The following is a 139,397-nucleotide window of genomic DNA, read 5'->3' on the forward strand; positions in this document are numbered from 1 at the left end:
CTAAAAGTTGTTGTAACCAGCACTGGCAGGTCTTCGGACACAGCCTGTGTTGTAGAGAGCGCGGAGCCTTCCTGCCCAACGGGAGCCTTTTTTTTTTTTACTTCTGGACCCAACTCGAGCTCTAAAAGTTGTAACAACTACTAAAAGTTGTTGTAACCAGCGCTGGCAGGCCTTCGGACACAGCCTGTGTTGTAGAGAGCGCGGAGCCTTCCTGCCCAACGGGAGCTTTTTTTTCTTTTTTTTACTTCTGGACCCAACTCGAGCTCTAAAAGTTGTAACAACTACTAAAAGTTGTTGTAACCAGCGCTGGCAGGTCTTCGGCCACAGCCTGTGTTGTAGAGAGCGCGGAGCCTTCCTGCCCAACGGGAGCTTTTTTTTCTTTTTTTTTACTTCTGGACCCAACTCGAGCTCTAAAAGTTGTAACTACTAAAAGTTGTTGTAACCAGCGCTGACAGGTCTTCGGACACAGCCTGTGTTGTAGAGAGCGCGGAGCCTTCCTGCCCAACGGGAGCCTTTTTTTTTTTTACTTCTGGACCCAACTCGAGCTCTAAAAGTTGTAACAACTACTAAAAGTTGTTGTAACCAGCGCTGGCAGGTCTTCGGACACAGCCTGTGTTGTAGAGAGCGCGGAGCCTTCCTGCCCAACGGGAGCCTTTTTTTTTACTTCTGGACCCAACTCGAGCTCTAAAAGTTGTAACAACTACTAAAAGTTGTTGTAACCAGCGCTGGCAGGTCTTCGGACACAGCCTGTGTTGTAGAGAGCGCGGAGCCTTCCTGCCCAACGGGAGCTTTTTTTTCTTTTTTTTTACTTCTGGACCCAACTCGAGCTCTAAAAGTTGTAACAACTACTAAAAGTTGTAACCAGCGCTGGCAGGTCTTCGGACACAGCCTGTGTTGTAGAGAGCGCGGAGCCTTCCTGCCCAACGGGAGCCTTTTTTTTTTTTTACTTCTGGACCCAACTCGAGCTCTAAAAGTTGTAACAACTACTAAATGTTGTTGTAACCAGCGCTGGCAGGTCTTCGGACACAGCCTGTGTTGTAGAGAGCGCGGAGCCTTCCTGCCCAACGGGAGCTTTTTTTTCTTTTTTTTTACTTCTGGACCCAACTCGAGCTCTAAAAGTTCTAACAACTACTAAAAGTTGTTGTAACCAGCGCTGGCAGGTCTTCGGACACAGCCTGTGTTGTAGAGAGCGCGGAGCCTTCCTGCCCAACGGGAGCCTTTTTTTTTTTACTTCTGGACCCAACTCGAGCTCTAAAAGTTGTAACAACTACTAAAAGTTGTTGTAACCAGCGCTGGCAGGTCTTCGGACACAGCCTGTGTTGTAGAGAGCGCGGAGCCTTCCTGCCCAACGGGAGCTTTTTTTTCTTTTTTTTACTTCTGGACCCAACTCGAGCTCTAAAAGTTGTAACAACTACTAAAAGTTGTTGTAACCAGCCCTGGCAGGTCTTCGGCCACAGCCTGTGTTGTAGAGAGCGCGGAGCCTTCCTGCCCAACGGGAGCTTTTTTTTCTTTTTTTTTACTTCTGGACCCAACTCGAGCTCTAAAAGTTGTAACAACTACTAAAAGTTGTTGTAACCAGCGCTGGCAGGTCTTCGGACACAGCCTGTGTTGTAGAGAGCGCGGAGCCTTCCTGCCCAACGGGAGCCTTTTTTTTTTTTTTACTTCTGGACCCAACTCGAGCTCTAAAAGTTGTAACTACTAAAAGTTGTTGTAACCAGCGCTGGCAGGTCTTCGGACACAGCCTGTGTTGTAGAGAGCGCGGAGCCTTCCTGCCCAACAGGAGCCTTTTTTTTTTTACTTCTGGACCCAACTCGAGCTCTAAAAGTTGTAACAACTACTAAAAGTTGTTGTAACCAGCGCTGGCAGGTCTTCGGACACAGCCTGTGTTGTAGAGAGCGCGGAGCCTTCCTGCCCAACGGGAGCCTTTTTTTTTTACTTCTGGACCCAACTCGAGCTCTAAAAGTTGTAACAACTACTAAAAGTTGTTGTAACCAGCGCTGGCAGGTCTTCGGACACAGCCTGTGTTGTAGAGAGCGCGGAGCCTTCCTGCCCAACGGGAGCCTTTTTTTTTTTTTACTTCTGGACCCAACTCGAGCTCTAAAAGTTGTAACAACTACTAAAAGTTGTTGTAACCAGCGCTGGCAGGTCTTCGGACACAGCCTGTGTTGTAGAGAGCGCGGAGCCTTCCTGCCCAACGGGAGCCTTTTTTTTTACTTCTGGACCCAACTCGAGCTCTAAAAGTTGTAACAACTACTAAAAGTTGTTGTAACCAGCGCTGGCAGGTCTTCGGACACAGCCTGTGTTGTAGAGAGCGCGGAGCCTTCCTGCCCAACGGGAGCCTTTTTTTTTTTACTTCTGGACCCAACTCGAGCTCTAAAAGTTGTAACAACTACTAAATGTTGTTGTAAGGAGAGCTGGCAGGTCTTAGGACACAGCCTGTGTTGTAGAGAGCGCGGAGCCTTCCTGCCCAACGGGAGCCTTTTTTTTTACTTCTGGACCCAACTCGAGCTCTAAAAGTTGTAACAACTACTAAAAGTTGTTGTAACCAGCGCTGGCAGGTCTTCGGACACAGCCTGTGTTGTAGAGAGCGCGGAGCCTTCCTGCCCAACGGGAGCTTTTTTTTCTTTTTTTTTACTTCTGGACCCAACTCGAGCTCTAAAAGTTGTAACAACTACTAAATGTTGTAACCAGCGCTGGCAGGTCTTCGGACACAGCCTGTGTTGTAGAGAGCGCAGAGCCTTCCTGCCCAACGGGAGCTTTTTTTTCTTTTTTTTTACTTCTGGACCCAACTCGAGCTCTAAAAGTTCTAACAACTACTAACAGTTGTTGTAACCAGCGCTGGCAGGTCTTCGGACACAGCCTGTGTTGTAGAGAGCGCGGAGCCTTCCTGCCCAACGGGAGCCTTTTTTTTTTACTTCTGGACCCAACTCGAGCTCTAAAAGTTGTAACAACTACTAAAAGTTGTTGTAACCAGCGCTGGCAGGTCTTCGGACACAGCCTGTGTTGTAGAGAGCGCGGAGCCTTCCTGTCCAACGGGAGCTTTTTTTTCTTTTTTTTTACTTCTGGACCCAACTCGAGCTCTAAAAGTTGTAACAACTACTAAAAGTTGTTGTAACCAGCCCTGGCAGGTCTTCGGCCACAGCCTGTGTTGTAGAGAGCGCGGAGCCTTCCTGCCCAACGGGAGCTTTTTTTTCTTTTTTTTTACTTCTGGACCCAACTCGAGCTCTAAAAGTTGTAACAACTACTAAAAGTTGTTGTAACCAGCGCTGGCAGGTCTTCGAACACAGCCTGTGTTGTAGAGAGCGCGGAGCCTTCCTGCCCAACGGGAGCCTTTTTTTTTTACTTCTGGACCCAACTCGAGCTCTAAAAGTTGTAACAACTACTAAAAGTTGTTGTAACGAGCGCTGGCAGGTCTTCGGGCACAGCCTGTGTTGTAGAGAGCGCGGAGCCTTCCTGCCCAACGTTAGCCTTTTTTTTTTACTTCTGGACCCAACTCGAGCTCTAAAAGGGTTAACAACTACTAAAAGTTGTTGTAACCAGCGCTGGCAGGTCTTCGGACACAGCCTGTGTTGTAGAGAGCGCGGAGCCTTCCTGCCCAACGGGAGCTTTTTTTTCTTTTTTTTTACTTCTGGACCCAACTCGAGCTCTAAAAGTTGTAACAACTACTAAAAGTTGTTGTAACCAGCGCTGGCAGGTCTTCGGACACAGCCTGTGTTGTAGAGAGCGCGGAGCCTTCCTGCCCAACGGGAGCCTTTTTTTTTTTACTTCTGGACCCAACTCGAGCTCTAAAAGTTGTAACAACTACTAAAAGTTGTAACCAGCGCTGGCAGGTCTTCGGACACAGCCTGTGTTGTAGAGAGCGCGGAGCCTTCCTGCCCAACGGGAGCTTTTTTTTTTTACTTCTGGACCCAACTCGAGCTCTAAAAGTTGTAACAACTACTAAAAGTTGTTGTAACCAGCGCTGGCAGGTCTTCGGACACAGCCTGTGTTGTAGAGAGCGCGGAGCCTTCCTGCCCAACGGGAGCCTTTTTTTTTACTTCTGGACCCAACTCGAGCTCTAAAAGTTGTAACAACTACTAAAAGTTGTTGTAACCAGCGCTGGCAGGTCTTCGGACACAGCCTGTGTTGTAGAGAGCGCGGAGCCTTCCTGCCCAACGGGAGCCTTTTTTCTTTTTTTTACTTCTGGACCCAACTCGAGCTCTAAAAGTTGTAACAACTACTAAATGTTGTTGTAACCAGCGCTGGCAGGTCTTCGGACACAGCCTGTGTTGTAGAGAGCGCGGAGCCTTCCTGCCCAACGGGAGCTTTTTTTTTTTCTTTTTTTTTACTTCTGGACCCAACTCGAGCTCTAAAAGTTGTAACAACTACTAAATGTTGTTGTAACCAGCGCTGGCAGGTCTTCGGACACAGCCTGTGTTGTAGAGAGCGCGGAGCCTTCCTGCCCAATGGGAGCCTTTTTTTTTTTTACTTCTGGACCCAACTCGAGCTCTAAAAGTTGTAACAACTACTAAAAGTTGTTGTAACCAGCGCTGGCAGGTCTTCGGACCCAGCCTGTGTTGTAGAGAGCGCGGAGCCTTCCTGCCCAACGGGAGCCTTTTTTTTTTACTTCTGGACCCAACTCGAGCTCTAAAAGTTGTAACTACTACTAAAAGTTGTTGTAACCAGCGCTGGCAAATCTTCGGACACAGCCTGTGTTGTAGAGAGCGCGGAGCCTTCCTGCCCAACGGGAGCCTTTTTTTTTTTTACTTCTGGACCCAACTCGAGCTCTAAAAGTTGTAACAACTACTAAAAGTTGTTGTAACCAGCGCTGGCAGGTCTTCGGACACAGCCTGTGTTGTAGAGAGCGCGGAGCCTTCCTGCCCAACGGGAGCTTTTTTTTCTTTTTTTTACTTCTGGACCCAACTCGAGCTCTAAAAGTTGTAACAACTACTAAAAGTTGTTGTAACCAGCGCTGGCAGGTCTTCGGACAAAGCCAGTGTTGTAGAGAGCGCGGAGCCTTCCTGCCCAACGGGAGCCTTTTTTTTTTTTTACTTCTGGACCCAACTCGAGCTCTAAAAGTTGTAACTACTAAAAGTTGTTGTAACCAGCGCTGGCAGGTCTTCGGACACAGCCTGTGTTGTAGAGAGCGCGGAGCCTTCCTGCCCAACGGGAGCCTTTTTTTTTTTTACTTCTGGACCCAACTCGAGCTCTAAAAGTTGTAACAACTACTAAAAGTTGTTGTAACCAGCGCTGGCAGGTCTTCGGACACAGCCTGTGTTGTAGAGAGCGCGGAGCCTTCCTGCCCAACGGGAGCTTTTTTTTCTTTTTTTTTACTTCTGGACCCAACTCGAGCTCTAAAAGTTGTAACAACTACTAAAAGTTGTTGTAACCAGCGCTGGCAGGTCTTCGGACACAGCCTGTGTTGTAGAGAGCGCGGAGCCTTCCTGCCCAACGGGAGCCTTTTTTTTTTTTTACTTCTGGACCCAACTCGAGCTCTAAAAGTTGTAACAACTACTAAAAGTTGTTGTAACCAGCGCTGGCAGGTCTTCGGACACAGCCTGTGTTGTAGAGAGCGCGGAGCCTTCCTGCCCAACGGGAGCCTTTTTTTTTACTTCTGGACCCAACTCGAGCTCTAAAAGTTGTAACAACTACTAAAAGTTGTTGTAACCAGCGCTGGCAGGTATTCGGACACAGCCTGTGTTGTAGAGAGCGCGGAGCCTTCCTGCCCAACGGGAGCTTTTTTTTCTTTTTTTTTACTTCTGGACCCAACTCGAGCTCTAAAAGTTCTAACAACTACTAAAAGTTGTTGTAACCAGCGCTGGCAGGTCTTCGGACACAGCCTGTGTTGTAGAGAGCGCGGAGCCTTCCTGCCCAACGGGAGCCTTTTTTTTTACTTCTGGACCCAACTCGAGCTCTAAAAGTTGTAACAACTACTAAAAGTTGTTGTAACCAGCGCTGGCAGGTCTTCGGATACAGCCTGTGTTGTAGAGAGCGCGGAGCCTTCCTGCCCAACGGGAGCTTTTTTTTTTTTTTTTACTTCTGGACCCAACTCGAGCTCTAAAAGTTGTAACAACTACTAAAAGTTGTTGTAACCAGCACTGGCAGGTCTTCGGACACAGCCTGTGTTGTAGAGAGCGCGGAGCCTTCCTGCCCAACGGGAGCCTTTTTTTTTTTTTACTTCTGGACCCAACTCGAGCTCTAAAAGTTGTAACAACTACTAAAAGTTGTTGTAACCAGCGCTGGCAGGCCTTCGGACACAGCCTGTGTTGTAGAGAGCGCGGAGCCTTCCTGCCCAACGGGAGCTTTTTTTTCTTTTTTTTACTTCTGGACCCAACTCGAGCTCTAAAAGTTGTAACAACTACTAAAAGTTGTTGTAACCAGCGCTGGCAGGTCTTCGGCCACAGCCTGTGTTGTAGAGAGCGCGGAGCCTTCCTGCCCAACGGGAGCTTTTTTTTCTTTTTTTTTACTTCTGGACCCAACTCGAGCTCTAAAAGTTGTAACTACTAAAAGTTGTTGTAACCAGCGCTGACAGGTCTTCGGACACAGCCTGTGTTGTAGAGAGCGCGGAGCCTTCCTGCCCAACGGGAGCCTTTTTTTTTTTTACTTCTGGACCCAACTCGAGCTCTAAAAGTTGTAACAACTACTAAAAGTTGTTGTAACCAGCGCTGGCAGGTCTTCGGACACAGCCTGTGTTGTAGAGAGCGCGGAGCCTTCCTGCCCAACGGGAGCCTTTTTTTTTACTTCTGGACCCAACTCGAGCTCTAAAAGTTGTAACAACTACTAAAAGTTGTTGTAACCAGCGCTGGCAGGTCTTCGGACACAGCCTGTGTTGTAGAGAGCGCGGAGCCTTCCTGCCCAACGGGAGCTTTTTTTTCTTTTTTTTTACTTCTGGACCCAACTCGAGCTCTAAAAGTTGTAACAACTACTAAAAGTTGTAACCAGCGCTGGCAGGTCTTCGGACACAGCCTGTGTTGTAGAGAGCGCGGAGCCTTCCTGCCCAACGGGAGCCTTTTTTTTTTTTACTTCTGGACCCAACTCGAGCTCTAAAAGTTGTAACAACTACTAAATGTTGTTGTGACCAGCGCTGGCAGGTCTTCGGACACAGCCTGTGTTGTAGAGAGCGCGGAGCCTTCCTGCCCAACGGGAGCTTTTTTTTCTTTTTTTTTACTTCTGGACCCAACTCGAGCTCTAAAAGTTCTAACAACTACTAAAAGTTGTTGTAACCAGCGCTGGCAGGTCTTCGGACACAGCCTGTGTTGTAGAGAGCGCGGAGCCTTCCTGCCCAACGGGAGCCTTTTTTTTACTTCTGGACCCAACTCGAGCTCTAAAAGTTGTAACTACTAAAAGTTGTTGTAACCAGCGCTGGCAGGTCTTCGGACACAGCCTGTGTTGTAGAGAGCGCGGAGCCTTCCTGCCCAACGGGAGCTTTTTTTTCTTTTTTTTTACTTCTGGACCCAACTCGAGCTCTAAAAGTTGTAACAACTACTAAAAGTTGTTGTAACCAGCCCTGGCAGGTCTTCGGCCACAGCCTGTGTTGTAGAGAGCGCGGAGCCTTCCTGCCCAACGGGAGCTTTTTTTTCTTTTTTTTTACTTCTGGACCCAACTCGAGCTCTAAAAGTTGTAACAACTACTAAAAGTTGTTGTAACCAGCGCTGGCAGGTCTTCGGACACAGCCTGTGTTGTAGAGAGCGCGGAGCCTTCCTGCCCAACGGGAGCCTTTTTTTTTTTTTACTTCTGGACCCAACTCGAGCTCTAAAAGTTGTAACTACTAAAAGTTGTAACCAGCGCTGGCAGGTCTTCGGACACAGCCTGTGTTGTAGAGAGCGCGGAGCCTTCCTGCCCAACAGGAGCCTTTTTTTTTTTTTACTTCTGGACCCAACTCGAGCTCTAAAAGTTGTAACAACTACTAAAAGTTGTTGTAACCAGCGCTGGCAGGTCTTCGGACACAGCCTGTGTTGTAGAGAGCGCGGAGCCTTCCTGTCCAACGGGAGCCTTTTTTTTTTACTTCTGGACCCAACTCGAGCTCTAAAAGTTGTAACAACTACTAAAAGTTGTTGTAACCAGCGCTGGCAGGTCTTCGGACACAGCCTGTGTTGTAGAGAGCGCGGAGCCTTCCTGCCCAACGGGAGCTTTTTTTTTCTTTTTTTTTACTTCTGGACCCAACTCGAGCTCTAAAAGTTCTAACAACTACTAAAAGTTGTTGTAACCAGCGCAGGCAGGTCTTCGGACACAGCCTGTGTTGTAGAGAGCGCGGAGCCTTCCTGCCCAACGGGAGCCTTTTTTTTTACTTCTGGACCCAACTCGAGCTCTAAAAGTTGTAACAACTACTAAAAGTTGTTGTAACCAGCGCTGGCAGGTCTTCGGACAAAGCCTGTGTTGTAGAGAGCGCGGAGCCTTCCTGCCCAACGGGAGCCTTTTTTTTTTTTTTACTTCTGGACCCAACTCGAGCTCTAAAAGTTGTAACAACTACTAAAAGTTGTTGTAACCAGTGCTGGCAGGTCTTCGGACACAGCCTGTGTTGTAGAGAGCGCGGAGCCTTCCTGCCCAACGGGAGCCTTTTTTTTTTTACTTCTGGACCCAACTCGAGCTCTAAAAGTTGTAACAACTACTAAAAGTTGTTGTAACCAGCGCTGGCAGGTCTTCGGACACAGCCTGTGTTGTAGAGAGTGTGGAGCCTTCCTGCCCAACGGGAGCTTTTTTTTCTTTTTTTTTACTTCTGGACCCAACTCGAGCTCTAAAAGTTGTAACAACTACTAAAAGTTGTTGTAACCAGCGCTGGCAGGTCTTCGGACACAGCCTGTGTTGTAGAGAGCGCGGAGCCTTCCTGCCTAACGGGAGCTTTTTTTTCTTTTTTTTTACTTCTGGACCCAACTCGAGCTCTAAAAGTTGTAACAACTACTAAAAGTTGTAACCAGCGCTGGCAGGTCTTCGGACACAGCCTGTGTTGTAGAGAGCGCGGAGCCTTCCTGCCCAACGGGAGCCATTTTTTTTTTTTTACTTCTGGACCCAACTCGAGCTCTAAAAGTTGTAACAACTACTAAAAGTTGTTGTAACCAGCGCTGGCAGGTCTTCGGACACAGCCTGTGTTGTAGAGAGCGCGGAGCCTTCCTGCCCAACGGGAGCTTTTTTTTCTTTTTTTTTACCTCTGGACCCAACTCGAGCTCTAAAAGTTCTAACAACTACTAAAAGTTGTTGTAACCAGCGCTGGCAGGTCTTCGGACACAGCCTGTGTTGTAGAGAGCGCGGATCCTTCCTGCCCAACGGGAGCCTTTTTTTTTTACTTCTGGACCCAACTCGAGCTCTAAAAGTTGTAACAACTACTAAAAGTTGTTGTAACCAGCGCTGGCAGGTCTTCGGACACAGCCTGTGTTGTAGAGAGCGCGGAGCCTTCCTGCCCAACGGGAGCCTTTTTTTTTTTTTACTTCTGGACCCAACTCGAGCTCTAAAAGTTGTAACTACTAAAAGTTGTTGTAACCAGCGCTGGCAGGTCTTCGGACACAGCCTGTGTTGTAGAGAGCGCGGAGCCTTCCTGCCCAACAGGAGCCTTTTTTTTTTACTTCTGGACCCAACTCGAGCTCTAAAAGTTGTAACAACTACTAAAAGTTGTTGTAACCTGCGCTGGCAGGTCTTCGGACACAGCCTGTGTTGTAGAGAGCGCGGAGCCTTCCTGCCCAACGGGAGCTTTTTTTTTTCTTTTTTTTTACTTCTGGACCCAACTCGAGCTCTAAAAGTTCTAACAACTACTAAAAGTTGTTGTAACCAGCGCTGGCAGGTCTTCGGACACAGCCTGTGTTGTAGAGAGCGCGGAGCCTTCCTGCCCAACGGGAGCCTTTTTTTTTACTTCTGGACCCAACTCGAGCTCTAAAAGTTGTAACAACTACTAAAAGTTGTTGTAACCAGCGCTGGCAGGTCTTCGGACAAAGCCTGTGTTGTAGAGAGCGCGGAGCCTTCCTGCCCAACGGGAGCCTTTTTTTTTTTTTTACTTCTGGACCCAACTCGAGCTCTAAAAGTTGTAACAACTACTAAAAGTTGTTGTAACCAGTGCTGGCAGGTCTTCGGACACAGCCTGTGTTGTAGAGAGCGCGGAGCCTTCCTGCCCAACGGGAGCCTTTTTTTTTTTACTTCTGGACCCAACTCGAGCTCTAAAAGTTGTAACAACTACTAAAAGTTGTTGTAACCAGCGCTGGCAGGTCTTCGGACACAGCCTGTGTTGTAGAGAGCGCGGAGCCTTCCTGCCTAACGGGAGCTTTTTTTTCTTTTTTTTTACTTCTGGACCCAACTCGAGCTCTAAAAGTTGTAACAACTACTAAAAGTTGTAACCAGCGCTGGCAGGTCTTCGGACACAGCCTGTGTTGTAGAGAGCGCGGAGCCTTCCTGCCCAACGGGAGCCTTTTTTTTTTTTACTTCTGGACCCAACTCGAGCTCTAAAAGTTGTAACAACTACTAAAAGTTGTTGTAACCAGCGCTGGCAGGTCTTCGGACACAGCCTGTGTTGTAGAGAGCGCGGAGCCTTCCTGCCCAACGGGAGCTTTTTTTTCTTTTTTTTTACCTCTGGACCCAACTCGAGCTCTAAAAGTTCTAACAACTACTAAAAGTTGTTGTAACCAGCGCTGGCAGGTCTTCGGACACAGCCTGTGTTGTAGAGAGCGCGGATCCTTCCTGCCCAACGGGAGCCTTTTTTTTTTACTTCTGGACCCAACTCGAGCTCTAAAAGTTGTAACAACTACTAAAAGTTGTTGTAACCAGCGCTGGCAGGTCTTCGGACACAGCCTGTGTTGTAGAGAGCGCGGAGCCTTCCTGCCCAACGGGAGCTTTTTTTTCTTTTTTTTTACTTCTGGACCCAACTCGAGCTCTAAAAGTTGTAACTACTACTAAAAGTTGTTGTAACCAGCCCTGGCAGGTCTTCGGCCACAGCCTGTGTTGTAGAGAGCGCGGAGCCTTCCTGCCCAACGGGAGCTTTTTTTTCTTTTTTTTTACTTCTGGACCCAACTCGAGCTCTAAAAGTTGTAACAACTACTAAAAGTTGTTGTAACCAGCGCTGGCAGGTCTTCGGACACAGCCTGTGTTGTAGAGAGCGCGGAGCCTTCCTGCCCAACGGGAGCCTTTTTTTTTTACTTCTGGACCCAACTCGAGCTCTAAAAGTTGTAACTACTAAAAGTTGTTGTAACCAGCGCTGGCAGGTCTTCGGACACAGCCTGTGTTGTAGAGAGCGCGGAGCCTTCCTGCCCAACAGGAGCCTTTTTTTTTTTTACTTCTGGACCCAACTCGAGCTCTAAAAGTTGTAACAACTACTAAAAGTTGTTGTAACCAGCGCTGGCAGGTCTTCGGACACAGCCTGTGTTGTAGAGAGCGCGGAGCCTTCCTGCCCAACGGGAGCCTTTTTTTTTTTTACTTCTGGACCCAACTCGAGCTCTAAAAGTTGTAACAACTACTAAAAGTTGTTGTAACCAGCGCTGGCAGGTCTTCGGACACAGCCTGTGTTGTAGAGAGCGCGGAGCCTTCCTGCCCAACGGGAGCTTTTTTTTTTTTTTTTTACTTCTGGACCCAACTCGAGCTCTAAAAGTTGTAACAACTACTAAAAGTTGTTGTAACCAGCGCTGGCAGGTCTTCGGACACAGCCTGTGTTGTAGAGAGCGCGGAGCCTTCCTGCCCAACGGGAGCCTTTTTTTTTTTTTTACTTCTGGACCCAACTCGAGCTCTAAAAGTTGTAACAACCACTAAAAGTTGTTGTAACCAGCGCTGGCAGGTCTTCGGACACAGCCTGTGTTGTAGAGAGCGCGGAGCCTTCCTGCCCAACGGGAGCTTTTTTTTCTTTTTTTTACTTCTGGACCCAACTCGAGCTCTAAAAGTTGTAACAACTACTCAAAGTTGTTGTAACCAGCGCTGGCAGGTCTTCGGACAAAGCCTGTGTTGTAGAGAGCGCGGAGCCTTCCTGCCCAACGGGAGCCTTTTTTTTTTTACTTCTGGACCCAACTCGAGCTCTAAAAGTTGTAACTACTAAAAGTTGTTGTAACCAGCGCTGACAGGTCTTCGGACACAGCCTGTGTTGTAGAGAGCGCGGAGCCTTCCTGCCCAACGGGAGCCTTTTTTTTTTTACTTCTGGACCCAACTCGAGCTCTAAAAGTTGTAACAACTACTAAAAGTTGTTGTAACCAGCGCTGGCAGGTCTTCGGACACAGCCTGTGTTGTAGAGAGCGCGGAGCCTTCCTGCCCAACGGGAGCTTTTTTTTCTTTTTTTTTACTTCTGGACCCAACTCGAGCTCTAAAAGTTGTAACAACTACTAAAAGTTGTTGTAACCAGCGCTGGCAGGTCTTCGGACACAGCCTGTGTTGTAGAGAGCGCGGAGCCTTCCTGCCCAACGGGAGCCTTTTTTTTTTACTTCTGGACCCAACTCGAGCTCTAAAAGTTGTAACAACTACTAAAAGTTGTTGTAACCAGCGCTGGCAGGTCTTCGGACACAGCCTGTGTTGTAGAGAGCGCGGAGTCTTCCTGCCCAACGGGAGCCTTTTTTTTTTACTTCTGGACCCAACTCGAGCTCTAAAAGTTGTAACAACTACTAAAAGTTGTTGTAACCAGCGCTGGCAGGTCTTCGGACACAGCCTGTGTTGTAGAGAGCGCGGAGCCTTCCTGCCCAACGGGAGCTTTTTTTTCTTTTTTTTTACTTCTGGACCCAACTCGAGCTCTAAAAGTTCTAACAACTACTAAAAGTTGTTGTAACCAGCGCTGGCAGGTCTTCGGACACAGCCTGTGTTGTAGAGAGCGCGGAGCCTTCCTGCCCAACGGGAGCCTTTTTTTTTACTTCTGGACCCAACTCGAGCTCTAAAAGTTGTAACAACTACTAAAAGTTGTTGTAACCAGCGCTGGCAGGTCTTCGGACACAGCCTGTGTTGTAGAGAGCGCGGAGCCTTCCTGCCCAACGGGAGCTTTTTTTTCTTTTTTTTTACTTCTGGACCCAACTCGAGCTCTAAAAGTTGTAACAACTACTAAAAGTTGTTGTAACCAGCGCTGGCAGGTCTTCGGCCACAGCCTGTGTTGTAGAGAGCGCGGAGCCTTCCTGCCCAACGGGAGCTTTTTTTTCTTTTTTTTTACTTCTGGACCCAACTCGAGCTCTAAAAGTTGTAACAACTACTAAAAGTTGTTGTAACCAGCGCTGGCAGGTCTTCGGACACAGCCTGTGTTGTAGAGAGCGCGGAGCCTTCCTGCCCAACGGGAGCCTTTTTTTTTTTTACTTCTGGACCCAACTCGAGCTCTAAAAGTTGTAACTACTAAAAGTTGTTGTAACCAGCGCTGGCAGGTCTTCGGACACAGCCTGTGTTGTAGAGAGCGCGGAGCCTTCCTGCCCAACAGGAGCCTTTTTTTTTTTACTTCTGGACCCAACTCGAGCTCTAAAAGTTGTAACTACTAAAAGTTGTTGTAACCAGCGCTGGCAGGTCTTCGGACACAGCCTGTGTTGTAGAGAGCGCGGAGCCTTCCTGCCCAACGGGAGCCTTTTTTTTACTTCTGGACCCAACTCGAGCTCTAAAAGTTGTAACAACTACTAAAAGTTGTTGTAACCAGCGCTGGCAGGTCTTCGGACACAGCCTGTGTTGTAGAGAGCGCGGAGCCTTCCTGCCCAACGGGAGCCTTTTTTCTTTTTTTTACTTCTGGACCCAACTCGAGCTCTAAAAGTTGTAACAACTACTAAAAGTTGTTGTAACCAGCGCTGGCAGGTCTTCGGACACAGCCTGTGTTGTAGAGAGCGCGGAGCCTTCCTGCCCAACGGGAGCTTTTTTTTCTTTTTTTTTACTTCTGGACCCAACTCGAGCTCTAAAAGTTGTAACAACTACTAAAAGTTGTTGTAACCAGCGCTGGCAGGTCTTCGGACACAGCCTGTGTTGTAGAGAGCGCGGAGCCTTCCTGCCTAACGGGAGCTTTTTTTTCTTTTTTTTTACTTCTGGACCCAACTCGAGCTCTAAAAGTTGTAACAACTACTAAAAGTTGTAACCAGCGCTGGCAGGTCTTCGGACACAGCCTGTGTTGTAGAGAGCGCGGAGCCTTCCTGCCCAACGGGAGCCTTTTTTTTTTTTTTACTTCTGGACCCAACTCGAGCTCTAAAAGTTGTAACAACTACTAAAAGTTGTTGTAACCAGCGCTGGCAGGTCTTCGGACACAGCCTGTGTTGTAGAGAGCGCGGAGCCTTCCTGCCCAACGGGAGCTTTTTTTCTTTTTTTTTACTTCTGGACCCAACTCGAGCTCTAAAAGTTGTAACAACTACTAAAAGTTGTTGTAACCAGCGCTGGCAGGTCTTCGGACACAGCCTGTGTTGTAGAGAGCGCGGAGCCTTCCTGCCTAACGGGAGCTTTTTTTTCTTTTTTTTTACTTCTGGACCCAACTCGAGCTCTAAAAGTTGTAACAACTACTAAAAGTTGTAACCAGCGCTGGCAGGTCTTCGGACACAGCCTGTGTTGTAGAGAGCGCGGAGCCTTCCTGCCCAACGGGAGCCTTTTTTTTTTTTTACTTCTGGACCCAACTCGAGCTCTAAAAGTTGTAACAACTACTAAAAGTTGTTGTAACCAGCGCTGGCAGGTCTTCGGACACAGCCTGTGTTGTAGAGAGCGCGGAGCCTTCCTGCCCAACGGGAGCTTTTTTTTTCTTTTTTTTTACCTCTGGACCCAACTCGAGCTCTAAAAGTTCTAACAACTACTAAAAGTTGTTGTAACCAGCGCTGGCAGGTCTTCGGACACAGCCTGTGTTGTAGAGAGCGCGGATCCTTCCTGCCCAACGGGAGCCTTTTTTTTTTACTTCTGGACCCAACTCGAGCTCTAAAAGTTGTAACAACTACTAAAAGTTGTTGTAACCAGCGCTGGCAGGTCTTCGGACACAGCCTGTGTTGTAGAGAGCGCGGAGCCTTCCTGCCCAACGGGAGCTTTTTTTTCTTTTTTTTTACTTCTGGACCCAACTCGAGCTCTAAAAGTTGTAACTACTACTAAAAGTTGTTGTAACCAGCCCTGGCAGGTCTTCGGCCACAGCCTGTGTTGTAGAGAGCGCGGAGCCTTCCTGCCCAACGGGAGCTTTTTTTTCTTTTTTTTTACTTCTGGACCCAACTCGAGCTCTAAAAGTTGTAACAACTACTAAAAGTTGTTGTAACCAGCGCTGGCAGGTCTTCGGACACAGCCTGTGTTGTAGAGAGCGCGGAGCCTTCCTGCCCAACGGGAGCCTTTTTTTTTTACTTCTGGACCCAACTCGAGCTCTAAAAGTTGTAACTACTAAAAGTTGTTGTAACCAGCGCTGGCAGGTCTTCGGACACAGCCTGTGTTGTAGAGAGCGCGGAGCCTTCCTGCCCAACAGGAGCCTTTTTTTTTTTTACTTCTGGACCCAACTCGAGCTCTAAAAGTTGTAACAACTACTAAAAGTTGTTGTAACCAGCGCTGGCAGGTCTTCGGACACAGCCTGTGTTGTAGAGAGCGCGGAGCCTTCCTGCCCAACGGGAGCCTTTTTTTTTACTTCTGGACCCAACTCGAGCTCTAAAAGTTGTAACAACTACTAAAAGTTGTTGTAACCAGCGCTGGCAGGTCTTCGGACACAGCCTGTGTTGTAGAGAGCGCGGAGCCTTCCTGCCCAACGGGAGCTTTTTTTTTTTTTTTTTACTTCTGGACCCAACTCGAGCTCTAAAAGTTGTAACAACTACTAAAAGTTGTTGTAACCAGCGCTGGCAGGTCTTCGGACACAGCCTGTGTTGTAGAGAGCGCGGAGTCTTCCTGCCCAACGGGAGCCTTTTTTTTTTTTTACTTCTGGACCCAACTCGAGCTCTAAAAGTTGTAACAACCACTAAAAGTTGTTGTAACCAGCGCTGGCAGGTCTTCGGACACAGCCTGTGTTGTAGAGAGCGCGGAGCCTTCCTGCCCAACGGGAGCTTTTTTTTCTTTTTTTTACTTCTGGACCCAACTCGAGCTCTAAAAGTTGTAACAACTACTCAAAGTTGTTGTAACCAGCGCTGGCAGGTCTTCGGACAAAGCCTGTGTTGTAGAGAGCGCGGAGCCTTCCTGCCCAACGGGAGCCTTTTTTTTTTTACTTCTGGACCCAACTCGAGCTCTAAAAGTTGTAACTACTAAAAGTTGTTGTAACCAGCGCTGACAGGTCTTCGGACACAGCCTGTGTTGTAGAGAGCGCGGAGCCTTCCTGCCCAACGGGAGCCTTTTTTTTTTACTTCTGGACCCAACTCGAGCTCTAAAAGTTGTAACAACTACTAAAAGTTGTTGTAACCAGCGCTGGCAGGTCTTCGGACACAGCCTGTGTTGTAGAGAGCGCGGAGCCTTCCTGCCCAACGGGAGCTTTTTTTTCTTTTTTTTTACTTCTGGACCCAACTCGAGCTCTAAAAGTTGTAACAACTACTAAAAGTTGTTGTAACCAGCGCTGGCAGGTCTTCGGACAGAGCCTGTGTTGTAGAGAGCGCGGAGCCTTCCTGCCCAACGGGAGCCTTTTTTTTTTTACTTCTGGACCCAACTCGAGCTCTAAAAGTTGTAACAACTACTAAAAGTTGTTGTAACCAGCGCTGGCAGGTCTTCGGACACAGCCTGTGTTGTAGAGAGCGCGGAGCCTTCCTGCCTAACGGGAGCTTTTTTTTCTTTTTTTTTACTTCTGGACCCAACTCGAGCTCTAAAAGTTGTAACAACTACTAAAAGTTGTAACCAGCGCTGGCAGGTCTTCGGACACAGCCTGTGTTGTAGAGAGCGCGGAGCCTTCCTGCCCAACGGGAGCCTTTTTTTTTTTTTTACTTCTGGACCCAACTCGAGCTCTAAAAGTTGTAACAACTACTAAAAGTTGTTGTAACCAGCGCTGGCAGGTCTTCGGACACAGCCTGTGTTGTAGAGAGCGCGGAGCCTTCCTGCCCAACGGGAGCTTTTTTTTCTTTTTTTTTACTTCTGGACCCAACTCGAGCTCTAAAAGTTGTAACAACTACTAAAAGTTGTTGTAACCAGCGCTGGCAGGTCTTCGGACACAGCCTGTGTTGTAGAGAGCGCGGAGCCTTCCTGCCTAACGGGAGCTTTTTTTTCTTTTTTTTACTTCTGGACCCAACTCGAGCTCTAAAAGTTGTAACAACTACTAAAAGTTGTAACCAGCGCTGGCAGGTCTTCGGACACAGCCTGTGTTGTAGAGAGCGCGGAGCCTTCCTGCCTAACGGGAGCTTTTTTTTCTTTTTTTTTACTTCTGGACCCAACTCGAGCTCTAAAAGTTGTAACAACTACTAAAAGTTGTAACCAGCGCTGACAGGTCTTCGGACACAGCCTGTGTTGTAGAGAGCGCGGAGCCTTCCTGCCCAACGGGAGCCTTTTTTTTTTACTTCTGGACCCAACTCGAGCTCTAAAAGTTGTAACAACTACTAAAAGTTGTTGTAACCAGCGCTGGCAGGTCTTCGGACACAGCCTGTGTTGTAGAGAGCGCGGAGCCTTCCTGCCCAACGGGAGCTTTTTTTTCTTTTTTTTTACTTCTGGACCCAACTCGAGCTCTAAAAGTTGTAACAACTACTAAAAGTTGTTGTAACCAGCGCTGGCAGGTCTTCGGACAGAGCCTGTGTTGTAGAGAGCGCGGAGCCTTCCTGCCCAACGGGAGCCTTTTTTTTTTTACTTCTGGACCCAACTCGAGCTCTAAAAGTTGTAACAACTACTAAAAGTTGTTGTAACCAGCGCTGGCAGGTCTTCGGACACAGCCTGTGTTGTAGAGAGCGCGGAGCCTTCCTGCCTAACGGGAGCTTTTTTTTTCTTTTTTTTTACTTCTGGACCCAACTCGAGCTCTAAAAGTTGTAACAACTACTAAAAGTTGTAACCAGCGCTGGCAGGTCTTCGGACACAGCCTGTGTTGTAGAGAGCGCGGAGCCTTCCTGCCCAACGGGAGCCTTTTTTTTTTTTTTACTTCTGGACCCAACTCGAGCTCTAAAAGTTGTAACAACTACTAAAAGTTGTTGTAACCAGCGCTGGCAGGTCTTCGGACACAGCCTGTGTTGTAGAGAGCGCGGAGCCTTCCTGCCCAACGGGAGCTTTTTTTTCTTTTTTTTTACCTCTGGACCCAACTCGAGCTCTAAAAGTTCTAACAACTACTAAAAGTTGTTGTAACCAGTGCTGGCAGGTCTTCGGACACAGCCTGTGTTGTAGAGAGCGCGGATCCTTCCTGCCCAACGGGAGCCTTTTTTTTTACTTCTGGACCCAACTCGAGCTCTAAAAGTTGTAACAACTACTAAAAGTTGTTGTAACCAGCGCTGGCAGGTCTTCGGACACAGCCTGTGTTGTAGAGAGCGCGGAGCCTTCCTGCCCAACGGGAGCTTTTTTTTCTTTTTTTTTACTTCTGGACCCAACTCGAGCTCTAAAAGTTGTAACTACTACTAAAAGTTGTTGTAACCAGCCCTGGCAGGTCTTCGGCCACAGCCTGTGTTGTAGAGAGCGCGGAGCCTTCCTGCCCAACGGGAGCTTTTTTTTCTTTTTTTTTACTTCTGGACCCAACTCGAGCTCTAAAAGTTGTAACAACTACTAAAAGTTGTTGTAACCAGCGCTGGCAGGTCTTCGGACACAGCCTGTGTTGTAGAGAGCGCGGAGCCTTCCTGCCCAACGGGAGCCTTTTTTTTTTACTTCTGGACCCAACTCGAGCTCTAAAAGTTGTAACTACTAAAAGTTGTTGTAACCAGCGCTGGCAGGTCTTCGGACACAGCCTGTGTTGTAGAGAGCGCGGAGCCTTCCTGCCCAACAGGAGCCTTTTTTTTTTTTTACTTCTGGACCCAACTCGAGCTCTAAAAGTTGTAACAACTACTAAAAGTTGTTGTAACCAGCGCTGGCAGGTCTTCGGACACAGCCTGTGTTGTAGAGAGCGCGGAGCCTTCCTGCCCAACGGGAGCCTTTTTTTTTTTACTTCTGGACCCAACTCGAGCTCTAAAAGTTGTAACAACTACTAAAAGTTGTTGTAACCAGCGCTGGCAGGTCTTCGGACACAGCCTGTGTTGTAGAGAGCGCGGAGCCTTCCTGCCCAACGGGAGCTTTTTTTTTTTTTTTTTTACTTCTGGACCCAACTCGAGCTCTAAAAGTTGTAACAACTACTAAAAGTTGTTGTAACCAGCGCTGGCAGGTCTTCGGACACAGCCTGTGTTGTAGAGAGCGCGGAGTCTTCCTGCCCAACGGGAGCCTTTTTTTTTTTTACTTCTGGACCCAACTCGAGCTCTAAAAGTTGTAACAACCACTAAAAGTTGTTGTAACCAGCGCTGGCAGGTCTTCGGACACAGCCTGTGTTGTAGAGAGCGCGGAGCCTTCCTGCCCAACGGGAGCTTTTTTTTCTTTTTTTTACTTCTGGACCCAACTCGAGCTCTAAAAGTTGTAACAACTACTCAAAGTTGTTGTAACCAGCGCTGGCAGGTCTTCGGACAAAGCCTGTGTTGTAGAGAGCGCGGAGCCTTCCTGCCCAACGGGAGCCTTTTTTTTTTTTACTTCTGGACCCAACTCGAGCTCTAAATGTTGTAACTACTAAAAGTTGTTGTAACCAGCGCTGACAGGTCTTCGGACACAGCCTGTGTTGTAGAGAGCGCGGAGCCTTCCTGCCCAACGGGAGCCTTTTTTTTTTTACTTCTGGACCCAACTCGAGCTCTAAAAGTTGTAACAACTACTAAAAGTTGTTGTAACCAGCGCTGGCAGGTCTTCGGACACAGCCTGTGTTGTAGAGAGCGCGGAGCCTTCCTGCCCAACGGGAGCTTTTTTTTCTTTTTTTTTACTTCTGGACCCAACTCGAGCTCTAAAAGTTGTAACTACTAAAAGTTGTTGTAACCAGCGCTGGCAGGTCTTCGGACACAGCCTGTGTTGTAGAGAGCGCGGAGCCTTCCTGCCCAACAGGAGCCTTTTTTTTTTTTACTTCTGGACCCAACTCGAGCTCTAAAAGTTGTAACAACTACTAAAAGTTGTTGTAACCAGCGCTGGCAGGTCTTCGGACACAGCCTGTGTTGTAGAGAGCGCGGAGCCTTCCTGCCCAACGGGAGCCTTTTTTTTTTACTTCTGGACCCAACTCGAGCTCTAAAAGTTGTAACAACTACTAAAAGTTGTTGTAACCAGCGCTGGCAGGTCTTCGGACACAGCCTGTGTTGTAGAGAGCGCGGAGCCTTCCTGCCCAACGGGAGCTTTTTTTTTTTTTTTTTACTTCTGGACCCAACTCGAGCTCTAAAAGTTGTAACAACTACTAAAAGTTGTTGTAACCAGCGCTGGCAGGTCTTCGGACACAGCCTGTGTTGTAGAGAGCGCGGAGTCTTCCTGCCCAACGGGAGCCTTTTTTTTTTTTACTTCTGGACCCAACTCGAGCTCTAAAAGTTGTAACAACCACTAAAAGTTGTTGTAACCAGCGCTGGCAGGTCTTCGGACACAGCCTGTGTTGTAGAGAGCGCGGAGCCTTCCTGCCCAACGGGAGCTTTTTTTTCTTTTTTTTACTTCTGGACCCAACTCGAGCTCTAAAAGTTGTAACAACTACTCAAAGTTGTTGTAACCAGCGCTGGCAGGTCTTCGGACAAAGCCTGTGTTGTAGAGAGCGCGGAGCCTTCCTGCCCAACGGGAGCCTTTTTTTTTTTTACTTCTGGACCCAACTCGAGCTCTAAAAGTTGTAACTACTAAAAGTTGTTGTAACCAGCGCTGACAGGTCTTCGGACACAGCCTGTGTTGTAGAGAGCGCGGAGCCTTCCTGCCCAACGGGAGCCTTTTTTTTTTTACTTCTGGACCCAACTCGAGCTCTAAAAGTTGTAACAACTACTAAAAGTTGTTGTAACCAGCGCTGGCAGGTCTTCGGACACAGCCTGTGTTGTAGAGAGCGCGGAGCCTTCCTGCCCAACGGGAGCTTTTTTTTCTTTTTTTTTACTTCTGGACCCAACTCGAGCTCTAAAAGTTGTAACAACTACTAAAAGTTGTTGTAACCAGCGCTGGCAGGTCTTCGGACACAGCCTGTGTTGTAGAGAGCGCGGAGCCTTCCTGCCCAACGGGAGCCTTTTTTTTTTACTTCTGGACCCAACTCGAGCTCTAAAAGTTGTAACAACTACTAAAAGTTGTTGTAACCAGCGCTGGCAGGTCTTCGGACACAGCCTGTGTTGTAGAGAGCGCGGAGTCTTCCTGCCCAACGGGAGCCTTTTTTTTTTACTTCTGGACCCAACTCGAGCTCTAAAAGTTGTAACAACTACTAAAAGTTGTTGTAACCAGCGCTGGCAGGTCTTCGGACACAGCCTGTGTTGTAGAGAGCGCGGAGCCTTCCTGCCCAACGGGAGCTTTTTTTTCTTTTTTTTTACTTCTGGACCCAACTCGAGCTCTAAAAGTTCTAACAACTACTAAAAGTTGTTGTAACCAGCGCTGGCAGGTCTTCGGACACAGCCTGTGTTGTAGAGAGCGCGGAGCCTTCCTGCCCAACGGGAGCCTTTTTTTTTACTTCTGGACCCAACTCGAGCTCTAAAAGTTGTAACAACTACTAAAAGTTGTTGTAACCAGCGCTGGCAGGTCTTCGGACACAGCCTGTGTTGTAGAGAGCGCGGAGCCTTCCTGCCCAACGGGAGCTTTTTTTTCTTTTTTTTTACTTCTGGACCCAACTCGAGCTCTAAAAGTTGTAACAACTACTAAAAGTTGTTGTAACCAGCGCTGGCAGGTCTTCGGCCACAGCCTGTGTTGTAGAGAGCGCGGAGCCTTCCTGCCCAACGGGAGCTTTTTTTTCTTTTTTTTTACTTCTGGACCCAACTCGAGCTCTAAAAGTTGTAACAACTACTAAAAGTTGTTGTAACCAGCGCTGGCAGGTCTTCGGACACAGCCTGTGTTGTAGAGAGCGCGGAGCCTTCCTGCCCAACGGGAGCCTTTTTTTTTTTACTTCTGGACCCAACTCGAGCTCTAAAAGTTGTAACTACTAAAAGTTGTTGTAACCAGCGCTGGCAGGTCTTCGGACACAGCCTGTGTTGTAGAGAGCGCGGAGCCTTCCTGCCCAACAGGAGCCTTTTTTTTTTTACTTCTGGACCCAACTCGAGCTCTAAAAGTTGTAACTACTAAAAGTTGTTGTAACCAGCGCTGGCAGGTCTTCGGACACAGCCTGTGTTGTAAAGAGCGCGGAGCCTTCCTGCCCAACGGGAGCCTTTTTTTTACTTCTGGACCCAACTCGAGCTCTAAAAGTTGTAACAACTACTAAAAGTTGTTGTAACCAGCGCTGGCAGGTCTTCGGACACAGCCTGTGTTGTAGAGAGCGCGGAGCCTTCCTGCCCAACGGGAGCCTTTTTTCTTTTTTTTACTTCTGGACCCAACTCGAGCTCTAAAAGTTGTAACAACTACTAAAAGTTGTTGTAACCAGCGCTGGCAGGTCTTCGGACACAGCCTGTGTTGTAGAGAGCGCGGAGCCTTCCTGCCCAACGGGAGCTTTTTTTTCTTTTTTTTTACTTCTGGACCCAACTCGAGCTCTAAAAGTTGTAACAACTACTAAAAGTTGTAACCAGCGCTGGCAGGTCTTCGGACACAGCCTGTGTTGTAGAGAGCGCGGAGCCTTCCTGCCCAACGGGAGCCTTTTTTTTTTTTACTTCTGGACCCAACTCGAGCTCTAAAAGTTGTAACAACTACTAAAAGTTGTTGTAACCAGCACTGGCAGGTCTTCGGACACAGCCTGTGTTGTAGAGAGCGCGGAGCCTTCCTGCCCAACGGGAGCTTTTTTTTCTTTTTTTTTACTTCTGGACCCAACTCGAGCTCTAAAAGTTCTAACAACTACTAAAAGTTGTTGTAACCAGCGCTGGCAGGTCTTCGGACACAGCCTGTGTTGTAGAGAGCGCGGAGCCTTCCTGCCCAACGGGAGCCTTTTTTTTTACTTCTGGACCCAACTCGAGCTCTAAAAGTTGTAACAACTACTAAAAGTTGTTGTAACCAGCGCTGGCAGGTCTTCGGACACAGCCTGTGTTGTAGAGAGCGCGGAGCCTTCCTGCCCAACGGGAGCTTTTTTTTCTTTTTTTTTACTTCTGGACCCAACTCGAGCTCTAAAAGTTGTAACAACTACTAAAAGTTGTTGTAACCAGCCCTGGCAGATCTTCGGCCACAGCCTGTGTTGTAGAGAGCGCGGAGCCTTCCTGCCCAACGGGAGCTTTTTTTTTCTTTTTTTTTACTTCTGGACCCAACTCGAGCTCTAAAAGTTGTAACAACTACTAAAAGTTGTTGTAACCAGCGCTGGCAGGTCTTCGGACACAGCCTGTGTTGTAGAGAGCGCGGAGCCTTCCTGCCCAACGGGAGCCTTTTTTTTTTTACTTCTGGACCCAACTCGAGCTCTAAAAGTTGTAACTACTAAAAGTTGTTGTAACCAGCGCTGGCAGGTCTTCGGACACAGCCTGTGTTGTAGAGAGCGCGGAGCCTTCCTGCCCAACAGGAGCCTTTTTTTTTTTTACTTCTGGACCCAACTCGAGCTCTAAAAGTTGTAACAACTACTAAAAGTTGTTGTAACCAGCGCTGGCAGGTCTTCGGACACAGCCTGTGTTGTAGAGAGCGCGGAGCCTTCCTGCCCAACGGGAGCTTTTTTTTTTTTTACTTCTGGACCCAACTCGAGCTCTAAAAGTTGTAACAACTACTAAAAGTTGTTGTAACCAGCGCTGGCAGGTCTTCGGACACAGCCTGTGTTGTAGAGAGCGCGGAGCCTTCCTGCCCAACGGGAGCCTTTTTTTTTACTTCTGGACCCAACTCGAGCTCTAAAAGTTGTAACAACTACTAAAAGTTGTTGTAACCAGCGCTGGCAGGTCTTCGGACACAGCCTGTGTTGTAGAGAGCGCGGAGCCTTCCTGCCCAACGCGAGCCTTTTTTCTTTTTTTTTACTTCTGGACCCAACTCGAGCTCTAAAAGTTGTAACAACTACTAAAATTTGTTGTAACCAGCGCTGGCAGGTCTTCGGACACAGCCTGTGTTGTAGAGAGCGCGGAGCCTTCCTGCCCAACGGGAGCTTTTTTTCTTTTTTTTTACTTCTGGACCCAACTCGAGCTCTAAAAGTTGTAACAACTACTAAAAGTTGTAACCAGCGCTGGCAGGTCTTCGGACACAGCCTGTGTTGTAGAGAGCGCGGAGCCTTCCTGCCCAACGGGAGCCTTTTTTTTTTTTACTTCTGGACCCAACTCGAGCTCTAAAAGTTGTAACAACTACTAAAAGTTGTTGTAACCAGCGCTGGCAGGTCTTCGGACACAGCCTGTGTTGTAGAGAGCGCGGAGCCTTCCTGCCCAACAGGAGCCTTTTTTTTTTTTTACTTCTGGACCCAACTCGAGCTCTAAAAGTTGTAACAACTACTAAAAGTTGTTGTAACCAGCGCTGGCAGGTCTTCGGACACAGCCTGTGTTGTAGAGAGCACGGAGCCTTCCTGCCCAACGGGAGCTTTTTTTTCTTTTTTTTTACTTCTGGACCCAACTCGAGCTCTAAAAGTTGTAACTACTAAAAGTTGTTGTAACCAGCGCTGGCAGGTCTTCGGACGCAGCCTGTGTTGTAGAGAGCGCGGAGCCTTCCTGCCCAACGGCAGCCTTTTTTTTTTAATTGTGGACCCAACTCGAGCTCTAAAAGTTGTAACAACTACTAAAAGTTGTTGTAACCAGCGCTGGCAGGTCTTCGGACACAGCCTGTGTTGTAGAGAGCGCGGAGCCTTCCTGCCCAACGGGAGCCTTTTTTTTTTACTTCTGGACCCAACTCGAGCTCTAAAAGTTGTAACAACTACTAAAAGTTGTAACCAGCGCTGGCAGGTCTTCGGACACAGCCTGTGTTGTAGAGAGCGCGGAGCCTTCCTGCCCAACGGGAGCCTTTTTTTTTTACTTCTGGACCCAACTCGAGTTCTAAAAGTTGTAACAACTACTAAAAGTTGTTGTAACCAGCGCTGGCAGGTCTTCGGACACAGCCGGTGTTGTAGAGAGCGCGGAGCCTTCCTGCCCAACGGGAGCCTTTTTTTTTACTTCTAGACCCAACTCGAGCTCTTAAAGTTGTAACAACTACTAAAAGTTGTTGTAACCAGCACTGGCAGGTCTTCGGACACAGCCTGTGTTGTAGAGAGCGCGGAGCCTTCCTGCTTAACGGGAGCCTTTTTTTTTTTTACTTCTGGACCCAACTCGAGCTCTAAAAGTTGTAACAACTACTAAAAGTTGTTGTAACCAGTGCTGGCAGGTCTTCGGACACAGCCTGTGTTGTAGAGAGCGCGGAGCCTTCCTGCCCAACGGGAGCCTTTTTTTTTACTTCTGGACCCAACTCGAGCTCTAAAAGTTGTAACAACTACTAAAAGTTGTTGTAACCAGCGCTGGCAGGTCTTCGGACACAGCCTGTGTTGTAGAGAGCGCGGAGCCTTCCTGCCCAACGGGAGCTTTTTTTTCTTTTTTTTTACTTCTGGACCCAACTCGAGCTCTAAAAGTTGTAACAACTACTAAAAGTTGTAACCAGCGCTGGCAGGTCTTCGGACACAGCCTGTGTTGTAGAGAGCGCGGAGCCTTCCTGCCCAACGGGAGCCTTTTTTTTTTTTTTACTTCTGGACCCAACTCGAGCTCTAAAAGTTGTAACAACTACTAAATGTTGTTGTAACCAGCGCTGGCAGGTCTTCGGACACAGCCTGTGTTGTAGAGAGCGCGGAGCCTTCCTGCCCAACGGGAGCTTTTTTTTTCTTTTTTTTTACTTCTGGACCCAACTCGAGCTCTAAAAGTTCTAACAACTACTAAAAGTTGTTGTAACCAGCGCTGGCAGGTCTTCGGACACAGCCTGTGTTGTAGAGAGCGCGGAGCCTTCCTGCCCAACGGGAGCCTTTTTTTTTTACTTCTGGACCCAACTCGAGCTCTAAAAGTTGTAACAACTACTAAAAGTTGTTGTAACCAGCGCTGGCAGGTCTTCGGACACAGCCTGTGTTGTAGAGAGAGCGGAGCCTTCCTGCCCAACGGGAGCTTTTTTTTCTTTTTTTTTACATCTGGACCCAACTCGAGCTCTAAAAGTTGTAACAACTACTAAAAGTTGTTGTAACCAGCCCTGGCAGGTCTTCGGCCACAGCCTGTGTTGTAGAGAGCGCGGAGCCTTCCTGCCCAACGGGAGCTTTTTTTTCTTTTTTTTTACTTCTGGACCCAACTCGAGCTCTAAAAGTTGTAACAACTACTAAAAGTTGTTGTAACCAGCGCTGGCAGGTCTTCGGACACAGCCTGTGTTGTAGAGAGCGCGGAGCCTTCCTGCCCAACGGGAGCTTTTTTTTTCTTTTTTTTTACTTCTGGACCCAACTCGAGCTCTAAAAGTTCTAACAACTACTAAAAGTTGTTGTAACCAGCGCTGGCAGGTCTTCGGACACAGCCTGTGTTGTAGAGAGCGCGGAGCCTTCCTGCCCAACGGGAGCCTTTTTTTTTACTTCTGGACCCAACTCGAGCTCTAAAAGTTGTAACAACTACTAAAAGTTGTTGTAACCAGCGCTGGCAGGTCTTCGGACAAAGCCTGTGTTGTAGAGAGCGCGGAGCCTTCCTACCCAACGGGAGCCTTTTTTTTTTTTTACTTCTGGACCCAACTCGAGCTCTAAAAGTTGTAACAACTACTAAAAGTTGTTGTAACCAGTGCTGGCAGGTCTTCGGACACAGCCTGTGTTGTAGAGAGCGCGGAGCCTTCCTGCCCAACGGGAGCCTTTTTTTTTTACTTCTGGACCCAACTCGAGCTCTAAAAGTTGTAACAACTACTAAAAGTTGTTGTAACCAGCGCTGGCAGGTCTTCGGACACAGCCTGTGTTGTAGAGAGTGTGGAGCCTTCCTGCCCAACGGGAGCTTTTTTTTCTTTTTTTTTACTTCTGGACCCAACTCGAGCTCTAAAAGTTGTAACAACTACTAAAAGTTGTTGTAACCAGCGCTGGCAGGTCTTCGGACACAGCCTGTGTTGTAGAGAGCGCGGAGCCTTCCTGCCTAACGGGAGCTTTTTTTTCTTTTTTTTTACTTCTGGACCCAACTCGAGCTCTAAAAGTTGTAACAACTACTAAAAGTTGTAACCAGCGCTGGCAGGTCTTCGGACACAGCCTGTGTTGTAGAGAGCGCGCAGCCTTCCTGCCCAACGGGAGCCTTTTTTTTTTTTACTTCTGGACCCAACTCGAGCTCTAAAAGTTGTAACAACTACTAAAAGTTGTTGTAACCAGCGCTGGCAGGTCTTCGGACACAGCCTGTGTTGTAGAGAGCGCGGAGCCTTCCTGCCCAACGGGAGCTTTTTTTTCTTTTTTTTTACCTCTGGACCCAACTCGAGCTCTAAAAGTTCTAACAACTACTAAAAGTTGTTGTAACCAGCGCTGGCAGGTCTTCGGACACAGCCTGTGTTGTAGAGAGCGCGGATCCTTCCTGCCCAACGGGAGCCTTTTTTTTTTACTTCTGGACCCAACTCGAGCTCTAAAAGTTGTAACAACTACTAAAAGTTGTTGTAACCAGCGCTGGCAGGTCTTCGGACACAGCCTGTGTTGTAGAGAGCGCGGAGCCTTCCTGCCCAACGGGAGCCTTTTTTTTTTTTTACTTCTGGACCCAACTCGAGCTCTAAAAGTTGTAACTACTAAAAGTTGTTGTAACCAGCGCTGGCAGGTCTTCGGACACAGCCTGTGTTGTAGAGAGCGCGGAGCCTTCCTGCCCAACAGGAGCCTTTTTTTTTTACTTCTGGACCCAACTCGAGCTCTAAAAGTTGTAACAACTACTAAAAGTTGTTGTAACCAGCGCTGGCAGGTCTTCGGACACAGCCTGTGTTGTAGAGAGCGCGGAGCCTTCCTGCCCAACGGGAGCTTTTTTTTTCTTTTTTTTTACTTCTGGACCCAACTCGAGCTCTAAAAGTTCTAACAACTACTAAAAGTTGTTGTAACCAGCGCTGGCAGGTCTTCGGACACAGCCTGTGTTGTAGAGAGCGCGGATCCTTCCTGCCCAACGGGAGCCTTTTTTTTTTACTTCTGGACCCAACTCGAGCTCTAAAAGTTGTAACAACTACTAAAAGTTGTTGTAACCAGCGCTGGCAGGTCTTCGGACACAGCCTGTGTTGTAGAGAGTGTGGAGCCTTCCTGCCCAACGGGAGCTTTTTTTCTTTTTTTTTACTTCTGGACCCAACTCGAGCTCTAAAAGTTGTAACAACTACTAAAAGTTGTTGTAACCAGCGCTGGCAGGTCTTCGGACACAGCCTGTGTTGTAGAGAGCGCGGAGCCTTCCTGCCTAACGGGAGCTTTTTTTTCTTTTTTTTTACTTCTGGACCCAACTCGAGCTCTAAAAGTTGTAACAACTACTAAAAGTTGTAACCAGCGCTGGCAGGTCTTCGGACACAGCCTGTGTTGTAGAGAGCGCGGAGTCTTCCTGCCCAACGGGAGCCTTTTTTTTTTTTTTACTTCTGGACCCAACTCGAGCTCTAAAAGTTGTAACAACTACTAAAAGTTGTTGTAACCAGCGCTGGCAGGTCTTCGGACACAGCCTGTGTTGTAGAGAGCGCGGAGCCTTCCTGCCCAACGGGAGCTTTTTTTTCTTTTTTTTTTACCTCTGGACCCAACTCGAGCTCTAAAAGTTCTAACAACTACTAAAAGTTGTTGTAACCAGCGCTGGCAGGTCTTCGGACACAGCCTGTGTTGTAGAGAGCGCGGATCCTTCCTGCCCAACGGGAGCCTTTTTTTTTTACTTCTGGACCCAACTCGAGCTCTAAAAGTTGTAACAACTACTAAAAGTTGTTGTAACCAGCGCTGGCAGGTCTTCGGACACAGCCTGTGTTGTAGAGAGCGCGGAGCCTTCCTGCCCAACGGGAGCCTTTTTTTTTTACTTCTGGACCCAACTCGAGCTCTAAAAGTTGTAACAACTACTAAAAGTTGTTGTAACCAGCGCTGGCAGGTCTTCGGACACAGCCTGTGTTGTAGAGAGAGCGGAGCCTTCCTGCCCAACGGGAGCTTTTTTTTCTTTTTTTTTACATCTGGACCCAACTCGAGCTCTAAAAGTTGTAACAACTACTAAAAGTTGTTGTAACCAGCCCTGGCAGGTCTTCGGCCACAGCCTGTGTTGTAGAGAGCGCGGAGCCTTCCTGCCCAACGGGAGCTTTTTTTTCTTTTTTTTTACTTCTGGACCCAACTCGAGCTCTAAAAGTTGTAACAACTACTAAAAGTTGTTGTAACCAGCGCTGGCAGGTCTTCGGACACAGCCTGTGTTGTAGAGAGCGCGGAGCCTTCCTGCCCAACGGGAGCCTTTTTTTTTTTTACTTCTGGACCCAACTCGAGCTCTAAAAGTTGTAACTACTAAAAGTTGTTGTAACCAGCGCTGGCAGGTCTTCGGACACAGCCTGTGTTGTAGAGAGCGCGGAGCCTTCCTGCCCAACAGGAGCCTTTTTTTTTTTTTACTTCTGGACCCAACTCGAGCTCTAAAAGTTGTAACAACTACTAAAAGTTGTTGTAACCAGCGCTGGCAGGTCTTCGGACACAGCCTGTGTTGTAGAGAGCGCGGAGCCTTCCTGCCCAACGGGAGCCTTTTTTTTTTACTTCTGGACCCAACTCGAGCTCTAAAAGTTGTAACAACTACTAAAAGTTGTAACCAGCGCTGGCAGGTCTTCGGACACAGCCTGTGTTGTAGAGAGCGCGGAGCCTTCCTGCCCAACGGGAGCTTTTTTTTTCTTTTTTTTTACTTCTGGACCCAACTCGAGCTCTAAAAGTTCTAACAACTACTAAAAGTTGTTGTAACCAGCGCTGGCAGGTCTTCGGACACAGCCTGTGTTGTAGAGAGCGCGGAGCCTTCCTGCCCAACGGGAGCCTTTTTTTTTACTTCTGGACCCAACTCGAGCTCTAAAAGTTGTAACAACTACTAAAAGTTGTTGTAACCAGCGCTGGCAGGTCTTCGGACAAAGCCTGTGTTGTAGAGAGCGCGGAGCCTTCCTGCCCAACGGGAGCCTTTTTTTTTTTTTACTTCTGGACCCAACTCGAGCTCTAAAAGTTGTAACAACTACTAAAAGTTGTTGTAACCAGTGCTGGCAGGTCTTCGGACACAGCCTGTGTTGTAGAGAGCGCGGAGCCTTCCTGCCCAACGGGAGCCTTTTTTTTTTACTTCTGGACCCAACTCGAGCTCTAAAAGTTGTAACAACTACTAAAAGTTGTTGTAACCAGCGCTGGCAGGTCTTCGGACACAGCCTGTGTTGTAGAGAGTGTGGAGCCTTCCTGCCCAACGGGAGCTTTTTTTTCTTTTTTTTTACTTCTGGACCCAACTCGAGCTCTAAAAGTTGTAACAACTACTAAAAGTTGTTGTAACCAGCGCTGGCAGGTCTTCGGACACAGCCTGTGTTGTAGAGAGCGCGGAGCCTTCCTGCCTAACGGGAGCTTTTTTTTCTTTTTTTTTACTTCTGGACCCAACTCGAGCTCTAAATGTTGTAACAACTACTAAAAGTTGTAACCAGCGCTGGCAGGTCTTCGGACACAGCCTGTGTTGTAGAGAGCGCGCAGCCTTCCTGCCCAACGGGAGCCTTTTTTTTTTTTTACTTCTGGACCCAACTCGAGCTCTAAAAGTTGTAACAACTACTAAAAGTTGTTGTAACCAGCGCTGGCAGGTCTTCGGACACAGCCTGTGTTGTAGAGAGCGCGGAGCCTTCCTGCCCAACGGGAGCTTTTTTTTCTTTTTTTTTACCTCTGGACCCAACTCGAGCTCTAAAAGTTCTAACAACTACTAAAAGTTGTTGTAACCAGCGCTGGCAGGTCTTCGGACACAGCCTGTGTTGTAGAGAGCGCGGATCCTTCCTGCCCAACGGGAGCCTTTTTTTTTTACTTCTGGACCCAACTCGAGCTCTAAAAGTTGTAACAACTACTAAAAGTTGTTGTAACCAGCGCTGGCAGGTCTTCGGACACAGCCTGTGTTGTAGAGAGCGCGGAGCCTTCCTGCCCAACGGGAGCCTTTTTTTTTTTTTTACTTCTGGACCCAACTCGAGCTCTAAAAGTTGTAACTACTAAAAGTTGTTGTAACCAGCGCTGGCAGGTCTTCGGACACAGCCTGTGTTGTAGAGAGCGCGGAGCCTTCCTGCCCAACAGGAGCCTTTTTTTTTTACTTCTGGACCCAACTCGAGCTCTAAAAGTTGTAACAACTACTAAAAGTTGTTGTAACCAGCGCTGGCAGGTCTTCGGACACAGCCTGTGTTGTAGAGAGCGCGGAGCCTTCCTGCCCAACGGGAGCTTTTTTTTTCTTTTTTTTTACTTCTGGACCCAACTCGAGCTCTAAAAGTTCTAACAACTACTAAAAGTTGTTGTAACCAGCGCTGGCAGGTCTTCGGACACAGCCTGTGTTGTAGAGAGCGCGGAGCCTTCCTGCCCAACGGGAGCCTTTTTTTTTACTTCTGGACCCAACTCCAGCTCTAAAAGTTGTAACAACTACTAAAAGTTGTTGTAACCAGCGCTGGCAGGTCTTCGGACAAAGCCTGTGTTGTAGAGAGCGCGGAGCCTTCCTGCCCAACGGGAGCCTTTTTTTTTTTTTTACTTCTGGACCCAACTCGAGCTCTAAAAGTTGTAACAACTACTAAAAGTTGTAACCAGTGCTGGCAGGTCTTCGGACACAGCCTGTGTTGTAGAGAGCGCGGAGCCTTCCTGCCCAACGGGAGCCTTTTTTTTTTTACTTCTGGACCCAACTCGAGCTCTAAAAGTTGTAACAACTACTAAAAGTTGTTGTAACCAGCGCTGGCAGGTCTTCGGACACAGCCTGTGTTGTAGAGAGTGTGGAGCCTTCCTGCCCAACGGGAGCTTTTTTTTCTTTTTTTTTACTTCTGGACCCAACTCGAGCTCTAAAAGTTGTAACAACTACTAAAAGTTGTTGTAACCAGCGCTGGCAGGTCTTCGGACACAGCCTGTGTTGTAGAGAGCGCGGAGCCTTCCTGCCTAACGGGAGCTTTTTTTTCTTTTTTTTTACTTCTGGACCCAACTCGAGCTCTAAAAGTTGTAACAACTACTAAAAGTTGTAACCAGCGCTGGCAGGTCTTCGGACACAGCCTGTGTTGTAGAGAGCGCGGAGTCTTCCTGCCCAACGGGAGCCTTTTTTTTTTTTTACTTCTGGACCCAACTCGAGCTCTAAAAGTTGTAACAACTACTAAAAGTTGTTGTAACCAGCGCTGGCAGGTCTTCGGACACAGCCTGTGTTGTAGAGAGCGCGGAGCCTTCCTGCCCAACGGGAGCTTTTTTTTCTTTTTTTTTTACCTCTGGACCCAACTCGAGCTCTAAAAGTTCTAACAACTACTAAAAGTTGTTGTAACCAGCGCTGGCAGGTCTTCGGACACAGCCTGTGTTGTAGAGAGCGCGGATCCTTCCTGCCCAACGGGAGCCTTTTTTTTTACTTCTGGACCCAACTCGAGCTCTAAAAGTTGTAACAACTACTAAAAGTTGTTGTAACCAGCGCTGGCAGGTCTTCGGACACAGCCTGTGTTGTAGAGAGCGCGGAGCCTTCCTGCCCAACGGGAGCCTTTTTTTTTTACTTCTGGACCCAACTCGAGCTCTAAAAGTTGTAACAACTACTAAAAGTTGTTGTAACCAGCGCTGGCAGGTCTTCGGACACAGCCTGTGTTGTAGAGAGAGCGGAGCCTTCCTGCCCAACGGGAGCTTTTTTTTCTTTTTTTTTACATCTGGACCCAACTCGAGCTCTAAAAGTTGTAACAACTACTAAAAGTTGTTGTAACCAGCCCTGGCAGGTCTTCGGCCACAGCCTGTGTTGTAGAGAGCGCGGAGCCTTCCTGCCCAACGGGAGCTTTTTTTTCTTTTTTTTTACTTCTGGACCCAACTCGAGCTCTAAAAGTTGTAACAACTACTAAAAGTTGTTGTAACCAGCGCTGGCAGGTCTTCGGACACAGCCTGTGTTGTAGAGAGCGCGGAGCCTTCCTGCCCAACGGGAGCCTTTTTTTTTTTTTACTTCTGGACCCAACTCGAGCTCTAAAAGTTGTAACTACTAAAAGTTGTTGTAACCAGCGCTGGCAGGTCTTCGGACACAGCCTGTGTTGTAGAGAGCGCGGAGCCTTCCTGCCCAACAAGAGCCTTTTTTTTTTTTACTTCTGGACCCAACTCGAGCTCTAAAAGTTGTAACAACTACTAAAAGTTGTTGTAACCAGCGCTGGCAAGTCTTCGGACACAGCCTGTGTTGTAGAGAGCGCGGAGCCTTCCTGCCCAACGGGAGCCTTTTTTTTTTACTTCTGGACCCAACTCGAGCTCTAAAAGTTGTAACAACTACTAAAAGTTGTTGTAACCAGCGCTGGCAGGTCTTCGGACACAGCCTGTGTTGTAGAGAGCGCGGAGCCTTCCTGCCCAACGGGAGCTTTTTTTTTCTTTTTTTTTACTTCTGGACCCAACTCGAGCTCTAAAAGTTCTAACAACTACTAAAAGTTGTTGTAACCAGCGCTGGCAGGTCTTCGGACACAGCCTGTGTTGTAGAGAGCGCGGAGCCTTCCTGCCTAACGGGAGCTTTTTTTTCTTTTTTTTTACTTCTGGACCCAACTCGAGCTCTAAATGTTGTAACAACTACTAAAAGTTGTAACCAGCGCTGGCAGGTCTTCGGACACAGCCTGTGTTGTAGAGAGCGCGCAGCCTTCCTGCCCAACGGGAGCCTTTTTTTTTTTTTTACTTCTGGACCCAACTCGAGCTCTAAAAGTTGTAACAACTACTAAAAGTTGTTGTAACCAGCGCTGGCAGGTCTTCGGACACAGCCTGTGTTGTAGAGAGCGCGGAGCCTTCCTGCCCAACGGGAGCTTTTTTTTCTTTTTTTTTACCTCTGGACCCAACTCGAGCTCTAAAAGTTCTAACAACTACTAAAAGTTGTTGTAACCAGCGCTGGCAGGTCTTCGGACACAGCCTGTGTTGTAGAGAGCGCGGATCCTTCCTGCCCAACGGGAGCCTTTTTTTTTTACTTCTGGACCCAACTCGAGCTCTAAAAGTTGTAACAACTACTAAAAGTTGTTGTAACCAGCGCTGGCAGGTCTTCGGACACAGCCTGTGTTGTAGAGAGCGCGGAGCCTTCCTGCCCAACGGGAGCCTTTTTTTTTTTTTTACTTCTGGACCCAACTCGAGCTCTAAAAGTTGTAACTACTAAAAGTTGTTGTAACCAGCGCTGGCAGGTCTTCGGACACAGCCTGTGTTGTAGAGAGCGCGGAGCCTTCCTGCCCAACAGGAGCCTTTTTTTTTTACTTCTGGACCCAACTCGAGCTCTAAAAGTTGTAACAACTACTAAAAGTTGTTGTAACCAGCGCTGGCAGGTCTTCGGACACAGCCTGTGTTGTAGAGAGCGCGGAGCCTTCCTGCCCAACGGGAGCTTTTTTTTTCTTTTTTTTTACTTCTGGACCCAACTCGAGCTCTAAAAGTTCTAACAACTACTAAAAGTTGTTGTAACCAGCGCTGGCAGGTCTTCGGACACAGCCTGTGTTGTAGAGAGCGCGGAGCCTTCCTGCCCAACGGGAGCCTTTTTTTTTACTTCTGGACCCAACTCCAGCTCTAAAAGTTGTAACAACTACTAAAAGTTGTTGTAACCAGCGCTGGCAGGTCTTCGGACAAAGCCTGTGTTGTAGAGAGCGCGGAGCCTTCCTGCCCAACGGGAGCCTTTTTTTTTTTTTTACTTCTGGACCCAACTCGAGCTCTAAAAGTTGTAACAACTACTAAAAGTTGTAACCAGTGCTGGCAGGTCTTCGGACACAGCCTGTGTTGTAGAGAGCGCGGAGCCTTCCTGCCCAACGGGAGCCTTTTTTTTTTTACTTCTGGACCCAACTCGAGCTCTAAAAGTTGTAACAACTACTAAAAGTTGTTGTAACCAGCGCTGGCAGGTCTTCGGACACAGCCTGTGTTGTAGAGAGTGTGGAGCCTTCCTGCCCAACGGGAGCTTTTTTTTCTTTTTTTTTACTTCTGGACCCAACTCGAGCTCTAAAAGTTGTAACAACTACTAAAAGTTGTTGTAACCAGCGCTGGCAGGTCTTCGGACACAGCCTGTGTTGTAGAGAGCGCGGAGCCTTCCTGCCTAACGGGAGCTTTTTTTTCTTTTTTTTTACTTCTGGACCCAACTCGAGCTCTAAAAGTTGTAACAACTACTAAAAGTTGTAACCAGCGCTGGCAGGTCTTCGGACACAGCCTGTGTTGTAGAGAGCGCGGAGTCTTCCTGCCCAACGGGAGCCTTTTTTTTTTTTTTACTTCTGGACCCAACTCGAGCTCTAAAAGTTGTAACAACTACTAAAAGTTGTTGTAACCAGCGCTGGCAGGTCTTCGGACACAGCCTGTGTTGTAGAGAGCGCGGAGCCTTCCTGCCCAACGGGAGCTTTTTTTTCTTTTTTTTTTACCTCTGGACCCAACTCGAGCTCTAAAAGTTCTAACAACTACTAAAAGTTGTTGTAACCAGCGCTGGCAGGTCTTCGGACACAGCCTGTGTTGTAGAGAGCGCGGATCCTTCCTGCCCAACGGGAGCCTTTTTTTTTACTTCTGGACCCAACTCGAGCTCTAAAAGTTGTAACAACTACTAAAAGTTGTTGTAACCAGCGCTGGCAGGTCTTCGGACACAGCCTGTGTTGTAGAGAGCGCGGAGCCTTCCTGCCCAACGGGAGCCTTTTTTTTTTACTTCTGGACCCAACTCGAGCTCTAAAAGTTGTAACAACTACTAAAAGTTGTTGTAACCAGCGCTGGCAGGTCTTCGGACACAGCCTGTGTTGTAGAGAGAGCGGAGCCTTCCTGCCCAACGGGAGCTTTTTTTTCTTTTTTTTTACATCTGGACCCAACTCGAGCTCTAAAAGTTGTAACAACTACTAAAAGTTGTTGTAACCAGCCCTGGCAGGTCTTCGGCCACAGCCTGTGTTGTAGAGAGCGCGGAGCCTTCCTGCCCAACGGGAGCTTTTTTTTCTTTTTTTTTACTTCTGGACCCAACTCGAGCTCTAAAAGTTGTAACAACTACTAAAAGTTGTTGTAACCAGCGCTGGCAGGTCTTCGGACACAGCCTGTGTTGTAGAGAGCGCGGAGCCTTCCTGCCCAACGGGAGCCTTTTTTTTTTTTTACTTCTGGACCCAACTCGAGCTCTAAAAGTTGTAACTACTAAAAGTTGTTGTAACCAGCGCTGGCAGGTCTTCGGACACAGCCTGTGTTGTAGAGAGCGCGGAGCCTTCCTGCCCAACAAGAGCCTTTTTTTTTTTTACTTCTGGACCCAACTCGAGCTCTAAAAGTTGTAACAACTACTAAAAGTTGTTGTAACCAGCGCTGGCAAGTCTTCGGACACAGCCTGTGTTGTAGAGAGCGCGGAGCCTTCCTGCCCAACGGGAGCCTTTTTTTTTTACTTCTGGACCCAACTCGAGCTCTAAAAGTTGTAACAACTACTAAAAGTTGTTGTAACCAGCGCTGGCAGGTCTTCGGACACAGCCTGTGTTGTAGAGAGCGCGGAGCCTTCCTGCCCAACGGGAGCTTTTTTTTTCTTTTTTTTTACTTCTGGACCCAACTCGAGCTCTAAAAGTTCTAACAACTACTAAAAGTTGTTGTAACCAGCGCTGGCAGGTCTTCGGACACAGCCTGTGTTGTAGAGAGCGCGGAGCCTTCCTGCCCAACGGGAGCCTTTTTTTTTACTTCTGGACCCAACTCGAGCTCTAAAAGTTGTAACAACTACTAAAAGTTGTTGTAACCAGCGCTGGCAGGTCTTCGGACAAAGCCTGTGTTGTAGAGAGCGCGGAGCCTTCCTGCCCAACGGGAGCCTTTTTTTTTTTTTACTTCTGGACCCAACTCGAGCTCTAAAAGTTGTAACAACTACTAAAAGTTGTTGTAACCAGTGCTGGCAGGTCTTCGGACACAGCCTGTGTTGTAGAGAGCGCGGAGCCTTCCTGCCCAACGGGAGCCTTTTTTTTTTACTTCTGGACCCAACTCGAGCTCTAAAAGTTGTAACAACTACTAAAAGTTGTTGTAACCAGCGCTGGCAGGTCTTCGGACACAGCCTGTGTTGTAGAGAGTGTGGAGCCTTCCTGCCCAACGGGAGCTTTTTTTTCTTTTTTTTTACTTCTGGACCCAACTCGAGCTCTAAAAGTTGTAACAACTACTAAAAGTTGTTGTAACCAGCGCTGGCAGGTCTTCGGACACAGCCTGTGTTGTAGAGAGCGCGGAGCCTTCCTGCCTAACGGGAGCTTTTTTTTCTTTTTTTTTACTTCTGGACCCAACTCGAGCTCTAAAAGTTGTAACAACTACTAAAAGTTGTAACCAGCGCTGGCAGGTCTTCGGACACAGCCTGTGTTGTAGAGAGCGCGCAGCCTTCCTGCCCAACGGGAGCCTTTTTTTTTTTTTTACTTCTGGACCCAACTCGAGCTCTAAAAGTTGTAACAACTACTAAAAGTTGTTGTAACCAGCGCTGGCAGGTCTTCGGACACAGCCTGTGTTGTAGAGAGCGCGGAGCCTTCCTGCCCAACGGGAGCTTTTTTTTCTTTTTTTTTACCTCTGGACCCAACTCGAGCTCTAAAAGTTCTAACAACTACTAAAAGTTGTTGTAACCAGCGCTGGCAGGTCTTCGGACACAGCCTGTGTTGTAGAGAGCGCGGATCCTTCCTGCCCAACGGGAGCCTTTTTTTTTTACTTCTGGACCCAACTCGAGCTCTAAAAGTTGTAACAACTACTAAAAGTTGTTGTAACCAGCGCTGGCAGGTCTTCGGACACAGCCTGTGTTGTAGAGAGCGCGGAGCCTTCCTGCCCAACGGGAGCCTTTTTTTTTTTTTTACTTCTGGACCCAACTCGAGCTCTAAAAGTTGTAACTACTAAAAGTTGTTGTAACCAGCGCTGGCAGGTCTTCGGACACAGCCTGTGTTGTAGAGAGCGCGGAGCCTTCCTGCCCAACAGGAGCCTTTTTTTTTTACTTCTGGACCCAACTCGAGCTCTAAAAGTTGTAACAACTACTAAAAGTTGTTGTAACCAGCGCTGGCAGGTCTTCGGACACAGCCTGTGTTGTAGAGAGCGCGGAGCCTTCCTGCCCAACGGGAGCTTTTTTTTTCTTTTTTTTTACTTCTGGACCCAACTCGAGCTCTAAAAGTTCTAACAACTACTAAAAGTTGTTGTAACCAGCGCTGGCAGGTCTTCGGACACAGCCTGTGTTGTAGAGAGCGCGGAGCCTTCCTGCCCAACGGGAGCCTTTTTTTTTACTTCTGGACCCAACTCCAGCTCTAAAAGTTGTAACAACTACTAAAAGTTGTTGTAACCAGCGCTGGCAGGTCTTCGGACAAAGCCTGTGTTGTAGAGAGCGCGGAGCCTTCCTGCCCAACGGGAGCCTTTTTTTTTTTTTTACTTCTGGACCCAACTCGAGCTCTAAAAGTTGTAACAACTACTAAAAGTTGTAACCAGTGCTGGCAGGTCTTCGGACACAGCCTGTGTTGTAGAGAGCGCGGAGCCTTCCTGCCCAACGGGAGCCTTTTTTTTTTTACTTCTGGACCCAACTCGAGCTCTAAAAGTTGTAACAACTACTAAAAGTTGTTGTAACCAGCGCTGGCAGGTCTTCGGACACAGCCTGTGTTGTAGAGAGTGTGGAGCCTTCCTGCCCAACGGGAGCTTTTTTTTCTTTTTTTTTACTTCTGGACCCAACTCGAGCTCTAAAAGTTGTAACAACTACTAAAAGTTGTTGTAACCAGCGCTGGCAGGTCTTCGGACACAGCCTGTGTTGTAGAGAGCGCGGAGCCTTCCTGCCTAACGGGAGCTTTTTTTTCTTTTTTTTTACTTCTGGACCCAACTCGAGCTCTAAAAGTTGTAACAACTACTAAAAGTTGTAACCAGCGCTGGCAGGTCTTCGGACACAGCCTGTGTTGTAGAGAGCGCGGAGTCTTCCTGCCCAACGGGAGCCTTTTTTTTTTTTTTACTTCTGGACCCAACTCGAGCTCTAAAAGTTGTAACAACTACTAAAAGTTGTTGTAACCAGCGCTGGCAGGTCTTCGGACACAGCCTGTGTTGTAGAGAGCGCGGAGCCTTCCTGCCCAACGGGAGCTTTTTTTTCTTTTTTTTTTACCTCTGGACCCAACTCGAGCTCTAAAAGTTCTAACAACTACTAAAAGTTGTTGTAACCAGCGCTGGCAGGTCTTCGGACACAGCCTGTGTTGTAGAGAGCGCGGATCCTTCCTGCCCAACGGGAGCCTTTTTTTTTTACTTCTGGACCCAACTCGAGCTCTAAAAGTTGTAACAACTACTAAAAGTTGTTGTAACCAGCGCTGGCAGGTCTTCGGACACAGCCTGTGTTGTAGAGAGCGCGGAGCCTTCCTGCCCAACGGGAGCTTTTTTTTCTTTTTTTTTACTTCTGGACCCAACTCGAGCTCTAAAAGTTGTAACTACTACTAAAAGTTGTTGTAACCAGCCCTGGCAGGTCTTCGGCCACAGCCTGTGTTGTAGAGAGCGCGGAGCCTTCCTGCCCAACGGGAGCTTTTTTTTCTTTTTTTTTGCTTCTGGACCCAACTCGAGCTCTAAAAGTTGTAACAACTACTAAAAGTTGTTGTAACCAGCGCTGGCAGGTCTTCGGACACAGCCTGTGTTGTAGAGAGCGCGGAGCCTTCCTGCCCAACGGGAGCCTTTTTTTTTTACTTCTGGACCCAACTCGAGCTCTAAAAGTTGTAACTACTAAAAGTTGTTGTAACCAGCGCTGGCAGGTCTTCGGACACAGCCTGTGTTGTAGAGAGCGCGGAGCCTTCCTGCCCAACAGGAGCCTTTTTTTTTTTACTTCTGGACCCAACTCGAGCTCTAAAAGTTGTAACAACTACTAAAAGTTGTTGTAACCAGCGCTGGCAGGTCTTCGGACACAGCCTGTGTTGTAGAGAGCGCGGAGCCTTCCTGCCCAACGGCAGCCTTTTTTTTTTACTTCTGGACCCAACTCGAGCTCTAAAAGTTGTAACAACTACTAAAAGTTGTTGTAACCAGCGCTGGCAGGTCTTCGGACACAGCCTGTGTTGTAGAGAGCGCGGAGCCTTCCTGCCCAACGGGAGCTTTTTTTTTTTTTTTACTTCTGGACCCAACTCGAGCTCTAAAAGTTGTAACAACTACTAAAAGTTGTTGTAACCAGCGCTGGCAGGTCTTCGGACACAGCCTGTGTTGTAGAGAGCGCGGAGCCTTCCTGCCCAACGGGAGCCTTTTTTTTTTTTTTTACTTCTGGACCCAACTCGAGCTCTAAAAGTTGTAACAACCACTAAAAGTTGTTGTAACCAGCGCTGGCAGGTCTTCGGACACAGCCTGTGTTGTAGAGAGCGCGGAGCCTTCCTGCCCAACGGGAGCTTTTTTTTCTTTTTTTTACTTCTGGACCCAACTCGAGCTCTAAAAGTTGTAACAACTACTCAAAGTTGTTGTAACCAGCGCTGGCAGGTCTTCGGACAAAGCCTGTGTTGTAGAGAGCGCGGAGCCTTCCTGCCCAACGGGAGCCTTTTTTTTTTTACTTCTGGACCCAACTCGAGCTCTAAAAGTTGTAACTACTAAAAGTTGTTGTAACCAGCGCTGACAGGTCTTCGGACACAGCCTGTGTTGTAGAGAGCGCGGAGCCTTCCTGCCCAACGCTAGCCTTTTTTTTTTTACTTCTGGACCCAACTCGAGCTCTAAAAGTTGTAACAACTACTAAAAGTTGTTGTAACCAGCGCTGGCAGGTCTTCGGACACAGCCTGTGTTGTAGAGAGCGCGGAGCCTTCCTGCCCAACGGGAGCTTTTTTTTCTTTTTTTTTACTTCTGGACCCAACTCGAGCTCTAAAAGTTGTAACAACTACTAAAAGTTGTTGTAACCAGCGCTGGCAGGTCTTCGGACACAGCCTGTGTTGTAGAGAGCGCGGAGCCTTCCTGCCCAACGGGAGCCTTTTTTTTTTTACTTCTGGACCCAACTCGAGCTCTAAAAGTTGTAACAACTACTAAAAGTTGTTGTAACCAGCGCTGGCAGGTCTTCGGACACAGCCTGTGTTGTAGAGAGCGCGGAGTCTTCCTGCCCAACGGGAGCCTTTTTTTTTTACTTCTGGACCCAACTCGAGCTCTAAAAGTTGTAACAACTACTAAAAGTTGTTGTAACCAGCGCTGGCAGGTCTTCGGACACAGCCTGTGTTGTAGAGAGCGCGGAGCCTTCCTGCCCAACGGGAGCTTTTTTTTCTTTTTTTTTACTTCTGGACCCAACTCGAGCTCTAAAAGTTCTAACAACTACTAAAAGTTGTTGTAACCAGCGCTGGCAGGTCTTCGGACACAGCCTGTGTTGTAGAGAGCGCGGAGCCTTCCTGCCCAACGGGAGCCTTTTTTTTTACTTCTGGACCCAACTCGAGCTCTAAAAGTTGTAACAACTACTAAAAGTTGTTGTAACCAGCGCTGGCAGGTCTTCGGACACAGCCTGTGTTGTAGAGAGCGCGGAGCCTTCCTGCCCAACGGGAGCTTTTTTTTCTTTTTTTTACTTCTGGACCCAACTCGAGCTCTAAAAGTTGTAACAACTACTAAAAGTTGTTGTAACCAGCGCTGGCAGGTCTTCGGCCACAGCCTGTGTTGTAGAGAGCGCGGAGCCTTCCTGCCCAACGGGAGCTTTTTTTTCTTTTTTTTTACTTCTGGACCCAACTCGAGCTCTAAAAGTTGTAACAACTACTAAAAGTTGTTGTAACCAGCGCTGGCAGGTCTTCGGACACAGCCTGTGTTGTAGAGAGCGCGGAGCCTTCCTGCCCAACGGGAGCCTTTTTTTTTTTTACTTCTGGACCCAACTCGAGCTCTAAAAGTTGTAACTACTAAAAGTTGTTGTAACCAGCGCTGGCAGGTCTTCGGACACAACCTGTGTTGTAGAGAGCGCGGAGCCTTCCTGCCCAACAGGAGCCTTTTTTTTTTTACTTCTGGACCCAACTCGAGCTCTAAAAGTTGTAACTACTAAAAGTTGTTGTAACCAGCGCTGGCAGGTCTTCGGACACAGCCTGTGTTGTAGAGAGCGCGGAGCCTTCCTGCCCAACGGGAGCCTTTTTTTTACTTCTGGACCCAACTCGAGCTCTAAAAGTTGTAACAACTACTAAAAGTTGTTGTAACCAGCGCTGGCAGGTCTTCGGACACAGCCTGTGTTGTAGAGAGCGCGGAGCCTTCCTGCCCAACGGGAGCCTTTTTTCTTTTTTTTACTTCTGGACCCAACTCGAGCTCTAAAAGTTGTAACAACTACTAAAAGTTGTTGTAACCAGCGCTGGCAGGTCTTCGGACACAGCCTGTGTTGTAGAGAGCGCGGAGCCTTCCTGCCCAACGGGAGCTTTTTTTTCTTTTTTTTTTACTTCTGGACCCAACTCGAGCTCTAAAAGTTGTAACAACTACTAAAAGTTGTAACCAGCGCTGGCAGGTCTTCGGACACAGCCTGTGTTGTAGAGAGCGCGGAGCCTTCCTGCCCAACGGGAGCCTTTTTTTTTTTTTACTTCTGGACCCAACTCGAGCTCTAAAAGTTGTAACAACTACTAAAAGTTGTTGTAACCAGCACTGGCAGGTCTTCGGACACAGCCTGTGTTGTAGAGAGCGCGGAGCCTTCCTGCCCAACGGGAGCTTTTTTTTCTTTTTTTTTACTTCTGGACCCAACTCGAGCTCTAAAAGTTCTAACAACTACTAAAAGTTGTTGTAACCAGCGCTGGCAGGTCTTCGGACACAGCCTGTGTTGTAGAGAGCGCGGAGCCTTCCTGCCCAACGGGAGCCTTTTTTTTTACTTCTGGACCCAACTCGAGCTCTAAAAGTTGTAACAACTACTAAAAGTTGTTGTAACCAGCGCTGGCAGGTCTTCGGACACAGCCTGTGTTGTAGAGAGCGCGGAGCCTTCCTGCCCAACGGGAGCTTTTTTTTCTTTTTTTTTACTTCTGGACCCAACTCGAGCTCTAAAAGTTGTAACAACTACTAAAAGTTGTTGTAACCAGCCCTGGCAGGTCTTCGGCCACAGCCTGTGTTGTAGAGAGCGCGGAGCCTTCCTGCCCAACGGGAGCTTTTTTTTTCTTTTTTTTTACTTCTGGACCCAACTCGAGCTCTAAAAGTTGTAACAACTACTAAAAGTTGTTGTAACCAGCGCTGGCAGGTCTTCGGACACAGCCTGTGTTGTAGAGAGCGCGGAGCCTTCCTGCCCAACGGGAGCCTTTTTTTTTTTACTTCTGGACCCAACTCGAGCTCTAAAAGTTGTAACTACTAAAAGTTGTTGTAACCAGCGCTGGCAGGTCTTCGGACACAGCCTGTGTTGTAGAGAGCGCGGAGCCTTCCTGCCCAACAGGAGCCTTTTTTTTTTTTACTTCTGGACCCAACTCGAGCTCTAAAAGTTGTAACAACTACTAAAAGTTGTTTTAACCAGCGCTGGCAGGTCTTCGGACACAGCCTGTGTTGTAGAGAGCGCGGAGCCTTCCTGCCCAACGGGAGCTTTTTTTTTTTTACTTCTGGACCCAACTCGAGCTCTAAAAGTTGTAACAACTACTAAAAGTTGTTGTAACCAGCGCTGGCAGGTCTTCGGACACAGCCTGTGTTGTAGAGAGCGCGGAGCCTTCCTGCCCAACGGGAGCCTTTTTTTTTTACTTCTGGACCCAACTCGAGCTCTAAAAGTTGTAACAACTACTAAAAGTTGTTGTAACCAGCGCTGGCAGGTCTTCGGACACAGCCTGTGTTGTAGAGAGCGCGGAGCCTTCCTGCCCAACGGGAGCCTTTTTTCTTTTTTTTTACTTCTGGACCCAACTCGAGCTCTAAAAGTTGTAACAACTACTAAAATTTGTTGTAACCAGCGCTGGCAGGTCTTCGGACACAGCCTGTGTTGTAGAGAGCGCGGAGCCTTCCTGCCCAACGGGAGCCTTTTTTTTTACTTCTAGACCCAACTCGAGCTCTTAAAGTTGTAACAACTACTAAAAGTTGTTGTAACCAGCACTGGCAGGTCTTCGGACACAGCCTGTGTTGTAGAGAGCGCGGAGCCTTCCTGCCCAACGGGAGCCTTTTTTTTTTTACTTCTGGACCCAACTCGAGCTCTAAAAGTTGTAACAACTACTAAAAGTTGTTGTAACCAGTGCTGGCAGGTCTTCGGACACAGCCTGTGTTGTAGAGAGCGCGGAGCCTTCCTGCCCAACGGGAGCCTTTTTTTTTACTTCTGGACCCAACTCGAGCTCTAAAAGTTGTAACAACTACTAAAAGTTGTTGTAACCAGCGCTGGCAGGTCTTCGGACACAGCCTGTGTTGTAGAGAGCGCGGAGCCTTCCTGCCCAATGGGAGCCTTTTTTTTTACTTCTGGACCCAACTCGAGCTCTAAAAGTTGTAACAACTACTAAAAGTTGTTGTAACCAGCGCTGGCAGGTCTTCGGACACAGCCTGTGTTGTAGAGAGTGCGGAGCCTTCCTGCCCAACGGGAGCTTTTTTTTCTTTTTTTTTACTTCTGGACCCAACTCGAGCTCTAAAAGTTGTAACAACTACTAAAAGTTGTTGTAACCAGCGCTGGCAGGTCTTCGGACACAGCCTGTGTTGTAGAGAGCGCGGAGCCTTCCTGCCCAACGGGAGCCTTTTTTTTTTTTTACTTCAGGACCCAACTCGTGCTCTAAAAGTTGTAACAACTACTAAAAGTTGTTGTAACCAGCGCTGGCAGGTCTTCGGACACAGCCTGTGTTGTAGAGAGCGCGGAGCCTTCCTGCCCAACGGGAGCCTTTTTTTTTTACTTCTGGACCCAACTCGAGCTCTAAAATTTGTAACAACTACTAAAAGTTGTTGTAACCATCGCTGGCAGGTCTTCGGACACAGCCTGTGTTGTAGAGAGCGCGGAGCCTTCCTGCCCAACGGGAGCTTTTTTTTCTTTTTTTTTACTTCTGGACCCAACTCGAGCTCTAAAAGTTCTAACAACTACTAAAAGTTGTTGTAACCAGCGCTGGCAGGTCTTCGGACACAGCCTGTGTTGTAGAGAGCGCGGAGCCTTCCTGCCCAACGGGAGCCTTTTTTCTTTTTTTTACTTCTGGACCCAACTCGAGCTCTAAAAGTTGTAACAACTACTAAAAGTTGTTGTAACCAGCGCTGGCAGGTCTTCGGACACAGCCTGTGTTGTAGAGAGCGCGGAGCCTTCCTGCCCAACGGGAGCTTTTTTTTCTTTTTTTTTACTTCTGGACCCAACTCGAGCTCTAAAAGTTGTAACAACTACTAAAAGTTGTAACCAGCGCTGGCAGGTCTTCGGACACAGCCTGTGTTGTAGAGAGCGCGGAGCCTTCCTGCCCAACGGGAGCCTTTTTTTTTTTTTTACTTCTGGACCCAACTCGAGCTCTAAAAGTTGTAACAACCACTAAAAGTTGTTGTAACCAGCGCTGGCAGGTCTTCGGACACAGCCTGTGTTGTAGAGAGCGCGGAGCCTTCCTGCCCAACGGGAGCTTTTTTTTCTTTTTTTTACTTCTGGACCCAACTCGAGCTCTAAAAGTTGTAACAACTACTCAAAGTTGTTGTAACCAGCGCTGGCAGGTCTTCGGACAAAGCCTGTGTTGTAGAGAGCGCGGAGCCTTCCTGCCCAACGGGAGCCTTTTTTTTTTTACTTCTGGACCCAACTCGAGCTCTAAAAGTTGTAACTACTAAAAGTTGTTGTAACCAGCGCTGACAGGTCTTCGGACACAGCCTGTGTTGTAGAGAGCGCGGAGCCTTCCTGCCCAACGGGAGCCTTTTTTTTTTTACTTCTGGACCCAACTCGAGCTCTAAAAGTTGTAACAACTACTAAAAGTTGTTGTAACCAGCGCTGGCAGGTCTTCGGACACAGCCTGTGTTGTAGAGAGCGCGGAGCCTTCCTGCCCAACGGGAGCTTTTTTTTCTTTTTTTTTACTTCTGGACCCAACTCGAGCTCTAAAAGTTGTAACAACTACTAAAAGTTGTTGTAACCAGCGCTGGCAGGTCTTCGGACACAGCCTGTGTTGTAGAGAGCGCGGAGCCTTCCTGCCCAACGGGAGCCTTTTTTTTTTACTTCTGGACCCAACTCGAGCTGTAAAAGTTGTAACAACTACTAAAAGTTGTTGTAACCAGCGCTGGCAGGTCTTCGGACACAGCCTGTGTTGTAGAGAGCGCGGAGTCTTCCTGCCCAACGGGAGCCTTTTTTTTTTACTTCTGGACCCAACTCGAGCTCTAAAAGTTGTAACAATTACTAAAAGTTGTTGTAACCAGCGCTGGCAGGTCTTCGGACACAGCCTGTGTTGTAGAGAGCGCGGAGCCTTCCTGCCCAACGGGAGCTTTTTTTTCTTTTTTTTTACTTCTGGACCCAACTCGAGCTCTAAAAGTTCTAACAACTACTAAAAGTTGTTGTAACCAGCGCTGGCAGGTCTTCGGACACAGCCTGTGTTGTAGACAGCGCGGAGCCTTCCTGCCCAACGGGAGCCTTTTTTTTTACTTCTGGACCCAACTCGAGCTCTAAAAGTTGTAACAACTACTAAAAGTTGTTGTAACCAGCGCTGGCAGGTCTTCGGACACAGCCTGTGTTGTAGAGAGCGCGGAGCCTTCCTGCCCAACGGGAGCTTTTTTTTCTTTTTTTTTACTTCTGGACCCAACTCGAGCTCTAAAAGTTGTAACAACTACTAAAAGTTGTTGTAACCAGCGCTGGCAGGTCTTCGGCCACAGCCTGTGTTGTAGAGAGCGCGGAGCCTTCCTGCCCAACGGGAGCTTTTTTTTCTTTTTTTTTACTTCTGGACCCAACTCGAGCTCTAAAAGTTGTAACAACTACTAAAAGTTGTTGTAACCAGCGCTGGCAGGTCTTCGGACACAGCCTGTGTTGTAGAGAGCGCGGAGCCTTCCTGCCCAACGGGAGCCTTTTTTTTTTTACTTCTGGACCCAACTCGAGCTCTAAAAGTTGTAACTACTAAAAGTTGTTGTAACCAGCGCTGGCAGGTCTTCGGACACAGCCTGTGTTGTAGAGAGCGCGGAGCCTTCCTGCCCAACAGGAGCCTTTTTTTTTTACTTCTGGACCCAACTCGAGCTCTAAAAGTTGTAACTACTAAAAGTTGTTGTAACCAGCGCTGGCAGGTCTTCGGACACAGCCTGTGTTGTAGAGAGCGCGGAGCCTTCCTGCCCAACGGGAGCCTTTTTTTTACTTCTGGACCCAACTCGAGCTCTAAAAGTTGTAACAACTACTAAAAGTTGTTGTAACCAGCGCTGGCAGGTCTTCGGACACAGCCTGTGTTGTAGAGAGCGCGGAGCCTTCCTGCCCAACGGGAGCCTTTTTTCTTTTTTTTACTTCTGGACCCAACTCGAGCTCTAAAAGTTGTAACAACTACTAAAAGTTGTTGTAACCAGCGCTGGCAGGTCTTCGGACACAGCCTGTGTTGTAGAGAGCGCGGAGCCTTCCTGCCCAACGGGAGCTTTTTTTTCTTTTTTTTTACTTCTGGACCCAACTCGAGCTCTAAAAGTTGTAACAACTACTAAAAGTTGTAACCAGCGCTGGCAGGTCTTCGGACACAGCCTGTGTTGTAGAGAGCGCGGAGCCTTCCTGCCCAACGGGAGCCTTTTTTTTTTTTACTTCTGGACCCAACTCGAGCTCTAAAAGTTGTAACAACTACTAAAAGTTGTTGTAACCAGCACTGGCAGGTCTTCGGACACAGCCTGTGTTGTAGAGAGCGCGGAGCCTTCCTGCCCAACGGGAGCTTTTTTTTCTTTTTTTTTACTTCTGGACCCAACTCGAGCTCTAAAAGTTCTAACAACTACTAAAAGTTGTTGTAACCAGCGCTGGCAGGTCTTCGGACACAGCCTGTGTTGTAGAGAGCGCGGAGCCTTCCTGCCCAACGGGAGCCTTTTTTTTTACTTCTGGACCCAACTCGAGCTCTAAAAGTTGTAACAACTACTAAAAGTTGTTGTAACCAGCGCTGGCAGGTCTTCGGACACAGCCTGTGTTGTAGAGAGCCCGGAGCCTTCCTGCCCAACGGGAGCTTTTTTTTCTTTTTTTTTACTTCTGGACCCAACTCGAGCTCTAAAAGTTGTAACAACTACTAAAAGTTGTTGTAACCAGCCCTGGCAGGTCTTCGGCCACAGCCTGTGTTGTAGAGAGCGCGGAGCCTTCCTGCCCAACGGGAGCTTTTTTTTTCTTTTTTTTTACTTCTGGACCCAACTCGAGCTCTAAAAGTTGTAACAACTACTAAAAGTTGTTGTAACCAGCGCTGGCAGGTCTTCGGACACAGCCTGTGTTGTAGAGAGCGCGGAGCCTTCCTGCCCAACGGGAGCCTTTTTTTTTTTACTTCTGGACCCAACTCGAGCTCTAAAAGTTGTAACTACTAAAAGTTGTTGTAACCAGCGCTGGCAGGTCTTCGGACACAGCCTGTGTTGTAGAGAGCGCGGAGCCTTCCTGCCCAACAGGAGCCTTTTTTTTTTTTACTTCTGGACCCAACTTGAGCTCTAAAAGTTGTAACAACTACTAAAAGTTGTTGTAACCAGCGCTGGCAGGTCTTCGGACACAGCCTGTGTTGTAGAGAGCGCGGAGCCTTCCTGCCCAACGGGAGCTTTTTTTTTTTTTTACTTCTGGACCCAACTCGAGCTCTAAAAGTTGTAACAACTACTAAAAGTTGTTGTAACCAGCGCTGGCAGGTCTTCGGACACAGCCTGTGTTGTAGAGAGCGCGGAGCCTTCCTCCCCAATGGGAGCCTTTTTTTTTACTTCTGGACCCAACTCGAGCTCTAAAAGTTGTAACAACTACTAAAAGTTGTTGTAACCAGCGCTGGCAGGTCTTCGGACACAGCCTGTGTTGTAGAGAGCGCGGAGCCTTCCTGCCCAACGGGAGCCTTTTTTTTTACTTCTGGACCCAACTCGAGCTCTAAAAGTTGTAACAACTACTAAAAGTTGTTGTAACCAGCGCTGGCAGGTCTTCGGACACAGCCTGTGTTGTAGAGAGCGCGGAGCCTTCCTGCCCAACGGGAGCCTTTTTTCTTTTTTTTTACTTCTGGACACAACTCGAGCTCTAAAAGTTGTAACAACTACTAAAATTTGTTGTAACCAGCGCTGGCAGGTCTTCGGACACAGCCTGTGTTGTAGAGAGCGCGGAGCCTTCCTGCCCAACGGGAGCTTTTTTTCTTTTTTTTTACTTCTGGACCCAACTCGAGCTCTAAAAGTTGTAACAACTACTAAAAGTTGTAACAAGCGCTGGCAGGTCTTCGGACACAGCCTGTGTTGTAGAGAGCGCGGAGCCTTCCTGCCCAACGGGAGCCTTTTTTTTTTTTTTTACTTCTGGACCCAACTCGAGCTCTAAAAGTTGTAACAACTACTAAAAGTTGTTGTAACCAGCGCTGGCAGGTCTTCGGACACAGCCTGTGTTGTAGAGAGCGCGGAGCCTTCCTGCCCAACAGGAGCCTTTTTTTTTTTTTTTACTTCTGGACCCAACTCGAGCTCTAAAAGTTGTAACAACTACTAAAAGTTGTTGTAACCAGCGCTGGCAGGTCTTCGGACACAGCCTGTGTTGTAGAGAGCACGGAGCCTTCCTGCCCAACGGGAGCTTTTTTTTCTTTTTTTTTACTTCTGGACCCAACTCGAGCTCTAAAAGTTGTAACAACTACTAAAAGTTGTTGTAACCAGCGCTGGCAGGTCTTCGGACACAGCCTGTGTTGTAGAGAGCGCGGAGCCTTCCTGCCCAACAGGAGCCTTTTTTTTTTTTTTACTTCTGGACCCAACTCGAGCTCTAAAAGTTGTATCTACTAAAAGTTGTTGTAACCAGTGCTGGCAGGTCTTCGGACGCAGCCTGTGTTGTAGAGAGCGCGGAGCCTTTCTGCCCAATGGCAGCCTTTTTTTTTTACTTGTGGACCCAACTCGAGCTCTAAAAGTTGTAACAACTACTAAAAGTTGTTGTAACCAGCGCTGGCAGGTCTTCGGACACAGCCTGTGTTGTAGAGAGCGCGGAGCCTTCCTGCCCAACGGGAGCCTTTTTTTTTTACTTCTGGACCCAACTCGAGCTCTAAAAGTTGTAACAACTACTAAAAGTTGTAACCAGCGCTGGCAGGTCTTCGGACACAGCCTGTGTTGTAGAGAGCGCGGAGCCTTCCTGCCCAACGGGAGCCTTTTTTTTTTACTTCTGGACCCAACTCGAGTTCTAAAAGTTGTAACAACTACTAAAAGTTGTTGTAACCAGCGCTGGCAGGTCTTCGGACACAGCCGGTGTTGTAGAGAGCGCGGAGCCTTCCTGCCCAACGGGAGCCTTTTTTTTTACTTCTAGACCCAACTCGAGCTCTTAAAGTTGTAACAACTACTAAAAGTTGTTGTAACCAGCACTGGCAGGTCTTCGGACACAGCCTGTGTTGTAGAGAGCGCGGAGCCTTCCTGCCCAACGGGAGCCTTTTTTTTTTTACTTCTGGACCCAACTCGAGCTCTAAAAGTTGTAACAACTACTAAAAGTTGTTGTAACCAGTGCTGGCAGGTCTTCGGACACAGCCTGTGTTGTAGAGAGCGCGGAGCCTTCCTGCCCAACGGGAGCCTTTTTTTTTACTTCTGGACCCAACTCGAGCTCTAAAAGTTGTAACAACTACTAAAAGTTGTTGTAACCAGCGCTGGCAGGTCTTCGGACACAGCCTGTGTTGTAGAGAGCGCGGAGCCTTCCTGCCCAATGGGAGCCTTTTTTTTTACTTCTGGACCCAACTCGAGCTCTAAAAGTTGTAACAACTACTAAAAGTTGTTGTAACCAGCGCTGGCAGGTCTTCGGACACAGCCTGTGTTGTAGAGAGTGCGGAGCCTTCCTGCCCAACGGGAGCTTTTTTTTCTTTTTTTTTACTTCTGGACCCAACTCGAGCTCTAAAAGTTGTAACAACTACTAAAAGTTGTTGTAACCAGCGCTGGCAGGTCTTCGGACACAGCCTGTGTTGTAGAGAGCGCGGAGCCTTCCTGCCCAACGGGAGCCTTTTTTTTTTTTTACTTCAGGACCCAACTCGTGCTCTAAAAGTTGTAACAACTACTAAAAGTTGTTGTAACCAGCGCTGGCAGGTCTTCGGACACAGCCTGTGTTGTAGAGAGCGCGGAGCCTTCCTGCCCAACGGGAGCCTTTTTTTTTTACTTCTGGACCCAACTCGAGCTCTAAAATTCGTAACAACTACTAAAAGTTGTTGTAACCATCGCTGGCAGGTCTTCGGACACAGCCTGTGTTGTAGAGAGCGCGGAGCCTTCCTGCCCAACGGGAGCTTTTTTTTCTTTTTTTTTACTTCTGGACCCAACTCGAGCTCTAAAAGTTCTAACAACTACTAAAAGTTGTTGTAACCAGCGCTGGCAGGTCTTCGGACACAGCCTGTGTTGTAGAGAGCGCGGAGCCTTCCTGCCCAACGGGAGCCTTTTTTCTTTTTTTTACTTCTGGACCCAACTCGAGCTCTAAAAGTTGTAACAACTACTAAAAGTTGTTGTAACCAGCGCTGGCAGGTCTTCGGACACAGCCTGTGTTGTAGAGAGCGCGGAGCCTTCCTGCCCAACGGGAGCTTTTTTTTCTTTTTTTTTACTTCTGGACCCAACTCGAGCTCTAAAAGTTGTAACAACTACTAAAAGTTGTAACCAGCGCTGGCAGGTCTTCGGACACAGCCTGTGTTGTAGAGAGCGCGGAGCCTTCCTGCCCAACGGGAGCCTTTTTTTTTTTTTTACTTCTGGACCCAACTCGAGCTCTAAAAGTTGTAACAACCACTAAAAGTTGTTGTAACCAGCGCTGGCAGGTCTTCGGACACAGCCTGTGTTGTAGAGAGCGCGGAGCCTTCCTGCCCAACGGGAGCTTTTTTTTCTTTTTTTTACTTCTGGACCCAACTCGAGCTCTAAAAGTTGTAACAACTACTCAAAGTTGTTGTAACCAGCGCTGGCAGGTCTTCGGACAAAGCCTGTGTTGTAGAGAGCGCGGAGCCTTCCTGCCCAACGGGAGCCTTTTTTTTTTTACTTCTGGACCCAACTCGAGCTCTAAAAGTTGTAACTACTAAAAGTTGTTGTAACCAGCGCTGACAGGTCTTCGGACACAGCCTGTGTTGTAGAGAGCGCGGAGCCTTCCTGCCCAACGGGAGCCTTTTTTTTTTTACTTCTGGACCCAACTCGAGCTCTAAAAGTTGTAACAACTACTAAAAGTTGTTGTAACCAGCGCTGGCAGGTCTTCGGACACAGCCTGTGTTGTAGAGAGCGCGGAGCCTTCCTGCCCAACGGGAGCTTTTTTTTCTTTTTTTTTACTTCTGGACCCAACTCGAGCTCTAAAAGTTGTAACAACTACTAAAAGTTGTTGTAACCAGCGCTGGCAGGTCTTCGGACACAGCCTGTGTTGTAGAGAGCGCGGAGCCTTCCTGCCCAACGGGAGCCTTTTTTTTTTTACTTCTGGACCCAACTCGAGCTGTAAAAGTTGTAACAACTACTAAAAGTTGTTGTAACCAGCGCTGGCAGGTCTTCGGACACAGCCTGTGTTGTAGAGAGCGCGGAGTCTTCCTGCCCAACGGGAGCCTTTTTTTTTTACTTCTGGACCCAACTCGAGCTCTAAAAGTTGTAACAATTACTAAAAGTTGTTGTAACCAGCGCTGGCAGGTCTTCGGACACAGCCTGTGTTGTAGAGAGCGCGGAGCCTTCCTGCCCAACGGGAGCTTTTTTTTCTTTTTTTTTACTTCTGGACCCAACTCGAGCTCTAAAAGTTCTAACAACTACTAAAAGTTGTTGTAACCAGCGCTGGCAGGTCTTCGGACACAGCCTGTGTTGTAGACAGCGCGGAGCCTTCCTGCCCAACGGGAGCCTTTTTTTTTACTTCTGGACCCAACTCGAGCTCTAAAAGTTGTAACAACTACTAAAAGTTGTTGTAACCAGCGCTGGCAGGTCTTCGGACACAGCCTGTGTTGTAGAGAGCGCGGAGCCTTCCTGCCCAACGGGAGCTTTTTTTTCTTTTTTTTTACTTCTGGACCCAACTCGAGCTCTAAAAGTTGTAACAACTACTAAAAGTTGTTGTAACCAGCGCTGGCAGGTCTTCGGCCACAGCCTGTGTTGTAGAGAGCGCGGAGCCTTCCTGCCCAACGGGAGCTTTTTTTTCTTTTTTTTTACTTCTGGACCCAACTCGAGCTCTAAAAGTTGTAACAACTACTAAAAGTTGTTGTAACCAGCGCTGGCAGGTCTTCGGACACAGCCTGTGTTGTAGAGAGCGCGGAGCCTTCCTGCCCAACGGGAGCCTTTTTTTTTTTACTTCTGGACCCAACTCGAGCTCTAAAAGTTGTAACTACTAAAAGTTGTTGTAACCAGCGCTGGCAGGTCTTCGGACACAGCCTGTGTTGTAGAGAGCGCGGAGCCTTCCTGCCCAACAGGAGCCTTTTTTTTTTTTACTTCTGGACCCAACTCGAGCTCTAAAAGTTGTAACTACTAAAAGTTGTTGTAACCAGCGCTGGCAGGTCTTCGGACACAGCCTGTGTTGTAGAGAGCGCGGAGCCTTCCTGCCCAACGGGAGCCTTTTTTTTACTTCTGGACCCAACTCGAGCTCTAAAAGTTGTAACAACTACTAAAAGTTGTTGTAACCAGCGCTGGCAGGTCTTCGGACACAGCCTGTGTTGTAGAGAGCGCGGAGCCTTCCTGCCCAACGGGAGCCTTTTTTCTTTTTTTTACTTCTGGACCCAACTCGAGCTCTAAAAGTTGTAACAACTACTAAAAGTTGTTGTAACCAGCGCTGGCAGGTCTTCGGACACAGCCTGTGTTGTAGAGAGCGCGGAGCCTTCCTGCCCAACGGGAGCTTTTTTTTCTTTTTTTTTACTTCTGGACCCAACTCGAGCTCTAAAAGTTGTAACAACTACTAAAAGTTGTAACCAGCGCTGGCAGGTCTTCGGACACAGCCTGTGTTGTAGAGAGCGCGGAGCCTTCCTGCCCAACGGGAGCCTTTTTTTTTTTTACTTCTGGACCCAACTCGAGCTCTAAAAGTTGTAACAACTACTAAAAGTTGTTGTAACCAGCACTGGCAGGTCTTCGGACACAGCCTGTGTTGTAGAGAGCGCGGAGCCTTCCTGCCCAACGGGAGCTTTTTTTTCTTTTTTTTTACTTCTGGACCCAACTCGAGCTCTAAAAGTTCTAACAACTACTAAAAGTTGTTGTAACCAGCGCTGGCAGGTCTTCGGACACAGCCTGTGTTGTAGAGAGCGCGGAGCCTTCCTGCCCAACGGGAGCCTTTTTTTTTACTTCTGGACCCAACTCGAGCTCTAAAAGTTGTAACAACTACTAAAAGTTGTTGTAACCAGCGCTGGCAGGTCTTCGGACACAGCCTGTGTTGTAGAGAGCCCGGAGCCTTCCTGCCCAACGGGAGCTTTTTTTTCTTTTTTTTTACTTCTGGACCCAACTCGAGCTCTAAAAGTTGTAACAACTACTAAAAGTTGTTGTAACCAGCCCTGGCAGGTCTTCGGCCACAGCCTGTGTTGTAGAGAGCGCGGAGCCTTCCTGCCCAACGGGAGCTTTTTTTTTCTTTTTTTTTACTTCTGGACCCAACTCGAGCTCTAAAAGTTGTAACAACTACTAAAAGTTGTTGTAACCAGCGCTGGCAGGTCTTCGGACACAGCCTGTGTTGTAGAGAGCGCGGAGCCTTCCTGCCCAACGGGAGCCTTTTTTTTTTTACTTCTGGACCCAACTCGAGCTCTAAAAGTTGTAACTACTAAAAGTTGTTGTAACCAGCGCTGGCAGGTCTTCGGACACAGCCTGTGTTGTAGAGAGCGCGGAGCCTTCCTGCCCAACAGGAGCCTTTTTTTTTTTTACTTCTGGACCCAACTTGAGCTCTAAAAGTTGTAACAACTACTAAAAGTTGTTGTAACCAGCGCTGGCAGGTCTTCGGACACAGCCTGTGTTGTAGAGAGCGCGGAGCCTTCCTGCCCAACGGGAGCTTTTTTTTTTTTTTACTTCTGGACCCAACTCGAGCTCTAAAAGTTGTAACAACTACTAAAAGTTGTTGTAACCAGCGCTGGCAGGTCTTCGGACACAGCCTGTGTTGTAGAGAGCGCGGAGCCTTCCTCCCCAATGGGAGCCTTTTTTTTTACTTCTGGACCCAACTCGAGCTCTAAAAGTTGTAACAACTACTAAAAGTTGTTGTAACCAGCGCTGGCAGGTCTTCGGACACAGCCTGTGTTGTAGAGAGCGCGGAGCCTTCCTGCCCAACGGGAGCCTTTTTTTTTACTTCTGGACCCAACTCGAGCTCTAAAAGTTGTAACAACTACTAAAAGTTGTTGTAACCAGCGCTGGCAGGTCTTCGGACACAGCCTGTGTTGTAGAGAGCGCGGAGCCTTCCTGCCCAACGGGAGCCTTTTTTCTTTTTTTTTACTTCTGGACACAACTCGAGCTCTAAAAGTTGTAACAACTACTAAAATTTGTTGTAACCAGCGCTGGCAGGTCTTCGGACACAGCCTGTGTTGTAGAGAGCGCGGAGCCTTCCTGCCCAACGGGAGCTTTTTTTCTTTTTTTTTACTTCTGGACCCAACTCGAGCTCTAAAAGTTGTAACAACTACTAAAAGTTGTAACAAGCGCTGGCAGGTCTTCGGACACAGCCTGTGTTGTAGAGAGCGCGGAGCCTTCCTGCCCAACGGGAGCCTTTTTTTTTTTTTTACTTCTGGACCCAACTCGAGCTCTAAAAGTTGTAACAACTACTAAAAGTTGTTGTAACCAGCGCTGGCAGGTCTTCGGACACAGCCTGTGTTGTAGAGAGCGCGGAGCCTTCCTGCCCAACAGGAGCCTTTTTTTTTTTTTTACTTCTGGACCCAACTCGAGCTCTAAAAGTTGTAACAACTACTAAAAGTTGTTGTAACCAGCGCTGGCAGGTCTTCGGACACAGCCTGTGTTGTAGAGAGCACGGAGCCTTCCTGCCCAACGGGAGCTTTTTTTTCTTTTTTTTTACTTCTGGACCCAACTCGAGCTCTAAAAGTTGTATCTACTAAAAGTTGTTGTAACCAGTGCTGGCAGGTCTTCGGACGCAGCCTGTGTTGTAGAGAGCGCGGAGCCTTCCTGCCCAACGGCAGCCTTTTTTTTTTACTTGTGGACCCAACTCGAGCTCTAAAAGTTGTAACAACTACTAAAAGTTGTTGTAACCAGCGCTGGCAGGTCTTCGGACACAGCCTGTGTTGTAGAGAGCGCGGAGCCTTCCTGCCCAACGGGAGCCTTTTTTTTTTACTTCTGGACCCAACTCGAGCTCTAAAAGTTGTAACAACTACTAAAAGTTGTAACCAGCGCTGGCAGGTCTTCGGACACAGCCTGTGTTGTAGAGAGCGCGGAGCCTTCCTGCCCAACGGGAGCCTTTTTTTTTTTACTTCTGGACCCAACTCGAGTTCTAAAAGTTGTAACAACTACTAAAAGTTGTTGTAACCAGCGCTGGCAGGTCTTCGGACACAGCCGGTGTTGTAGAGAGCGCGGAGCCTTCCTGCCCAACGGGAGCCTTTTTTTTTACTTCTAGACCCAACTCGAGCTCTTAAAGTTGTAACAACTACTAAAAGTTGTTGTAACCAGCACTGGCAGGTCTTCGGACACAGCCTGTGTTGTAGAGAGCGCGGAGCCTTCCTGCCCAACGGGAGCCTTTTTTTTTTTTACTTCTGGACCCAACTCGAGCTCTAAAAGTTGTAACAACTACTAAAAGTTGTTGTAACCAGTGCTGGCAGGTCTTCGGACACAGCCTGTGTTGTAGAGAGCGCGGAGCCTTCCTGCCCAACGGGAGCCTTTTTTTTTACTTCTGGACCCAACTCGAGCTCTAAAAGTTGTAACAACTACTAAAAGTTGTTGTAACCAGCGCTGGCAGGTCTTCGGACACAGCCTGTGTTGTAGAGAGCGCGGAGCCTTCCTGCCCAATGGGAGCCTTTTTTTTTACTTCTGGACCCAACTCGAGCTCTAAAAGTTGTAACAACTACTAAAAGTTGTTGTAACCAGCGCTGGCAGGTCTTCGGACACAGCCTGTGTTGTAGAGAGTGCGGAGCCTTCCTGCCCAAAGGGAGCTTTTTTTTCTTTTTTTTTACTTCTGGACCCAACTCGAGCTCTAAAAGTTGTAACAACTACTAAAAGTTGTTGTAACCAGCGCTGGCAGGTCTTCGGACACAGCCTGTGTTGTAGAGAGCGCGGAGCCTTCCTGCCCAACGGGAGCCTTTTTTTTTTTTTACTTCAGGACCCAACTCGTGCTCTAAAAGTTGTAACAACTACTAAAAGTTGTTGTAACCAGCGCTGGCAGGTCTTCGGACACAGCCTGTGTTGTAGAGAGCGCGGAGCCTTCCTGCCCAACGGGAGCCTTTTTTTTTTACTTCTGGACCCAACTCGAGCTCTAAAATTTGTAACAACTACTAAAAGTTGTTGTAACCATCGCTGGCAGGTCTTCGGACACAGCCTGTGTTGTAGAGAGCGCGGAGCCTTCCTGCCCAACGGGAGTTTTTTTTCTTTTTTTTTACTTCTGGACCCAACTCGAGCTCTAAAAGTTCTAACAACTACTAAAAGTTGTTGTAACCAGCGCTGGCAGGTCTTCGGACACAGCCTGTGTTGTAGAGAGCGCGGAGCCTTCCTGCCCAACGGGAGCCTTTTTTCTTTTTTTTACTTCTGGACCCAACTCGAGCTCTAAAAGTTGTAACAACTACTAAAAGTTGTTGTAACCAGCGCTGGCAGGTCTTCGGACACAGCCTGTGTTGTAGAGAGCGCGGAGCCTTCCTGCCCAACGGGAGCTTTTTTTTCTTTTTTTTTACTTCTGGACCCAACTCGAGCTCCAAAAGTTGTAACAACTACTAAAAGTTGTAACCAGCGCTGGCAGGTCTTCGGACACAGCCTGTGTTGTAGAGAGCGCGGAGCCTTCCTGCCCAACGGGAGCCTTTTTTTTTTTTTTACTTCTGGACCCAACTCGAGCTCTAAAAGTTGTAACAACCACTAAAAGTTGTAACCAGCGCTGGCAGGTCTTCGGACACAGCCTGTGTTGTAGAGAGCGCGGAGCCTTCCTGCCCAACGGGAGCTTTTTTTTCTTTTTTTTACTTCTGGACCCAACTCGAGCTCTAAAAGTTGTAACAACTACTCAAAGTTGTTGTAACCAGCGCTGGCAGGTCTTCGGACAAAGCCTGTGTTGTAGAGAGCGCGGAGCCTTCCTGCCCAACGGGAGCCTTTTTTTTTTTACTTCTGGACCCAACTCGAGCTCTAAAAGTTGTAACTACTAAAAGTTGTTGTAACCAGCGCTGACAGGTCTTCGGACACAGCCTGTGTTGTAGAGAGCGCGGAGCCTTCCTGCCCAACGGGAGCCTTTTTTTTTTTACTTCTGGACCCAACTCGAGCTCTAAAAGTTGTAACAACTACTAAAAGATGTTGTAACCAGCGCTGGCAGGTCTTCGGACACAGCCTGTGTTGTAGAGAGCGCGGAGCCTTCCTGCCCAACGGGAGCTTTTTTTTCTTTTTTTTTACTTCTGGACCCAACTCGAGCTCTAAAAGTTGTAACAACTACTAAAAGTTGTTGTAACCAGCGCTGGCAGGTCTTCGGACACAGCCTGTGTTGTAGAGAGCGCGGAGCCTTCCTGCCCAATGGGAGCCTTTTTTTTTTTACTTCTGGACCCAACTCGAGCTGTAAAAGTTGTAACAACTACTAAAAGTTGTTGTAACCAGCGCTGGCAGGTCTTCGGACACAGCCTGTGTTGTAGAGAGCGCGGAGTCTTCCTGCCCAACGGGAGCCTTTTTTTTTTACTTCTGGACCCAACTCGAGCTCTAAAAGTTGTAACAATTACTAAAAGTTGTTGTAACCAGCGCTGGCAGGTCTTCGGACACAGCCTGTGTTGTAGAGAGCGCGGAGCCTTCCTGCCCAACGGGAGCTTTTTTTTCTTTTTTTTTACTTCTGGACCCAACTCGAGCTCTAAAAGTTCTAACAACTACTAAAAGTTGTTGTAACCAGCGCTGGCAGGTCTTCGGACACAGCCTGTGTTGTAGACAGCGCGGAGCCTTCCTGCCCAACGGGAGCCTTTTTTTTTACTTCTGGACCCAACTCGAGCTCTAAAAGTTGTAACAACTACTAAAAGTTGTTGTAACCAGCGCTGGCAGGTCTTCGGACACAGCCTGTGTTGTAGAGAGCGCGGAGCCTTCCTGCCCAACGGGAGCTTTTTTTTCTTTTTTTTTACTTCTGGACCCAACTCGAGCTCTAAAAGTTGTAACAACTACTAAAAGTTGTTGTAACCAGCGCTGGCAGGTCTTCGGCCACAGCCTGTGTTGTAGAGAGCGCGGAGCCTTCCTGCCCAACGGGAGCTTTTTTTTCTTTTTTTTTACTTCTGGACCCAACTCGAGCTCTAAAAGTTGTAACAACTACTAAAAGTTGTTGTAACCAGCGCTGGCAGGTCTTCGGACACAGCCTGTGTTGTAGAGAGCGCGGAGCCTTCCTGCCCAACGGGAGCCTTTTTTTTTTTACTTCTGGACCCAACTCGAGCTCTAAAAGTTGTAACTACTAAAAGTTGTTGTAACCAGCGCTGGCAGGTCTTCGGACACAGCCTGTGTTGTAGAGAGCGCGGAGCCTTCCTGCCCAACAGGAGCCTTTTTTTTTTTTACTTCTGGACCCAACTCGAGCTCTAAAAGTTGTAACTACTAAAAGTTGTTGTAACCAGCGCTGGCAGGTCTTCGGACACAGCCTGTGTTGTAGAGAGCGCGGAGCCTTCCTGCCCAACGGGAGCCTTTTTTTTACTTCTGGACCCAACTCGAGCTCTAAAAGTTGTAACAACTACTAAAAGTTGTTGTAACCAGCGCTGGCAGGTCTTCGGACACAGCCTGTGTTGTAGAGAGCGCGGAGCCTTCCTGCCCAACGGGAGCCTTTTTTCTTTTTTTTACTTCTGGACCCAACTCGAGCTCTAAAAGTTGTAACTACTAAAAGTTGTTGTAACCAGCGCTGGCAGGTCTTCGGACACAGCCTGTGTTGTAGAGAGCGCGGAGCCTTCCTGCCCAACGGGAGCTTTTTTTTCTTTTTTTTTACTTCTGGACCCAACTCGAGCTCTAAAAGTTGTAACAACTACTAAAAGTTGTAACCAGCGCTGGCAGGTCTTCGGACACAGCCTGTGTTGTAGAGAGCGCGGAGCCTTCCTGCCCAACGGGAGCCTTTTTTTTTTTTACTTCTGGACCCAACTCGAGCTCTAAAAGTTGTAACAACTACTAAAAGTTGTTGTAACCAGCACTGGCAGGTCTTCGGACACAGCCTGTGTTGTAGAGAGCGCGGAGCCTTCCTGCCCAACGGGAGCTTTTTTTTCTTTTTTTTTACTTCTGGACCCAACTCGAGCTCTAAAAGTTCTAACAACTACTAAAAGTTGTTGTAACCAGCGCTGGCAGGTCTTCGGACACAGCCTGTGTTGTAGAGAGCGCGGAGCCTTCCTGCCCAACGGGAGCCTTTTTTTTTACTTCTGGACCCAACTCGAGCTCTAAAAGTTGTAACAACTACTAAAAGTTGTTGTAACCAGCACTGGCAGGTCTTCGGACACAGCCTGTGTTGTAGAGAGCGCGGAGCCTTCCTGCCCAACGGGAGCTTTTTTTTCTTTTTTTTTACTTCTGGACCCAACTCGAGCTCTAAAAGTTGTAACAACTACTAAAAGTTGTTGTAACCAGCCCTGGCAGGTCTTCGGCCACAGCCTGTGTTGTAGAGAGCGCGGAGCCTTCCTGCCCAACGGGAGCTTTTTTTTTCTTTTTTTTTACTTCTGGACCCAACTCGAGCTCTAAAAGTTGTAACAACTACTAAAAGTTGTTGTAACCAGCGCTGGCAGGTCTTCGGACACAGCCTGTGTTGTAGAGAGCGCGGAGCCTTCCTGCCCAACGGGAGCCTTTTTTTTTTTACTTCTGGACCCAACTCGAGCTCTAAAAGTTGTAACTACTAAAAGTTGTTGTAACCAGCGCTGGCAGGTCTTCGGACACAGCCTGTGTTGTAGAGAGCGCGGAGCCTTCCTGCCCAACAGGAGCCTTTTTTTTTTTACTTCTGGACCCAACTCGAGCTCTAAAAGTTGTAACAACTACTAAAAGTTGTTGTAACCAGCGCTGGCAGGTCTTCGGACACAGCCTGTGTTGTAGAGAGCGCGGAGCCTTCCTGCCCAACGGGAGCTTTTTTTTTTTTTTACTTCTGGACCCAACTCGAGCTCTAAAAGTTGTAACAACTACTAAAAGTTGTTGTAACCAGCGCTGGCAGGTCTTCGGACACAGCCTGTGTTGTAGAGAGCGCGGAGCCTTCCTGCCCAATGGGAGCCTTTTTTTTTACTTCTGGACCCAACTCGAGCTCTAAAAGTTGTAACAACTACTAAAAGTTGTTGTAACCAGCGCTGGCAGGTCTTCGGACACAGCCTGTGTTGTAGAGAGCGCGGAGCCTTCCTGCCCAACGGGAGCCTTTTTTCTTTTTTTTTACTTCTGGACCCAACTCGAGCTCTAAAAGTTGTAACAACTACTAAAATTTGTTGTAACCAGCGCTGGCAGGTCTTCGGACACAGCCTGTGTTGTAGAGAGCGCGGAGCCTTCCTGCCCAACGGGAGCTTTTTTTCTTTTTTTTTACTTCTGGACCCAACTCGAGCTCTAAAAGTTGTAACAACTACTAAAAGTTGTAACCAGCGCTGGCAGGTCTTCGGACACAGCCTGTGTTGTAGAGAGCGCGGTGCCTTCCTGCCCAACGGGAGCCTTTTTTTTTTTTACTTCTGGACCCAACTCGAGCTCTAAAAGTTGTAACAACTACTAAAAGTTGTTGTAACCAGCGCTGGCAGGTCTTCGGACACAGCCTGTGTTGTAGAGAGCGCGGAGCCTTCCTGCCCAACAGGAGCCTTTTTTTTTTTTTTTACTTCTGGACCCAACTCGAGCTCTAAAAGTTGTAACAACTACTAAAAGTTGTTGTAACCAGCGCTGGCAGGTCTTCGGACACAGCCTGTGTTGTAGAGAGCACGGAGCCTTCCTGCCCAACGGGAGCTTTTTTTTCTTTTTTTTTACTTCTGGACCCAACTCGAGCTCTAAAAGTTGTAACTACTAAAAGTTGTTGTAACCAGCGCTGGCAGGTCTTCGGACGCAGCCTGTGTTGTAGAGAGCGCGGAGCCTTCCTGCCCAACGGCAGCCTTTTTTTTTTACTTGTGGACCCAACTCGAGCTCTAAAAGTTGTAACAACTACTAAAAGTTGTTGTAACCAGCGCTGGCAGGTCTTCGGACACAGCCTGTGTTGTAGAGAGCGCGGAGCCTTCCTGCCCAACGGGAGCCTTTTTTTTTTACTTCTGGACCCAACTCGAGCTCTAAAAGCTGTAACAACTACTAAAAGTTGTAACCAGCGCTGGCAGGTCTTCGGACACAGCCTGTGTTGTAGAGAGCGCGGAGCCTTCCTGCCCAACGGGAGCCTTTTTTTTTTTACTTCTGGACCCAACTCGAGTTCTAAAAGTTGTAACAACTACTAAAAGTTGTTGTAACCAGCGCTGGCAGTTCTTCGGACACAGCCTGTGTTGTAGAGAGCGCGGAGCCTTCCTGCCCAACGGGAGCCTTTTTTTTTTACTTCTGGACCCAACTCGAGCTCTAAAAGCTGTAACAACTACTAAAAGTTGTAACCAGCGCTGGCAGGTCTTCGGACACAGCCTGTGTTGTAGAGAGCGCGGAGCCTTCCTGCCCAACGGGAGCCTTTTTTTTTTTACTTCTGGACCCAACTCGAGCTCTAAAAGTTGTAACAACTACTAAAAGTTGTTGTAACCAGCGCTGGCAGGTCTTCGGACACAGCCTGTGTTGTAGAGAGTGCGGAGCCTTCCTGCCCAAAGGGAGCTTTTTTTTCTTTTTTTTCACTTCTGGACCCAACTCGAGCTCTAAAAGTTGTAACAACTACTAAAAGTTGTTGTAACCAGCGCTGGCAGGTCTTCGGACACAGCCTGTGTTGTAGAGAGCGCGGAGCCTTCCTGCCCAACGGGAGCCTTTTTTTTTTTTTACTTCAGGACCCAACTCGTGCTCTAAAAGTTGTAACAACTACTAAAAGTTGTTGTAACCAGCGCTGGCAGGTCTTCGGACACAGCCTGTGTTGTAGAGAGCGCGGAGCCTTCCTGCCCAACGGGAGCCTTTTTTTTTTACTTCTGGACCCAACTCGAGCTCTAAAATTTGTAACAACTACTAAAAGTTGTTGTAACCATCGCTGGCAGGTCTTCGGACACAGCCTGTGTTGTAGAGAGCGCGGAGCCTTCCTGCCCAACGGGAGCTTTTTTTTCTTTTTTTTTACTTCTGGACCCAACTCGAGCTCTAAAAGTTCTAACAACTACTAAAAGTTGTTGTAACCAGCGCTGGCAGGTCTTCGGACACAGCCTGTGTTGTAGAGAGCGCGGAGCCTTCCTGCCCAACGGGAGCCTTTTTTCTTTTTTTTACTTCTGGACCCAACTCGAGCTCTAAAAGTTGTAACAACTACTAAAAGTTGTTGTAACCAGCGCTGGCAGGTCTTCGGACACAGCCTGTGTTGTAGAGAGCGCGGAGCCTTCCTGCCCAACGGGAGCTTTTTTTTCTTTTTTTTTACTTCTGGACCCAACTCGAGCTCCAAAAGTTGTAACAACTACTAAAAGTTGTAACCAGCGCTGGCAGGTCTTCGGACACAGCCTGTGTTGTAGAGAGCGCGGAGCCTTCCTGCCCAACGGGAGCCTTTTTTTTTTTTTTACTTCTGGACCCAACTCGAGCTCTAAAAGTTGTAACAACCACTAAAAGTTGTAACCAGCGCTGGCAGGTCTTCGGACACAGCCTGTGTTGTAGAGAGCGCGGAGCCTTCCTGCCCAACGGGAGCTTTTTTTTCTTTTTTTTACTTCTGGACCCAACTCGAGCTCTAAAAGTTGTAACAACTACTCAAAGTTGTTGTAACCAGCGCTGGCAGGTCTTCGGACAAAGCCTGTGTTGTAGAGAGCGCGGAGCCTTCCTGCCCAACGGGAGCCTTTTTTTTTTTACTTCTGGACCCAACTCGAGCTCTAAAAGTTGTAACTACTAAAAGTTGTTGTAACCAGCGCTGACAGGTCTTCGGACACAGCCTGTGTTGTAGAGAGCGCGGAGCCTTCCTGCCCAACGGGAGCCTTTTTTTTTTTACTTCTGGACCCAACTCGAGCTCTAAAAGTTGTAACAACTACTAAAAGATGTTGTAACCAGCGCTGGCAGGTCTTCGGACACAGCCTGTGTTGTAGAGAGCGCGGAGCCTTCCTGCCCAACGGGAGCTTTTTTTTCTTTTTTTTTACTTCTGGACCCAACTCGAGCTCTAAAAGTTGTAACAACTACTAAAAGTTGTTGTAACCAGCGCTGGCAGGTCTTCGGACACAGCCTGTGTTGTAGAGAGCGCGGAGCCTTCCTGCCCAATGGGAGCCTTTTTTTTTTTACTTCTGGACCCAACTCGAGCTGTAAAAGTTGTAACAACTACTAAAAGTTGTTGTAACCAGCGCTGGCAGGTCTTCGGACACAGCCTGTGTTGTAGAGAGCGCGGAGTCTTCCTGCCCAACGGGAGCCTTTTTTTTTTACTTCTGGACCCAACTCGAGCTCTAAAAGTTGTAACAATTACTAAAAGTTGTTGTAACCAGCGCTGGCAGGTCTTCGGACACAGCCTGTGTTGTAGAGAGCGCGGAGCCTTCCTGCCCAACGGGAGCTTTTTTTTCTTTTTTTTTACTTCTGGACCCAACTCGAGCTCTAAAAGTTCTAACAACTACTAAAAGTTGTTGTAACCAGCGCTGGCAGGTCTTCGGACACAGCCTGTGTTGTAGACAGCGCGGAGCCTTCCTGCCCAACGGGAGCCTTTTTTTTTACTTCTGGACCCAACTCGAGCTCTAAAAGTTGTAACAACTACTAAAAGTTGTTGTAACCAGCGCTGGCAGGTCTTCGGACACAGCCTGTGTTGTAGAGAGCGCGGAGCCTTCCTGCCCAACGGGAGCTTTTTTTTCTTTTTTTTTACTTCTGGACCCAACTCGAGCTCTAAAAGTTGTAACAACTACTAAAAGTTGTTGTAACCAGCGCTGGCAGGTCTTCGGCCACAGCCTGTGTTGTAGAGAGCGCGGAGCCTTCCTGCCCAACGGGAGCTTTTTTTTCTTTTTTTTTACTTCTGGACCCAACTCGAGCTCTAAAAGTTGTAACAACTACTAAAAGTTGTTGTAACCAGCGCTGGCAGGTCTTCGGACACAGCCTGTGTTGTAGAGAGCGCGGAGCCTTCCTGCCCAACGGGAGCCTTTTTTTTTTTACTTCTGGACCCAACTCGAGCTCTAAAAGTTGTAACTACTAAAAGTTGTTGTAACCAGCGCTGGCAGGTCTTCGGACACAGCCTGTGTTGTAGAGAGCGCGGAGCCTTCCTGCCCAACAGGAGCCTTTTTTTTTTTTACTTCTGGACCCAACTCGAGCTCTAAAAGTTGTAACTACTAAAAGTTGTTGTAACCAGCGCTGGCAGGTCTTCGGACACAGCCTGTGTTGTAGAGAGCGCGGAGCCTTCCTGCCCAACGGGAGCCTTTTTTTTACTTCTGGACCCAACTCGAGCTCTAAAAGTTGTAACAACTACTAAAAGTTGTTGTAACCAGCGCTGGCAGGTCTTCGGACACAGCCTGTGTTGTAGAGAGCGCGGAGCCTTCCTGCCCAACGGGAGCCTTTTTTCTTTTTTTTACTTCTGGACCCAACTCGAGCTCTAAAAGTTGTAACTACTAAAAGTTGTTGTAACCAGCGCTGGCAGGTCTTCGGACACAGCCTGTGTTGTAGAGAGCGCGGAGCCTTCCTGCCCAACGGGAGCTTTTTTTTCTTTTTTTTTACTTCTGGACCCAACTCGAGCTCTAAAAGTTGTAACAACTACTAAAAGTTGTAACCAGCGCTGGCAGGTCTTCGGACACAGCCTGTGTTGTAGAGAGCGCGGAGCCTTCCTGCCCAACGGGAGCCTTTTTTTTTTTTACTTCTGGACCCAACTCGAGCTCTAAAAGTTGTAACAACTACTAAAAGTTGTTGTAACCAGCACTGGCAGGTCTTCGGACACAGCCTGTGTTGTAGAGAGCGCGGAGCCTTCCTGCCCAACGGGAGCTTTTTTTTCTTTTTTTTTACTTCTGGACCCAACTCGAGCTCTAAAAGTTCTAACAACTACTAAAAGTTGTTGTAACCAGCGCTGGCAGGTCTTCGGACACAGCCTGTGTTGTAGAGAGCGCGGAGCCTTCCTGCCCAACGGGAGCCTTTTTTTTTACTTCTGGACCCAACTCGAGCTCTAAAAGTTGTAACAACTACTAAAAGTTGTTGTAACCAGCACTGGCAGGTCTTCGGACACAGCCTGTGTTGTAGAGAGCGCGGAGCCTTCCTGCCCAACGGGAGCTTTTTTTTCTTTTTTTTTACTTCTGGACCCAACTCGAGCTCTAAAAGTTGTAACAACTACTAAAAGTTGTTGTAACCAGCCCTGGCAGGTCTTCGGCCACAGCCTGTGTTGTAGAGAGCGCGGAGCCTTCCTGCCCAACGGGAGCTTTTTTTTTCTTTTTTTTTACTTCTGGACCCAACTCGAGCTCTAAAAGTTGTAACAACTACTAAAAGTTGTTGTAACCAGCGCTGGCAGGTCTTCGGACACAGCCTGTGTTGTAGAGAGCGCGGAGCCTTCCTGCCCAACGGGAGCCTTTTTTTTTTTACTTCTGGACCCAACTCGAGCTCTAAAAGTTGTAACTACTAAAAGTTGTTGTAACCAGCGCTGGCAGGTCTTCGGACACAGCCTGTGTTGTAGAGAGCGCGGAGCCTTCCTGCCCAACAGGAGCCTTTTTTTTTTTACTTCTGGACCCAACTCGAGCTCTAAAAGTTGTAACAACTACTAAAAGTTGTTGTAACCAGCGCTGGCAGGTCTTCGGACACAGCCTGTGTTGTAGAGAGCGCGGAGCCTTCCTGCCCAACGGGAGCTTTTTTTTTTTTTACTTCTGGACCCAACTCGAGCTCTAAAAGTTGTAACAACTACTAAAAGTTGTTGTAACCAGCGCTGGCAGGTCTTCGGACACAGCCTGTGTTGTAGAGAGCGCGGAGCCTTCCTGCCCAATGGGAGCCTTTTTTTTTACTTCTGGACCCAACTCGAGCTCTAAAAGTTGTAACAACTACTAAAAGTTGTTGTAACCAGCGCTGGCAGGTCTTCGGACACAGCCTGTGTTGTAGAGAGCGCGGAGCCTTCCTGCCCAACGGGAGCCTTTTTTCTTTTTTTTTACTTCTGGACCCAACTCGAGCTCTAAAAGTTGTAACAACTACTAAAATTTGTTGTAACCAGCGCTGGCAGGTCTTCGGACACAGCCTGTGTTGTAGAGAGCGCGGAGCCTTCCTGCCCAACGGGAGCTTTTTTTCTTTTTTTTTACTTCTGGACCCAACTCGAGCTCTAAAAGTTGTAACAACTACTAAAAGTTGTAACCAGCGCTGGCAGGTCTTCGGACACAGCCTGTGTTGTAGAGAGCGCGGTGCCTTCCTGCCCAACGGGAGCCTTTTTTTTTTTTACTTCTGGACCCAACTCGAGCTCTAAAAGTTGTAACAACTACTAAAAGTTGTTGTAACCAGCGCTGGCAGGTCTTCGGACACAGCCTGTGTTGTAGAGAGCGCGGAGCCTTCCTGCCCAACAGGAGCCTTTTTTTTTTTTTTTACTTCTGGACCCAACTCGAGCTCTAAAAGTTGTAACAACTACTAAAAGTTGTTGTAACCAGCGCTGGCAGGTCTTCGGACACAGCCTGTGTTGTAGAGAGCACGGAGCCTTCCTGCCCAACGGGAGCTTTTTTTTCTTTTTTTTTACTTCTGGACCCAACTCGAGCTCTAAAAGTTGTAACTACTAAAAGTTGTTGTAACCAGCGCTGGCAGGTCTTCGGACGCAGCCTGTGTTGTAGAGAGCGCGGAGCCTTCCTGCCCAACGGCAGCCTTTTTTTTTTACTTGTGGACCCAACTCGAGCTCTAAAAGTTGTAACAACTACTAAAAGTTGTTGTAACCAGCGCTGGCAGGTCTTCGGACACAGCCTGTGTTGTAGAGAGCGCGGAGCCTTCCTGCCCAACGGGAGCCTTTTTTTTTTACTTCTGGACCCAACTCGAGCTCTAAAAGCTGTAACAACTACTAAAAGTTGTAACCAGCGCTGGCAGGTCTTCGGACACAGCCTGTGTTGTAGAGAGCGCGGAGCCTTCCTGCCCAACGGGAGCCTTTTTTTTTTTACTTCTGGACCCAACTCGAGTTCTAAAAGTTGTAACAACTACTAAAAGTTGTTGTAACCAGCGCTGGCAGTTCTTCGGACACAGCCGGTGTTGTAGAGAGCGCGGAGCCTTCCTGCCCAACGGGAGCCTTTTTTTTTACTTCTAGACCCAACTCGAGCTCTTAAAGTTGTAACAACTACTAAAAGTTGTTGTAACCAGCACTGGCAGGTCTTCGGACACAGCCTGTGTTGTAGAGAGCGCGGAGCCTTCCTGCCCAACGGGAGCCTTTTTTTTTTTTTACTTCTGGACCCAACTCGAGCTCTAAAAGTTGTAACAACTACTAAAAGTTGTTGTAACCAGCGCTGGCAGGTCTTCGGACACAGCCTGTGTTGTAGAGAGCGCGGAGCCTTCCTGCCCAACGGGAGCCTTTTTTTTTACTTCTGGACCCAACTCGAGCTCTAAAAGTTGTAACAACTACTAAAAGTTGTTGTAACCAGAGCTGGCAGGTCTTCGGACACAGCCTGTGTTGTAGAGAGCGCGGAGCCTTCCTGCCCAATGGGAGCCTTTTTTTTTTACTTCTGGACCCAACTCGAGCTCTAAAAGTTGTAACAACTACTAAAAGTTGTTGTAACCAGCGCTGGCAGGTCTTCGGACACAGCCTGTGTTGTAGAGAGCGCGGAGCCTTCCTGCCCAACGGGAGCTTTTTTTTCTTTTTTTTACTTCTGGACCCAACTCGAGCTCTAAAAGTTGTAACAACTACTAAAAGTTGTTGTAACCAGCGCTGGCAGGTCTTTGGACAAAGCCTGTGTTGTAGAGAGCGCGGAGCCTTCCTGCCCAACGGGAGCCTGTTTTTTTTTTTTTACTTCTGGACCCAACTCGAGCTCTAAAAGTTGTAACAACTACTAAAAGTTGTTGTAACCAGTGCTGGCAGGTCTTCGGACACAGCCTGTGTTGTAGAGAGCGCGGAGCCTTCCTGCCCAACGGGAGCCTTTTTTTTTTTTACTTCTGGACCCAACTCGAGCTCTAAAAGTTGTAACAACTACTAAAAGTTGTTGTAACCAGCGCTGGCAGGTCTTCGGACACAGCCTGTGTTGTAGAGAGTGCGGAGCCTTCCTGCCCAACGGGAGCTTTTTTTCTTTTTTTTTACTTCTGGACCCAACTCGAGCTCTAAAAGTTGTAACAACTACTAAAAGTTGTTGTAACCAGCGCTGGCAGGTCTTCGGACACAGCCTGTGTTGTAGAGAGCGCGGAGCCTTCCTGCCCAACGGGAGCCTTTTTTTTTTTTTACTTCAGGACCCAACTCGTGCTCTAAAAGTTGTAACAACTACTAAAAGTTGTTGTAACCAGCGCTGGCAGGTCTTCGGACACAGCCTGTGTTGTAGAGAGCGCGGAGCCTTCCTGCCCAACGGGAGCCTTTTTTTTTACTTCTGGACCCAACTCGAGCTCTAAAATTTGTAACAACTACTAAAAGTTGTTGTAACCATCGCTGGCAGGTCTTCGGACACAGCCTGTGTTGTAGAGAGCGCGGAGCCTTCCTGCCCAACGGGAGCTTTTTTTTCTTTTTTTTTACTTCTGGACCCAACTCGAGCTCTAAAAGTTCTAACAACTACTAAAAGTTGTTGTAACCAGCGCTGGCAGGTCTTCGGACACAGCCTGTGTTGTAGAGAGCGCGGAGCCTTCCTGCCCAACGGGAGCCTTTTTTCTTTTTTTTACTTCTGGACCCAACTCGAGCTCTAAAAGTTGTAACTACTAAAAGTTGTTGTAACCAGCGCTGGCAGGTCTTCGGACACAGCCTGTGTTGTAGAGAGCGCGGAGCCTTCCTGCCCAACGGGAGCTTTTTTTTCTTTTTTTTTACTTCTGGACCCAACTCGAGCTCTAAAAGTTGTAACAACTACTAAAAGTTGTAACCAGCGCTGGCAGGTCTTCGGACACAGCCTGTGTTGTAGAGAGCGCGGAGCCTTCCTGCCCAACGGGAGCCTTTTTTTTTTTTTTTACTTCTGGACCCAACTCGAGCTCTAAAAGTTGTAACAACTACTAAAAGTTGTTGTAACCAGCGCTGGCAGGTCTTCGGACACAGCCTGTGTTGTAGAGAGCGCGGAGCCTTCCTGCCCAACGGGAGCTTTTTTTTCTTTTTTTTTACCTCTGGACCCAACTCGAGCTCTAAAAGTTCTAACAACTACTAAAAGTTGTTGTAACCAGCGCTGGCAGGTCTTCGGACACAGCCTGTGTTGTAGAGAGCGCGGAGCCTTCCTGCCCAACGGGAGCCTTTTTTTTTACTTCTGGACCCAACTCGAGCTCTAAAAGTTGTAACTACTAAAAGTTGTTGTAACCAGCGCTGGCAGGTCTTCGGACACAGCCTGTGTTGTAGAGAGCGCGGAGCCTTCCTGCCCAACGGGAGCTTTTTTTTCTTTTTTTTTACTTCTGGACCCAACTCGAGCTCTAAAAGTTGTAACTACTACTAAAAGTTGTTGTAACCAGCCCTGGCAGGTCTTCGGCCACAGCCTGTGTTGTAGAGAGCGCGGAGCCTTCCTGCCCAACGGGAGCTTTTTTTTTCTTTTTTTTTACTTCTGGACCCAACTCGAGCTCTAAAAGTTGTAACAACTACTAAAAGTTGTTGTAACCAGCGCTGGCAGGTCTTCGGACACAGCCTGTGTTGTAGAGAGCGCGGAGCCTTCCTGCCCAACGGGAGCCTTTTTTTTTTTACTTCTGGACCCAACTCGAGCTCTAAAAGTTGTAACTACTAAAAATTGTTGTAACCAGCGCTGGCAGGTCTTCGGACACAGCCTGTGTTGTAGAGAGCGCGGAGCCTTCCTGCCCAACGGGAGCTTTTTTTTTTTTTTTACTTCTGGACCCAACTCGAGCTCTAAAAGTTGTAACAACTACTAAAAGTTGTTGTAACCAGCGCTGGCAGGTCTTCGGACACAGCCTGTGTTGTAGAGAGCGCGGAGCCTTCCTGCCCAACGGGAGCCTTTTTTTTTTACTTCAGGACCCAACTCGAGCTCTAAAAGTTGTAACAACTACTAAAAGTTGTTGTAACCAGCGCTGGCAGGTCTTCGGACACAGCCTGTGTTGTAGAGAGCGCGGAGCCTTCCTGCCCAACGGGAGCCTTTTTTCTTTTTTTTTACTTCTGGACCCAACTCGAGCTCTAAAATTTGTAACAACTAATAAAAGTTGTTGTAACCAGCGCTGGCAGGTCTTCGGACACAGCCTGTGTTGTAGAGAGCGCGGAGCCTTCCTGCCCAACGGGAGCTTTTTTTTCTTTTTTTTTACTTCTGGACCCAACTCGAGCTCTAAAAGTTGTAACAACTACTAAAAGTTGTAACCAGCGCTGGCAGGTCTTCGGACACAGCCTGTGTTGAAGAGAGCGCGGAGCCTTCCTGCCCAACGGGAGCCTTTTTTTTTTTTTACTTCTGGACCCAACTCGAGCTCTAAAAGTTGTAACAACTACTAAAAGTTTTTGTAACCAGCGCTGGCAGGTCTTCGGACACAGCCTGTGTTGTAGAGAGCGCGGAGCCTTCCTGCCCAACAGGAGCCTTTTTTTTTTACTTCTGGACCCAACTCGAGCTCTAAAAGTTGTAACAACTACTAAAAGTTGTTGTAACCAGCGCTGGCAGGTCTTCGGACACAGCCTGTGTTGTAGAGAGCGCGGAGCCTTCCTGCCCAACGGGAGCTTTTTTTTCTTTTTTTTTACTTCTGGACCCAACTCGAGCTCTAAAAGTTGTAACAACTACTAAAAGTTGTTGTAACCAGCGCTGGCAGGTCTTCGGACGCAGCCTGTGTTGTAGAGAGCGCGGAGCCTTCCTGCCCAACGGGAGCCTTTTTTTTTTACTTGTGGACCCAACTCGAGCTCTAAAAGTTGTAACAACTACTAAAAGTTGTTGTAACCAGCGCTGGCAGGTCTTCGGACACAGCCTGTGTTGTAGAGAGCGCGGAGCCTTCCTGCCCATCGGGAGCCTTTTTTTTTTACTTCTGGACCCAACTCGAGCTCTAAAAGTTGTAACAACTACTAAAAGTTGTAACCAGCGCTGGCAGGTCTTCGGACACAGCCTGTGTTGTAGAGAGCGCGGAGCCTTCCTGCCCAACGGGAGCCTTTTTTTTTTACTTCTGGACCCAACTCGAGTTCTAAAAGTTGTAACAACTACTAAAAGTTGTTGTAACCAGCGCTGGCAGGTCTTCGGACACAGCCGGTGTTGTAGAGAGCGCGGAGCCTTCCTGCCCAACGGGAGCCTTTTTTTTTACTTCTAGACCCAACTCGAGCTCTTAAAGTTGTAACAACTACTAAAAGTTGTTGTAACCAGCACTGGCAGGTCTTCGGACACAGCCTGTGTTGTAGAGAGCGCGGAGCCTTCCTGCCCAACGGGAGCCTTTTTTTTTTTTACTTCTGGACCCAACTCGAGCTCTAAAAGTTGTAACAACTACTAAAAGTTGTTGTAACCAGCGCTGGCAGGTCTTCGGACACAGCCGGTGCTGTAGAGAGCGCGGAGCCTTCCTGCCCAACGGGAGCCTTTTTTTTTACTTCTAGACCCAACTCGAGCTCTTAAAGTTGTAACAACTACTAAAAGTTGTTGTAACCAGCACTGGCAGGTCTTCGGACACAGCCTGTGTTGTAGAGAGCGCGGAGCCTTCCTGCCCAACGGGAGCCTTTTTTTTTTTACTCCTGGACCCAACTCGAGCTCTAAAAGTTGTAACAACTACTAAAAGTTGTTGTAACCAGCGCTGGCAGGTCTTCGGACACAGCCTGTGTTGTAGAGAGCGCGGAGCCTTCCTGCCCAACGGGAGCCTTTTTTTTTTACTTCTGGACCCAACTCGAGCTCTAAAAGTTGTAACAACTACTAAAAGTTGTTGTAACCAGCGCTGGCAGGTCTTTGGACACAGCCTGTGTTGTAGAGAGCGCGGAGCCTTCCTGCCCAACGGGAGCCTTTTTTTTTTTTTTACTTCTGGACCCAACTCGAGCTCTAAAAGTTGTAACAACTACTAAAAGTTGTTGTAACCAGCGCTGGCAGGTCTTCGGACACAGCCTGTGTTGTAGAGAGCGCGGAGCCTTCCTGCCCAACGGGAGCTTTTTTTTCTTTTTTTTACTTCTGGACCCAACTCGAGCTCTAAAAGTTGTAACAACTACTAAAAGTTGTTGTAACCAGCGCTGGCAGGTCTTCGGACAAAGCCTGTGTTGTAGAGAGCGCGGAGCCTTCCTGCCCAACGGGAGCCTTTTTTTTTACTTCTGGACCCAACTCGAGCTCTAAAAGTTGTAACAACTACTAAAAGTTGTTGTAACCAGCGCTGGCAGGTCTTTGGACACAGCCTGTGTTGTAGAGAGTGCGGAGCCTTCCTGCCCAACGGGAGCTTTTTTTTCTTTTTTTTTACTTCTGGACCCAACTCGAGCTCTAAAAGTTGTAACAACTACTAAAAGTTGTTGTAACCAGCGCTGGCAGGTCTTCGGACACAGCCTGTGTTGTAGAGAGCGCGGAGCCTTCCTGCCCAACAGGAGCCTTTTTTTTTTTACTTCTGGACCCAACTCGTGCTCTAAAAGTTGTAACAACTACTAAAAGTTGTTGTAACCATCGCTGGCAGGTCTTCGGACACAGCCTGTGTTGTAGAGAGCGCGGAGCCTTCCTGCCCAACGGGAGCCTTTTTTTTTTTTACTTCTGGACCCAACTCGAGCTCTAAAATTTGTAACAACTACTAAAAGTTGTTGTAACCAGCACTGGCAGGTCTTCGGACACAGCCTGTGTTGTAGAGAGCGCGGAGCCTTCCTGCCCAACGGGAGCTTTTTTTTTTTCTTTTTTTTTACTTCTGGACCCAACTCGAGCTCTAAAAGTTCTAACAACTACTAAAAGTTGTTGTAACCAGCGCTGGCAGGTCTTCGGACACAGCCTGTGTTGTAGAGAGCACGGAGCCTTCCTGCCCAACGGGAGCCTTTTTTTTTACTTCTGGACCCAACTCGAGCTCTAAAAGTTGTAACAACTACTAAAAGTTGTTGTAACCAGCGCTGGCAGGTCTTCGGACACAGCCTGTGTTGTAGAGAGCGCGGAGCCTTCCTGCCCAACGGGAGCTTTTTTTTCTTTTTTTTTACTTCTGGACCCAACTCGAGCTCTAAAAGTTGTAACAACTACTAAAAGTTGTTGTAACCAGCGCTGGCAGGTCTTCGGACACAGCCTGTGTTGTAGAGAGCGCGGAGCCTTCCTGCCCAACGGGAGCCTTTTTTTTTTTACTTCTGGACCCAACTCGAGCTCTAAAAGTTGTAACAACTACTAAAAGTTGTTGTAACCAGCGCTGGCAGGTCTTCGGACACAGCCTGTGTTGTAGAGAGCGCGGAGCCTTCCTGCCCAACGGGAGCCTTTTTTTTTTACTTCTGGACCCAACTCGAGCTCTAAAAGTTGTAACAACTACTAAAAGTTGTTGTAACCAGCGCTGGCAGGTCTTCGGACACAGCCTGTGTTGTAGAGAGCGCGGAGCCTTCCTGCCCAACGGGAGCCTTTTTTTTTTTTACTTCTGGACCCAACTCGAGCTCTAAAAGTTGTAACAACTACTAAAAGTTGTAACCAGCGCTGGCAGGTCTTCGGACACAGCCTGTGTTGTAGAGAGCGCGGAGCCTTCCTGGCCAACGGGAGCCTTTTTTTTTTTTTTACTTCTGGACCCAACTCGAGCTCTAAAAGTTGTAACAACTACTAAAAGTTGTTGTAACCAGCGCTGGCAGGTCTTCGGACACAGCCTGTGTTGTAGAGAGCGCGGAGCCTTCCTGCCCAACGGGAGCTTTTTTTTCTTTTTTTTTACTTCTGGACCCAACTCGAGCTCTAAAAGTTCTAACAACTACTAAAAGTTGTTGTAACCAGCGCTGGCAGGTCTTCGGACACAGCCTGTGTTGTAGAGAGCGCGGAGCCTTCCTGCCCAACGGGAGCCTTTTTTTTTTACTTCTGGACCCAACTCGAGCTCTAAAAGTTGTAACAACTACTAAAAGTTGTTGTAACCAGCACTGGCAGGTCTTCGGACACAGCCTGTGTTGTAGAGAGCGCGGAGCCTTCCTGCCCAACGGGAGCTTTTTTTTCTTTTTTTTTACTTCTGGACCCAACTCGAGCTCTAAAAGTTGTAACAACTACTAAAAGTTGTTGTAACCAGCGCTGGCAGGTCTTCGGCCACAGCCTGTGTTGTAGAGAGCGCGGAGCCTTCCTGCCCAACGGGAGCTTTTTTTTCTTTTTTTTTACTTCTGGACCCAACTCGAGCTCTAAAAGTTGTAACAACTACTAAAAGTTGTTGTAACCAGCGCTGGCAGCTCTTCGGACACAGCCTGTGTTGTAGAGAGCGCGGAGCCTTCCTGCCCAACGGGAGCCTTTTTTTTTTACTTCTGGACCCAACTCGAGCTCTAAAAGTTGTAACTACTAAAAGTTGTTGTAACCAGCGCTGGCAGGTCTTCGGACACAGCCTGTGTTGTAGAGAGCGCGGAGCCTTCCTGCCCAACAGGAGCCTTTTTTTTTACTTCTGGACCCAACTCGAGCTCTAAAAGTTGTAACAACTACTAAAAGTTGTTGTAACCAGCGCTGGCAGGTCTTCGGACACAGCCTGTGTTGTAGAGAGCGCGGAGCCTTCCTGCCCAACGGGAGCTTTTTTTTTTTTTACTTCTGGACCCAACTCGAGCTCTAAAAGTTGTAACAACTACTAAAAGTTGTTGTAACCAGCGCTGGCAGGTCTTCGGACACAGCCTGTGTTGTAGAGAGCGCGGAGCCTTCCTGCCCAACGGGAGCCTTTTTTTTTTACTTCTGGACCCAACTCGAGCTCTAAAAGTTGTAACAACTACTAAAAGTTGTAACCAGCGCTGGCAGGTCTTCGGACACAGCCTGTGTTGTAGAGAGCGCGGAGCCTTCCTGCCCAACGGGAGCCTTTTTTCTTTTTTTTTACTTCTGGACCCAACTCGAGCTCTAAAAGTTGTAACAACTACTAAAAGTTGTTGTAACCAGCGCTGGCAGGTCTTCGGACACAGCCTGTGTTGTAGAGAGTGCGGAGCCTTCCTGCCCAACGGGAGCTTTTTTTTCTTTTTTTTTACTTCTGGACCCAACTCGAGCTCTAAAAGTTGTAACAACTACTAAAAGTTGTTGTAACCAGCGCTGGCAGGTCTTCGGACACAGCCTGTGTTGTAGAGAGCGCGGAGCCTTCCTGCCCAACAGGAGCCTTTTTTTTTTTACTTCTGGACCCAACTCGTGCTCTAAAAGTTGTAACAACTACTAAAAGTTGTTGTAACCATCGCTGGCAGGTCTTCGGACACAGCCTGTGTTGTAGAGAGCGCGGAGCCTTCCTGCCCAACGGGAGCCTTTTTTTTTTTACTTCTGGACCCAACTCGAGCTCTAAAATTTGTAACAACTACTAAAAGTTGTTGTAACCAGCACTGGCAGGTCTTCGGACACAGCCTGTGTTGTAGAGAGCGCGGAGCCTTCCTGCCCAACGGGAGCTTTTTTTTTTTTCTTTTTTTTTACTTCTGGACCCAACTCGAGCTCTAAAAGTTCTAACAACTACTAAAAGTTGTTGTAACCAGCGCTGGCAGGTCTTCGGACACAGCCTGTGTTGTAGAGAGCACGGAGCCTTCCTGCCCAACGGGAGCCTTTTTTTTTACTTCTGGACCCAACTCGAGCTCTAAAAGTTGTAACAACTACTAAAAGTTGTTGTAACCAGCGCTGGCAGGTCTTCGGACACAGCCTGTGTTGTAGAGAGCGCGGAGCCTTCCTGCCCAACGGGAGCTTTTTTTTCTTTTTTTTTACTTCTGGACCCAACTCGAGCTCTAAAAGTTGTAACAACTACTAAAAGTTGTTGTAACCAGCGCTGGCAGGTCTTCGGACACAGCCTGTGTTGTAGAGAGCGCGGAGCCTTCCTGCCCAACGGGAGCTTTTTTTCTTTTTTTTTTTACTTCTGGACCCAACTCGAGCTCTAAAAGTTGTAACAACTACTAAAAGTTGTTGTAACCAGCGCTGGCAGGTCTTCGGACACAGCCTGTGTTGTAGAGAGCGCGGAGCCTTCCTGCCCAACGGGAGCCTTTTTTTTTTTACTTCTGGACCCAACTCGAGCTCTAAAAGTTGTAACAACTACTAAAAGTTGTTGTAACCAGCGCTGGCAGGTCTTCGGACACAGCCTGTGTTGTAGAGAGCGCGGAGCCTTCCTGCCCAACGGGAGCCTTTTTTTTTTACTTCTGGACCCAACTCGAGCTCTAAAAGTTGTAACAACTACTAAAAGTTGTTGTAACCAGCGCTGGCAGGTCTTCGGACACAGCCTGTGTTGTAGAGAGCGCGGAGCCTTCCTGCCCAACGGGAGCCTTTTTTTTTTTTACTTCTGGACCCAACTCGAGCTCTAAAAGTTGTAACAACTACTAAAAGTTGTAACCAGCGCTGGCAGGTCTTCGGACACAGCCTGTGTTGTAGAGAGCGCGGAGCCTTCCTGGCCAACGGGAGCCTTTTTTTTTTTTTTACTTCTGGACCCAACTCGAGCTCTAAAAGTTGTAACAACTACTAAAAGTTGTTGTAACCAGCGCTGGCAGGTCTTCGGACACAGCCTGTGTTGTAGAGAGCGCGGAGCCTTCCTGCCCAACGGGAGCTTTTTTTTCTTTTTTTTTACTTCTGGACCCAACTCGAGCTCTAAAAGTTCTAACAACTACTAAAAGTTGTTGTAACCAGCGCTGGCAGGTCTTCGGACACAGCCTGTGTTGTAGAGAGCGCGGAGCCTTCCTGCCCAACGGGAGCCTTTTTTTTTTACTTCTGGACCCAACTCGAGCTCTAAAAGTTGTAACAACTACTAAAAGTTGTTGTAACCAGCACTGGCAGGTCTTCGGACACAGCCTGTGTTGTAGAGAGCGCGGAGCCTTCCTGCCCAACGGGAGCTTTTTTTTCTTTTTTTTTACTTCTGGACCCAACTCGAGCTCTAAAAGTTGTAACAACTACTAAAAGTTGTTGTAACCAGCGCTGGCAGGTCTTCGGCCACAGCCTGTGTTGTAGAGAGCGCGGAGCCTTCCTGCCCAACGGGAGCTTTTTTTTCTTTTTTTTTACTTCTGGACCCAACTCGAGCTCTAAAAGTTGTAACAACTACTAAAAGTTGTTGTAACCAGCGCTGGCAGGTCTTCGGACACAGCCTGTGTTGTAGAGAGCGCGGAGCCTTCCTGCCCAACGGGAGCCTTTTTTTTTTACTTCTGGACCCAACTCGAGCTCTAAAAGTTGTAACTACTAAAAGTTGTTGTAACCAGCGCTGGCAGGTCTTCGGACACAGCCTGTGTTGTAGAGAGCGCGGAGCCTTCCTGCCCAACAGGAGCCTTTTTTTTTACTTCTGGACCCAACTCGAGCTCTAAAAGTTGTAACAACTACTAAAAGTTGTTGTAACCAGCGCTGGCAGGTCTTCGGACACAGCCTGTGTTGTAGAGAGCGCGGAGCCTTCCTGCCCAACGGGAGCTTTTTTTTTTTTTACTTCTGGACCCAACTCGAGCTCTAAAAGTTGTAACAACTACTAAAAGTTGTAACCAGCGCTGGCAGGTCTTCGGACACAGCCTGTGTTGTAGAGAGCGCGGAGCCTTCCTGCCCAACGGGAGCCTTTTTTTTTTACTTCTGGACCCAACTCGAGCTCTAAAAGTTGTAACAACTACTAAAAGTTGTAACCAGCGCTGGCAGGTCTTCGGACACAGCCTGTGTTGTAGAGAGCGCGGAGCCTTCCTGCCCAACGGGAGCCTTTTTTCTTTTTTTTTACTTCTGGACCCAACTCGAGCTCTAAAAGTTGTAACAACTACTAAAAGTTGTTGTAACCAGCGCTGGCAGGTCTTCGGACACAGCCTGTGTTGTAGAGAGCGCGGAGCCTTCCTGCCCAACGGGAGCTTTTTTTTCTTTTTTTTTACTTCTGGACCCAACTCGAGCTCTAAAAGTTGTAACAACTACTAAAAGTTGTAACCAGCGCTGGCAGGTCTTCGGACACAGCCTGTGTTGTAGAGAGCGAGGAGCCTTCCTGCCCAACGGGAGCCTTTTTTTTTATTTTACTTCTGGACCCAACTCGAGCTCTAAAAGTTGTAACAACTACTAAAAGTTGTTGTAACCAGCGCTGGCAGGTCTTCGGACACAGCCTGTGTTGTAGAGAGCGCGGAGCCTTCCTGCCCAACGGGAGCCTTTTTTTTTTTACTTCTGGACCCAACTCGAGCTCTAAAAGTTGTAACAACTACTAAAAGTTGTAACCAGCGCTGGCAGGTCTTCGGACACAGCCTGTGTTGTAGAGAGCGCGGAGCCTTCCTGCCCAACGGGAGCTTTTTTTTCTTTTTTTTTACTTCTGGACCCAACTCGAGCTCTAAAAGTTGTAACAACTACTAAAAGTTGTTGTAACCAGCGCTGGCAGGTCTTCGGACGCAGCCTGTGTTGTAGAGAGCGCGGAGCCTTCCTGCCCAACGGGAGCCTTTTTTTTTTACTTGTGGACCCAACTCGAGCTCTAAAAGTTGTAACAACTACTAAAAGTTGTTGTAACCAGCGCTGGCAGGTCTTCGGACACAGCCTGTGTTGTAGAGAGCGCGGAGCCTTCCTGCCCAACGGGAGCCTTTTTTTTTTTACTTCTGGACCCAACTCGAGCTCTAAAAGTTGTAACAACTACTAAAAGTTGTAACCAGCGCTGGCAGGTCTTCGGACACAGCCTGTGTTGTAGAGAGCGCGGAGCCTTCCTGCCCAACGGGAGCCTTTTTTTTTTACTTCTGGACCCAACTCGAGCTCTAAAAGTTGTAACAACTACTAAAAGTTGTTGTAACCAGCGTTGGCAGGTCTTCGGACACAGCCTGTGTTGTAGAGAGCGCGGAGCCTTCCTGCCCAACGGGAGCTTTTTTTTCTTTTTTTTACTTCTGGACCCAAATCGAGCTCTAAAAGTTCTAACAACTACTAAAAGTTGTTGTAACCAGCGCTGGCAGGTCTTCGGACACAGCCTGTGTTGTAGAGAGCGCGGAGCCTTCCTGCCCAACGGGAGCCTTTTTTTTTACTTCTGGACCCAACTCGAGCTCTAAAAGTTGTAACAACTACTAAAAGTTGTAACCAGCGCTGGCAGGTCTTCGGACACAGCCTGTGTTGTAGAGAGCGCGGAGCCTTCCTGCCCAACGGGAGCTTTTTTTTCTTTTTTTTTACTTCTGGACCCAACTCGAGCTCTAAAAGTTGTAACAACTACTAAAAGTTGTTGTAACCAGCGCTGGCAGGTCTTCGGCCACAGCCTGTGTTGTAGAGAGCGCGGAGCCTTCCTGCCCAATGGGAGCTTTTTTTTCTTTTTTTTTACTTCTGGACCCAACTCGAGCTCTAAAAGTTGTAACAACTACTAAAAGTTGTTGTAACCAGCGCTGGCAGGTCTTCGGACACAGCCTGTGTTGTAGAGAGCGCGGAGCCTTCCTGCCCAACGGGAGCCTTTTTTTTTTACTTCTGGACCCAACTCGAGCTCTAAAAGTTGTAACTACTAAAAGTTGTTGTAACCAGCGCTGGCAGGTCTTCGGACACAGCCTGTGTTGTAGAGAGCGCGGAGCCTTCCTGCCCAACAGGAGCCTTTTTTTTTTACTTCTGGACGCAACTCGAGCTCTAAAAGTTGTAACAACTACTAAAAGTTGTTGTAACCAGCGCTGGCAGGTCTTCGGACACAGCCTGTGTTGTAGAGAGCGCGGAGCCTTCCTGCCCAATGGGAGCTTTTTTTTTTACTTCTGGACCCAACTCGAGCTCTAAAAGTTGTAACAACTACTAAATGTTGTTGTAACCAGCGCTGGCAGGTCTTCGGACACTGCCTGTGTTGTAGAGAGCGCGGAGCCTTCCTGCCCAACGGGAGCCTTTTTTTTATACTTCTGGACCCAACTCGAGCTCTAAAAGTTGTAACAACTACTAAAAGTTGTTGTAACCAGCGCTGGCAGGTCTTCGGACACAGCCTGTGTTGTAGAGAGCGCGGAGCCTTCCTGCCCAACGGGAGCCTTTTTTCTTTTTTTTTACTTCTGGACCCAACTCGAGCTCTAAAAGTTGTAACAACTACTAAAAGTTGTTGTAACCAGCGCTGGCAGGTCTTCGGACACAGCCTGTGTTGTAGAGAGCGCGGAGCCTTCCTGCCCAACGGGAGCTTTTTTTTCTTTTTTTTTACTTCTGGACCCAACTCGAGCTCTAAAAGTTGTAACAACTACTAAAAGTTGTAACCAGCGCTGGCAGGTCTTCGGACACAGCCTGTGTTGTAGAGAGCGCGGAGCCTTCCTGCCCAACGGGAGCCTTTTTTTTTTTTTTTACTTCTGGACCCAACTCGAGCTCTAAAAGTTGTAACAACTACTAAAAGTTGTTGTAACCAGCGCTGGCAGGTCTTCGGACACAGCCTGTGTTGTAGAGAGCGCGGAGCCTTCCTGCCCAACAGGAGCCTTTTTTTTTTTACTTCTGGACCCAACTCGAGCTCTAAAAGTTGTAACAACTACTAAAAGTTGTTGTAACCAGCGCTGGCAGGTCTTCGGACACAGCCTGTGTTGTAGAGAGTGCGGAGCCTTCCTGCCCAACGGGAGCTTTTTTTTCTTTTTTTTTACTTCTGGACCCAACTCGAGCTCTAAAAGTTGTAACAACTACTAAAAGTTGTTGTAACCAGCGCTGGCAGGTCTTCGGACGCAGCCTGTGTTGTAGAGAGCGCGGAGCCTTCCTGCCCAACGGGAGCCTTTTTTTTTACTTGTGGACCCAACTCGAGCTCTAAAAGTTGTAACAACTACTAAAAGTTGTAACCAGCGCTGGCAGGTCTTCGGACACAGCCTGTGTTGTAGAGAGCGCGGAGCCTTCCTGCCCAACGGGAGCCTTTTTTTTTACTTCTGGACCCAACTCGAGTTCTAAAAGTTGTAACAACTACTAAAAGTTGTTGTAACCAGCGCTGGCAGGTCTTCGGACACAGCCGGTGTTGTAGAGAGCGCGGAGCCTTCCTGCCCAACGGGAGCCTTTTTTTTTTTTACTTCTGGACCCAACTCGAGCTCTAAAAGTTGTAACAACTACTAAAAGTTGTTGTAACCAGCGCTGGCAGGTCTTCGGACACAGCCTGTGTTGTAGAGAGCGCGGAGCCTTCCTGCCCAACGGGAGCCTTTTTTTTTTTACTTCTGGACCCAACTCGAGCTCTAAAAGTTGTAACAACTACTAAAAGTTGTTGTAACCAGCGCTGGCAGGTCTTCGGACACAGCCTGTGTTGTAGAGAGCGCGGAGCCTTCCTGCCCAACGGGAGCTTTTTTTTTCTTTTTTTTTACTTCTGGACCCAACTTGAGCTCTAAAAGTTGTAACAACTACTAAAAGTTGTTGTTACCAGCGCTGGCAGGTCTTCGGACACAGCCTGTGTTGTAGAGAGCGCGGAGCCTTCCTGCCCAACGGGAGCCTTTTTTTTTACTTCTGGACCCAACTCGAGCTCTAAAAGTTGTAACAACTACTAAAAGTTGTTGTAACCAGCGCTGGCAGGTCTTCGGACACAGCCTGTGTTGTAGAGAGCGCGGAGCCTTCCTGCCCAACGGGAGCCTTTTTTTTTTACTTCTGGACCCAACTCGAGCTCTAAAAGTTGTAAATACTACTAAAAGTTGTAACCAGCGCTGGCAGGTCTTCGGACACAGCCTGTGTTGTAGAGAGCGCGGAGCCTTCCTGCCCAACGGGAGCCTTTTTTTTTTTTTACTTCTGGACCCAACTCGAGCTCTACAAGTTGTAACAACTACTAAAAGTTGTTGTAACCAGCGCTGGCAGGTCTTCGGACACAGCCTGTGTTGTAGAGAGCGCGGAGCCTTCCTGCCCAACGGGAGCTTTTTTTTCTTTTTTTTTACTTCTGGACCCAACTCGAGCTCTAAAAGTTCTAAAAACTACTAAAAGTTGTTGTAACCAGCGCTGGCAGGTCTTCGGACACAGCCTGTGTTGTAGAGAGCGCGGAGCCTTCCTGCCCAACGGGAGCCTTTTTTTTTACTTCTGGACCCAACTCGAGCTCTAAAAGTTGTAACAACTACTAAAAGTTGTTGTAACCAGCGCTGGCAGGTCTTCGGACACAGCCTGTGTTGTAGAGAGCGCGGAGCCTTCCTGCCCAACGGGAGCTTTTTTTTCTTTTTTTTACTTCTGGAGCCAACTCGAGCTCTAAAAGTTGTAACAACTACTAAAAGTTGTTGTAACCAGCGCTGGCAGGTCTTCGGACACAGCCTGTGTTGTAGAGAGCGCGGAGCCTTCCTGCCCAACGGGAGCCTTTTTTTTTTACTTCTGGACCCAACTCGAGCTCTAAAAGTTGTAACAACTACTAAAAGTTGTTGTAACCAGCGCTGGCAGGTCTTCGGACACAGCCTGTGTTGTAGAGAGCGCGGAGCCTTCCTGCCCAACGGGAGCTTTTTTTTCTTTTTTTTTACTTCTGGACCCAACTCGAGCTCTAAAAGTTGTAACAACTACTAAAAGTTGTAACCAGCGCTGGCAGGTCTTCGGACACAGCCTGTGTTGTAGAGAGCGCGGAGCCTTCCTGCCCAACGGGAGCCTTTTTTTTTTTTTTACTTCTGGACCCAACTCGAGCTCTAAAAGTTGTAACAACTACTAAAAGTTGTTGTAACCAGCGCTGGCAGGTCTTCGGACACAGCCTGTGTTGTAGAGAGCGCAGAGCCTTCCTGCCCAACAGGAGCCTTTTTTTTTTTACTTCTGGACCCAACTCGAGCTCTAAAAGTTGTAACAACTACTAAAAGTTGTTGTAACCAGCGCTGGCAGGTCTTCGGACACAGCCTGTGTTGTAGAGAGCGTGGAGCCTTCCTGCCCAACGGGAGCTTTTTTTTCTTTTTTTTTACTTCTGGACCCAACTCGAGCTCTAAAAGTTGTAACAACTACTAAAAGTTGTTGTAACCAGCGCTGGCAGGTCTTCGGACGCAGCCTGTGTTGTAGAGAGCGCGGAGCCTTCCTGCCCAACGGGAGCCTTTTTTTTTTACTTGTGGACCCAACTCGAGCTCTAAAAGTTGTAACAACTACTAAAAGTTGTTGTAACCAGCGCTGGCAGGTCTTCGGACACAGCCTGTGTTGTAGAGAGCGCGGAGCCTTCCTGCCCAACGGGAGCCTTTTTTTTTTTACTTCTGGACCCAACTCGAGCTCTAAAAGTTGTAACAACTACTAAAAGTTGTAACCAGCGCTGGCAGGTCTTCGGACACAGCCTGTGTTGTAGAGAGCGCGGAGCCTTCCTGCCCAACGGGAGCCTTTTTTTTTTTTACTTCTGGACCCAACTCGAGCTCTAAAAGTTGTAACAACTACTAAAAGTTGTTGTAACCAGCGCTGGCAGGTCTTCGGACACAGCCTGTGTTGTAGAGAGCGCGGAGCCTTCCTGCCCAACGGGAGCTTTTTTTTCTTTTTTTTTACTTCTGGACCCAACTCGAGCTCTAAAAGTTCTAACTACTAAAAGTTGTTGTAACCAGCGCTGGCAGGTCTTCGGACACAGCCTGTGTTTAGAGAGCGCGGAGCCTTCCTGCCCAACGGGAGCCTTTTTTTTTACTTCTGGACCCAACTCGAGCTCTAAAAGTTGTAACAACTACTAGAAGTTGTTGTAACCAGCGCTGGCAGGTCTTCGGACACAGCCTGTGTTGTAGAGAGCGCGGAGCCTTCCTGCCCAACGGGAGCTTTTTTTTTCTTTTTTTTTACTTCTGGACCCAACTCGAGCTCTAAAAGTTGTAACAACTACTAAAAGTTGTAACCAGCGCTGGCAGGTCTTCGGACACAGCCTGTGTTGTAGAGAGCGCGGAGCCTTCCTGCCCAACGGGAGCCTTTTTTTTTTTTTTACTTCTGGACCCAACTCGAGCTCTAAAAGTTGTAACAACTACTAAAAGTTGTTGTAACCAGCGCTGGCAGGTCTTCGGACACAGCCTGTGTTGTAGAGAGCGCGGAGCCTTCCTGCCCAACAGGAGCCTTTTTTTTTTTACTTCTGGACCCAACTCGAGCTCTAAAAGTTGTAACAACTACTAAAAGTTGTTGTAACCAGCGCTGGCAGGTCTTCGGACACAGCCTGTGTTGTAGAGAGTGCGGAGCCTTCCTGCCCAACGGGAGCTTTTTTTTCTTTTTTTTTACTTCTGGACCCAACTCGAGCTCTAAAAGTTGTAACAACTACTAAAAGTTGTTGTAACCAGCGCTGGCAGGTCTTCGGACGCAGCCTGTGTTGTAGAGAGCGCGGAGCCTTCCTGCCCAACGGGAGCCTTTTTTTTTACTTGTGGACCCAACTCGAGCTCTAAAAGTTGTAACAACTACTAAAAGTTGTAACCAGCGCTGGCAGGTCTTCGGACACAGCCTGTGTTGTAGAGAGCGCGGAGCCTTCCTGCCCAACGGGAGCCTTTTTTTTTACTTCTGGACCCAACTCGAGTTCTAAAAGTTGTAACAACTACTAAAAGTTGTTGTAACCAGCGCTGGCAGGTCTTCGGACACAGCCGGTGTTGTAGAGAGCGCGGAGCCTTCCTGCCCAACGGGAGCCTTTTTTTTTTTTACTTCTGGACCCAACTCGAGCTCTAAAAGTTGTAACAACTACTAAAAGTTGTTGTAACCAGCGCTGGCAGGTCTTCGGACACAGCCTGTGTTGTAGAGAGCGCGGAGCCTTCCTGCCCAACGGGAGCCTTTTTTTTTTTTACTTCTGGACCCAACTCGAGCTCTAAAAGTTGTAACAACTACTAAAAGTTGTTGTAACCAGCGCTGGCAGGTCTTCGGACACAGCCTGTGTTGTAGAGAGCGCGGAGCCTTCCTGCCCAACGGGAGCTTTTTTTTTCTTTTTTTTTACTTCTGGACCCAACTTGAGCTCTAAAAGTTGTAACAACTACTAAAAGTTGTTGTTACCAGCGCTGGCAGGTCTTCGGACACAGCCTGTGTTGTAGAGAGCGCGGAGCCTTCCTGCCCAACGGGAGCCTTTTTTTTTTACTTCTGGACCCAACTCGAGCTCTAAAAGTTGTAACAACTACTAAAAGTTGTTGTAACCAGCGCTGGCAGGTCTTCGGACACAGCCTGTGTTGTAGAGAGCGCGGAGCCTTCCTGCCCAACGGGAGCCTTTTTTTTTTACTTCTGGACCCAACTCGAGCTCTAAAAGTTGTAAATACTACTAAAAGTTGTAACCAGCGCTGGCAGGTCTTCGGACACAGCCTGTGTTGTAGAGAGCGCGGAGCCTTCCTGCCCAACGGGAGCCTTTTTTTTTTTTTTACTTCTGGACCCAACTCGAGCTCTACAAGTTGTAACAACTACTAAAAGTTGTTGTAACCAGCGCTGGCAGGTCTTCGGACACAGCCTGTGTTGTAGAGAGCGCGGAGCCTTCCTGCCCAACGGGAGCTTTTTTTTCTTTTTTTTTACTTCTGGACCCAACTCGAGCTCTAAAAGTTCTAACAACTACTAAAAGTTGTTGTAACCAGCGCTGGCAGGTCTTCGGACACAGCCTGTGTTGTAGAGAGCGCGGAGCCTTCCTGCCCAACGGGAGCCTTTTTTTTTACTTCTGGACCCAACTCGAGCTCTAAAAGTTGTAACAACTACTAAAAGTTGTTGTAACCAGCGCTGGCAGGTCTTCGGACACAGCCTGTGTTGTAGAGAGCGCGGAGCCTTCCTGCCCAACGGGAGCTTTTTTTTCTTTTTTTTACTTCTGGAGCCAACTCGAGCTCTAAAAGTTGTAACAACTACTAAAAGTTGTTGTAACCAGCGCTGGCAGGTCTTCGGCCACAGCCTGTGTTGTAGAGAGCGCGGAGCCTTCCTGCCCAACGGGAGCTTTTTTTTCTTTTTTTTTACTTCTGGACCCAACTCGAGCTCTAAAAGTTGTAACAACTACTAAAAGTTGTTGTAACCAGCGCTGGCAGGTCTTCGGACACAGCCTGTGTTGTAGAGAGCGCGGAGCCTTCCTGCCCAACGGGAGCCTTTTTTTTTTACTTCTGGACCCAACTCGAGCTCTAAAAGTTGTAACTACTAAAAGTTGTTGTAACCAGCGCTGGCAGGTCTTCGGACACAGCCTGTGTTGTAGAGAGCGCGGAGCCTTCCTGCCCAACAGGAGCCTTTTTTTTTTTTACTTCTGGACCCAACTCGAGCTCTAAAAGTTGTAACAACTACTAAAAGTTGTTGTAACCAGCGCTGGCAGGTCTTCGGACACAGCCTGTGTTGTAGAGAGCGCGGAGCCTTCCTGCCCAACGGGAGCTTTTTTTTTTTTTACTTCTGGACCCAACTCGAGCTCTAAAAGTTGTAACAACTACTAAAAGTTGTTGTAACCAGCGCTGGCAGGTCTTCGGACACAGCCTGTGTTGTTGAGAGCGCGGAGCCTTCCTGCCCAACGGGAGCCTTTTTTTTTACTTCTGGACCCAACTCGAGCTCTAAAAGTTGTAACAACTACTAAAAGTTGTTGTAACCAGCGCTGGCAGGTCTTCGGACACAGCCTGTGTTGTAGAGAGCGCGGAGCCTTCCTGCCCAACGGGAGCCTTTTTTCTTTTTTTTTACTTCTGGACCCAACTCGAGCTCTAAAAGTTGTAACAACTACTAAAAGTTGTTGTAACCAGCGCTGGCAGGTCTTCGGACACAGCCTGTGTTGTAGAGAGCGCGGAGCCTTCCTGCCCAACGGGAGCTTTTTTTTCTTTTTTTTTACTTCTGGACCCAACTCGAGCTCTAAAAGTTGTAACAACTACTAAAAGTTGTAACCAGCGCTGGCAGGTCTTCGGACACAGCCTGTGTTGTAGAGAGCGCGGAGCCTTCCTGCCCAACGGGAGCCTTTTTTTTTTTTTTACTTCTGGACCCAACTCGAGCTCTAAAAGTTGTAACAACTACTAAAAGTTGTTGTAACCAGCGCTGGCAGGTCTTCGGACACAGCCTGTGTTGTAGAGAGCGCAGAGCCTTCCTGCCCAACAGGAGCCTTTTTTTTTTTACTTCTGGACCCAACTCGAGCTCTAAAAGTTGTAACAACTACTAAAAGTTGTTGTAACCAGCGCTGGCAGGTCTTCGGACACAGCCTGTGTTGTAGAGAGCGTGGAGCCTTCCTGCCCAACGGGAGCTTTTTTTTCTTTTTTTTACTTCTGGACCCAACTCGAGCTCTAAAAGTTGTAACAACTACTAAAAGTTGTTGTAACCAGCGCTGGCAGGTCTTCGGACGCAGCCTGTGTTGTAGAGAGCGCGGAGCCTTCCTGCCCAACGGGAGCCTTTTTTTTTTACTTGTGGACCCAACTCGAGCTCTAAAAGTTGTAACAACTACTAAAAGTTGTTGTAACCAGCGCTGGCAGGTCTTCGGACACAGCCTGTGTTGTAGAGAGCGCGGAGCCTTCCTGCCCAACGGGAGCCTTTTTTTTTTTACTTCTGGACCCAACTCGAGCTCTAAAAGTTGTAACAACTACTAAAAGTTGTAACCAGCGCTGGCAGGTCTTCGGACACAGCCTGTGTTGTAGAGAGCGCGGAGCCTTCCTGCCCAACGGGAGCCTTTTTTTTTTTTACTTCTGGACCCAACTCGAGCTCTAAAAGTTGTAACAACTACTAAAAGTTGTTGTAACCAGCGCTGGCAGGTCTTCGGACACAGCCTGTGTTGTAGAGAGCGCGGAGCCTTCCTGCCCAACGGGAGCTTTTTTTTCTTTTTTTTTACTTCTGGACCCAACTCGAGCTCTAAAAGTTCTAACTACTAAAAGTTGTTGTAACCAGCGCTGGCAGGTCTTCGGACACAGCCTGTGTTTAGAGAGCGCGGAGCCTTCCTGCCCAACGGGAGCCTTTTTTTTTACTTCTGGACCCAACTCGAGCTCTAAAAGTTGTAACAACTACTAGAAGTTGTTGTAACCAGCGCTGGCAGGTCTTCGGACACAGCCTGTGTTGTAGAGAGCGCGGAGCCTTCCTGCCCAACGGGAGCTTTTTTTTCTTTTTTTTTACTTCTGGACCCAACTCGAGCTCTAAAAGTTGTAACAACTACTAAAAGTTGTTGTAACCAGCGCTGGCAGGTCTTCGGCCACAGCCTGTGTTGTAGAGAGCGCGGAGCCTTCCTGCCCAATGGGAGCTTTTTTTTCTTTTTTTTTACTTCTGGACCCAACTCGAGCTCTAAAAGTTGTAACAACTACTAAAAGTTGTTGTAACCAGCGCTGGCAGGTCTTCGGACACAGCTTGTGTTGTAGAGAGCGCGGAGCCTTCCTGCCCAACGGGAGCTTTTTTTTCTTTTTTTTTACTTCTGGACCCAACTCGAGCTCTAAAAGTTCTAACAACTACTAAAAGTTGTTGTAACCAGCGCTGGCAGGTCTTCGGACACAGCCTGTGTTGTAGAGAGCGCGGAGCCTTCCTGCCCAACGGGAGCCTTTTTTTTTTACTTCTGGACCCAACTCGAGCTATAAAAGTTGTAACAACTACTAAAAGTTGTTGTAACCAGCGCTGGCAGGTCTTCGGACACAGCCTGTGTTGTAGAGAGCGCGGAGCCTTCCTGCCCAACGGGAGCTTTTTTTTCTTTTTTTTACTTCTGGACCCAACTCGAGCTCTAAAAGTTGTAACAACTACTAAAAGTTGTTGTAACCAGCGCTGGCAGGTCTTCGGCCACAGCCTGTGTTGTAGAGAGCGCGGAGCCTTCCTGCCCAACGGGAGCTTTTTTTTCTTTTTTTTTACTTCTGGACCCAACTCGAGCTCTAAAAGTTGTAACAACTACTAAAAGTTGTTGTAACCAGCGCTGGCAGGTCTTCGGACACAGCCTGTGTTGTAGAGAGCGCGGAGCCTTCCTGCCCAACGGGAGCCTTTTTTTTTTACTTCTGGACCCAACTCGAGCTCTAAAAGTTGTAACTACTAAAAGTTGTTGTAACCAGCGCTGGCAGGTCTTCGGACACAGCCTGTGTTGTAGAGAGCGCGGAGCCTTCCTGCCCAACAGGAGCCTTTTTTTTTTTACTTCTGGACCCAACTCGAGCTCTAAAAGTTGTAACAACTACTAAAAGTTGTTGTAACCAGCGCTGGCAGGTCTTCGGACACAGCCTGTGTTGTAGAGAGCGCGGAGCCTTCCTGCCCAACGGGAGCTTTTTTTTTTTACTTCTGGACCCAACTCGAGCTCTAAAAGTTGTAACAACTACTAAAAGTTGTTGTAACCAGCGCTGGCAGGTCTTCGGACACAGCCTGTGTTGTAGAGAGCGCGGAGCCTTCCTGCCCAACGGGAGCCTTTTTTTTTTACTTCTGGACCCAACTCGAGCTCTAAAAGTTGTAACAACTACTAAAAGTTGTTGTAACCAGCGCTGGCAGGTCTTCGGACACAGCCTGTGTTGTAGAGAGCGCGGAGCCTTCCTGCCCAACGGGAGCCTTTTTTCTTTTTTTTTACTTCTGGACCCAACTCGAGCTCTAAAAGTTGTAACAACTACTAAAAGTTGTTGTAACCAGCGCTGGCAGGTCTTCGGACACAGCCTGTGTTTTAGAGAGCGCGGAGCCTTCCTGCCCAACGGGAGCTTTTTTTTCTTTTTTTTTACTTCTGGACCCAACTCGAGCTCTAAAAGTTGTAACAACTACTAAAAGTTGTAACCAGCGCTGGCAGGTCTTCGGACACAGCCTGTGTTGTAGAGAGCGCGGAGCCTTCCTGCCCAACGGGAGCCTTTTTTTTTTTTACTTCTGGACCCAACTCGAGCTCTAAAAGTTGTAACAACTACTAAAAGTTGTTGTAACCAGCGCTGGCAGGTCTTCGGACACAGCCTGTGTTGTAGAGAGCGCAGAGCCTTCCTGCCCAACAGGAGCCTTTTTTTTTTACTTCTGGACCCAACTCGAGCTCTAAAAGTTGTAACAACTACTAAAAGTTGTTGTAACCAGCGCTGGCAGGTCTTCGGACACAGCCTGTGTTGTAGAGAGCGCGGAGCCTTCCTGCCCAACGGGAGCTTTTTTTTCTTTTTTTTTACTTCTGGACCCAACTCGAGCTCTAAAAGTTGTAACAACTACTAAAAGTTGTTGTAACCAGCGCTGGCAGGTCTTCGGACGCAGCCTGTGTTGTAGAGAGCGCGGAGCCTTCCTGCCCAACGGGAGCCTTTTTTTTTTACTTGTGGACCCAATTCGAGCTCTAAAAGTTGTAACAACTACTAAAAGTTGTTGTAACCAGCGCTGGCAGGTCTTCGGACACAGCCTGTGTTGTAGAGAGCGCGGAGCCTTCCTGCCCAACGGGAGCCTTTTTTTTTTACTTCTGGACCCAACTCGAGCTCTAAAAGTTGTAACAACTACTAAAAGTTGTAACCAGCGCTGGCAGGTCTTCGGACACAGCCTGTGTTGTAGAGAGCGCGGAGCCTTCCTGCCCAACGGGAGCCTTTTTTTTTTTTTACTTCTGGACCCAACTCGAGCTCTAAAAGTTGTAACAACTACTAAAAGTTGTTGTAACCAGCGCTGGCAGGTCTTCGGACACAGCCTGTGTTGTAGAGAGCGCGGAGCCTTCCTGCCCAACGGGAGCTTTTTTTTCTTTTTTTTTACTTCTGGACCCAACTCGAGCTCTAAAAGTTCTAACTACTAAAAGTTGTTGTAACCAGCGCTGGCAGGTCTTCGGACACAGCCTGTGTTTAGAGAGCGCGGAGCCTTCCTGCCCAACGGGAGCCTTTTTTTTTACTTCTGGACCCAACTCGAGCTCTAAAAGTTGTAACAACTACTAAAAGTTGTTGTAACCAGCGCTGGCAGGTCTTCGGACACAGCCTGTGTTGTAGAGAGCGCGGAGCCTTCCTGCCCAACGGGAGCTTTTTTTTCTTTTTTTTTACTTCTGGACCCAACTCGAGCTCTAAAAGTTGTAACAACTACTAAAAGTTGTTGTAACCAGCGCTGGCAGGTCTTCGGCCACAGCCTGTGTTGTAGAGAGCGCGGAGCCTTCCTGCCCAATGGGAGCTTTTTTTTCTTTTTTTTTTACTTCTGGACCCAACTCGAGCTCTAAAAGTTGTAACAACTACTAAAAGTTGTTGTAACCAGCGCTGGCAGGTCTTCGGACACAGCCTGTGTTGTAGAGAGCGCGGAGCCTTCCTGCCCAACGGGAGCCTTTTTTTTTTTACTTCTGGACCCAACTCGAGCTCTAAAAGTTGTAACTACTAAAAGTTGTTGTAACCAGCGCTGGCAGGTCTTCGGACACAGCCTGTGTTGTAGAGAGCGCGGAGCCTTCCTGCCCAACAGGAGCCTTTTTTTTTTACTTCTGGACCCAACTCGAGCTCTAAAAATTGTAACAACTACTAAAAGTTGTTGTAACCAGCGCTGGCAGGTCTTCGGACACAGCCTCTGTTGTAGAGAGCGCGGAGCCTTCCTGCCCAACGGGAGCTTTTTTTTTTTTTTACTTCTGGACCCAACTCGAGCTCTAAAAGTTGTAACAACTACTAAAAGTTGTTGTAACCAGCGCTGGCAGGTCTTCGGACACAGCCTGTGTTGTAGAGAGCGCGGAGCCTTCCTGCCCAACGGGAGCCTTTTTTTTTACTTCTGGACCCAACTCGAGCTCTAAAAGTTGTAACAACTACTAAAAGTTGTAACCAGCGCTGGCAGGTCTTCGGACACAGCCTGTGTTGTAGAGAGCGCGGAGCCTTCCTGCCCAACGGGAGCCTTTTTTCTTTTTTTTTTACTTCTGGACCCAACTCGAGCTCTAAAAGTTGTAACAACTACTAAAAGTTGTTGTAACCAGCGCTGGCAGGTCTTCGGACACAGCCTGTGTTGTAGAGAGCGCGGAGCCTTCCTGCCCAACGGGAGCTTTTTTTTCTTTTTTTTACTTCTGGACCCAACTCGAGCTCTAAAAGTTGTAACAACTACTAAAAGTTGTAACCAGCGCTGGCAGGTCTTCGGACACAGCCTGTGTTGTAGAGAGCGCGGAGCCTTCCTGCCCAACGGGAGCCTTTTTTTTTTTACTTCTGGACCCAACTCGAGCTCTAAAAGTTGTAACAACTACTAAAAGTTGTTGTAACCAGCGCTGGCAGGTCTTCGGACACAGCCTGTGTTGTAGAGAGCGCGGAGCCTTCCTGCCCAACAGGAGCCTTTTTTTTTTACTTCTGGACCCAACTCGAGCTCTAAAAGTTGTAACAACTACTAAAAGTTGTTGTAACCAGCGCTGGCAGGTCTTCGGACACAGCCTGTGTTGTAGAGAGCGCGGAGCCTTCCTGCCCAACGGGAGCTTTTTTTTCTTTTTTTTTACTTCTGGACCCAACTCGAGCTCTAAAAGTTGTAACAACTACTAAAAGTTGTTGTAACCAGCGCTGGCAGGTCTTCGGACGCAGCCTGTGTTGTAGAGAGCGCGGAGCCTTCCTGCCCAACGGGAGCCTTTTTTTTTTACTTGTGGACCCAACTCGAGCTCTAAAAGTTGTAACAACTACTAAAAGTTGTTGTAACCAGCGCTGGCAGGTCTTCGGACACAGCCTGTGTTGTAGAGAGCGCGGAGCCTTCCTGCCCAACGGGAGCCTTTTTTTTTTACTTCTGGACCCAACTCGAGCTCTAAAAGTTGTAACAACTACTAAAAGTTGTAACCAGCGCTGGCAGGTCTTCGGACACAGCCTGTGTTGTAGAGAGCGCGGAGCCTTCCTGCCCAACGGGAGCCTTTTTTTTTTACTTCTGGACCCAACTCGAGTTCTAAAAGTTGTAACAACTACTAAAAGTTGTTGTAACCAGCGCTGGCAGGTCTTCGGACACAGCCGGTGTTGTAGAGAGCGCGGAGCCTTCCTGCCCAATGGGAGCCTTTTTTTTTACTTCTGGACCCAACTCGAGCTGTAAAGTTGTAACAACTACTAAAAGTTGTTGTAACCAGCGCTGGCAGGTCTTCGGACACAGCCTGTGTTGTAGAGAGCGCGGAGCCTTCCTGCCCAACGGGAGCCTTTTTTTTTTTACTTCTGGACCCAACTCGAGCTCTAAAAGTTGTAACAACTACTAAAAGTTGTTGTAACCAGCGCTGGCAGGTCTTCGGACACAGCCTGTGTTGTAGAGAGCGCGGAGCCTTCCTGCCCAACGGGAGCCTTTTTTTTTTTTTACTTCTGGACCCAACTCGAGCTCTAAAAGTTGTAACAACTACTAAAAGTTGTTGTAACCAGCGCTGGCAGGTCTTCGGACACAGCCTTTGTTGTAGAGAGCGCGGAGCCTTCCTGCCCAATGGGAGCCTTTTTTTTTTTTTACTTCTGGACCCAACTCGAGCTCTAAAAGTTGTAACAACTACTAACAGTTGTTGTAACCAGCGCTGGCAGGTCTTCGGACACAGCCTGTGTTGTAGAGAGCGCGGAGCCTTCCTGCCCAACGGGAGCCTTTTTTTTTTACTTCTGGACCCAACTCGAGCTCTAAAAGTTGTAACAACTACTAAAAGTTGTTGTAACCAGCGCTGGCAGGTCTTCGGACACAGCCTGTGTTGTAGAGAGTGCGGAGCCTTCCTGCCCAACGGGAGCTTTTTTTTCTTTTTTTTTACTTCTGGACCCAACTCGAGCTCTAAAAGTTGTAACAACTACTAAAAGTTGTTGTAACCAGCGCTGGCAGGTCTTCGGACACAGCCTGTGTTGTAGAGAGCGCGGAGCCTTCCTGCCCAACGGGAGCGTTTTTTTTTTACTTCTGGACCCAACTCGAGCTCTAAAATTTGTAACAACTACTAAAAGTTGTTGTAACCAGCGCTGGCAGGTCTTCGGACACAGCCTGTGTTGTAGAGAGCGCGGAGCCTTCCTGCCCAACGGGAGCTTTTTTTTTCTTTTTTTTTACTTCTGGACCCAACTCGAGCTCTAAAAGTTCTAACAACTACTAAAAGTTGTTGTAACCAGCGCTGGCAGGTCTTCGGACACAGCCTGTGTTGTAGAGAGCGCGGAGCCTTCCTGCCCAACGGGAGCCTTTTTTTTTACTTCTGGACCCAACTCGAGCTCTAAAAGTTGTAACAACTACTAAAAGTTGTAACCAGCGCTGGCAGGTCTTCGGACACAGCCTGTGTTGTAGAGAGCGCGGAGCCTTCCTGCCCAACGGGAGCCTTTTTTTTTTTTACTTCTGGACCCAACTCGAGCTCTACAAGTTGTAACAACTACTAAAAGTTGTTGTAACCAGCGCTGGCAGGTCTTCGGACACAGCCTGTGTTGTAGAGAGCGCGGAGCCTTCCTGCCCAACGGGAGCTTTTTTTTCTTTTTTTTTACTTCTGGACCCAACTCGAGCTCTAAAAGTTCTAACAACTACTAAAAGTTGTTGTAACCAGCGCTGGCAGGTCTTCGGACACAGCCTGTGTTGTAGAGAGCGCGGAGCGTTCCTGCCCAACGGGAGCCTTTTTTTTTTACTTCTGGACCCAACTCGAGCTCTAAAAGTTGTAACAACTACTAAAAGTTGTAACCAGCGCTGGCAGGTCTTCGGACACAGCCTGTGTTGTAGAGAGCGCGGAGCCTTCCTGCCCAACGGGAGCTTTTTTTTCTTTTTTTTTACTTCTGGACCCAACTCGAGCTCTAAAAGTTGTAACAACTACTAAAAGTTGTTGTAACCAGCGCTGGCAGGTCTTCGGCCACAGCCTGTGTTGTAGAGAGCGCGGAGCCTTCCTGCCCAACGGGAGCTTTTTTTTCTTTTTTTTTACTTCTGGACCCAACTCGAGCTCTAAAAGTTGTAACAACTACTAAAAGTTGTTGTAACCAGCGCTGGCAGGTCTTCGGACACAGCCTGTGTTGTAGAGAGCGCGGAGCCTTCCTGCCCAACGGGAGCCTTTTTTTTTTTTACTTCTGGACCCAACTCGAGCTCTAAAAGTTGTAACTACTAAAAGTTGTTGTAACCAGCGCTGGCAGGTCTTCGGACACAGCCTGTGTTGTAGAGAGCGCGGAGCCTTCCTGCCCAACAGGAGCCTTTTTTTTTTACTTCTGGACCCAACTCGAGCTCTAAAAGTTGTAACAACTACTAAAAGTTGTTGTAACCAGCGCTGGCAGGTCTTCGGACACAGCCTGTGTTGTAGAGAGCGCGGAGCCTTCCTGCCCAACGGGAGCTTTTTTTTTTTTTACTTCTGGACCCAACTCGAGCTCTAAAAGTTGTAACAACTACTAAGAGTTGTTGTAACCAGCGCTGGCAGGTCTTCGGACACAGCCTGTGTTGTAGAGAGCGCGGAGCCTTCCTGCCCAACGGGAGCCTTTTTTTTTTACTTCTGGACCCAACTCGAGCTCTAAAAGTTGTAACAACTACTAAAAGTTGTTGTAACCAGCGCTGGCAGGTCTTCGGACACAGCCTGTGTTGTAGAGAGCGCGGAGCCTTCCTGCCCAACGGGAGCCTTTTTTCTTTTTTTTTACTTCTGGACCCAACTCGAGCTCTAAAAGTTGTAACAACTACTAAAAGTTGTTGTAACCAGCGCTGGCAGGTCTTCGGACACAGCCTGTGTTGTAGAGAGCGCGGAGCCTTCCTGCCCAACGGGAGCTTTTTTTTCTTTTTTTTTACTTCTGGACCCAACTCGAGCTCTAAAAGTTGTAACAACTACTAAAAGTTGTAACCAGCGCTGGCAGGTCTTCGGACACAGCCTGTGTTGTAGAGAGCGCGGAGCCTTCCTGCCCAACGGGAGCCTTTTTTTTTTTTACTTCTGGACCCAACTCGAGCTCTAAAAGTTGTAACAACTACTAAAAGTTGTTGTAACCAGCGCTGGCAGGTCTTCGGACACAGCCTGTGTTGTAGAGAGCGCAGAGCCTTCCTGCCCAACAGGAGCCTTTTTTTTTTTACTTCTGGACCCAACTCGAGCTCTAAAAGTTGTAACAACTACTAAAAGTTGTTGTAACCAGCGCTGGCAGGTCTTCGGACACAGCCTGTGTTGTAGAGAGCGCGGAGCCTTCCTGCCCAACGGGAGCTTTTTTTTCTTTTTTTTTACTTCTGGACCCAACTCGAGCTCTAAAAGTTGTAACAACTACTAAAAGTTGTTGTAACCAGCGCTGGCAGGTCTTCGGACGCAGCCTGTGTTGTAGAGAGCGCGGAGCCTTCCTGCCCAACGGGAGCCTTTTTTTTTTACTTGTGGACCCAACTCGAGCTCTAAAAGTTGTAACAACTACTAAAAGTTGTAGTAACCAGCGCTGGCAGGTCTTCGGACACAGCCTGTGTTGTAGAGAGCGCGGAGCCTTCCTGCCCAACAGGAGCCTTTTTTTTTTACTTCTGGACCCAACTCGAGCTCTAAAAATTGTAACAACTACTAAAAGTTGTTGTAACCAGCGCTGGCAGGTCTTCGGACACAGCCTCTGTTGTAGAGAGCGCGGAGCCTTCCTGCCCAACGGGAGCTTTTTTTTTTTTTACTTCTGGACCCAACTCGAGCTCTAAAAGTTGTAACAACTACTAAAAGTTGTTGTAACCAGCGCTGGCAGGTCTTCGGACACAGCCTGTGTTGTAGAGAGCGCGGAGCCTTCCTGCCCAACGGGAGCCTTTTTTCTTTTTTTTTACTTCTGGACCCAACTCGAGCTCTAAAAGTTGTAACAACTACTAAAAGTTGTTGTAACCAGCGCTGGCAGGTCTTCGGACACAGCCTGTGTTGTAGAGAGCGCGGAGCCTTCCTGCCCAACGGGAGCTTTTTTTTCTTTTTTTTACTTCTGGACCCAACTCGAGCTCTAAAAGTTGTAACAACTACTAAAAGTTGTAACCAGCGCTGGCAGGTCTTCGGACACAGCCTGTGTTGTAGAGAGCGCGGAGCCTTCCTGCCCAACGGGAGCCTTTTTTTTTTTACTTCTGGACCCAACTCGAGCTCTAAAAGTTGTAACAACTACTAAAAGTTGTTGTAACCAGCGCTGGCAGGTCTTCGGACACAGCCTGTGTTGTAGAGAGCGCGGAGCCTTCCTGCCCAACAGGAGCCTTTTTTTTTTTTACTTCTGGACCCAACTCGAGCTCTAAAAGTTGTAACAACTACTAAAAGTTGTTGTAACCAGCGCTGGCAGGTCTTCGGACACAGCCTGTGTTGTAGAGAGCGCGGAGCCTTCCTGCCCAACGGGAGCTTTTTTTTCTTTTTTTTTTACTTCTGGACCCAACTCGAGCTCTAAAAGTTGTAACAACTACTAAAAGTTGTTGTAACCAGCGCTGGCAGGTCTTCGGACGCAGCCTGTGTTGTAGAGAGCGCGGAGCCTTCCTGCCCAACGGGAGCCTTTTTTTTTTACTTGTGGACCCAACTCGAGCTCTAAAAGTTGTAACAACTACTAAAAGTTGTTGTAACCAGCGCTGGCAGGTCTTCGGACACAGCCTGTGTTGTAGAGAGCGCGGAGCCTTCCTGCCCAACGGGAGCCTTTTTTTTTTACTTCTGGACCCAACTCGAGCTCTAAAAGTTGTAACAACTACTAAAAGTTGTAACCAGCGCTGGCAGGTCTTCGGACACAGCCTGTGTTGTAGAGAGCGCGGAGCCTTCCTGCCCAACGGGAGCCTTTTTTTTTTACTTCTGGACCCAACTCGAGTTCTAAAAGTTGTAACAACTACTAAAAGTTGTTGTAACCAGCGCTGGCAGGTCTTCGGACACAGCCGGTGTTGTAGAGAGCGCGGAGCCTTCCTGCCCAACGGGAGCCTTTTTTTTTTACTTCTAGACCCAACTCGAGCTCTAAAAGTTGTAACAACTACTAAAAGTTGTTGTAACCAGCACTGGCAGGTCTTCGGACACAGCCTGTGTTGTAGAGAGCGCGGAGCCTTCCTGCCCAACGGGAGCCTTTTTTTTTTTACTTCTGGACCCAACTCGAGCTCTAAAAGTTGTAACAACTACTAAAAGTTGTTGTAACCAGCGCTGGCAGGTCTTCGGACACAGCCTGTGTTGTAGAGAGCGCGGAGCCTTCCTGCCCAACGGGAGCCTTTTTTTTTTTACTTCTGGACCCAACTCGAGCTCTAAAAGTTGTAACAACTACTAAAAGTTGTTGTAACCAGCGCTGGCAGGTCTTCGGACACAGCCTGTGTTGTAGAGAGCGCGGAGCCTTCCTGCCCAACGGGAGCCTTTTTTTTTTTACTTCTGGACCCAACTCGAGCTCTAAAAGTTGTAACAACTACTAAAAGTTTTTGTAACCAGCGCTGGCAGGTCTTCGGACACAGCCTTTGTTGTAGAGAGCGCGGAGCCTTCCTGCCCAATGGGAGCCTTTTTTTTTTTTACTTCTGGACCCAACTCGAGCTCTAAAAGTTGTAACAACTACTAACAGTTGTTGTAACCAGCGCTGGCAGGTCTTCGGACACAGCCTGTGTTGTAGAGAGCGCGGAGCCTTCCTGCCCAACGGGAGCCTTTTTTTTTACTTCTGGACCCAACTCGAGCTCTAAAAGTTGTAACAACTACTAAAAGTTGTTGTAACCAGCGCTGGCAGGTCTTCGGACACAGCCTGTGTTGTAGAGAGTGCGGAGCCTTCCTGCCCAACGGGAGCTTTTTTTTCTTTTTTTTTACTTCTGGACCCAACTCGAGCTCTAAAAGTTGTAACAACTACTAAAAGTTGTTGTAACCAGCGCTGGCAGGTCTTCGGACACAGCCTGTGTTGTAGAGAGCGCGGAGCCTTCCTGCCCAACGGGAGCCTTTTTTTTTTACTTCTGGACCCAACTCGAGCTCTAAAATTTGTAACAACTACTAAAAGTTGTTGTAACCAGCGCTGGCAGGTCTTCGGACACAGCCTGTGTTGTAGAGAGCGCGGAGCCTTCCTGCCCAACGGGAGCTTTTTTTTTCTTTTTTTTTACTTCTGGACCCAACTCGAGCTCTAAAAGTTCTAACAACTACTAAAAGTTGTTGTAACCAGCGCTGGCAGGTCTTCGGACACAGCCTGTGTTGTAGAGAGCGCGGAGCCTTCCTGCCCAACGGGAGCCTTTTTTTTACTTCTGGACCCAACTCGAGCTCTAAAAGTTGTAACAACTACTAAAAGTTGTAACCAGCGCTGGCAGGTCTTCGGACACAGCCTGTGTTGTAGAGAGCGCGGAGCCTTCCTGCCCAACGGGAGCCTTTTTTTTTTTTTACTTCTGGACCCAACTCGAGCTCTACAAGTTGTAACAACTACTAAAAGTTGTTGTAACCAGCGCTGGCAGGTCTTCGGACACAGCCTGTGTTGTAGAGAGCGCGGAGCCTTCCTGCCCAACGGGAGCTTTTTTTTCTTTTTTTTACTTCTGGACCCAACTCGAGCTCTAAAAGTTCTAACAACTACTAAAAGTTGTTGTAACCAGCGCTGGCAGGTCTTCGGACACAGCCTGTGTTGTAGAGAGCGCGGAGCGTTCCTGCCCAACGGGAGCCTTTTTTTTTTACTTCTGGACCCAACTCGAGCTCTAAAAGTTGTAACAACTACTAAAAGTTGTTGTAACCAGCGCTGGCAGGTCTTCGGACACAGCCTGTGTTGTAGAGAGCGCGGAGCCTTCCTGCCCAACGGGAGCTTTTTTTTCTTTTTTTTTACTTCTGGACCCAACTCGAGCTCTAAAAGTTGTAACAACTACTAAAAGTTGTTGTAACCAGCGCTGGCAGGTCTTCGGCCACAGCCTGTGTTGTAGAGAGCGCGGAGCCTTCCTGCCCAACGGGAGCTTTTTTTTCTTTTTTTTTACTTCTGGACCCAACTCGAGCTCTAAAAGTTGTAACAACTACTAAAAGTTGTTGTAACCAGCGCTGGCAGGTCTTCGGACACAGCCTGTGTTGTAGAGAGCGCGGAGCCTTCCTGCCCAACGGGAGCCTTTTTTTTTTTTACTTCTGGACCCAACTCGAGCTCTAAAAGTTGTAACTACTAAAAGTTGTTGTAACCAGCGCTGGCAGGTCTTCGGACACAGCCTGTGTTGTAGAGAGCGCGGAGCCTTCCTGCCCAACAGGAGCCTTTTTTTTTTTTACTTCTGGACCCAACTCGAGCTCTAAAAGTTGTAACAACTACTAAAAGTTGTTGTAACCAGCGCTGGCAGGTCTTCGGACACAGCCTGTGTTGTAGAGAGCGCGGAGCCTTCCTGCCCAACGGGAGCTTTTTTTTTTTACTTCTGGACCCAACTCGAGCTCTAAAAGTTGTAACAACTACTAAGAGTTGTTGTAACCAGCGCTGGCAGGTCTTCGGACACAGCCTGTGTTGTAGAGAGCGCGGAGCCTTCCTGCCCAACGGGAGCCTTTTTTTTTACTTCTGGACCCAACTCGAGCTCTAAAAGTTGTAACAACTACTAAAAGTTGTTGTAACCAGCGCTGGCAGGTCTTCGGACACAGCCTGTGTTGTAGAGAGCACGGAGCCTTCCTGCCCAACGGGAGCCTTTTTTCTTTTTTTTTACTTCTGGACCCAACTCGAGCTCTAAAAGTTGTAACAACTACTAAAAGTTGTTGTAACCAGCGCTGGCAGGTCTTCGGACACAGCCTGTGTTGTAGAGAGCGCGGAGCCTTCCTGCCCAACGGGAGCTTTTTTTTCTTTTTTTTTACTTCTGGACCCAACTCGAGCTCTAAAAGTTGTAACAACTACTAAAAGTTGTAACCAGCGCTGGCAGGTCTTCGGACACAGCCTGTGTTGTAGAGAGCGCGGAGCCTTCCTGCCCAACGGGAGCCTTTTTTTTTTTTTTACTTCTGGACCCAACTCGAGCTCTAAAAGTTGTAACAACTACTAAAAGTTGTTGTAACCAGCGCTGGCAGGTCTTCGGACACAGCCTGTGTTGTAGAGAGCGCAGAGCCTTCCTGCCCAACAGGAGCCTTTTTTTTTTACTTCTGGACCCAACTCGAGCTCTAAAAGTTGTAACAACTACTAAAAGTTGTTGTAACCAGCGCTGGCAGGTCTTCGGACACAGCCTGTGTTGTAGAGAGCGCGGAGCCTTCCTGCCCAACGGGAGCTTTTTTTTCTTTTTTTTTACTTCTGGATCCAACTCGAGCTCTAAAAGTTGTAACAACTACTAAAAGTTGTTGTAACCAGCGCTGGCAGGTCTTCGGACACAGCCTGTGTTGTAGAGAGCGCGGAGCCTTCCTGCCCAACGGGAGCCTTTTTTCTTTTTTTTTACTTCTGGACCCAACTCGAGCTCTAAAAGTTGTAACAACTACTAAAAGTTGTTGTAACCAGCGCTGGCAGGTCTTCGGACACAGCCTGTGTTTTAGAGAGCGCGGAGCCTTCCTGCCCAACGGGAGCTTTTTTTTCTTTTTTTTTACTTCTGGACCCAACTCGAGCTCTAAAAGTTGTAACAACTACTAAAAGTTGTAACCAGCGCTGGCAGGTCTTCGGACACAGCCTGTGTTGTAGAGAGCGCGGAGCCTTCCTGCCCAACGGGAGCCTTTTTTTTTTTTACTTCTGGACCCAACTCGAGCTCTAAAAGTTGTAACAACTACTAAAAGTTGTTGTAACCAGCGCTGGCAGGTCTTCGGACACAGCCTGTGTTGTAGAGAGCGCGGAGCCTTCCTGCCCAACGGGAGCTTTTTTTTCTTTTTTTTTACTTCTGGACCCAACTCGAGCTCTAAAAGTTCTAACTACTAAAAGTTGTTGTAACCAGCGCTGGCAGGTCTTCGGACACAGCCTGTGTTTAGAGAGCGCGGAGCCTTCCTGCCCAATGGGAGCCTTTTTTTTTACTTCTGGACCCAACTCGAGCTCTAAAAGTTGTAACAACTACTAAAAGTTGTTGTAACCAGCGCTGGCAGGTCTTCGGACACAGCCTGTGTTGTAGAGAGCGCGGAGCCTTCCTGCCCAACGGGAGCTTTTTTTTCTTTTTTTTTACTTCTGGACCCAACTCGAGCTCTAAAAGTTGTAACAACTACTAAAAGTTGTTGTAACCAGCGCTGGCAGGTCTTCGGCCACAGCCTGTGTTGTAGAGAGCGCGGAGCCTTCCTGCCCAATGGGAGCTTTTTTTTCTTTTTTTTTACTTCTGGACCCAACTCGAGCTCTAAAAGTTGTAACAACTACTAAAAGTTGTTGTAACCAGCGCTGGCAGGTCTTCGGACACAGCCTGTGTTGTAGAGAGCGCGGAGCCTTCCTGCCCAACGGGAGCCTTTTTTTTTTTACTTCTGGACCCAACTCGAGCTCTAAAAGTTGTAACTACTAAAAGTTGTTGTAACCAGCGCTGGCAGGTCTTCGGACACAGCCTGTGTTGTAGAGAGCGCGGAGCCTTCCTGCCCAACAGGAGCCTTTTTTTTTTTACTTCTGGACCCAACTCGAGCTCTAAAAGTTGTAACAACTACTAAAAGTTGTTGTAACCAGCGCTGGCAGGTCTTCGGACACAGCCTCTGTTGTAGAGAGCGTGGAGCCTTCCTGCCCAACGGGAGCTTTTTTTTTTTTTACTTCTGGACCCAACTCGAGCTCTAAAAGTTGTAACAACTACTAAAAGTTGTTGTAACCAGCGCTGGCAGGTCTTCGGACACAGCCTGTGTTGTAGAGAGCGCGGAGCCTTCCTGCCCAACGGGAGCCTTTTTTTTTTTACTTCTGGACCCAACTCGAGCTCTAAAAGTTGTAACAACTACTAAAAGTTGTTGTAACCAGCGCTGGCAGGTCTTCGGACACAGCCTGTGTTGTAGAGAGCGCGGAGCCTTCCTGCCCAACGGGAGCCTTTTTTCTTTTTTTTTACTTCTGGACCCAACTCGAGCTCTAAAAGTTGTAACAACTACTAAAAGTTGTTGTAACCAGCGCTGGCAGGTCTTCGGACACAGCCTGTGTTGTAGAGAGCGCGGAGCCTTCCTGCCCAACGGGAGCTTTTTTTTCTTTTTTTTTACTTCTGGACCCAACTCGAGCTCTAAAAGTTGTAACAACTACTAAAAGTTGTAACCAGCGCTGGCAGGTCTTCGGACACAGCCTGTGTTGTAGAGAGCGCGGAGCCTTCCTGCCCAACGGGAGCCTTTTTTTTTTACTTCTGGACCCAACTCGAGCTCTAAAAGTTGTAACAACTACTAAAAGTTGTTGTAACCAGCGCTGGCAGGTCTTCGGACACAGCCTGTGTTGTAGAGAGCGCGGAGCCTTCCTGCCCAACAGGAGCCTTTTTTTTTTTTACTTCTGGACCCAACTCGAGCTCTAAAAGTTGTAACAACTACTAAAAGTTGTTGTAACCAGCGCTGGCAGGTCTTCGGACACAGCCTGTGTTGTAGAGAGCGCGGAGCCTTCCTGCCCAACGGGAGCTTTTTTTTCTTTTTTTTTACTTCTGGACCCAACTCGAGCTCTAAAAGTTGTAACAACTACTAAAAGTTGTTGTAACCAGCGCTGGCAGGTCTTCGGACGCAGCCTGTGTTGTAGAGAGCGCGGAGCCTTCCTGCCCAACGGGAGCCTTTTTTTTTTACTTGTGGACCCAACTCGAGCTCTAAAAGTTGTAACAACTACTAAAAGTTGTTGTAACCAGCGCTGGCAGGTCTTCGGACACAGCCTGTGTTGTAGAGAGCGCGGAGCCTTCCTGCCCAACGGGAGCCTTTTTTTTTTACTTCTGGACCCAACTCGAGCTCTAAAAGTTGTAACAACTACTAAAAGTTGTAACCAGCGCTGGCAGGTCTTCGGACACAGCCTGTGTTGTAGAGAGCGCGGAGCCTTCCTGCCCAACGGGAGCCTTTTTTTTTTACTTCTGGACCCAACTCGAGTTCTAAAAGTTGTAACAACTACTAAAAGTTGTTGTAACCAGCGCTGGCAGGTCTTCGGACACAGCCGGTGTTGTAGAGAGCGCGGAGCCTTCCTGCCCAACGGGAGCCTTTTTTTTACTTCTAGACCCAACTCGAGCTCTAAAAGTTGTAACAACTACTAAAAGTTGTTGTAACCAGCACTGGCAGGTCTTCGGACACAGCCTGTGTTGTAGAGAGCGCGGAGCCTTCCTGCCCAACGGGAGCCTTTTTTTTTTTACTTCTGGACCCAACTCGAGCTCTAAAAGTTGTAACAACTACTAAAAGTTGTTGTAACCAGCGCTGGCAGGTCTTCGGACACAGCCTGTGTTGTAGAGAGCGCGGAGCCTTCCTGCCCAACGGGAGCCTTTTTTTTTTACTTCTGGACCCAACTCGAGCTCTAAAAGTTGTAACAACTACTAAAAGTTGTTGTAACCAGCGCTGGCAGGTCTTCGGACACAGCCTGTGTTGTAGAGAGCGCGGAGCCTTCCTGCCCAACGGGAGCCTTTTTTTTTTTTTACTTCTGGACCCAACTCGAGCTCTAAAAGTTGTAACAACTACTAAAAGTTGTTGTAACCAGCGCTGGCAGGTCTTCGGACACAGCCTTTGTTGTAGAGAGCGCGGAGCCTTCCTGCCCAATGGGAGCCTTTTTTTTTTTTACTTCTGGACCCAACTCGAGCTCTAAAAGTTGTAACAACTACTAAAAGTTGTTGTAACCAGCGCTGGCAGGTCTTCGGACACAGCCTGTGTTGTAGAGAGCGCGGAGCCTTCCTGCCCAACGGGAGCTTTTTTTTCTTTTTTTTTACTTCTGGACCCAACTCGAGCTCTAAAAGTTGTAACAACTACTAAAAGTTGTTGTAACCAGCGCTGGCAGGTCTTCGGACACAGCCTGTGTTGTAGAGAGCGCGGAGCCTTCCTGCCCAACGGGAGCCTTTTTTTTTTACTTCTGGACCCAACTCGAGCTCTAAAAGTTGTAACTACTGAAAGTTGTTGTAACCAGCGCTGGCAGGTCTTCGGACACAGCCTGTGTTGTAGAGAGCGCGGAGCCTTCCTGCCCAACAGGAGCCTTTTTTTTTTTTACTTCTGGACCCAACTCGAGCTCTAAAAGTTGTAACAACTACTAAAAGTTGTTGTAACCAGCGCTGGCAGGTCTTCGGACACAGCCTGTGTTGTAGAGAGCGCGGAGCCTTCCTGCCCAACGGGAGCTTTTTTTTTTTTACTTCTGGACCCAACTCGAGCTCTAAAAGTTGTAACAACTACTAAGAGTTGTTGTAACCAGCGCTGGCAGGTCTTCGGACACAGCCTGTGTTGTAGAGAGCGCGGAGCCTTCCTGCCCAACGGGAGCCTTTTTTTTTACTTCTGGACCCAACTCGAGCTCTAAAAGTTGTAACAACTACTAAAAGTTGTTGTAACCAGCGCTGGCAGGTCTTCGGACACAGCCTGTGTTGTAGAGAGCACGGAGCCTTCCTGCCCAACGGGAGCCTTTTTTCTTTTTTTTTACTTCTGGACCCAACTCGAGCTCTAAAAGTTGTAACAACTACTAAAAGTTGTTGTAACCAGCGCTGGCAGGTCTTCGGACACAGCCTGTGTTGTAGAGAGCGCGGAGCCTTCCTGCCCAACGGGAGCTTTTTTTTTCTTTTTTTTTACTTCTGGACCCAACTCGAGCTCTAAAAGTTGTAACAACTACTAAAAGTTGTAACCAGCGCTGGCAGGTCTTCGGACACAGCCTGTGTTGTAGAGAGCGCGGAGCCTTCCTGCCCAACGGGAGCCTTTTTTTTTTTTTTACTTCTGGACCCAACTCGAGCTCTAAAAGTTGTAACAACTACTAAAAGTTGTTGTAACCAGCGCTGGCAGGTCTTCGGACACAGCCTGTGTTGTAGAGAGCGCAGAGCCTTCCTGCCCAACAGGAGCCTTTTTTTTTTTACTTCTGGACCCAACTCGAGCTCTAAAAGTTGTAACAACTACTAAAAGTTGTTGTAACCAGCGCTGGCAGGTCTTCGGACACAGCCTGTGTTGTAGAGAGCGCGGAGCCTTCCTGCCCAACGGGAGCTTTTTTTCTTTTTTTTTACTTCTGGATCCAACTCGAGCTCTAAAAGTTGTAACAACTACTAAAAGTTGTTGTAACCAGCGCTGGCAGGTCTTCGGACGCAGCCTGTGTTGTAGAGAGCGCGGAGCCTTCCTGCCCAACGGGAGCCTTTTTTTTTTACTTGTGGACCCAACTCGAGCTCTAAAAGTTGTAACAACTACTAAAAGTTGTTGTAACCAGCGCTGGCAGGTCTTCGGACACAGCCTGTGTTGTAGAGAGCGCGGAGCCTTCCTGCCCAACGGGAGCCTTTTTTTTTTTACTTCTGGACCCAACTCGAGCTCTAAAAGTTGTAACAACTACTAAAAGTTGTAACCAGCGCTGGCAGGTCTTCGGACACAGCCTGTGTTGTAGAGAGCGCGGAGCCTTCCTGCCCAACGGGAGCCTTTTTTTTTTTTACTTCTGGACCCAACTCGAGCTCTAAAAGTTGTAACAACTACTAAAAGTTGTTGTAACCAGCGCTGGCAGGTCTTCGGACACAGCCTGTGTTGTAGAGAGCGCGGAGCCTTCCTGCCCAACGGGAGCTTTTTTTTCTTTTTTTTTACTTCTGGACCCAACTCGAGCTCTAAAAGTTCTAACTACTAAAAGTTGTTGTAACCAGCGCTGGCAGGTCTTCGGACACAGCCTGTGTTTAGAGAGCGCGGAGCCTTCCTGCCCAATGGGAGCCTTTTTTTTTACTTCTGGACCCAACTCGAGCTCTAAAAGTTGTAACAACTACTAAAAGTTGTTGTAACCAGCGCTGGCAGGTCTTCGGACACAGCCTGTGTTGTAGAGAGCGCGGAGCCTTCCTGCCCAACGGGAGCTTTTTTTCTTTTTTTTTACTTCTGGACCCAACTCGAGCTCTAAAAGTTGTAACAACTACTAAAAGTTGTTGTAACCAGCGCTGGCAGGTCTTCGGACACAGCCTTTGTTGTAGAGAGCGCGGAGCCTTCCTGCCCAATGGGAGCCTTTTTTTTTTTTACTTCTGGACCCAACTCGAGCTCTAAAAGTTGTAACAACTACTAAAAGTTGTTGTAACCAGCGCTGGCAGGTCTTCGGACACAGCCTGTGTTGTAGAGAGCGCGGAGCCTTCCTGCCCAACGGGAGCTTTTTTTTCTTTTTTTTTACTTCTGGACCCAACTCGAGCTCTAAAAGTTGTAACAACTACTAAAAGTTGTTGTAACCAGCGCTGGCAGGTCTTCGGACACAGCCTGTGTTGTAGAGAGCGCGGAGCCTTCCTGCCCAACGGGAGCCTTTTTTTTTTACTTCTGGACCCAACTCGAGCTCTAAAAGTTGTAACTACTAAAAGTTGTTGTAACCAGCGCTGGCAGGTCTTCGGACACAGCCTGTGTTGTAGAGAGCGCGGAGCCTTCCTGCCCAACAGGAGCCTTTTTTTTTTTTACTTCTGGACCCAACTCGAGCTCTAAAAGTTGTAACAACTACTAAAAGTTGTTGTAACCAGCGCTGGCAGGTCTTCGGACACAGCCTGTGTTGTAGAGAGCGCGGAGCCTTCCTGCCCAACGGGAGCTTTTTTTTTTTTACTTCTGGACCCAACTCGAGCTCTAAAAGTTGTAACAACTACTAAGAGTTGTTGTAACCAGCGCTGGCAGGTCTTCGGACACAGCCTGTGTTGTAGAGAGCGCGGAGCCTTCCTGCCCAACGGGAGCCTTTTTTTTTACTTCTGGACCCAACTCGAGCTCTAAAAGTTGTAACAACTACTAAAAGTTGTTGTAACCAGCGCTGGCAGGTCTTCGGACACAGCCTGTGTTGTAGAGAGCACGGAGCCTTCCTGCCCAACGGGAGCCTTTTTTCTTTTTTTTTACTTCTGGACCCAACTCGAGCTCTAAAAGTTGTAACAACTACTAAAAGTTGTTGTAACCAGCGCTGGCAGGTCTTCGGACACAGCCTGTGTTGTAGAGAGCGCGGAGCCTTCCTGCCCAACGGGAGCTTTTTTTTTCTTTTTTTTTACTTCTGGACCCAACTCGAGCTCTAAAAGTTGTAACAACTACTAAAAGTTGTAACCAGCGCTGGCAGGTCTTCGGACACAGCCTGTGTTGTAGAGAGCGCGGAGCCTTCCTGCCCAACGGGAGCCTTTTTTTTTTTTTTACTTCTGGACCCAACTCGAGCTCTAAAAGTTGTAACAACTACTAAAAGTTGTTGTAACCAGCGCTGGCAGGTCTTCGGACACAGCCTGTGTTGTAGAGAGCGCAGAGCCTTCCTGCCCAACAGGAGCCTTTTTTTTTTTACTTCTGGACCCAACTCGAGCTCTAAAAGTTGTAACAACTACTAAAAGTTGTTGTAACCAGCGCTGGCAGGTCTTCGGACACAGCCTGTGTTGTAGAGAGCGCGGAGCCTTCCTGCCCAACGGGAGCTTTTTTTCTTTTTTTTTACTTCTGGATCCAACTCGAGCTCTAAAAGTTGTAACAACTACTAAAAGTTGTTGTAACCAGCGCTGGCAGGTCTTCGGACGCAGCCTGTGTTGTAGAGAGCGCGGAGCCTTCCTGCCCAACGGGAGCCTTTTTTTTTTACTTGTGGACCCAACTCGAGCTCTAAAAGTTGTAACAACTACTAAAAGTTGTTGTAACCAGCGCTGGCAGGTCTTCGGACACAGCCTGTGTTGTAGAGAGCGCGGAGCCTTCCTGCCCAACGGGAGCCTTTTTTTTTTTACTTCTGGACCCAACTCGAGCTCTAAAAGTTGTAACAACTACTAAAAGTTGTAACCAGCGCTGGCAGGTCTTCGGACACAGCCTGTGTTGTAGAGAGCGCGGAGCCTTCCTGCCCAACGGGAGCCTTTTTTTTTTTTACTTCTGGACCCAACTCGAGCTCTAAAAGTTGTAACAACTACTAAAAGTTGTTGTAACCAGCGCTGGCAGGTCTTCGGACACAGCCTGTGTTGTAGAGAGCGCGGAGCCTTCCTGCCCAACGGGAGCTTTTTTTTCTTTTTTTTTACTTCTGGACCCAACTCGAGCTCTAAAAGTTCTAACTACTAAAAGTTGTTGTAACCAGCGCTGGCAGGTCTTCGGACACAGCCTGTGTTTAGAGAGCGCGGAGCCTTCCTGCCCAATGGGAGCCTTTTTTTTTACTTCTGGACCCAACTCGAGCTCTAAAAGTTGTAACAACTACTAAAAGTTGTTGTAACCAGCGCTGGCAGGTCTTCGGACACAGCCTGTGTTGTAGAGAGCGCGGAGCCTTCCTGCCCAACGGGAGCTTTTTTTCTTTTTTTTTACTTCTGGACCCAACTCGAGCTCTAAAAGTTGTAACAACTACTAAAAGTTGTTGTAACCAGCGCTGGCAGGTCTTCGGCCACAGCCTGTGTTGTAGAGAGCGCGGAGCCTTCCTGCCCAATGGGAGCTTTTTTTTCTTTTTTTTTACTTCTGGACCCAACTCGAGCTCTAAAAGTTGTAACAACTACTAAAAGTTGTTGTAACCAGCGCTGGCAGGTCTTCGGACACAGCCTGTGTTGTAGAGAGCGCGGAGCCTTCCTGTCCAACGGGAGCCTTTTTTTTTTTTACTTCTGGACCCAACTCGAGCTCTAAAAGTTGTAACTACTAAAAGTTGTTGTAACCAGCGCTGGCAGGTCTTCGGACACAGCCTGTGTTGTAGAGAGCGCGGAGCCTTCCTGCCCAACAGGAGCCTTTTTTTTTTTACTTCTGGACCCAACTCGAGCTCTAAAAGTTGTAACAACTACTAAAAGTTGTTGTAACCAGCGCTGGCAGGTCTTCGGACACAGCCTCTGTTGTAGAGAGCGCGGAGCCTTCCTGCCCAACGGGAGCTTTTTTTTTTTTTACTTCTGGACCCAACTCGAGCTCTAAAAGTTGTAACAACTACTAAAAGTTGTTGTAACCAGCGCTGGCAGGTCTTCGGACACAGCCTGTGTTGTAGAGAGCGCGGAGCCTTCCTGCCCAACGGGAGCCTTTTTTTTTTTACTTCTGGACCCAACTCGAGCTCTAAAAGTTGTAACAACTACTAAAAGTTGTTGTAACCAGCGCTGGCAGGTCTTCGGACACAGCCTGTGTTGTAGAGAGCGCGGAGCCTTCCTGCCCAACGGGAGCCTTTTTTCTTTTTTTTTACTTCTGGACCCAACTCGAGCTCTAAAAGTTGTAACAACTACTAAAAGTTGTTGTAACCAGCGCTGGCAGGTCTTCGGACACAGCCTGTGTTGTAGAGAGCGCGGAGCCTTCCTGCCCAACGGGAGCTTTTTTTTCTTTTTTTTTACTTCTGGACCCAACTCGAGCTCTAAAAGTTGTAACAACTACTAAAAGTTGTAACCAGCGCTGGCAGGTCTTCGGACACAGCCTGTCTTGTAGAGAGCGCGGAGCCTTCCTGCCCAACGGGAGCCTTTTTTTTTTACTTCTGGACCCAACTCGAGCTCTAAAAGTTGTAACAACTACTAAAAGTTGTTGTAACCAGCGCTGGCAGGTCTTCGGACACAGCCTGTGTTGTAGAGAGCGCGGAGCCTTCCTGCCCAACAGGAGCCTTTTTTTTTTTACTTCTGGACCCAACTCGAGCTCTAAAAGTTGTAACAACTACTAAAAGTTGTTGTAACCAGCGCTGGCAGGTCTTCGGACACAGCCTGTGTTGTAGAGAGCGCGGAGCCTTCCTGCCCAACGGGAGCTTTTTTTTCTTTTTTTTTACTTCTGGACCCAACTCGAGCTCTAAAAGTTGTAACAACTACTAAAAGTTGTTGTAACCAGCGCTGGCAGGTCTTCGGACGCAGCCTGTGTTGTAGAGAGCGCGGAGCCTTCCTGCCCAACGGGAGCCTTTTTTTTTTACTTGTGGACCCAACTCGAGCTCTAAAAGTTGTAACAACTACTAAAAGTTGTTGTAACCAGCGCTGGCAGGTCTTCGGACACAGCCTGTGTTGTAGAGAGCGCGGAGCCTTCCTGCCCAACGGGAGCCTTTTTTTTTTACTTCTGGACCCAACTCGAGCTCTAAAAGTTGTAACAACTACTAAAAGTTGTAACCAGCGCTGGCAGGTCTTCGGACACAGCCTGTGTTGTAGAGAGCGCGGAGCCTTCCTGCCCAACGGGAGCCTTTTTTTTTTACTTCTGGACCCAACTCGAGTTCTAAAAGTTGTAACAACTACTAAAAGTTGTTGTAACCAGCGCTGGCAGGTCTTCGGACACAGCCGGTGTTGTAGAGAGCGCGGAGCCTTCCTGCCCAACGGGAGCCTTTTTTTTACTTCTAGACCCAACTCGAGCTCTAAAAGTTGTAACAACTACTAAAAGTTGTTGTAACCAGCACTGGCAGGTCTTCGGACACAGCCTGTGTTGTAGAGAGCGCGGAGCCTTCCTGCCCAACGGGAGCCTTTTTTTTTTACTTCTGGACCCAACTCGAGCTCTAAAAGTTGTAACAACTACTAAAAGTTGTTGTAACCAGCGCTGGCAGGTCTTCGGACACAGCCTGTGTTGTAGAGAGCGCGGAGCCTTCCTGCCCAACGGGAGCCTTTTTTTTTTTACTTCTGGACCCAACTCGAGCTCTAAAAGTTGTAACAACTACTAAAAGTTGTTGTAACCAGCGCTGGCAGGTCTTCGGACACAGCCTGTGTTGTAGAGAGCGCGGAGCCTTCCTGCCCAACGGGAGCCTTTTTTTTTTTTTTTACTTCTGGACCCAACTCGAGCTCTAAAAGTTGTAACAACTACTAAAAGTTGTTGTAACCAGCGCTGGCAGGTCTTCGGACACAGCCTTTGTTGTAGAGAGCGCGGAGCCTTCCTGCCCAATGGGAGCCTTTTTTTTTTTTTACTTCTGGACCCAACTCGAGCTCTAAAAGTTGTAACAACTACTAAAAGTTGTTGTAACCAGCGCTGGCAGGTCTTCGGACACAGCCTGTGTTGTAGAGAGCGCGGAGCCTTCCTGCCCAACGGGAGCCTTTTTTTTTTACTTCTGGAGCCAACTCGAGCTCTAAAAGTTGTAACAACTACTAAAAGTTGTTGTAACCAGCGCTGGCAGGTCTTCGGACACAACCTGTGTTGTAGAGAGTGCGGAGCCTTCCTGCCCAACGGGAGCTTTTTTTTCTTTTTTTTTACTTCTGGACCCAACTCGAGCTCTAAAAGTTGTAACAACTACTAAAAGTTGTTGTAACCAGCGCTGGCAGGTCTTCGGACACAGCCTGTGTTGTAGAGAGCGCGGAGCCTTCCTGCCCAACGGGAGCCTTTTTTTTTTACTTCTGGACCCAACTCGAGCTCTAAAATTTGTAACAACTACTAAAAGTTGTTGTAACCAGCGCTGGCAGGTCTTCGGACACAGCCTGTGTTGTAGAGAGCGCGGAGCCTTCCTGCCCAACGGGAGCTTTTTTTTTTCTTTTTTTTTACTTCTGGACCCAACTCGAGCTCTAAAAGTTCTAACAACTACTAAAAGTTGTTGTAACCAGCCCTGGCAGGTCTTCGGACACAGCCTGTGTTGTAGAGAGCGCGGAGCCTTCCTGCCCAACGGGAGCCTTTTTTTTTACTTCTGGACCCAACTCGAGCTCTAAAAGTTGTAACAACTACTAAAAGTTGTTGTAACCAGCGCTGGCAGGTCTTCGGACACAGCCTGTGTTGTAGAGAGCGCGGAGCCTTCCTGCCCAACGGGAGCTTTTTTTTCTTTTTTTTTACTTCTGGACCCAACTCGAGCTCTAAAAGTTGTAACAACTACTAAAAGTTGTTGTAACCAGCGCTGGCAGGTCTTCGGACACAGCCTGTGTTGTAGAGAGCGCGGAGCCTTCCTGCCCAACGGGAGCTTTTTTTTCTTTTTTTTACTTCTGGACCCAACTCGAGCTCTAAAAGTTGTAACAACTACTAAAAGTTGTTGTAACCAGCGCTGGCAGGTCTTTGGACACAGCCTGTGTTGTAGAAAGCGCGGAGCCTTCCTGCCCAACGGGAGCCTTTTTTTTTTTACTTCTGGACCCAACTCGAGCTCTAAAAGTTGTAACAACTACTAAAAGTTGTTGTAACCAGCGCTGGCAGGTCTTCGGACACAGCCTGTGTTGTAGAGAGCGCGGAGCCTTCCTGCCCAACGAGAGCCTTTTTTTTTTTTACTTCTGGACCCAACTCGAGCTCTAAAAGTTGTAACAACTACTAAAAGTTGTAACCAGCGCTGGCAGGTCTTCGGACACAGCCTGTGTTGTAGAGAGCGCGGAGCCTTCCTGCCCAACGGGAGCCTTTTTTTTTTACTTCTGGACCCAACTCGAGCTCTAAAAGTTGTAACTACTAAAAGTTGTTGTAACCAGCGCTGGCAGGTCTTCGGACACAGCCTGTGTTGTAGAGAGCGCGGAGCCTTCCTGCCCAACGGGAGCCTTTTTTTTTACTTCTGGACCCAACTCGAGCTCTAAAAGTTGTAACAACTACTAAAAGTTGTTGTAACCAGCGCTGGCAGGTCTTCGGACACAGCCTCTGTTGTAGAGAGCGCGGAGCCTTCCTGCCCAACGGGAGCCTTTTTTTTTACTTCTGGACCCAACTCGAGCTCTAAAAGTTGTAACAACTACTAAAAGTTGTAACCAGCGCTGGCAGGTCTTCGGACACAGCCTGTGTTGTAGAGAGCGCGGAGCCTTCCTGCCCAACGGGAGCCTTTTTTTTTTACTTCTGGACCCAACTCGAGCTCTAAAAGTTGTAACAACTACTAAAAGTTGTTGTAACCAGCGCTGGCAGGTCTTCGGACACAGCCTGTGTTGTAGAGAGCGCGGAGCCTTCCTGCCCAACGGGAGCCTTTTTTTTTTACTTCTGGACCCAACTCGAGCTCTAAAAGTTGTAACAACTACTAAAAGTTGTTGTAACCAGCGCTGGCAGGTCTTCGGACACAGCCTGTGTTGTAGAGAGCGCGGAGCCTTCCTGCCCAACGGGAGCTTTTTTTTCTTTTTTTTTACTTCTGGACCCAACTCGAGCTCTAAAAGTTGTAACAACTACTAAAAGTTGTTGTAACCAGCGCTGGCAGGTCTTCGGACACAGCCTGTGTTGTAGAGAGCGCGGAGCCTTCCTGCCCAACGGGAGCTTTTTTTTCTTTTTTTTACTTCTGGACCCAACTCGAGCTCTAAAAGTTGTAACAACTACTAAAAGTTGTTGTAACCAGCGCTGGCAGGTCTTTGGACACAGCCTGTGTTGTAGAAAGCGCGGAGCCTTCCTGCCCAACGGGAGCCTTTTTTTTTTTACTTCTGGACCCAACTCGAGCTCTAAAAGTTGTAACAACTACTAAAAGTTGTTGTAACCAGCGCTGGCAGGTCTTCGGACACAGCCTGTGTTGTAGAGAGCGCGGAGCCTTCCTGCCCAACGAGAGCCTTTTTTTTTTTACTTCTGGACCCAACTCGAGCTCTAAAAGTTGTAACAACTACTAAAAGTTGTAACCAGCGCTGGCAGGTCTTCGGACACAGCCTGTGTTGTAGAGAGCGCGGAGCCTTCCTGCCCAACGGGAGCCTTTTTTTTTTACTTCTGGACCCAACTCGAGCTCTAAAAGTTGTAACTACTAAAAGTTGTTGTAACCAGCGCTGGCAGGTCTTCGGACACAGCCTGTGTTGTAGAGAGCGCGGAGCCTTCCTGCCCAACGGGAGCCTTTTTTTTTACTTCTGGACCCAACTCGAGCTCTAAAAGTTGTAACAACTACTAAAAGTTGTTGTAACCAGCGCTGGCAGGTCTTCGGACACAGCCTCTGTTGTAGAGAGCGCGGAGCCTTCCTGCCCAACGGGAGCCTTTTTTTTTACTTCTGGACCCAACTCGAGCTCTAAAAGTTGTAACAACTACTAAAAGTTGTAACCAGCGCTGGCAGGTCTTCGGACACAGCCTGTGTTGTAGAGAGCGCGGAGCCTTCCTGCCCAACGGGAGCCTTTTTTTTTTTACTTCTGGACCCAACTCGAGCTCTAAAAGTTGTAACAACTACTAAAAGTTGTTGTAACCAGCGCTGGCAGGTCTTCGGACACAGCCTGTGTTGTAGAGAGCGCGGAGCCTTCCTGCCCAATGGGAGCCTTTTTTTTTTTTTACTTCTGGACCCAACTCGAGCTCTAAAAGTTGTAACAACTACTAAAAGTTGTTGTAACCAGCGCTGGCAGGTCTTCGGACACAGCCTGTGTTGTAGAGAGCGCGGAGCCTTCCTGCCCAACGGGAGCCTTTTTTTTTTACTTCTGGACCCAACTCGAGCTCTAAAAGTTGTAACAACTACTAAAAGTTGTTGTAACGAGCGCTGGCAGGTCTTCGGACACAGGATTCTGCTTCCGGCCACGCCAGTGAACGGACGCAGGATGCAGGGCTCCTCAGGAGCGGCTTCAGCGGCCATGTCAGGCCGCGGTAACAGGACTGCTGATCAGGATAGTACTTATCAAGTTGTTTTGCCTGCACTGCCAACAGGTCGGTTTGTTTTGAATACGGTTTTTTTGCATGCCGATATCAGGGCCCGCCCGTACCGGGTGGAAGATTTCCGCGACGCTTTGGCACAGCATTCGCTGATCCCCGATGTTGTTGCGATGGGGGCGTATCGGATGAGCCATGTCTGGGCTGTCACTCTCAAGGATTCTGAAGCGGTGACCAAGCTTGTTAGTGTAGGCGAGTTGTGTGTGAAAAACGGTCGCTGCTTGGTAATTGACCCGGCGAACCAGGATGTGCGGCTGAAACTTCACTGGCTGCTACACAACGTGCCAGACGAGGATGTCCGTGCTGCCTTTGCGCCGTACGGAAAGGTATCCGAAGTTACACGGGAGCGCTGGCGAGTTAAAGGTATGTTAGAAAAGGGCTCAACTACTAGACACGTCACGCTGAAGCTGAAAGCTGGCATGAAGCTCGACGACCTGCCGCATCAGCTGAATGTTAGCGGTGAGCTGGCGCTCGTTATTGTGCCAGGCAGACCCCCGCTGTGCCTACGCTGCCGGAGTACGGGTCACATCCGCAAAGAGTGCCGGGTTCCTCGCTGCGGAACCTGTCGACGGTTCGGGCATGAAGAGAGCCAGTGTGCTCGTACCTACGCTAGCATTGCCGGACCTGGGACCAGCGAAGACTCGTCGGAGTTAATAATGGACGAGGTGGATGCGGAGGAGGCTGCTGACATTAGAGGTCAGTCAACAAAACAGGACGCGCCTTCCATGACTGTTTTAACAAAGCATAAGGTGACGGTGCCCAGTGAAGAGAGTGAAACTCGGCAAGCCTTGCAAGATTCGTCACAGGACCATGAAGGCGAGTCAAAGGAAGCATCAGAAGATGTAATCAATTTTTCTGACGCTGAGGAGCATCTCAGCACTGAGCCTTCCTTTACTGATGCCATGGAGGTTGGGCCGGAGACAGCAGCCTTTATTGCCGCGAAACGTCCACACGAGGAAAGCGTCGAGGGGACCCAGCTGCCAGGTGGTGTTTGTGGTGAGCCGCCGCCGAAAACTTCGGGCATCCGAAGAGCAACGTTAAGACCGAAGCCGAACTTCTCGGCCGACACGCGGCAGGCGGGGAAACCGCCTCCGTAGGTTTTGTGGTGTCCTGAACGATTTGTGGGTCGGCTGCCTACCGACCAGCGTCAGGAACATTCTGCAACCAAGCGGGGCGTGTGTGAGCAAAAATGACAGACGGTGCTTGGACTTCGTTTGTATGCAGCCCGACGTTCCGCTGGGAGGACAATACATGCACACATATGCCACTGTTCTTCAGAAGCGGAGGCCACGCAATCATGAAGGTAGGCACCATGCGGGTACGGGCGTCTCTCGCTAATACATGACTCTCGAGCTTAATTTGCCGTTACACGTAGCTACTTTGAATGTCAGAGGGCTGGGAGCGAGAAGGCGACAATGCCAGCTCAATCGCCTCTTTTTAGATAATGATATAGATGTAGCAGCTGTGCAAGAGTCAAAGATTGAGAGCCAAGAAAGCACTGACCGTATGGTGGCTTCTTTTCAAACAAACTTTTATGTGTGTGTATGCCATTCTGTTGGTGTATCGGGTGGATGCCTTTTATTTATACGTAACACGCTGGGAGTACGCGTAGAGTCCGTTTTTGCCTGTCCAAGTGGTCGGCTTTTGGTTACTGATTTTACCTACTGTAATTTATGCTGGCGTGTGTTGTGTTTGTATGCTCCCAATTCAGAACGCGAACGTGAAGTGTTTTTTGAGTCTATTGAATCGTGGTTGAAGGTCGACAAAATCTTGCTTGTACTTGGTGACTACAACTGTGTGTGCTCAACTGTGGACCGAGCGGCGAAGTGTAAACCTCGAAGAGACAGAAGCTCCGAGCAGTTGAATGCACTTGTGCATGAATACGGCCTTGAGGATGTTGGTAGTGTGTTCTCCACTGGAAACCAACCAGAGTTCACGCACTTTCAGCGAGATAGCCATGCTCGATTGGACAGGGTGTATGCCTCGGTTGATCTTGTTTCTCTATGTACTGCATATGAGGTCAAACCTGTGTCTTTCAGCGATCATTGTCTCGTGAGTGCAGTGTTCGGTAGGGCAGGAAAGAAATCGCGCTTTAACTGGCACCTATGGAAACTGAATGCCAAACTTCTCGCCGATGAAGAGTTCCTTACGGAAGTTAAGACCGAGTTTGAAAGTCGTCTTGCTATGCGACCAGTAAGTTTTGCAGCGCAATGGGACAGCTTCAAAGAGTGGGTCAAATTGAAATCCATAGAAAAGAGCAGTAAGGTGCGGCATAAAGAGAAAGAAAAAGAAAAAGAACTGAATGAACAACTCCAGTTTCTTTTGAGCATGGAAAGTTCAGTGCCAGGGCATTTCGCCAGTAAAATACGAGAGATAAAAAGTGAGTTGGAAACAATCGATAGTGAAAGATACACAGCGGCTGTTATACGTGCAAGGGCTGAAAAACTTTGGGCTGGAGAAGTACCGACAAAACGAGCGCTAGCAGACGAGAAAAGATACGCCTGCCAGAAAGAAATAAGGAGTATAAGATATGCCGGCCATATCACTGAAGATACTAAAGATATTCAGCGTGCGGTAACAGAGCACTTCGAAGAACTGCTTAGCGCTAAGCTTGAGACTGTAGGCGGCTTTCGAACAGATTTTCTAAGACTGATGCCTGCACTTGATGACGAAAGTAAAGCGCGCCTAGAAACACCGGTAACGTTGCAGGAGATACTATCTGCAATAGATGACCTGACACCTGGGAAGGCCCCTGGGCCGGATGGTCTAAGCGCTGCCTTCTTTAAAACTTTTCAGCAGTATGCGGCTCAGTTTATGCTCGATGTAATCACTGAAGCTTATGAACGTAATACTGTTCCATTGTCTTTCGCTACATCGCACATTGTGCTAATACCCAAGACAGATGATCCGGAGAAACGACTGTTGGTGGGGTCATATCGACCGATTAGCCTCACCAATGTTGACTACAAGGTGTATATGAAGGTTTTAGCAAAAAGACTGCAAAGCGTAATAAAAAAACTGGTTGGGTCTCATCAAACGTGCGGCATCAAGGGTCGATCCATTGCCACGAATATACATGTCGCAAGAACCGTACTAGAATGTGTTGATGCACTCGGTGGTCAGATAGCCATGATGCAGTTAGATTTGGCGAAAGCCTTTGACCGTGTTTCTCACGAAATTCTTTTTTCCATTTTGGAGCATTCTAACCTTGGAAAAGTCATAGTGGAGGGTGTTAAAATGGCTTACGCGAACTGCACGACCCGTATTATAGTGAATGGTGAACTGACTGACAGCATCGCAGTACGTTCATCGGTAAGGCAGGGCTGCCCGCTCTCACCCCTGCTTTTTGCACTGTATTTAGAGCCACTTTGCTTGGCTATCATTGATAGCGATCGCATTTTAGGGTTCAAGCTGCAATCAGCACACGTGAAAATGCTGGCATATGCTGATGACATAGCAGTGTTTTGTGCAACTAGAAAGAGCATCTGTGAAGTTACGGGTGTCGTCCAAACATTTTGTGATCAAACCGGATGTAAAATCAATTGGGAGAAAAGCTCTGGGTTTTGGCACGGTGATTGGGACGTGACACCTGATTTCTTCTGTAAGCTGCGATGGTCTGCTCTCCCAACGCGATATCTAGGCGTGCCTTTAGATTGTTATCGAGATGCCAACATGCACTGGATGGAAGAAACATCCAGAGCGAAAGAAAAAGCGGATGCGTGGCAAGGAAGGCAACTCTCAATGTTTTCGCGCGCTTCCATTTGCAATGTTTTTCTTATTTCAAGGCTGTGGTACCTCATGAATGTGTTGTGTGTCTCACGAACCTCAATTCAGAAAATGCACCGCGTTTTTGCTGTTTTTATTTGGGCTTCCGCATGGGAAAAAACCGCCCGGACGAATTTGTTTATTTCTGTTAAAAGGGGCGGGCTTGGCCTTGCCCATTTGTTCTTGCGACAAGTGGTTTCGCGATTTATATTCCTGCGTGATCAAAAAGATACCTTTCTAAGAACTGTGATGCAAGTGCGATTGCAGAGGCTGCTCCCTGAATGGATTGTGTCATGTGAAAGCATGCCTGGTACTGTGACTGGCTACCTGCGCGAAGTTGTTTTTTCGTGCAAGTTGCTGGAAGTGCGGTTTTCTTTTGATTACCTTTTCAATGTTCCCAGAAAAAAAAACTGTATAAAGATCTCATTGACGTGATGCTGCCGGTGCCTTTTTACAGGGCATTACACTGTGGAGGCCCAGGGCAGGATGTTTTGAAAAGAGTGAAGAAGATGCCCGTGAGGCCATCTGCTAAAACGTTGCTTTTCAAACTTCACTCTAATACGCTCCCTGTTAAAACCTGGCTGAATGAAAAAGGTATCTTCGTCCCATGGACAACAAATTGCCTGTTGTGCAAAAAACCGGAGACAATTGAACACGTCTTCTTACAGTGTTGGGATGCTGTTTTTCTGTGGGACGTCCTCCAAAGGACAATTAAAAAGGAACTTCCCCTAACTCCGTACGGAATCAGATTCCTACCAGTGCAGAACGATGATGCACCTTATGATTTAATTATGCTTCTTGGTCTCCATAGTTTGTGGAAAACACGAATGCAGGTGCGTCACGCAGATATAAATACACGATCTGCGCGTGAAAACTTCATTGAAAGTGCGGTGTATATACGCGAAACTTTCAGGATGCAGCAGGATCCGCCACAATGGCATTCTCTGTTTGATGAGTTGGTGAACATGAAAAGATTTTAGCCGCGTACGCGTTAGCTCAAGTGTAGTTGACGTGTTTTATCATGTGTATTTTTGTTTTCTTTTTCACGGCAATAAGTAAAAAAAAAAAAAAAAAAAAAAGGTCTTCGGACACAGCCTGTGTTGTAGAGAGCGCGGAGCCTTCCTGCCCAACGGGAGCCTTTTTTTTTTTTTACTTCTGGACCCAACTCGAGCTCTAAAAGTTGTAACAACTACTAAAAGTTGTAACCAGCGCTGGCAGGTCTTTGGACACAGCCTGTTTTGTAGAGAGCGCGGAGCCTTCCTGCCCAACAGGAGCCTTTTTTTTTTTTACTTCTGGACCCAACTCGAGCTCTAAAAGTTGTAACAACTACTAAAAGTTGTTGTAACCAGCGCTGGCAGGTCCTCGGACACAGCCTGTGTTGTAGAGAGCGCGGAGCCTTCCTGCCCAACGGGAGCTTTTTTTTTTTACTTCTGGACCCAACTCGAGCCCTAAAGTTGTAACAACTACTAAAAGTTGTAACCAGCGCTGGCGGGTCTTCGGACACAGCCTGTGTTGTAGAGAGCGCGGAGCCTTCCTGCCCAATGGGAGCCTTTTTTTTTTTACTTCTGGACCCAACTCGAGCTCTAAAAGTTGTAACTACTAAAAGTTGTAACCAGCGCTGGCAGGTCTTCGGACACAGCCTGTGTTGTAGAGAGCGCGGAGCCTTCCTGCCCAACGGGAGCCTTTTTTTTTTTTACTTCTGGACCCAACTCGAGCTCTAAAAGTTGTAACAACTACTAAAAGTTGTTGTAACCAGCGCTGGCAGGTCTTCGGACACAGCCTGTGTTGTAGAGAGCGCGGAGCCTTCCTGCCCAACGGGAGCTTTTTTTTCTTTTTTTTTACTTCTGGACCCAACTCGAGCTCTAAAAGTTGTAACAACTACTAAAAGTTGTAACCAGCGCTGGCAGGTCTTCGGACACAGCCTGTGTTGTAGAGAGCGCGGAGCCTTCCTGCCCAACGGGAGCCTTTTTTTTTTACTTCTGGACCCAACTCGAGCTCTAAAAGTTGTAACAACTACTAAAAGTTGTTGTAACCAGCGCTGGCAGGTCTTCGGACACAGCCGGTGTTGTAGAGAGCGCGGAGCCTTCCTGCCCAACGGGAGCCTTTTTTTTACTTCTAGACCCAACTCGAGCTCTAAAAGTTGTAACAACTACTAAAAGTTGTTGTAACCAGCACTGGCAGGTCTTCGGACACAGCCTGTGTTGTAGAGAGCGCGGAGCCTTCCTGCCAACGGGAGCCTTTTTTTTTTTACTTCTGGACCCAACTCGAGCTCTAAAAGTTGTAACAACCACTAAAAGTTGTTGTAACCAGCGCTGGCAGGTCTTCGGACACAGCCTGTGTTGTAGAGAGCGCGGAGCCTTCCTGCCCAACGGGAGCCTTTTTTTTTTACTTCTGGACCCAACTCGAGCTCTAAAAGTTGTAACAACTACTAAAAGTTGTAACCAGCTCTGGCAGGTCTTCGGACACAGCCTGTGTTGTAGAGAGCGCGGAGCCTTCCTGCCCAACGGGAGCCCTTTTTTTTTTACTTCTGGACCCAACTCGAGTTCTAAAAGTTGTAACAACTACTAAAAGTTGTTGTAACCAGCGCTGGCAGGTCTTCGGACACAGCCGGTGTTGTAGAGAGCGCGGAGCCTTCCTGCCCAACGGGAGCCTTTTTTTTTTTACTTCTAGACCCAACTCGAGCTCTAAAAGTTGTAACAACTACTAAAAGTTGTTGTAACCAGCACTGGCAGGTCTTCGGACACAGCCTGTGTTGTAGAGAGCGCGGAGCCTTCCTGCCCAACGGGAGCCTTTTTTTTTACTTCTGGACCCAACTCGAGCTCTAAAAGTTGTAACAACTACTAAAAGTTGTTGTAACCAGCGCTGGCAGGTCTTCGGACACAGCCTGTGTTGTAGAGAGCGCGGAGCCTTCCTGCCCAACGGGAGCTTTTTTTTCTTTTTTTTTACTTCTGGACCCAACTCGAGCTCTAAAAGTTGTAACAACTACTAAAAGTTGTTGTAACCAGCGCTGGCAGGTCTTCGGACACAGCCTGTGTTGTAGAGAGCGCGGAGCCTTCCTGCCCAACGGGAGCCTTTTTTTTTTTACTTCTGGACCCAACTCGAGCTCTAAAAGTTGTAACAACTACTAAAAGTTGTTGTAACCAGCGCTGGCAGGTCTTCGGACACAGCCTGTGTTGTAGAGAGCGCGGAGCCTTCCTGCCCAACGGGAGCTTTTTTTTCTTTTTTTTACTTCTGGACCCAACTCGAGCTCTAAAAGTTGTAACAACTAAAAGTTGTTGTAACCAGCGCTGGCAGGTCTTCGGACAAAGCCTGTGTTGTAGAGAGCGCGGAGCCTTCCTGCCCAATGGGAGCCTTTTTTTTTTTTTTACTTCTGCACCCAACTCGAGCTCTAAAAGTTGTAACAACTACTAAAAGTTGTTGTAACCAGCGCTGGCAGGTCTTCGGACACAGCCTGTGTTGTAGAGAGCGCGGAGCCTTCCTGCCCAACGGGAGCCTTTTTTTTTTTTTTACTTCTGGACCCAACTCGAGCTCTAAAAGTTGTAACAACTACTAAAAGTTGTTGTAACCAGCGCTGGCAGGTCTTCGGACACAGCCTGTGTTGTAGAGAGTGCGGAGCCTTCCTGCCCAACGGGAGCTTTTTTTTCTTTTTTTTTACTTCTGGACCCAACTCGAGCTCTAAAAGTTGTAACAACTACTAAAAGTTGTTGTAACCAGCGCTGGCAGGTCTTCGGACACAGCCTGTGTTGTAGAGAGCGCGGAGCCTTCCTGCCCAACGGGAGCCTTTTTTTTTTTACTTCTGGACCCAACTCGAGCTCTAAAATTTGTAACTACTAAAAGTTGTTGTAACCAGCGCTGGCAGGTCTTCGGACACAGCCTGTGTTGTAGAGAGCGCGGAGCCTTCCTGCCCAACGGGAGCTTTTTTTTCTTTTTTTTTACTTCTGGACCCAACTCGAGCTCTATAAGTTGTAACAACTACTAAAAGTTGTTGTAACCAGCGCTGGCAGGTCTTCGGACACAGCCTGTGTTGTAGAGAGCGCGGAGCCTTCCTGCCCAACGGGAGCTTTTTTTTCTTTTTTTTTACTTCTGTACCCAACTCGAGCTCTAAAAGTTGTAACAACTACTAAAAGTTGTTGTAACCAGCGCTGGCAGGTCTTTGGACACAGCCTGTGTTGTAGAGAGCGCGGAGTCTTCCTGCCCAACGGGAGCCTTTTTTTTTTACTTCTGGACCCAACTCGAGCTCTAAAAGTTGTAACAACTACTAAAAGTTGTTGTAACCAGCGCTGGCAGGTCTTCGGACACAGCCTGTGTTGTAGAGAGCGCGGAGCCTTCCTGCCCAACGGGAGCCTTTTTTTTTTACTTCTGGACCCAACTCGAGCTCTAAAAGTTGTAACTACTAAAAGTTGTTGTAACCAGCGCTGGCAGGTCTTCGGACACAGCCTGTGTTGTAGAGAGCGCGGAGCCTTCCTGCCCAACGGGAGCCTTTTTTTTTTACTTCTGGACCCAACTCGAGCTCTAAAAGTTGTAACAACTAATAAAAGTTGATGTAACCAGCGCTGGCAGGTCTTCGGACACAGCCTGTGTTGTAGAGAGCGCGGAGCCTTCCTGCCCAACGGGAGCCTTTTTTTTACTTCTGGACCCAACTCGAGCTCTAAAAGTTGTAACAACTACTAAAAGTTGTAACCAGCGCTGGCAGGTCTTCGGACACAGCCTGTGTTTTAGAGAGCGCGGAGCCTTCCTGCCCAACGGGAGCCTTTTTTTTTTTACTTCTGGACCCAACTCGAGCTCCAAAAGTTGTAACAACTACTAAAAGTTGTTGTAACCAGTGCTGGCAGGTCTTCGGACACAGCCTGAGTTGTAGAGAGCGCGGAGCCTTCCTGCCCAACGGGAGCCTTTTTTTTTTACTTCTGGACCCAACTCGAGCTCTAAAAGTTGTAACAACTACTAAAAGTTGTTGTAACCAGCGCTGGCAGGTCTTCGGACACAGCCTGTGTTGTAGAGAGTGCGGAGCCTTCCTGCCCAACGGGAGCTTTTTTTTCTTTTTTTTTACTTCTGGACCCAACTCGAGCTCTAAAAGTTGTAACAACTACTAAAAGTTGTTGTAACCAGCGCTGGCAGGTCTTCGGACACAGCCTGTGTTGTAGAGAGCGCGGAGCCTTCCTGCCCAACGGGAGCCTTTTTTTTTTTTTACTTCTGGACCCAACTCGAGCTCTAAAAGTTGTAACAACTACTAAAAGTTGTTGTAACCAGCGCTGGCAGGTCTTCGGACACAGCCTGTGTTGTAGAGAGCGCGGAGCCTTCCTGCCCAACGGGAGCCTTTTTTTTTTTACTTCTGGACCCAACTCGAGCTCTAAAAGTTGTAACTACTAAAAGTTGTTGTAACCAGCGCTGGCAGGTCTTCGGACACAGCCTGTGTTGTAGAGAGCGCGGAGCCTTCCTGCCCAACGGGAGCCTTTTTTTTTACTTCTGGACCCAACTCGAGCTCTAAAAGTTGTAACAACTACTAAAAGTTGATGTAACCAGCGCTGGCAGGTCTTCGGACACAGCCTGTGTTGTAGAGAGCGCGGAGCCTTCCTGCCCAACGGGAGCCTTTTTTTTACTTCTGGACCCAACTCGAGCTCTAAAAGTTGTAACAACTACTAAAAGTTGTAACCAGCGCTGGCAGGTCTTCGGACACAGCCTGTGTTGTAGAGAGCGCGGAGCCTTCCTGCCCAACGGGAGCCTTTTTTTTTTACTTCTGGACCCAACTCGAGCTCTAAAAGTTGTAACAACTACTAAAAGTTGTTGTAACCAGCGCTGGCAGGTCTTCGGACACAGCCTGTGTTGTAGAGAGTGCGGAGCCTTCCTGCCCAACGGGAGCTTTTTTTTCTTTTTTTTTACTTCTGGACCCAACTCGAGCTCTAAAAGTTGTAACAACTACTAAAAGTTGTTGTAACCAGCGCTGGCAGGTCTTCGGACACAGCCTGTGTTGTAGAGAGCGCGGAGCCTTCCTGCCCAACGGGAGCCTTTTTTTTTACTTCTGGACCCAACTCGAGCTCTAAAATTTGTAACTACTAAAAGTTGTTGTAACCAGCGCTGGCAGGTCTTCGGACACAGCCTGTGTTGTAGAGAGCGCGGAGCCTTCCTGCCCAACGGGAGCTTTTTTTTTCTTTTTTTTTTACTTCTGGACCCAACTCGAGCTCTAAAAGTTCTAACAACTACTAAAAGTTGTTGTAACCAGCGCTGGCAGGTCTTCGGACACAGCCTGTGTTGTAGAGAGCGCGGAGCCTTCCTGCCCAACGGGAGCTTTTTTTTCTTTTTTTTTACTTCTGGACCCAACTCGAGCTCTAAAAGTTGTAACAACTACTAAAAGTTGTTGTAACCAGCGCTGGCAGGTCTTCGGACACAGCCTGTGTTGTAGAGAGCGCGGAGCCTTCCTGCCCAACGGGAGCTTTTTTTTCTTTTTTTTTACTTCTGGACCCAACTCGAGCTCTAAAAGTTGTAACAACTACTAAAAGTTGTTGTAACCAGCGCTGGCAGGTCTTTGGACACAGCCTGTGTTGTAGAGAGCGCGGAGTCTTCCTGCCCAACGGGAGCCTTTTTTTTTTACTTCTGGACCCAACTCGAGCTCTAAAAGTTGTAACAACTACTAAAAGTTGTTGTAACCAGCGCTGGCAGGTCTTCGGACACAGCCTGTGTTGTAGAGAGCGCGGAGCCTTCCTGCCCAACGGGAGCCTTTTTTTTTTACTTCTGGACCCAACTCGAGCTCTAAAAGTTGTAACTACTAAAAGTTGTTGTAACCAGCGCTGGCAGGTCTTCGGACACAGCCTGTGTTGTAGAGAGCGCGGAGCCTTCCTGCCCAACGGGAGCCTTTTTTTTTACTTCTGGACCCAACTCGAGCTCTAAAAGTTGTAACAACTACTAAAAGTTGATGTAACCAGCGCTGGCAGGTCTTCGGACACAGCCTGTGTTGTAGAGAGCGCGGAGCCTTCCTGCCCAACGGGAGCCTTTTTTTTTACTTCTGGACCCAACTCGAGCTCTAAAAGTTGTAACAACTACTAAAAGTTGTAACCAGCGCTGGCAGGTCTTCGGACACAGCCTGTGTTGTAGAGAGCGCGGAGCCTTCCTGCCCAACGGGAGCCTTTTTTTTTTACTTCTGGACCCAACTCGAGCTCTAAAAGTTGTAACAACTACTAAAAGTTGTTGTAACCAGCGCTGGCAGGTCTTCGGACACAGCCTGAGTTGTAGAGAGCGCGGAGCCTTCCTGCCCAACGGGAGCCTTTTTTTTTTTTACTTCTGGACCCAACTCGAGCTCTAAAAGTTGTAACAACTACTAAAAGTTGTTGTAACGAGCGCTGGCAGGTCTTCGGACACAGCCTGTGTTGTAGAGAGCGCGGAGCCTTCCTGCCCAACGGGAGCCTTTTTTTTTTTTTACTTCTGGACCCAACTAGAGCTCTAAAAGTTGTAACAACTACTAAAAGTTGTTGTAACCAGCGCTGGCAGGTCTTCGGACACAGCCTGTGTTGTAGAGAGCGCGGAGCCTTCCTGCCCAACGGGAGCTTTTTTTTCTTTTTTTTTACTTCTGGACCCAACTCGAGCTCTAAAAGTTGTAACAACTACTAAAAGTTGTTGTAACCAGCGCTGGCAGGTCTTCGGACACAGCCTGTGTTGTAGAGAGCGCGGAGCCTTCCTGCCCAACGGGAGCCTTTTTTTTTTTTTACTTCTGGACCCAACTCGAGCTCTAAAAGTTAACAACTACTAAAAGTTGTAACCAGCGCTGGCAGGTCTTCGGACACAGCCTGTGTTGTAGAGAGCGCGGAGCCTTCCTGCCCAACGGGAGCCTTTTTTTTTTTACTTCTGGACCCAACTCGAGCTCTAAAAGTTGTAACAACTACTAAAAGTTGTTGTAACCAGCGCTGGCAGGTCTTCGGACACAGCCTGTGTTGTAGAGAGTGCGGAGCCTTCCTGCCCAACGGGAGCTTTTTTTTCTTTTTTTTTACTTCTGGACCCAACTCGAGCTCTAAAAGTTGTAACAACTACTAAAAGTTGTTGTAACCAGCGCTGGCAGGTCTTCGGACACAGCCTGTGTTGTAGAGAGCGCGGAGCCTTCCTGCCCAACGGGAGCCTTTTTTTTTTACTTCTGGACCCAACTCGAGCTCTAAAATTTGTAACTACTAAAAGTTGTTGTAACCAGCGCTGGCAGGTCTTCGGACACAGCCTGTGTTGTAGAGAGCGCGGAGCCTTCCTGCCCAACGGGAGCTTTTTTTTTCTTTTTTTTTTACTTCTGGACCCAACTTGAGCTCTAAAAGTTCTAACAACTACTAAAAGTTGTTGTAACCAGCGCTGGCAGGTCTTCGGACACAGCCTGTGTTGTAGAGAGCGCGGAGCCTTCCTGCCCAACGGGAGCTTTTTTTTCTTTTTTTTTACTTCTGGACCCAACTCGAGCTCTAAAAGTTGTAACAACTACTAAAAGTTGTTGTAACCAGCGCTGGCAGGTCTTCGGACACAGCCTGTGTTGTAGAGAGCGCGGAGCCTTCCTGCCCAACGGGAGCTTTTTTTTCTTTTTTTTTACTTCTGGACCCAACTCGAGCTCTAAAAGTTGTAACAACTACTAAAAGTTGTTGTAACCAGCGCTGGCAGGTCTTTGGACACAGCCTGTGTTGTAGAGAGCGCGGAGTCTTCCTGCCCAACGGGAGCCTTTTTTTTTTTACTTCTGGACCCAACTCGAGCTCTAAAAGTTGTAACAACTACTAAAAGTTGTTGTAACCAGCGCTGGCAGGTCTTCGGACACAGCCTGTGTTGTAGAGAGCGCGGAGCCTTCCTGCCCAACGGGAGCCTTTTTTTTTTACTTCTGGACCCAACTCGAGCTCTAAAAGTTGTAACTACTAAAAGTTGTTGTAACCAGCGCTGGCAGGTCTTCGGACACAGCCTGTGTTGTAGAGAGCGCGGAGCCTTCCTGCCCAACGGGAGCTTTTTTTTCTTTTTTTTTACTTCTGGACCCAACTCGAGCTCTAAAAGTTCTAACAACTACTAAAAGTTGTTGTAACCAGCGCTGGCAGGTCTTCGGACACAGCCTGTGTTGTAGAGAGCGCGGAGCCTTCCTGCCCAACGGGAGCTTTTTTTTCTTTTTTTTTCCTTCTGGACCCAACTCGAGCTCTAAAAGTTGTAACAACTACTAAAAGTTGTTGTAACCAGCGCTGGCAGGTCTTCGGACACAGCCTGTGTTGTAGAGAGCGCGGAGCCTTCCTGCCCAACGGGAGCTTTTTTTCTTTTTTTTTACTTCTGGACCCAACTCGAGCTCTAAAAGTTGTAACAACTACTAAAAGTTGTTGTAACCAGCGCTGGCAGGTCTTTGGACACAGCCTGTGTTGTAGAGAGCGCGGAGTCTTCCTGCCCAACGGGAGCCTTTTTTTTTTTTTACTTCTGGACCCAACTCGAGCTCTAAAAGTTGTAACAACTACTAAAAGTTGTTGTAACCAGCGCTGGCAGGTCTTCGGACACAGCCTGTGTTGTAGAGAGCGCGGAGCCTTCCTGCCCAACGGGAGCCTTTTTTTTTTTACTTCTGGACCCAACTCGAGCTCTAAAAGTTGTAACTACTAAAAGTTGTTGTAACCAGCGCTGGCAGGTCTTCGGACACAGCCTGTGTTGTAGAGAGCGCGGAGCCTTCCTGCCCAACGGGAGCCTTTTTTTTTTACTTCTGGACCCAACTCGAGCTCTAAAAGTTGTAACAACTACTAAAAGTTGATGTAACCAGCGCTGGCAGGTCTTCGGACACAGCCTGTGTTGTAGAGAGCGCGGAGCCTTCCTGCCCAACGGGAGCCTTTTTTTTACTTCTGGACCCAACTCGAGCTCTAAAAGTTGTAACAACTACTAAAAGTTGTAACCAGCGCTGGCAGGTCTTCGGACACAGCCTGTGTTGTAGAGAGCGCGGAGCCTTCCTGCCCAACGGGAGCCTTTTTTTTTTTTACTTCTGGACCCAACTCGAGCTCTAAAAGTTGTAACAACTACTAAAAGTTGTTGTAACCAGTGCTGGCAGGTCTTCGGACACAGCCTGAGTTGTAGAGAGCGCGGAGCCTTCCTGCCCAACGGGAGCCTTTTTTTTTTTACTTCTGGACCCAACTCGAGCTCTAAAAGTTGTAACAACTACTAAAAGTTGTTGTAACCAGCGCTGGCAGGTCTTCGGACACAGCCTGTGTTGTAGAGAGTGCGGAGCCTTCCTGCCCAACGGGAGCTTTTTTTTCTTTTTTTTTACTTCTGGACCCAACTCGAGCTCTAAAAGTTGTAACAACTACTAAAAGTTGTTGTAACCAGCGCTGGCAGGTCTTCGGACACAGCCTGTGTTGTAGAGAGCGCGGAGCCTTCCTGCCCAACGGGAGCCTTTTTTTTTTTACTTCTGGACCCAACTCGAGCTCTAAAATTTGTAACTACTAAAAGTTGTTGTAACCAGCGCTGGCAGGTCTTCGGACACAGCCTGTGTTGTAGAGAGCGCGGAGCCTTCCTGCCCAACGGGAGCTTTTTTTTTCTTTTTTTTTTACTTCTGGACCCAACTCGAGCTCTAAAAGTTCTAACAACTACTAAAAGTTGTTGTAACCAGCGCTGGCAGGTCTTCGGACACAGCCTGTGTTGTAGAGAGCGCGGAGCCTTCCTGCCCAACGGGAGCTTTTTTTTATTTTTTTTACTTCTGGACCCAACTCGAGCTCTAAAAGTTGTAACAACTACTAAAAGTTGTTGTAACCAGCGCTGGCAGGTCTTCGGACACAGCCTGTGTTGTAGAGAGCGCGGAGCCTTCCTGCCCAACGGGAGCTTTTTTTTCTTTTTTTTTTTACTTCTGGACCCAACTCGAGCTCTAAAAGTTGTAACAACTACTAAAAGTTGTTGTAACCAGCGCTGGCAGGTCTTTGGACACAGCCTGTGTTGTAGAGAGCGCGGAGTCTTCCTGCCCAACGGGAGCCTTTTTTTTTTACTTCTGGACCCAACTCGAGCTCTAAAAGTTGTAACAACTACTAAAAGTTGTTGTAACCAGCGCTGGCAGGTCTTCGGACACAGCCTGTGTTGTAGAGAGCGCGGAGCCTTCCTGCCCAACGGGAGCCTTTTTTTTTACTTCTGGACCCAACTCGAGCTCTAAAAGTTGTAACTACTAAAAGTTGTTGTAACCAGCGCTGGCAGGTCTTCGGACACAGCCTGTGTTGTAGAGAGCGCGGAGCCTTCCTGCCCAACGGGAGCCTTTTTTTTTTACTTCTGGACCCAACTCGAGCTCTAAAAGTTGTAACAACTACTAAAAGTTGATGTAACCAGCGCTGGCAGGTCTTCGGACACAGCCTGTGTTGTAGAGAGCGCGGAGCCTTCCTGCCCAACGGGAGCCTTTTTTTTTACTTCTGGACCCAACTCGAGCTCTAAAAGTTGTAACAACTACTAAAAGTTGTAACCAGCGCTGGCAGGTCTTCGGACACAGCCTGTGTTGTAGAGAGCGCGGAGCCTTCCTGCCCAACGGGAGCCTTTTTTTTTTTACTTCTGGACCCAACTCGAGCTCTAAAAGTTGTAACAACTACTAAAAGTTGTTGTAACCAGCGCTGGCAGGTCTTCGGACACAGCCTGAGTTGTAGAGAGCGCGGAGCCTTCCTGCCCAACGGGAGCCTTTTTTTTTTACTTCTGGACCCAACTCGAGCTCTAAAAGTTGTAACAACTACTAAAAGTTGTTGTAACGAGCGCTGGCAGGTCTTCGGACACAGCCTGTGTTGTAGAGAGCGCGGAGCCTTCCTGCCCAACGGGAGCCTTTTTTTTTTTACTTCGGGACCCAACTAGAGCTGTAAAAGTTGTAACAACTACTAAAAGTTGTTGTAACCAGCGCTGGCAGGTCTTCGGACACAGCCTGTGTTGTAGAGAGCGCGGAGCCTTCCTGCCCAACGGGAGCTTTTTTTTCTTTTTTTTTACTTCTGGACCCAACTCGAGCTCTAAAAGTTGTAACAACTACTAAAAGTTGATGTAACCAGCGCTGGCAGGTCTTCGGACACAGCCTGTGTTGTAGAGAGCGCGGAGCCTTCCTGCCCAACGGGAGCCTTTTTTTTTACTTCTGGACCCAACTCGAGCTCTAAAAGTTGTAACAACTACTAAAAGTTGTAACCAGCGCTGGCAGGTCTTCGGACACAGCCTGTGTTGTAGAGAGCGCGGAGCCTTCCTGCCCAACGGGAGCCTTTTTTTTTTTACTTCTGGACCCAACTCGAGCTCTAAAAGTTGTAACAACTACTAAAAGTTGTTGTAACCAGCGCTGGCAGGTCTTCGGACACAGCCTGAGTTGTAGAGAGCGCGGAGCCTTCCTGCCCAACGGGAGCCTTTTTTTTTTTACTTCTGGACCCAACTCGAGCTCTAAAAGTTGTAACAACTACTAAAAGTTGTTGTAACGAGCGCTGGCAGGTCTTCGGACACAGCCTGTGTTGTAGAGAGCGCGGAGCCTTCCTGCCCAACGGGAGCCTTTTTTTTTTTTACTTCTGGACCCAACTAGAGCTGTAAAAGTTGTAACAACTACTAAAAGTTGTTGTAACCAGCGCTGGCAGGTCTTCGGACACAGCCTGTGTTGTAGATAGCGCGGAGCCTTCCTGCCCAACGGGAGCTTTTTTTTCTTTTTTTTTACTTCTGGACCCAACTCGAGCTCTAAAAGTTGTAACAACTACTAAAAGTTGTTGTAACCAGCGCTGGCAGGTCTTCGGACACAGCCTGTGTTGTAGAGAGCGCGGAGCCTTCCTGCCCAACGGGAGCCTTTTTTTTTTTTTACTTCTGGACCCAACTCGAGCTCTAAAAGTTAACAACTACTAAAAGTTGTAACCAGCGCTGGCAGGTCTTCGGACACAGCCTGTGTTGTAGAGAGCGCGGAGCCTTCCTGCCCAACGGGAGCCTTTTTTCTTTTTTTTTACTTCTGGACCCAACTCGAGCTCTAAAAGTTGTAACAACTACTAAAAGTTGTTGTAACCAGCGCTGGCAGGTCTTCGGACACAGCCTGTGTTGTAGAGAGCGCGGAGCCTTCCTGCCCAACGGGAGCTTTTTTTTCTTTTTTTTTACTTCTGGACCCAACTCGAGCTCTAAAAGTTGTAACAACTACTAAAAGTTGTTGTAACCAGCGCTGGCAGGTCTTCGGACACAGCCTGTGTTGTAGAGAGCGCGGAGCCTTCCTGCCCAACAGGAGCCTTTTTTTTTACTTCTGGACCCAACTCGAGCTCTAAAAGTTGTAACAACTACTAAAAGTTGTTGTAACCAGCGCTGGCAGGTCTTCGGACACAGCCTGTGTTGTAGAGAGCGCGGAGCCTTCCTGCCCAACGGGAGCTTTTTTTTCTTTTTTTTTTACTTCTGGACCCAACTCGAGCTCTAAAAGTTGTAAACACTACTAAAAGTTGTTGTAACCAGCGCTGGCAGGTCTTCGGACGCAGCCTGTGTTGTAGAGAGCGCGGAGCCTTCCTGCCCAACGGGAGCCTTTTTTTTTTACTTGTGGACCCAACTCGAGCTCTAAAAGTTGTAACAACTACTAAAAGTTGTTGTAACCAGCGCTGGCAGGTCTTCGGACACAGCCTGTGTTGTAGAGAGCGCGGAGCCTTCCTGCCCAACGGGAGCCTTTTTTTTTTACTTCTGGACCCAACTCGAGCTCTAAAAGTTGTAACAACTACTAAAAGTTGTAACCAGCGCTGGCAGGTCTTCGGACACAGCCTGTGTTGTAGAGAGCGCGGAGCCTTCCTGCCCAACGGGAGCCTTTTTTTTTTTACTTCTGGACCCAACTCGAGTTCTAAAAGTTGTAACAACTACTAAAAGTTGTTGTAACCAGCGCTGGCAGGTCTTCGGACACAGCCGGTGTTGTAGAGAGCGCGGAGCCTTCCTGCCCAACGGGAGCCTTTTTTTTTTACTTCTAGACCCAACTCGAGCTCTAAAAGTTGTAACAACTACTAAAAGTTGTTGTAACCAGCACTGGCAGGTCTTCGGACACAGCCTGTGTTGTAGAGAGCGCGGAGCCTTCCTGCCCAACGGGAGCCTTTTTTTTTTTACTTCTGGACCCAACTCGAGCTCTAAAAGTTGTAACAACTACTAAAAGTTGTTGTAACCAGCGCTGGCAGGTCTTCGGACACAGCCTGTGTTGTAGAGAGCGCGGAGCCTTCCTGCCTAACGGGAGCCTTTTTTTTTTTACTTCTGGACCCAACTCGAGCTCTAAAAGTTGTAACAACTACTAAAAGTTGTTGTAACCAGCGCTGGCAGGTCTTCGGACACAGCCTGTGTTGTAGAGAGCGCGGAGCCTTCCTGCCCAACGGGAGCCTTTTTTTTTTTTACTTCTGGACCCAACTCGAGCTCTAAAAGTTGTAACAACTACTAAAAGTTGTTGTAACCAGCGCTGGCAGGTCTTCGGACACAGCCTGTGTTGTAGAGAGCGCGGAGCCTTCCTGCCCAATGGGAGCCTTTTTTTTTTTTACTTCTGGACCCAACTCGAGCTCTAAAAGTTGTAACAACTACTAAAAGTTGTTGTAACCAGCGCTGGCAGGTCTTCGGACACAGCCTGTGTTGTAGAGAGCGCGGAGCCTTCCTGCCCAACGGGAGCCTTTTTTTTTTTACTTCTGGACCCAACTCGAGCTCTAAAAGTTGTAACAACTACTAAAAGTTGTTGTAACCAGCGCTGGCAGGTCTTCGGACACAGCCTGTGTTGTAGAGAGTGCGGAGCCTTCCTGCCCAATGGGAGCTTTTTTTTCTTTTTTTTTACTTCTGGACCCAACTCGAGCTCTAAAAGTTGTAACAACTACTAAAAGTTGTTGTAACCAGCGCTGGCAGGTCTTCGGACACAGCCTGTGTTGTAGAGAGCGCGGAGCCTTCCTGCCCAACGGGAGCCTTTTTTTTTACTTCTGGACCCAACTCGAGCTCTAAAATTTGTAACAACTACTAAAAGTTGTTGTAACCAGCGCTGGCAGGTCTTCGGACACAGCCTGTGTTGTAGAGAGCGCGGAGCCTTCCTGCCCAACGGGAGCTTTTTTTTTCTTTTTTTTTACTTCTGGACCCAACTCGAGCTCTAAAAGTTCTAACAACTACTAAAAGTTGTAACCAGCGCTGGCAGGTCTTCGGACACAGCCTGTGTTGTAGAGAGCGCGGAGCCTTCCTGCCCAACGGGAGCCTTTTTTTTTACTTCTGGACCCAACTCGAGCTCTAAAAGTTGTAACAACTACTAAAAGTTGTTGTAACCAGCGCTGGCAGGTCTTCGGACACAGCCTGTGTTGTAGAGAGCGCGGAGCCTTCCTGCCCAACGGGAGCTTTTTTTTCTTTTTTTTTACTTCTGGACCCAACTCGAGCTCTAAAAGTTGTAACAACTACTAAAAGTTGTTGTAACCAGCGCTGGCAGGTCTTCGGACACAGCCTGTGTTGTAGAGAGCGCGGAGCCTTCCTGCCCAACGGGAGCTTTTTTTTCTTTTTTTTTACTTCTGGACCCAACTCGAGCTCTAAAAGTTGTAACAACTACTAAAAGTTGTTGTAACCAGCGCTGGCAGGTCTTTGGACACAGCCTGTGTTGTAGAAAGCGCGGAGCCTTCCTGCCCAACGGGAGCCTTTTTTTTTTTTACTTCTGGACCCAACTCGAGCTCTAAAAGTTGTAACAACTACTAAAAGTTGTTGTAACCAGCGCTGGCAGGTCTTCGGACACAGCCTGTGTTGTAGAGAGCGCGGAGCCTTCCTGCCCAACGGGAGCCTTTTTTTTTTTTACTTCTGGACCCAACTCGAGCTCTAAAAGTTGTAACAACTACTAAAAGTTGTTGTAACCAGCGCTGGCAGGTCTTCGGACACAGCCTGTGTTGTAGAGAGCGCGGAGCCTTCCTGCCCAACGGGAGCCTTTTTTTTTTACTTCTGGACCCAACTCGAGCTCTAAAAGTTGTAACTACTAAAAGTTGTTGTAACCAGCGCTGGCAGGTCTTCGGACACAGCCTGTGTTGTAGAGAGCGCGGAGCCTTCCTGCCCAACGGGAGCCTTTTTTTTTACTTCTGGACCCAACTCGAGCTCTAAAAGTTGTAACAACTACTAAAAGTTGTTGTAACCAGCGCTGGCAGGTCTTCGGACAGAGCCTGTGTTGTAGAGAGCGCGGAGCCTTCCTGCCCAACGGGGGCCTTTTTTTTTACTTCTGGACCCAACTCGAGCTCTAAAAGTTGTAACAACTACTAAAAGTTGTAACCAGCGCTGGCAGGTCTTCGGACACAGCCTGTGTTGTAGAGAGCGCGGAGCCTTCCTGCCCAACGGGAGCCTTTTTTTTTTTACTTCTGGACCCAACTCGAGCTCTAAAAGTTGTAACAACTACTAAAAGTTGTTGTAACCAGCGCTGGCAGGTCTTCGGACACAGCCTGTGTTGTAGAGAGCGCGGAGCCTTCCTGCCCAATGGGAGCCTTTTTTTTTTTTACTTCTGGACCCAACTCGAGCTCTAAAAGTTGTAACAACTACTAAAAGTTGTTGTAACCAGCGCTGGCAGGTCTTCGGACACAGCCTGTGTTGTAGAGAGCGCGGAGCCTTCCTGCCCAACGGGAGCCTTTTTTTTTTTACTTCTGGACCCAACTCGAGCTCTAAAAGTTGTAACAACTACTAAAAGTTGTTGTAACGAGCGCTGGCAGGTCTTCGGACACAGCCTGTGTTGTAGAAAGCGCGGAGCCTTCCTGCCCAACGGGAGCCTTTTTTTTTACTTCTGGACCCAACTCGAGCTCTAAAAGTTGTAACAACTACTAAAAGTTGTTGTAACCAGCGCTGGCAGGTCTTCGGACACAGCCTGTGTTGTAGAGAGCGCGGAGCCTTCCTGCCCAACGGGAGCTTTTTTTTCTTTTTTTTTACTTCTGGACCCAACTCGAGCTCTAAAAGTTGTAACAACTACTAAAAGTTGTTGTAACCAGCGCTGGCAGGTCTTCGGACACAGCCTGTGTTGTAGAGAGCGCGGAGCCTTCCTGCCCAACGGGAGCCTTTTTTTTTTTTACTTCTGGACCCAACTCGAGCTCTAAAAGTTGTAACTACTAAAAGTTGTAACCAGCGCTGGCAGGTCTTCGGACACAGCCTGTGTTGTAGAGAGGGCGGAGCCTTCCTGCCCAACGGGAGCCTTTTTTTTTTTTACTTCTGGACCCAACTCGAGCTCTAAAAGTTGTAACTACTAAAAGTTGTTGTAACCAGCGCTGGCAGGTCTTCGGACACAGCCTGTGTTGTAGAGAGCGCGGAGCCTTCCTGCCCAACGGGAGCTTTTTTTTCTTTTTTTTTACTTCTGGACCCAACTCGAGCTCTAAAAGTTGTAACAACTACTAAAAGTTGTTGTAACCAGCGCTGGCAGGTCTTCGGACACAGGATTCTGCTTCCGGCCACGCCAGTGAACGGACGCAGGATGCAGGGCTCCTCAGGAGCGGCTTCAGCGGCCATGTCAGGCCGCGGTAACAGGACTGCTGATCAGGATAGTACTTATCAAGTTGTTTTGCCTGCACTGCCAACAGGTCGGTTTGTTTTGAATACGGTTTTTTTGCATGCCGATATCAGGGCCCGCCCGTACCGGGTGGAAGATTTCCGCGACGCTTTGGCACAGCATTCGCTGATCCCCGATGTTGTTGCGATGGGGGCGTATCGGATGAGCCATGTCTGGGCTGTCACTCTCAAGGATTCTGAAGCGGTGACCAAGCTTGTTAGTGTAGGCGAGTTGTGTGTGAAAAACGGTCGCTGCTTGGTAATTGACCCGGCGAACCAGGATGTGCGGCTGAAACTTCACTGGCTGCTACACAACGTGCCAGACGAGGATGTCCGTGCTGCCTTTGCGCCGTACGGAAAGGTATCCGAAGTTACACGGGAGCGCTGGCGAGTTAAAGGTATGTTAGAAAAGGGCTCAACTACTAGACACGTCACGCTGAAGCTGAAAGCTGGCATGAAGCTCGACGACCTGCCGCATCAGCTGAATGTTAGCGGTGAGCTGGCGCTCGTTATTGTGCCAGGCAGACCCCCGCTGTGCCTACGCTGCCGGAGTACGGGTCACATCCGCAAAGAGTGCCGGGTTCCTCGCTGCGGAACCTGTCGACGGTTCGGGCATGAAGAGAGCCAGTGTGCTCGTACCTACGCTAGCATTGCCGGACCTGGGACCAGCGAAGACTCGTCGGAGTTAATAATGGACGAGGTGGATGCGGAGGAGGCTGCTGACATTAGAGGTCAGTCAACAAAACAGGACGCGCCTTCCATGACTGTTTTAACAAAGCATAAGGTGACGGTGCCCAGTGAAGAGAGTGAAACTCGGCAAGCCTTGCAAGATTCGTCACAGGACCATGAAGGCGAGTCAAAGGAAGCATCAGAAGATGTAATCAATTTTTCTGACGCTGAGGAGCATCTCAGCACTGAGCCTTCCTTTACTGATGCCATGGAGGTTGGGCCGGAGACAGCAGCCTTTATTGCCGCGAAACGTCCACACGAGGAAAGCGTCGAGGGGACCCAGCTGCCAGGTGGTGTTTGTGGTGAGCCGCCGCCGAAAACTTCGGGCATCCGAAGAGCAACGTTAAGACCGAAGCCGAACTTCTCGGCCGACACGCGGCAGGCGGGGAAACCGCCTCCGTAGGTTTTGTGGTGTCCTGAACGATTTGTGGGTCGGCTGCCTACCGACCAGCGTCAGGAACATTCTGCAACCAAGCGGGGCGTGTGTGAGCAAAAATGACAGACGGTGCTTGGACTTCGTTTGTATGCAGCCCGACGTTCCGCTGGGAGGACAATACATGCACACATATGCCACTGTTCTTCAGAAGCGGAGGCCACGCAATCATGAAGGTAGGCACCATGCGGGTACGGGCGTCTCTCGCTAATACATGACTCTCGAGCTTAATTTGCCGTTACACGTAGCTACTTTGAATGTCAGAGGGCTGGGAGCGAGAAGGCGACAATGCCAGCTCAATCGCCTCTTTTTAGATAATGATATAGATGTAGCAGCTGTGCAAGAGTCAAAGATTGAGAGCCAAGAAAGCACTGACCGTATGGTGGCTTCTTTTCAAACAAACTTTTATGTGTGTGTATGCCATTCTGTTGGTGTATCGGGTGGATGCCTCTTATTTATACGTAACACGCTGGGAGTACGCGTAGAGTCCGTTTTTGCCTGTCCAAGTGGTCGGCTTTTGGTTACTGATTTTACCTACTGTAATTTATGCTGGCGTGTGTTGTGTTTGTATGCTCCCAATTCAGAACGCGAACGTGAAGTGTTTTTTGAGTCTATTGAATCGTGGTTGAAGGTCGACAAAATCTTGCTTGTACTTGGTGACTACAACTGTGTGTGCTCAACTGTGGACCGAGCGGCGAAGTGTAAACCTCGAAGAGACAGAAGCTCCGAGCAGTTGAATGCACTTGTGCATGAATACGGCCTTGAGGATGTTGGTAGTGTGTTCTCCACTGGAAACCAACCAGAGTTCACGCACTTTCAGCGAGATAGCCATGCTCGATTGGACAGGGTGTATGCCTCGGTTGATCTTGTTTCTCTATGTACTGCATATGAGGTCAAACCTGTGTCTTTCAGCGATCATTGTCTCGTGAGTGCAGTGTTCGGTAGGGCAGGAAAGAAATCGCGCTTTAACTGGCACCTATGGAAACTGAATGCCAAACTTCTCGCCGATGAAGAGTTCCTTACGGAAGTTAAGACCGAGTTTGAAAGTCGTCTTGCTATGCGACCAGTAAGTTTTGCAGCGCAATGGGACAGCTTCAAAGAGTGGGTCAAATTGAAATCCATAGAAAAGAGCAGTAAGGTGCGGCATAAAGAGAAAGAAAAAGAAAAAGAACTGAATGAACAACTCCAGTTTCTTTTGAGCATGGAAAGTTCAGTGCCAGGGCATTTCGCCAGTAAAATACGAGAGATAAAAAGTGAGTTGGAAACAATCGATAGTGAAAGATACACAGCGGCTGTTATACGTGCAAGGGCTGAAAAACTTTGGGCTGGAGAAGTACCGACAAAACGAGCGCTAGCAGACGAGAAAAGATACGCCTGCCAGAAAGAAATAAGGAGTATAAGATATGCCGGCCATATCACTGAAGATGCTAAAGATATTCAGCGTGCGGTAACAGAGCACTTCGAAGAACTGCTTAGCGCTAAGCTTGAGACTGTAGGCGGCTTTCGAACAGATTTTCTAAGACTGATGCCTGCACTTGATGACGAAAGTAAAGCGCGCCTAGAAACACCGGTAACGTTGCAGGAGATACTATCTGCAATAGATGACCTGACACCTGGGAAGGCCCCTGGGCCGGATGGTCT

The sequence above is a fragment of the Amblyomma maculatum genome, chromosome 7, assembly GCF_055883805.1.
Source record: "Amblyomma maculatum isolate TAMU_Amacu chromosome 7, ASM5588380v1, whole genome shotgun sequence".
Classification (NCBI taxonomy): domain Eukaryota; kingdom Metazoa; phylum Arthropoda; class Arachnida; order Ixodida; family Ixodidae; genus Amblyomma; species Amblyomma maculatum.